Below are 144,179 nucleotides of genomic sequence, written 5' to 3'. Positions count from 1 at the left end.
TAAGCAGTTTTTCCTAACAAATGCAAGATATAGCATGGGCTATCTCCGCAAGGAAACTTCAGATCTGCAAAAGTCATGGTTTTTTGGTCTTCGGGGAGGCAGGGGAAAATGAATATGTGTTTGTTTTTTGAATTTGAGCTCTTTGTGAAATGGGCACTTTTCATACTATAAGCAGTTTTTCCTAACAAATGCAAGATATATTCATGGGCTATCTCCGCAAGGAAACTTCAGATCTGCAAAACCCATGGTTTTTTGGTGTTCAGTGAGCCGGGGGAACATGAATACGTGTTTGTTTTTCGAATTTGAGCTCTTTCTGCAAAGGGCACTTTTCATGCTCTAAGCAGTTTTTCCTAACAAATGCAAGATATAACATGGGCTATCTCCGCAAGGAAACTTCAGATCTGCAAAAGTCATGGTTTTTTGGTCTTCGGGGAGGCAGGGGAACAGGAATATGTGTTTGTTTTGCGAATTTGAGCTCTATCTGCAATGGGCACTTTTCATGCTATAAGCAGTTTTTCCTAACAAATGCAAGATATAACATGGGCTATCTCCACAAGGAAACTTCAGATCTGCAAAACTCATGGTTTTTTGGTGTTCAGTGAGCCGGGGGAACATGAATACGTGTTTGTTTTTCGAATTTGAGCTCTTTCTGCAATGGGCACTTTTCATGCTCTAAGCAGTTTTTCCTAACAAATGCAAGATATAGCATGGGCTATCTCTGCAAGGAAACTTCAGATCTGCAAAAGTCATGGTTTTTTGGTGTTCAGTGAGCCGGGGGAACATGAATACGTGTTTGTTTTTCGAATTTGAGCTCTTTCTGCAATGGGCACTTTTCATGCTCTAAGCAGTTTTTCCTAACAAATGCAAGATATAGCATGGGCTATCTCCGCAAGGAAACTTCACATCTGCAAAAGTCATGGTTTTTTGGTCTTCGGGGAGGCAGGGGAACAGGAATATGTGTTTGTTTTTCGAATTTGAGCTTTTTCTGCAATGGGCACTTTTCATACTATAAGCAGTTTTTCCTAACAAATGCAAGATATAGCATGGGCTATCTCCGCAAGGAAACTTCAGATCTGCAAAAGTCATGGTTTTTTGGTCTTCGGGGAGGCAGGGGAACAGGAATATGTGTTTGTTTTGCGAATTTGAGCTCTATCTGCAATGGGCACTTTTCATGCTATAAGCAGTTTTTCCTAACAAATGCAAGATATAGCATGGGCTATCTCCGCAAGGAAACTTCAGATCTGCAAAAGTCATGGTTTTTTGGTCTTCGGGGAGGCAGGGGAACAGGAATATGTGTTTGTTTTGCGAATTTGAGCTCTATCTCCAATGGGCACTTTTCATGCTATAAGCAGTTTTTCCTAACAAATGCAAGATATAGCATGGGCTATCTCCGCAAGGAAACTTCAGATCTGCAAAAGTCATGGTTTTTTGGTCTTCGGGGAGACAGGGGAACATGAATACGTGTTTGTTTTTCGAATTTGAGCTCTTTCTGCAATGGGCACTTTTCATGCTCTAAGCAGTTTTTCCTAACAAATGCAAGATATAACATGGGCTATCTCCACAAGGAAACTTCAGATCTGCAAAACTCATGGTTTTTTGGTGTTCAGTGAGCCGGGGGAACATGAATACGTGTTTGTTTTTCGAATTTGAGCTTTTTCTGCAATGGGCACTTTTCATACTATAAGCAGTTTTTCCTAACAAATGCAAGATATAGCATGGGCTATCTCCGCAAGGAAACTTCAGATCTGCAAAAGTCATGGGTTTTTGGTCTTCGGGGAGGCAGGGGAACAGGAATATGTGTTTGTTTTGCGAATTTGAGCTCTATCTGCAATGGGCACTTTTCATGCTATAAGCAGTTTTTCCTAACAAATGCAAGATATAGCATGGGCTATCTCCGCAAGGAAACTTCAGATCTGCAAAAGTCATGGTTTTTTCGTCTTCGGGGAGACAGGGGAACATGAATATGTGTTTGTTTTGCGAATTTGAGCTCTATCTGCAATGGGCACTTTTCATGCTATAAGCAGTTTTTCCTAACAAATGCAAGATATAACATGGGCTATCTCCACAAGGAAACTTCAGATCTGCAAAACTCATGGTTTTTTGGTGTTCAGTGAGCCGGGGGAACATGAATACGTGTTTGTTTTTCGAATTTGAGCTCTTTCTGCAATGGGCACTTTTCATGCTCTAAGCAGTTTTTCCTAACAAATGCAAGATATAGCATGGGCTATCTCTGCAAGGAAACTTCAGATCTGCAAAAGTCATGGTTTTTTGGTGTTCAGTGAGCCGGGGGAACATGAATACGTGTTTGTTTTTCGAATTTGAGCTCTTTCTGCAATGGGCACTTTTCATGCTCTAAGCAGTTTTTCCTAACAAATGCAAGATATAGCATGGGCTATCTCCGCAAGGAAACTTCACATCTGCAAAAGTCATGGTTTTTTGGTCTTCGGGGAGGCAGGGGAACAGGAATATGTGTTTGTTTTTCGAATTTGAGCTTTTTCTGCAATGGGCACTTTTCATACTATAAGCAGTTTTTCCTAACAAATGCAAGATATAGCATGGGCTATCTCCGCAAGGAAACTTCAGATCTGCAAAAGTCATGGTTTTTTGGTCTTCGGGGAGGCAGGGGAACAGGAATATGTGTTTGTTTTGCGAATTTGAGCTCTATCTGCAATGGGCACTTTTCATGCTATAAGCAGTTTTTCCTAACAAATGCAAGATATAGCATGGGCTATCTCCGCAAGGAAACTTCAGATCTGCAAAAGTCATGGTTTTTTGGTCTTCGGGGAGGCAGGGGAACAGGAATATGTGTTTGTTTTGCGAATTTGAGCTCTATCTCCAATGGGCACTTTTCATGCTATAAGCAGTTTTTCCTAACAAATGCAAGATATAGCATGGGCTATCTCCGCAAGGAAACTTCACATCTGCAAAAGTCATGGTTTTTTGGTCTTCGGGGAGGCAGGGGAACAGGAATATGTGTTTGTTTTTCGAATTTGAGCTTTTTCTGCAATGGGCACTTTTCATACTATAAGCAGTTTTTCCTAACAAATGCAAGATATAGCATGGGCTATCTCCGCAAGGAAACTTCAGATCTGCAAAAGTCATGGTTTTTTGGTCTTCGGGGAGGCAGGGGAACAGGAATATGTGTTTGTTTTGCGAATTTGAGCTCTATCTGCAATGGGCACTTTTCATGCTATAAGCAGTTTTTCCTAACAAATGCAAGATATAGCATGGGCTATCTCCGCAAGGAAACTTCAGATCTGCAAAAGTCATGGTTTTTTGGTCTTCGGGGAGGCAGGGGAACATGAATATGTGTTTGTTTTTTGAATTTGAGCTCTTTGTGAAATGGGCACTTTTCATACTATAAGCAGTTTTACCTAACAAATGCAAGATATATCATGGGCTATCTCCGCAAGGAAACTTCAGATCTGCAAAACTCATGGTTTTTTGGTGTTCAGTGAGCCGGGGGAACATGAATACGTGTTTGTTTTTCGAATTTGAGCTCTTTCTGCAAAGGGCACTTTTCATGCTCTAAGCAGTTTTTCCTAACAAATGCAAGATATAGCATGGGCTATCTCCGCAAGGAAACTTCACATCTGCAAAAGTTATGGTTTTTTGGTCTTCGGGGAGGCAGGGGAACATGAATACGTGTTTGTTTTTCGAATTTGAGCTCTTTCTGCAATGGGCACTTTTCATGCTCTAAGCAGTTTTTCCTAACAAATGCAAGATATAGCATGGGCTATCTCCGCAAGGAAACTTCACATCTGCAAAAGTCATGGTTTTTTGGTCTTCGGGGAGGCAGGGGAACAGGAATATGTGTTTGTTTTTCGAATTTGAGCTTTTTCTGCAATGGGCACTTTTCATACTATAAGCAGTTTTTCCTAACAAATGCAAGATATAGCATGGGCTATCTCCACAAGGAAACTTCAGATCTGCAAAAGTCATGGTTTTTTGGTCTTCGGGGAGGCAGGGGAACAGGAATATGTGTTTGTTTTGCGAATTTGAGCTCTATCTGCAATGGGCACTTTTCATGCTATAAGCAGTTTTTCCTAACAAATGCAAGATATAGCATGGGCTATCTCCGCAAGGAAACTTCAGATCTGCAAAAGTCATGGTTTTTTGGTCTTCGGGGAGGCAGGGGAACATGAATATGTGTTTGTTTTTTGAATTTGAGCTCTTTGTGAAATGGGCACTTTTCATACTATAAGCAGTTTTACCTAACAAATGCAAGATATATCATGGGCTATCTCCGCAAGGAAACTTCAGATCTGCAAAACTCATGGTTTTTTGGTGTTCAGTGAGCCGGGGGAACATGAATACGTGTTTGTTTTTCGAATTTGAGCTCTTTCTGCAAAGGGCACTTTTCATGCTATAAGCAGTTTTTCCTAACAAATGCAAGATATAACATGGGCTATCTCCGCAAGGAAACTTCAGATCTGCAAAAGTCATGGTTTTTTGGTCTTCGGGGAGGCAGGGGAACAGGAATATGTGTTTGTTTTGCGAATTTGAGCTCTATCTGCAATGGGCACTTTTCATGCTATAAGCAGTTTTTCCTAACAAATGCAAGATATAGCATGGGCTATCTCCGCAAGGAAACTTCACATCTGCAAAAGTCATGGTTTTTTGGTCTTCGGGGAGGCAGGGGAACAGGAATATGTGTTTGTTTTTCGAATTTGAGCTTTTTCTGCAATGGGCACTTTTCATACTATAAGCAGTTTTTCCTAACAAATGCAAGATATAGCATGGGCTATCTCCACAAGGAAACTTCAGATCTGCAAAAGTCATGGTTTTTTGGTCTTCGGGGAGGCAGGGGAACAGGAATATGTGTTTGTTTTGCGAATTTGAGCTCTATCTGCAATGGGCACTTTTCATGCTATAAGCAGTTTTTCCTAACAAATGCAAGATATAGCATGGGCTATCTCCGCAAGGAAACTTCAGATCTGCAAAAGTCATGGTTTTTTGGTCTTCGGGGAGGCAGGGGAACATGAATATGTGTTTGTTTTTTGAATTTGAGCTCTTTGTGAAATGGGCACTTTTCATACTATAAGCAGTTTTACCTAACAAATGCAAGATATATCATGGGCTATCTCCGCAAGGAAACTTCAGATCTGCAAAACTCATGGTTTTTTGGTGTTCAGTGAGCCGGGGGAACATGAATACGTGTTTGTTTTTCGAATTTGAGCTCTTTCTGCAATGGGCACTTTTCATGCTATAAGCAGTTTTTCCTAACAAATGCAAGATATAGCATGGGCTATCTCCGCAAGGAAACTTCAGATCTGCAAAAGTCATGGTTTTTTGGTCTTCGGGGAGACAGGGGAACATGAATACGTGTTTGTTTTTCGAATTTGAGCTCTTTCTGCAATGGGCACTTTTCATGCTCTAAGCAGTTTTTCCTAACAAATGCAAGATATAGCATGGGCTATCTCCGCAAGGAAACTTCACATCTGCAAAAGTCATGGTTTTTTGGTCTTCGGGGAGGCAGGGGAACAGGAATATGTGTTTGTTTTTCGAATTTGAGCTTTTTCTGCAATGGGCACTTTTCATACTATAAGCAGTTTTTCCTAACAAATGCAAGATATAGCATGGGCTATCTCCGCAAGGAAACTTCAGATCTGCAAAAGTCATGGTTTTTTGGTCTTCGGGGAGGCAGGGGAACATGAATATGTGTTTGTTTTTTGAATTTGAGCTCTTTGTGAAATGGGCACTTTTCATACTATAAGCAGTTTTTCCTAACAAATGCAAGATATATCATGGGCTATCTCCGCAAGGAAACTTCAGATCTGCAAAACCCATGGTTTTTTGGTGTTCAGTGAGCCGGGGGAACATGAATACGTGTTTGTTTTTCGAATTTGAGCTCTTTCTGCAAAGGGCACTTTTCATGCTCTAAGCAGTTTTTCCTAACAAATGCAAGATATAACATGGGCTATCTCCGCAAGGAAACTTCAGATCTGCAAAAGTCATGGTTTTTTGGTCTTCGGGGAGGCAGGGGAACAGGAATATGTGTTTGTTTTGCGAATTTGAGCTCTATCTGCAATGGGCACTTTTCATGCTATAAGCAGTTTTTCCTAACAAATGCAAGATATAACATGGGCTATCTCCACAAGGAAACTTCAGATCTGCAAAACTCATGGTTTTTTGGTGTTCAGTGAGCCGGGGGAACATGAATACGTGTTTGTTTTTCGAATTTGAGCTCTTTCTGCAATGGGCACTTTTCATGCTCTAAGCAGTTTTTCCTAACAAATGCAAGATATAGCATGGGCTATCTCTGCAAGGAAACTTCAGATCTGCAAAAGTCATGGTTTTTTGATCTTCGGGGAGGCAGGGGAACAGGAATATGTGTTTGTTTTTCGAATTTGAGCTTTTTCTGCAATGGGCACTTTTCATACTATAAGCAGTTTTTCCTAACAAATGCAAGATATAGCATGGGCTATCTCCGCAAGGAAACTTCAGATCTGCAAAAGTCATGGGTTTTTGGTCTTCGGGGAGGCAGGGGAACAGGAATATGTGTTTGTTTTGCGAATTTGAGCTCTATCTGCAATGGGCACTTTTCATGCTATAAGCAGTTTTTCCTAACAAATGCAAGATATAACATGGGCTATCTGCACAAGGAAACTTCAGATCTGCAAAACTCATGGTTTTTTGGTGTTCAGTGAGCCGGGGGAACATGAATACGTGTTTGTTTTTCGAATTTGAGCTCTTTCTGCAAAGGGCACTTTTCATGCTCTAAGCAGTTTTTCCTAACAAATGCAAGATATAACATGGGCTATCTCCGCAAGGAAACTTCAGATCTGCAAAAGTCATGGTTTTTTGGTCTTCGGGGAGGCAGGGGAACAGGAATATGTGTTTGTTTTGCGAATTTGAGCTCTATCTGCAATGGGCACTTTTCATGCTATAAGCAGTTTTTCCTAACAAATGCAAGATATAGCATGGGCTATCTCCGCAAGGAAACTTCAGATCTGCAAAAGTCATGGTTTTTTGGTCTTCGGGGAGACAAGGGAACATGAATACGTGTTTGTTTTTCAAATTTGAGCTCTTTCTGTAATGGGCACTTTTGATGCTCTAAGCAGTTTTTCCTAACAAATGCAAGATATAGCATGGGCTATCTCCGCAAGGAAACTTCACATCTGCAAAAGTTATGGTTTTTTGGTCTTCGGGGAGGCAGGGGAACAGGAATATGTGTTTGTTTTTCGAATTTGAGCTTTTTCTGCAATGGGCACTTTTCATACTATAAGCAGTTTTTCCTAACAAATGCAAGATATAGCATGGGCTATCTCCGCAAGGAAACTTCAGATCTGCAAAAGTCATGGTTTTTTGGTCTTCGGGGAGGCAGGGGAACAGGAATACGTGTTTGTTTTTCGAATTTGAGCTTTTTCTGCAATGGGCACTTTTCATACTATAAGCAGTTTTTCCTAACAAATGCAAGATATAGCATGGGCTATCTCCGCAAGGAAACTTCAGATCTGCAAAAGTCATGGTTTTTTGGTCTTCGGGGAGGCAAGGGAACAGGAATATGTGTTTGTTTTGCGAATTTGAGCTCTATCTGCAATGGGCACTTTTCATGCTATAAGCAGTTTTTCCTAACAAATGCAAGATATAGCATGGGCTATCTCCGCAAGGAAACTTCAGATCTGCAAAAGTCATGGTTTTTTGGTCTTCGGGGAGGCAGGGGAACAGGAATATGTGTTTGTTTTGCGAATTTGAGCTCTATCTGCAATGGGCACTTTTCATGCTATAAGCAGTTTTTCCTAACAAATGCAAGATATAGCATGGGCTATCTCCGCAAGGAAACTTCAGATCTGCAAAAGTCATGGTTTTTTGGTCTTCGGGGAGACAAGGGAACATGAATACGTGTTTGTTTTTCAAATTTGAGCTCTTTCTGTAATGGGCACTTTTGATGCTCTAAGCAGTTTTTCCTAACAAATGCAAGATATAGCATGGGCTATCTCCGCAAGGAAACTTCACATCTGCAAAAGTTATGGTTTTTTGGTCTTCGGGGAGGCAGGGGAACAGGAATATGTGTTTGTTTTTCGAATTTGAGCTTTTTCTGCAATGGGCACTTTTCATACTATAAGCAGTTTTTCCTAACAAATGCAAGATATAGCATGGGCTATCTCCGCAAGGAAACTTCAGATCTGCAAAAGTCATGGTTTTTTGGTCTTCGGGGAGGCAGGGGAACAGGAATACGTGTTTGTTTTTCGAATTTGAGCTTTTTCTGCAATGGGCACTTTTCATACTATAAGCAGTTTTTCCTAACAAATGCAAGATATAGCATGGGCTATCTCCGCAAGGAAACTTCAGATCTGCAAAAGTCATGGTTTTTTGGTCTTCGGGGAGGCAAGGGAACAGGAATATGTGTTTGTTTTGCGAATTTGAGCTCTATCTGCAATGGGCACTTTTCATGCTATAAGCAGTTTTTCCTAACAAATGCAAGATATAGCATGGGCTATCTCCGCAAGGAAACTTCAGATCTGCAAAAGTCATGGTTTTTTGGTCTTCGGGGAGGCAGGGGAACAGGAATATGTGTTTGTTTTGCGAATTTGAGCTCTATCTGCAATGGGCACTTTTCATGCTATAAGCAGTTTTTCCTAACAAATGCAAGATATAGCATGGGCTATCTCCGCAAGGAAACTTCAGATCTGCAAAAGTCATGGTTTTTTGGTCATCGGGGAGACAAGGGAACATGAATACGTGTTTGTTTTTCAAATTTGAGCTCTTTCTGTAATGGGCACTTTTGATGCTCTAAGCAGTTTTTCCTAACAAATGCAAGATATAGCATGGGCTATCTCCGCAAGGAAACTTCAGATCTGCAAAAGTCATGGTTTTTTGGTCTTCGGGGAGGCAGGGGAACAGGAATATGTGTTTGTTTTGCGAATTTGAGCTCTATCTCCAATGGGCACTTTTCATGCTATAAGCAGTTTTTCCTAACAAATGCAAGATATAGCATGGGCTATCTCCGCAAGGAAACTTCAGATCTGCAAAAGTCATGGTTTTTTGGTCTTCGGGGAGACAGGGGAACATGAATACGTGTTTGTTTTTCGAATTTGAGCTCTTTCTGCAATGGGCACTTTTCATGCTCTAAGCAGTTTTTCCTAACAAATGCAAGATATAACATGGGCTATCTCCACAAGGAAACTTCAGATCTGCAAAACTCATGGTTTTTTGGTGTTCAGTGAGCCGGGGGAACATGAATACGTGTTTGTTTTTCGAATTTGAGCTTTTTCTGCAATGGGCACTTTTCATACTATAAGCAGTTTTTCCTAACAAATGCAAGATATAGCATGGGCTATCTCCGCAAGGAAACTTCAGATCTGCAAAAGTCATGGGTTTTTGGTCTTCGGGGAGGCAGGGGAACAGGAATATGTGTTTGTTTTGCGAATTTGAGCTCTATCTGCAATGGGCACTTTTCATGCTATAAGCAGTTTTTCCTAACAAATGCAAGATATAGCATGGGCTATCTCCGCAAGGAAACTTCAGATCTGCAAAAGTCATGGTTTTTTCGTCTTCGGGGAGACAGGGGAACATGAATATGTGTTTGTTTTGCGAATTTGAGCTCTATCTGCAATGGGCACTTTTCATGCTATAAGCAGTTTTTCCTAACAAATGCAAGATATAACATGGGCTATCTCCACAAGGAAACTTCAGATCTGCAAAACTCATGGTTTTTTGGTGTTCAGTGAGCCGGGGGAACATGAATACGTGTTTGTTTTTCGAATTTGAGCTCTTTCTGCAATGGGCACTTTTCATGCTCTAAGCAGTTTTTCCTAACAAATGCAAGATATAGCATGGGCTATCTCTGCAAGGAAACTTCAGATCTGCAAAAGTCATGGTTTTTTGGTGTTCAGTGAGCCGGGGGAACATGAATACGTGTTTGTTTTTCGAATTTGAGCTCTTTCTGCAATGGGCACTTTTCATGCTCTAAGCAGTTTTTCCTAACAAATGCAAGATATAGCATGGGCTGTCTCCGCAAGGAAACTTCACATCTGCAAAAGTCATGGTTTTTTGGTCTTCGGGGAGGCAGGGGAACAGGAATATGTGTTTGTTTTTCGAATTTGAGCTTTTTCTGCAATGGGCACTTTTCATACTATAAGCAGTTTTTCCTAACAAATGCAAGATATAGCATGGGCTATCTCCGCAAGGAAACTTCAGATCTGCAAAAGTCATGGTTTTTTGGTCTTCGGGGAGGCAGGGGAACAGGAATATGTGTTTGTTTTGCGAATTTGAGCTCTATCTGCAATGGGCACTTTTCATGCTATAAGCAGTTTTTCCTAACAAATGCAAGATATAGCATGGGCTATCTCCGCAAGGAAACTTCAGATCTGCAAAAGTCATGGTTTTTTGGTCTTCGGGGAGGCAGGGGAACAGGAATATGTGTTTGTTTTGCGAATTTGAGCTCTATCTCCAATGGGCACTTTTCATGCTATAAGCAGTTTTTCCTAACAAATGCAAGATATAGCATGGGCTATCTCCGCAAGGAAACTTCACATCTGCAAAAGTCATGGTTTTTTGGTCTTCGGGGAGGCAGGGGAACAGGAATATGTGTTTGTTTTTCGAATTTGAGCTTTTTCTGCAATGGGCACTTTTCATACTATAAGCAGTTTTTCCTAACAAATGCAAGATATAGCATGGGCTATCTCCGCAAGGAAACTTCAGATCTGCAAAAGTCATGGTTTTTTGGTCTTCGGGGAGGCAGGGGAACAGGAATATGTGTTTGTTTTGCGAATTTGAGCTCTATCTGCAATGGGCACTTTTCATGCTATAAGCAGTTTTTCCTAACAAATGCAAGATATAGCATGGGCTATCTCCGCAAGGAAACTTCAGATCTGCAAAAGTCATGGTTTTTTGGTCTTCGGGGAGGCAGGGGAACATGAATATGTGTTTGTTTTTTGAATTTGAGCTCTTTGTGAAATGGGCACTTTTCATACTATAAGCAGTTTTACCTAACAAATGCAAGATATATCATGGGCTATCTCCGCAAGGAAACTTCAGATCTGCAAAACTCATGGTTTTTTGGTGTTCAGTGAGCCGGGGGAACATGAATACGTGTTTGTTTTTCGAATTTGAGCTCTTTCTGCAAAGGGCACTTTTCATGCTCTAAGCAGTTTTTCCTAACAAATGCAAGATATAGCATGGGCTATCTCCGCAAGGAAACTTCACATCTGCAAAAGTCATGGTTTTTTGGTCTTCGGGGAGGCAGGGGAACATGAATACGTGTTTGTTTTTCGAATTTGAGCTCTTTCTGCAATGGGCACTTTTCATGCTCTAAGCAGTTTTTCCTAACAAATGCAAGATATAGCATGGGCTATCTCCGCAAGGAAACTTCACATCTGCAAAAGTCATGGTTTTTTGGTCTTCGGGGAGGCAGGGGAACAGGAATATGTGTTTGTTTTTCGAATTTGAGCTTTTTCTGCAATGGGCACTTTTCATACTATAAGCAGTTTTTCCTAACAAATGCAAGATATAGCATGGGCTATCTCCACAAGGAAACTTCAGATCTGCAAAAGTCATGGTTTTTTGGTCTTCGGGGAGGCAGGGGAACAGGAATATGTGTTTGTTTTGCGAATTTGAGCTCTATCTGCAATGGGCACTTTTCATGCTATAAGCAGTTTTTCCTAACAAATGCAAGATATAGCATGGGCTATCTCCGCAAGGAAACTTCAGATCTGCAAAAGTCATGGTTTTTTGGTCTTCGGGGAGGCAGGGGAACATGAATATGTGTTTGTTTTTTGAATTTGAGCTCTTTGTGAAATGGGCACTTTTCATACTATAAGCAGTTTTACCTAACAAATGCAAGATATATCATGGGCTTTCTCCGCAAGGAAACTTCAGATCTGCAAAACTCATGGTTTTTTGGTGTTCAGTGAGCCGGGGGAACATGAATACGTGTTTGTTTTTCGAATTTGAGCTCTTTCTGCAAAGGGCACTTTTCATGCTATAAGCAGTTTTTCCTAACAAATGCAAGATATAACATGGGCTATCTCCGCAAGGAAACTTCAGATCTGCAAAAGTCATGGTTTTTTGGTCTTCGGGGAGGCAGGGGAACAGGAATATGTGTTTGTTTTGCGAATTTGAGCTCTATCTGCAATGGGCACTTTTCATGCTATAAGCAGTTTTTCCTAACAAATGCAAGATATAGCATGGGCTATCTCCGCAAGGAAACTTCACATCTGCAAAAGTCATGGTTTTTTGGTCTTCGGGGAGGCAGGGGAACAGGAATATGTGTTTGTTTTTCGAATTTGAGCTTTTTCTGCAATGGGCACTTTTCATACTATAAGCAGTTTTTCCTAACAAATGCAAGATATAGCATGGGCTATCTCCGCAAGGAAACTTCAGATCTGCAAAAGTCATGGTTTTTTGGTCTTCAGGGAGGCAGGGGAACAGGAATATGTGTTTGTTTTGCGAATTTGAGCTCTATCTGCAATGGGCACTTTTCATGCTATAAGCAGTTTTTCCTAACAAATGCAAGATATAGCATGGGCTATCTCCGCAAGGAAACTTCAGATCTGCAAAAGTCATGGTTTTTTGGTCTTCGGGGAGGCAGGGGAAAATGAATATGTGTTTGTTTTTTGAATTTGAGCTCTTTGTGAAATGGGCACTTTTCATACTATAAGCAGTTTTTCCTAACAAATGCAAGATATAGCATGGGCTATCTCCGCAAGGAAACTTCAGATCTGCAAAAGTCATGGTTTTTTGGTCTTCGGGGAGGCAGGGGAACAGGAATATGTGTTTGTTTTGCGAATTTGAGCTCTATCTCCAATGGGCACTTTTCATGCTATAAGCAGTTTTTCCTAACAAATGCAAGATATAGCATGGGCTATCTCCGCAAGGAAACTTCAGATCTGCAAAAGTCATGGTTTTTTGGTCTTCGGGGAGACAGGGGAACATGAATACGTGTTTGTTTTTCGAATTTGAGCTCTTTCTGCAATGGGCACTTTTCATGCTCTAAGCAGTTTTTCCTAACAAATGCAAGATATAACATGGGCTATCTCCACAAGGAAACTTCAGATCTGCAAAACTCATGGTTTTTTGGTGTTCAGTGAGCCGGGGGAACATGAATACGTGTTTGTTTTTCGAATTTGAGCTTTTTCTGCAATGGGCACTTTTCATACTATAAGCAGTTTTTCCTAACAAATGCAAGATATAGCATGGGCTATCTCCGCAAGGAAACTTCAGATCTGCAAAAGTCATGGGTTTTTGGTCTTCGGGGAGGCAGGGGAACAGGAATATGTGTTTGTTTTGCGAATTTGAGCTCTATCTGCAATGGGCACTTTTCATCCTATAAGCAGTTTTTCCTAACAAATGCAAGATATAGCATGGGCTATCTCCGCAAGGAAACTTCAGATCTGCAAAAGTCATGGTTTTTTTCGTCTTCGGGGAGACAGGGGAACATGAATATGTGTTTGTTTTGCGAATTTGAGCTCTATCTGCAATGGGCACTTTTCATGCTATAAGCAGTTTTTCCTAACAAATGCAAGATATAACATGGGCTATCTCCGCAAGGAAACTTCAGATCTGCAAAAGTCATGGTTTTTTGGTCTTCGGGGAGACAGGGGAACATGAATACGTGTTTGTTTTTCGAATTTGAGCTCTTTCTGCAATGGGCACTTTTCATGCTCTAAGCAGTTTTTCCTAACAAATGCAAGATATAGCATGGGCTATCTCCGCAAGGAAACTTCACATCTGCAAAAGTCATGGTTTTTTGGTCTTCGGGGAGGCAGGGGAACAGGAATATGTGTTTGTTTTTCGAATTTGAGCTTTTTCTGCAATGGGCACTTTTCATACTATAAGCAGTTTTTCCTAACAAATGCAAGATATAGCATGGGCTATCTCCGCAAGGAAACTTCAGATCTGCAAAAGTCATGGTTTTTTGGTCTTCAGGGAGGCAGGGGAACAGGAATATGTGTTTGTTTTGCGAATTTGAGCTCTATCTGCAATGGGCACTTTTCATGCTATAAGCAGTTTTTCCTAACAAATGCAAGATATAGCATGGGCTATCTCCGCAAGGAAACTTCAGATCTGCAAAAGTCATGGTTTTTTGGTCTTCGGGGAGACAGGGGAACATGAATACGTGTTTGTTTTTCGAATTTGAGCTCTTTCTGCAATGGGCACTTTTCATGCTCTAAGCAGTTTTTCCTAACAAATGCAAGATATAACATGGGCTATCTCCACAAGGAAACTTCAGATCTGCAAAACTCATGGTTTTTTGGTGTTCAGTGAGCCGGGGGAACATGAATACGTGTTTGTTTTTCGAATTTGAGCTTTTTCTGCAATGGGCACTTTTCATACTATAAGCAGTTTTTCCTAACAAATGCAAGATATAGCATGGGCTATCTCCGCAAGGAAACTTCAGATCTGCAAAAGTCATGGGTTTTTGGTCTTCGGGGAGGCAGGGGAACAGGAATATGTGTTTGTTTTGCGAATTTGAGCTCTATCTGCAATGGGCACTTTTCATCCTATAAGCAGTTTTTCCTAACAAATGCAAGATATAGCATGGGCTATCTCCGCAAGGAAACTTCAGATCTGCAAAAGTCATGGTTTTTTTCGTCTTCGGGGAGACAGGGGAACATGAATATGTGTTTGTTTTGCGAATTTGAGCTCTATCTGCAATGGGCACTTTTCATGCTATAAGCAGTTTTTCCTAACAAATGCAAGATATAACATGGGCTATCTCCGCAAGGAAACTTCAGATCTGCAAAAGTCATGGTTTTTTGGTCTTCGGGGAGACAGGGGAACATGAATACGTGTTTGTTTTTCGAATTTGAGCTCTTTCTGCAATGGGCACTTTTCATGCTCTAAGCAGTTTTTCCTAACAAATGCAAGATATAGCATGGGCTATCTCCGCAAGGAAACTTCACATCTGCAAAAGTCATGGTTTTTTGGTCTTCGGGGAGGCAGGGGAACAGGAATATGTGTTTGTTTTTCGAATTTGAGCTTTTTCTGCAATGGGCACTTTTCATACTATAAGCAGTTTTTCCTAACAAATGCAAGATATAGCATGGGCTATCTCCGCAAGGAAACTTCAGATCTGCAAAAGTCATGGTTTTTTGGTCTTCAGGGAGGCAGGGGAACAGGAATATGTGTTTGTTTTGCGAATTTGAGCTCTATCTGCAATGGGCACTTTTCATGCTATAAGCAGTTTTTCCTAACAAATGCAAGATATAGCATGGGCTATCTCCGCAAGGAAACTTCAGATCTGCAAAAGTCATGGTTTTTTGGTCTTCGGGGAGGCAGGGGAAAATGAATATGTGTTTGTTTTTTGAATTTGAGCTCTTTGTGAAATGGGCACTTTTCATACTATAAGCAGTTTTTCCTAACAAATGCAAGATATATTCATGGGCTATCTCCGCAAGGAAACTTCAGATCTGCAAAACCCATGGTTTTTTGGTGTTCAGTGAGCCGGGGGAACATGAATACGTGTTTGTTTTTCGAATTTGAGCTCTTTCTGCAAAGGGCACTTTTCATGCTCTAAGCAGTTTTTCCTAACAAATGCAAGATATAACATGGGCTATCTCCGCAAGGAAACTTCAGATCTGCAAAAGTCATGGTTTTTTGGTCTTCGGGGAGGCAGGGGAACAGGAATATGTGTTTGTTTTGCGAATTTGAGCTCTATCTGCAATGGGCACTTTTCATGCTATAAGCAGTTTTTCCTAACAAATGCAAGATATAACATGGGCTATCTCCACAAGGAAACTTCAGATCTGCAAAACTCATGGTTTTTTGGTGTTCAGTGAGCCGGGGGAACATGAATACGTGTTTGTTTTTCGAATTTGAGCTCTTTCTGCAATGGGCACTTTTCATGCTCTAAGCAGTTTTTCCTAACAAATGCAAGATATAGCATGGGCTATCTCTGCAAGGAAACTTCAGATCTGCAAAAGTCATGGTTTTTTGGTGTTCAGTGAGCCGGGGGAACATGAATACGTGTTTGTTTTTCGAATTTGAGCTCTTTCTGCAATGGGCACTTTTCATGCTCTAAGCAGTTTTTCCTAACAAATGCAAGATATAGCATGGGCTATCTCCGCAAGGAAACTTCACATCTGCAAAAGTCATGGTTTTTTGGTCTTCGGGGAGGCAGGGGAACAGGAATATGTGTTTGTTTTTCGAATTTGAGCTTTTTCTGCAATGGGCACTTTTCATACTATAAGCAGTTTTTCCTAACAAATGCAAGATATAGCATGGGCTATCTCCGCAAGGAAACTTCAGATCTGCAAAAGTCATGGTTTTTTGGTCTTCGGGGAGGCAGGGGAACAGGAATATGTGTTTGTTTTGCGAATTTGAGCTCTATCTGCAATGGGCACTTTTCATGCTATAAGCAGTTTTTCCTAACAAATGCAAGATATAGCATGGGCTATCTCCGCAAGGAAACTTCAGATCTGCAAAAGTCATGGTTTTTTGGTCTTCGGGGAGGCAGGGGAACAGGAATATGTGTTTGTTTTGCGAATTTGAGCTCTATCTCCAATGGGCACTTTTCATGCTATAAGCAGTTTTTCCTAACAAATGCAAGATATAGCATGGGCTATCTCCGCAAGGAAACTTCAGATCTGCAAAAGTCATGGTTTTTTGGTCTTCGGGGAGACAGGGGAACATGAATACGTGTTTGTTTTTCGAATTTGAGCTCTTTCTGCAATGGGCACTTTTCATGCTCTAAGCAGTTTTTCCTAACAAATGCAAGATATAACATGGGCTATCTCCACAAGGAAACTTCAGATCTGCAAAACTCATGGTTTTTTGGTGTTCAGTGAGCCGGGGGAACATGAATACGTGTTTGTTTTTCGAATTTGAGCTTTTTCTGCAATGGGCACTTTTCATACTATAAGCAGTTTTTCCTAACAAATGCAAGATATAGCATGGGCTATCTCCGCAAGGAAACTTCAGATCTGCAAAAGTCATGGGTTTTTGGTCTTCGGGGAGGCAGGGGAACAGGAATATGTGTTTGTTTTGCGAATTTGAGCTCTATCTGCAATGGGCACTTTTCATGCTATAAGCAGTTTTTCCTAACAAATGCAAGATATAGCATGGGCTATCTCCGCAAGGAAACTTCAGATCTGCAAAAGTCATGGTTTTTTCGTCTTCGGGGAGACAGGGGAACATGAATATGTGTTTGTTTTGCGAATTTGAGCTCTATCTGCAATGGGCACTTTTCATGCTATAAGCAGTTTTTCCTAACAAATGCAAGATATAACATGGGCTATCTCCACAAGGAAACTTCAGATCTGCAAAACTCATGGTTTTTTGGTGTTCAGTGAGCCGGGGGAACATGAATACGTGTTTGTTTTTCGAATTTGAGCTCTTTCTGCAATGGGCACTTTTCATGCTCTAAGCAGTTTTTCCTAACAAATGCAAGATATAGCATGGGCTATCTCTGCAAGGAAACTTCAGATCTGCAAAAGTCATGGTTTTTTGGTGTTCAGTGAGCCGGGGGAACATGAATACGTGTTTGTTTTTCGAATTTGAGCTCTTTCTGCAATGGGCACTTTTCATGCTCTAAGCAGTTTTTCCTAACAAATGCAAGATATAGCATGGGCTATCTCCGCAAGGAAACTTCACATCTGCAAAAGTCATGGTTTTTTGGTCTTCGGGGAGGCAGGGGAACAGGAATATGTGTTTGTTTTTCGAATTTGAGCTTTTTCTGCAATGGGCACTTTTCATACTATAAGCAGTTTTTCCTAACAAATGCAAGATATAGCATGGGCTATCTCCGCAAGGAAACTTCAGATCTGCAAAAGTCATGGTTTTTTGGTCTTCGGGGAGGCAGGGGAACAGGAATATGTGTTTGTTTTGCGAATTTGAGCTCTATCTGCAATGGGCACTTTTCATGCTATAAGCAGTTTTTCCTAACAAATGCAAGATATAGCATGGGCTATCTCCGCAAGGAAACTTCAGATCTGCAAAAGTCATGGTTTTTTGGTCTTCGGGGAGGCAGGGGAACAGGAATATGTGTTTGTTTTGCGAATTTGAGCTCTATCTCCAATGGGCACTTTTCATGCTATAAGCAGTTTTTCCTAACAAATGCAAGATATAGCATGGGCTATCTCCGCAAGGAAACTTCACATCTGCAAAAGTCATGGTTTTTTGGTCTTCGGGGAGGCAGGGGAACAGGAATATGTGTTTGTTTTTCGAATTTGAGCTTTTTCTGCAATGGGCACTTTTCATACTATAAGCAGTTTTTCCTAACAAATGCAAGATATAGCATGGGCTATCTCCGCAAGGAAACTTCAGATCTGCAAAAGTCATGGTTTTTTGGTCTTCGGGGAGGCAGGGGAACAGGAATATGTGTTTGTTTTGCGAATTTGAGCTCTATCTGCAATGGGCACTTTTCATGCTATAAGCAGTTTTTCCTAACAAATGCAAGATATAGCATGGGCTATCTCCGCAAGGAAACTTCAGATCTGCAAAAGTCATGGTTTTTTGGTCTTCGGGGAGGCAGGGGAACATGAATATGTGTTTGTTTTTTGAATTTGAGCTCTTTGTGAAATGGGCACTTTTCATACTATAAGCAGTTTTACCTAACAAATGCAAGATATATCATGGGCTATCTCCGCAAGGAAACTTCAGATCTGCAAAACTCATGGTTTTTTGGTGTTCAGTGAGCCGGGGGAACATGAATACGTGTTTGTTTTTCGAATTTGAGCTCTTTCTGCAAAGGGCACTTTTCATGCTCTAAGCAGTTTTTCCTAACAAATGCAAGATATAGCATGGGCTATCTCCGCAAGGAAACTTCACATCTGCAAAAGTTATGGTTTTTTGGTCTTCGGGGAGGCAGGGGAACATGAATACGTGTTTGTTTTTCGAATTTGAGCTCTTTCTGCAATGGGCACTTTTCATGCTCTAAGCAGTTTTTCCTAACAAATGCAAGATATAGCATGGGCTATCTCCGCAAGGAAACTTCACATCTGCAAAAGTCATGGTTTTTTGGTCTTCGGGGAGGCAGGGGAACAGGAATATGTGTTTGTTTTTCGAATTTGAGCTTTTTCTGCAATGGGCACTTTTCATACTATAAGCAGTTTTTCCTAACAAATGCAAGATATAGCATGGGCTATCTCCACAAGGAAACTTCAGATCTGCAAAAGTCATGGTTTTTTGGTCTTCGGGGAGGCAGGGGAACAGGAATATGTGTTTGTTTTGCGAATTTGAGCTCTATCTGCAATGGGCACTTTTCATGCTATAAGCAGTTTTTCCTAACAAATGCAAGATATAGCATGGGCTATCTCCGCAAGGAAACTTCAGATCTGCAAAAGTCATGGTTTTTTGGTCTTCGGGGAGGCAGGGGAACATGAATATGTGTTTGTTTTTTGAATTTGAGCTCTTTGTGAAATGGGCACTTTTCATACTATAAGCAGTTTTACCTAACAAATGCAAGATATATCATGGGCTATCTCCGCAAGGAAACTTCAGATCTGCAAAACTCATGGTTTTTTGGTGTTCAGTGAGCCGGGGGAACATGAATACGTGTTTGTTTTTCGAATTTGAGCTCTTTCTGCAAAGGGCACTTTTCATGCTATAAGCAGTTTTTCCTAACAAATGCAAGATATAACATGGGCTATCTCCGCAAGGAAACTTCAGATCTGCAAAAGTCATGGTTTTTTGGTCTTCGGGGAGGCAGGGGAACAGGAATATGTGTTTGTTTTGCGAATTTGAGCTCTATCTGCAATGGGCACTTTTCATGCTATAAGCAGTTTTTCCTAACAAATGCAAGATATAGCATGGGCTATCTCCGCAAGGAAACTTCACATCTGCAAAAGTCATGGTTTTTTGGTCTTCGGGGAGGCAGGGGAACAGGAATATGTGTTTGTTTTTCGAATTTGAGCTTTTTCTGCAATGGGCACTTTTCATACTATAAGCAGTTTTTCCTAACAAATGCAAGATATAGCATGGGCTATCTCCACAAGGAAACTTCAGATCTGCAAAAGTCATGGTTTTTTGGTCTTCGGGGAGGCAGGGGAACAGGAATATGTGTTTGTTTTGCGAATTTGAGCTCTATCTGCAATGGGCACTTTTCATGCTATAAGCAGTTTTTCCTAACAAATGCAAGATATAGCATGGGCTATCTCCGCAAGGAAACTTCAGATCTGCAAAAGTCATGGTTTTTTGGTCTTCGGGGAGGCAGGGGAACATGAATATGTGTTTGTTTTTTGAATTTGAGCTCTTTGTGAAATGGGCACTTTTCATACTATAAGCAGTTTTACCTAACAAATGCAAGATATATCATGGGCTATCTCCGCAAGGAAACTTCAGATCTGCAAAACTCATGGTTTTTTGGTGTTCAGTGAGCCGGGGGAACATGAATACGTGTTTGTTTTTCGAATTTGAGCTCTTTCTGCAATGGGCACTTTTCATGCTATAAGCAGTTTTTCCTAACAAATGCAAGATATAGCATGGGCTATCTCCGCAAGGAAACTTCAGATCTGCAAAAGTCATGGTTTTTTGGTCTTCGGGGAGACAGGGGAACATGAATACGTGTTTGTTTTTCGAATTTGAGCTCTTTCTGCAATGGGCACTTTTCATGCTCTAAGCAGTTTTTCCTAACAAATGCAAGATATAGCATGGGCTATCTCCGCAAGGAAACTTCACATCTGCAAAAGTCATGGTTTTTTGGTCTTCGGGGAGGCAGGGGAACAGGAATATGTGTTTGTTTTTCGAATTTGAGCTTTTTCTGCAATGGGCACTTTTCATACTATAAGCAGTTTTTCCTAACAAATGCAAGATATAGCATGGGCTATCTCCGCAAGGAAACTTCAGATCTGCAAAAGTCATGGTTTTTTGGTCTTCGGGGAGGCAGGGGAACATGAATATGTGTTTGTTTTTTGAATTTGAGCTCTTTGTGAAATGGGCACTTTTCATACTATAAGCAGTTTTTCCTAACAAATGCAAGATATATCATGGGCTATCTCCGCAAGGAAACTTCAGATCTGCAAAACCCATGGTTTTTTGGTGTTCAGTGAGCCGGGGGAACATGAATACGTGTTTGTTTTTCGAATTTGAGCTCTTTCTGCAAAGGGCACTTTTCATGCTCTAAGCAGTTTTTCCTAACAAATGCAAGATATAACATGGGCTATCTCCGCAAGGAAACTTCAGATCTGCAAAAGTCATGGTTTTTTGGTCTTCGGGGAGGCAGGGGAACAGGAATATGTGTTTGTTTTGCGAATTTGAGCTCTATCTGCAATGGGCACTTTTCATGCTATAAGCAGTTTTTCCTAACAAATGCAAGATATAACATGGGCTATCTCCACAAGGAAACTTCAGATCTGCAAAACTCATGGTTTTTTGGTGTTCAGTGAGCCGGGGGAACATGAATACGTGTTTGTTTTTCGAATTTGAGCTCTTTCTGCAATGGGCACTTTTCATGCTCTAAGCAGTTTTTCCTAACAAATGCAAGATATAGCATGGGCTATCTCTGCAAGGAAACTTCAGATCTGCAAAAGTCATGGTTTTTTGATCTTCGGGGAGGCAGGGGAACAGGAATATGTGTTTGTTTTTCGAATTTGAGCTTTTTCTGCAATGGGCACTTTTCATACTATAAGCAGTTTTTCCTAACAAATGCAAGATATAGCATGGGCTATCTCCGCAAGGAAACTTCAGATCTGCAAAAGTCATGGGTTTTTGGTCTTCGGGGAGGCAGGGGAACAGGAATATGTGTTTGTTTTGCGAATTTGAGCTCTATCTGCAATGGGCACTTTTCATGCTATAAGCAGTTTTTCCTAACAAATGCAAGATATAACATGGGCTATCTGCACAAGGAAACTTCAGATCTGCAAAACTCATGGTTTTTTGGTGTTCAGTGAGCCGGGGGAACATGAATACGTGTTTGTTTTTCGAATTTGAGCTCTTTCTGCAAAGGGCACTTTTCATGCTCTAAGCAGTTTTTCCTAACAAATGCAAGATATAACATGGGCTATCTCCGCAAGGAAACTTCAGATCTGCAAAAGTCATGGTTTTTTGGTCTTCGGGGAGGCAGGGGAACAGGAATATGTGTTTGTTTTGCGAATTTGAGCTCTATCTGCAATGGGCACTTTTCATGCTATAAGCAGTTTTTCCTAACAAATGCAAGATATAGCATGGGCTATCTCCGCAAGGAAACTTCAGATCTGCAAAAGTCATGGTTTTTTGGTCTTCGGGGAGACAAGGGAACATGAATACGTGTTTGTTTTTCAAATTTGAGCTCTTTCTGTAATGGGCACTTTTGATGCTCTAAGCAGTTTTTCCTAACAAATGCAAGATATAGCATGGGCTATCTCCGCAAGGAAACTTCACATCTGCAAAAGTTATGGTTTTTTGGTCTTCGGGGAGGCAGGGGAACAGGAATATGTGTTTGTTTTTCGAATTTGAGCTTTTTCTGCAATGGGCACTTTTCATACTATAAGCAGTTTTTCCTAACAAATGCAAGATATAGCATGGGCTATCTCCGCAAGGAAACTTCAGATCTGCAAAAGTCATGGTTTTTTGGTCTTCGGGGAGGCAGGGGAACAGGAATACGTGTTTGTTTTTCGAATTTGAGCTTTTTCTGCAATGGGCACTTTTCATACTATAAGCAGTTTTTCCTAACAAATGCAAGATATAGCATGGGCTATCTCCGCAAGGAAACTTCAGATCTGCAAAAGTCATGGTTTTTTGGTCTTCGGGGAGGCAAGGGAACAGGAATATGTGTTTGTTTTGCGAATTTGAGCTCTATCTGCAATGGGCACTTTTCATGCTATAAGCAGTTTTTCCTAACAAATGCAAGATATAGCATGGGCTATCTCCGCAAGGAAACTTCAGATCTGCAAAAGTCATGGTTTTTTGGTCTTCGGGGAGGCAGGGGAACAGGAATATGTGTTTGTTTTGCGAATTTGAGCTCTATCTGCAATGGGCACTTTTCATGCTATAAGCAGTTTTTCCTAACAAATGCAAGATATAGCATGGGCTATCTCCGCAAGGAAACTTCAGATCTGCAAAAGTCATGGTTTTTTGGTCTTCGGGGAGACAAGGGAACATGAATACGTGTTTGTTTTTCAAATTTGAGCTCTTTCTGTAATGGGCACTTTTGATGCTCTAAGCAGTTTTTCCTAACAAATGCAAGATATAGCATGGGCTATCTCCGCAAGGAAACTTCACATCTGCAAAAGTTATGGTTTTTTGGTCTTCGGGGAGGCAGGGGAACAGGAATATGTGTTTGTTTTTCGAATTTGAGCTTTTTCTGCAATGGGCACTTTTCATACTATAAGCAGTTTTTCCTAACAAATGCAAGATATAGCATGGGCTATCTCCGCAAGGAAACTTCAGATCTGCAAAAGTCATGGTTTTTTGGTCTTCGGGGAGGCAGGGGAACAGGAATACGTGTTTGTTTTTCGAATTTGAGCTTTTTCTGCAATGGGCACTTTTCATACTATAAGCAGTTTTTCCTAACAAATGCAAGATATAGCATGGGCTATCTCCGCAAGGAAACTTCAGATCTGCAAAAGTCATGGTTTTTTGGTCTTCGGGGAGGCAAGGGAACAGGAATATGTGTTTGTTTTGCGAATTTGAGCTCTATCTGCAATGGGCACTTTTCATGCTATAAGCAGTTTTTCCTAACAAATGCAAGATATAGCATGGGCTATCTCCGCAAGGAAACTTCAGATCTGCAAAAGTCATGGTTTTTTGGTCTTCGGGGAGGCAGGGGAACAGGAATATGTGTTTGTTTTGCGAATTTGAGCTCTATCTGCAATGGGCACTTTTCATGCTATAAGCAGTTTTTCCTAACAAATGCAAGATATAGCATGGGCTATCTCCGCAAGGAAACTTCAGATCTGCAAAAGTCATGGTTTTTTGGTCATCGGGGAGACAAGGGAACATGAATACGTGTTTGTTTTTCAAATTTGAGCTCTTTCTGTAATGGGCACTTTTGATGCTCTAAGCAGTTTTTCCTAACAAATGCAAGATATAGCATGGGCTATCTCCGCAAGGAAACTTCAGATCTGCAAAAGTCATGGTTTTTTGGTCTTCGGGGAGGCAGGGGAACAGGAATATGTGTTTGTTTTGCGAATTTGAGCTCTATCTCCAATGGGCACTTTTCATGCTATAAGCAGTTTTTCCTAACAAATGCAAGATATAGCATGGGCTATCTCCGCAAGGAAACTTCAGATCTGCAAAAGTCATGGTTTTTTGGTCTTCGGGGAGACAGGGGAACATGAATACGTGTTTGTTTTTCGAATTTGAGCTCTTTCTGCAATGGGCACTTTTCATGCTCTAAGCAGTTTTTCCTAACAAATGCAAGATATAACATGGGCTATCTCCACAAGGAAACTTCAGATCTGCAAAACTCATGGTTTTTTGGTGTTCAGTGAGCCGGGGGAACATGAATACGTGTTTGTTTTTCGAATTTGAGCTTTTTCTGCAATGGGCACTTTTCATACTATAAGCAGTTTTTCCTAACAAATGCAAGATATAGCATGGGCTATCTCCGCAAGGAAACTTCAGATCTGCAAAAGTCATGGGTTTTTGGTCTTCGGGGAGGCAGGGGAACAGGAATATGTGTTTGTTTTGCGAATTTGAGCTCTATCTGCAATGGGCACTTTTCATGCTATAAGCAGTTTTTCCTAACAAATGCAAGATATAGCATGGGCTATCTCCGCAAGGAAACTTCAGATCTGCAAAAGTCATGGTTTTTTCGTCTTCGGGGAGACAGGGGAACATGAATATGTGTTTGTTTTGCGAATTTGAGCTCTATCTGCAATGGGCACTTTTCATGCTATAAGCAGTTTTTCCTAACAAATGCAAGATATAACATGGGCTATCTCCACAAGGAAACTTCAGATCTGCAAAACTCATGGTTTTTTGGTGTTCAGTGAGCCGGGGGAACATGAATACGTGTTTGTTTTTCGAATTTGAGCTCTTTCTGCAATGGGCACTTTTCATGCTCTAAGCAGTTTTTCCTAACAAATGCAAGATATAGCATGGGCTATCTCTGCAAGGAAACTTCAGATCTGCAAAAGTCATGGTTTTTTGGTGTTCAGTGAGCCGGGGGAACATGAATACGTGTTTGTTTTTCGAATTTGAGCTCTTTCTGCAATGGGCACTTTTCATGCTCTAAGCAGTTTTTCCTAACAAATGCAAGATATAGCATGGGCTGTCTCCGCAAGGAAACTTCACATCTGCAAAAGTCATGGTTTTTTGGTCTTCGGGGAGGCAGGGGAACAGGAATATGTGTTTGTTTTTCGAATTTGAGCTTTTTCTGCAATGGGCACTTTTCATACTATAAGCAGTTTTTCCTAACAAATGCAAGATATAGCATGGGCTATCTCCGCAAGGAAACTTCAGATCTGCAAAAGTCATGGTTTTTTGGTCTTCGGGGAGGCAGGGGAACAGGAATATGTGTTTGTTTTGCGAATTTGAGCTCTATCTGCAATGGGCACTTTTCATGCTATAAGCAGTTTTTCCTAACAAATGCAAGATATAGCATGGGCTATCTCCGCAAGGAAACTTCAGATCTGCAAAAGTCATGGTTTTTTGGTCTTCGGGGAGGCAGGGGAACAGGAATATGTGTTTGTTTTGCGAATTTGAGCTCTATCTCCAATGGGCACTTTTCATGCTATAAGCAGTTTTTCCTAACAAATGCAAGATATAGCATGGGCTATCTCCGCAAGGAAACTTCACATCTGCAAAAGTCATGGTTTTTTGGTCTTCGGGGAGGCAGGGGAACAGGAATATGTGTTTGTTTTTCGAATTTGAGCTTTTTCTGCAATGGGCACTTTTCATACTATAAGCAGTTTTTCCTAACAAATGCAAGATATAGCATGGGCTATCTCCGCAAGGAAACTTCAGATCTGCAAAAGTCATGGTTTTTTGGTCTTCGGGGAGGCAGGGGAACAGGAATATGTGTTTGTTTTGCGAATTTGAGCTCTATCTGCAATGGGCACTTTTCATGCTATAAGCAGTTTTTCCTAACAAATGCAAGATATAGCATGGGCTATCTCCGCAAGGAAACTTCAGATCTGCAAAAGTCATGGTTTTTTGGTCTTCGGGGAGGCAGGGGAACATGAATATGTGTTTGTTTTTTGAATTTGAGCTCTTTGTGAAATGGGCACTTTTCATACTATAAGCAGTTTTACCTAACAAATGCAAGATATATCATGGGCTATCTCCGCAAGGAAACTTCAGATCTGCAAAACTCATGGTTTTTTGGTGTTCAGTGAGCCGGGGGAACATGAATACGTGTTTGTTTTTCGAATTTGAGCTCTTTCTGCAATGGGCACTTTTCATGCTCTAAGCAGTTTTTCCTAACAAATGCAAGATATAGCATGGGCTATCTCCGCAAGGAAACTTCAGATCTGCAAAAGTCATGGTTTTTTGGTCTTCGGGGAGGCAGGGGAACAGGAATATGTGTTTGTTTTTCGAATTTGAGCTTTTTCTGCAATGGGCACTTTTCATACTATAAGCAGTTTTTCCTAACAAATGCAAGATATAGCATGGGCTATCTCCGCAAGGAAACTTCAGATCTGCAAAAGTCATGGTTTTTTGGTCTTCGGGGAGGCAGGGGAACAGGAATATGTGTTTGTTTTGCGAATTTGAGCTCTATCTGCAATGGGCACTTTTCATGCTATAAGCAGTTTTTCCTAACAAATGCAAGATATAGCATGGGCTATCTCCGCAAGGAAACTTCAGATCTGCAAAAGTCATGGTTTTTTGGTCTTCGGGGAGGCAGGGGAACATGAATATGTGTTTGTTTTTTGAATTTGAGCTCTTTGTGAAATGGGCACTTTTCATACTATAAGCAGTTTTTCCTAACAAATGCAAGATATATCATGGGCTATCTCCGCAAGGAAACTTCAGATCTGCAAAACCCATGGTTTTTTGGTGTTCAGTGAGCCGGGGGAACATGAATACGTGTTTGTTTTTCGAATTTGAGCTCTTTCTGCAAAGGGCACTTTTCATGCTCTAAGCAGTTTTTCCTAACAAATGCAAGATATAACATGGGCTATCTCCGCAAGGAAACTTCAGATCTGCAAAAGTCATGGTTTTTTGGTCTTCGGGGAGGCAGGGGAACAGGAATATGTGTTTGTTTTGCGAATTTGAGCTCTATCTGCAATGGGCACTTTTCATGCTATAAGCAGTTTTTCCTAACAAATGCAAGATATAACATGGGCTATCTCCACAAGGAAACTTCAGATCTGCAAAACTCATGGTTTTTTGGTGTTCAGTGAGCCGGGGGAACATGAATACGTGTTTGTTTTTCGAATTTGAGCTCTTTCTGCAATGGGCACTTTTCATGCTCTAAGCAGTTTTTCCTAACAAATGCAAGATATAGCATGGGCTATCTCTGCAAGGAAACTTCAGATCTGCAAAAGTCATGGTTTTTTGATCTTCGGGGAGGCAGGGGAACAGGAATATGTGTTTGTTTTTCGAATTTGAGCTTTTTCTGCAATGGGCACTTTTCATACTATAAGCAGTTTTTCCTAACAAATGCAAGATATAGCATGGGCTATCTCCGCAAGGAAACTTCAGATCTGCAAAAGTCATGGGTTTTTGGTCTTCGGGGAGGCAGGGGAACAGGAATATGTGTTTGTTTTGCGAATTTGAGCTCTATCTGCAATGGGCACTTTTCATGCTATAAGCAGTTTTTCCTAACAAATGCAAGATATAGCATGGGCTATCTCCGCAAGGAAACTTCAGATCTGCAAAAGTCATGGTTTTTTCGTCTTCGGGGAGACAGGGGAACATGAATATGTGTTTGTTTTGCGAATTTGAGCTCTATCTGCAATGGGCACTTTTCATGCTATAAGCAGTTTTTCCTAACAAATGCAAGATATAACATGGGCTATCTGCACAAGGAAACTTCAGATCTGCAAAACTCATGGTTTTTTGGTGTTCAGTGAGCCGGGGGAACATGAATACGTGTTTGTTTTTCGAATTTGAGCTCTTTCTGCAATGGGCACTTTTCATGCTCTAAGCAGTTTTTCCTAACAAATGCAAGATATAGCATGGGCTATCTCTGCAAGGAAACTTCAGATCTGCAAAAGTCATGGTTTTTTGGTGTTCAGTGAGCCGGGTGAACATTAATACGTGTTTGTTTTTCGAATTTGAGCTCTTTCTGCAATGGGCACTTTTCATGCTCTAAGCAGTTTTTCCTAACAAATGCAAGATATAGCATGGGCTATCTCCGCAAGGAAACTTCAGATCTGCAAAAGTCATGGTTTTTTGGTCTTCAGGGAGGCAGGGGAACAGGAATATGTGTTTGTTTTGCGAATTTGAGCTCTATCTGCAATGGGCACTTTTCATGCTATAAGCAGTTTTTCCTAACAAATGCAAGATATAGCATGGGCTATCTCCGCAAGGAAACTTCAGATCTGCAAAAGTCATGGTTTTTTGGTCTTCGGGGAGGCAGGGGAAAATGAATATGTGTTTGTTTTTTGAATTTGAGCTCTTTGTGAAATGGGCACTTTTCATACTATAAGCAGTTTTTCCTAACAAATGCAAGATATATTCATGGGCTATCTCCGCAAGGAAACTTCAGATCTGCAAAACCCATGGTTTTTTGGTGTTCAGTGAGCCGGGGGAACATGAATACGTGTTTGTTTTTCGAATTTGAGCTCTTTCTGCAAAGGGCACTTTTCATGCTCTAAGCAGTTTTTCCTAACAAATGCAAGATATAACATGGGCTATCTCCGCAAGGAAACTTCAGATCTGCAAAAGTCATGGTTTTTTGGTCTTCGGGGAGGCAGGGGAACAGGAATATGTGTTTGTTTTGCGAATTTGAGCTCTATCTGCAATGGGCACTTTTCATGCTATAAGCAGTTTTTCCTAACAAATGCAAGATATAACATGGGCTATCTCCACAAGGAAACTTCAGATCTGCAAAACTCATGGTTTTTTGGTGTTCAGTGAGCCGGGGGAACATGAATACGTGTTTGTTTTTCGAATTTGAGCTCTTTCTGCAATGGGCACTTTTCATGCTCTAAGCAGTTTTTCCTAACAAATGCAAGATATAGCATGGGCTATCTCTGCAAGGAAACTTCAGATCTGCAAAAGTCATGGTTTTTTGGTGTTCAGTGAGCCGGGGGAACATGAATACGTGTTTGTTTTTCGAATTTGAGCTCTTTCTGCAATGGGCACTTTTCATGCTCTAAGCAGTTTTTCCTAACAAATGCAAGATATAGCATGGGCTATCTCCGCAAGGAAACTTCACATCTGCAAAAGTCATGGTTTTTTGGTCTTCGGGGAGGCAGGGGAACAGGAATATGTGTTTGTTTTTCGAATTTGAGCTTTTTCTGCAATGGGCACTTTTCATACTATAAGCAGTTTTTCCTAACAAATGCAAGATATAGCATGGGCTATCTCCGCAAGGAAACTTCAGATCTGCAAAAGTCATGGTTTTTTGGTCTTCGGGGAGGCAGGGGAACAGGAATATGTGTTTGTTTTGCGAATTTGAGCTCTATCTGCAATGGGCACTTTTCATGCTATAAGCAGTTTTTCCTAACAAATGCAAGATATAGCATGGGCTATCTCCGCAAGGAAACTTCAGATCTGCAAAAGTCATGGTTTTTTGGTCTTCGGGGAGGCAGGGGAACAGGAATATGTGTTTGTTTTGCGAATTTGAGCTCTATCTCCAATGGGCACTTTTCATGCTATAAGCAGTTTTTCCTAACAAATGCAAGATATAGCATGGGCTATCTCCGCAAGGAAACTTCAGATCTGCAAAAGTCATGGTTTTTTGGTCTTCGGGGAGACAGGGGAACATGAATACGTGTTTGTTTTTCGAATTTGAGCTCTTTCTGCAATGGGCACTTTTCATGCTCTAAGCAGTTTTTCCTAACAAATGCAAGATATAACATGGGCTATCTCCACAAGGAAACTTCAGATCTGCAAAACTCATGGTTTTTTGGTGTTCAGTGAGCCGGGGGAACATGAATACGTGTTTGTTTTTCGAATTTGAGCTTTTTCTGCAATGGGCACTTTTCATACTATAAGCAGTTTTTCCTAACAAATGCAAGATATAGCATGGGCTATCTCCGCAAGGAAACTTCAGATCTGCAAAAGTCATGGGTTTTTGGTCTTCGGGGAGGCAGGGGAACAGGAATATGTGTTTGTTTTGCGAATTTGAGCTCTATCTGCAATGGGCACTTTTCATGCTATAAGCAGTTTTTCCTAACAAATGCAAGATATAGCATGGGCTATCTCCGCAAGGAAACTTCACATCTGCAAAAGTCATGGTTTTTTGGTCTTCGGGGAGGCAGGGGAACAGGAATATGTGTTTGTTTTTCGAATTTGAGCTTTTTCTGCAATGGGCACTTTTCATACTATAAGCAGTTTTTCCTAACAAATGCAAGATATAGCATGGGCTATCTCCGCAAGGAAACTTCAGATCTGCAAAAGTCATGGTTTTTTGGTCTTCGGGGAGGCAGGGGAACAGGAATATGTGTTTGTTTTGCGAATTTGAGCTCTATCTGCAATGGGCACTTTTCATGCTATAAGCAGTTTTTCCTAACAAATGCAAGATATAGCATGGGCTATCTCCGCAAGGAAACTTCAGATCTGCAAAAGTCATGGTTTTTTGGTCTTCGGGGAGGCAGGGGAACATGAATATGTGTTTGTTTTTTGAATTTGAGCTCTTTGTGAAATGGGCACTTTTCATACTATAAGCAGTTTTACCTAACAAATGCAAGATATATCATGGGCTATCTCCGCAAGGAAACTTCAGATCTGCAAAACTCATGGTTTTTTGGTGTTCAGTGAGCCGGGGGAACATGAATACGTGTTTGTTTTTCGAATTTGAGCTCTTTCTGCAAAGGGCACTTTTCATGCTCTAAGCAGTTTTTCCTAACAAATGCAAGATATAGCATGGGCTATCTCCGCAAGGAAACTTCACATCTGCAAAAGTTATGGTTTTTTGGTCTTCGGGGAGGCAGGGGAACATGAATACGTGTTTGTTTTTCGAATTTGAGCTCTTTCTGCAATGGGCACTTTTCATGCTCTAAGCAGTTTTTCCTAACAAATGCAAGATATAGCATGGGCTATCTCCGCAAGGAAACTTCACATCTGCAAAAGTCATGGTTTTTTGGTCTTCGGGGAGGCAGGGGAACAGGAATATGTGTTTGTTTTTCGAATTTGAGCTTTTTCTGCAATGGGCACTTTTCATACTATAAGCAGTTTTTCCTAACAAATGCAAGATATAGCATGGGCTATCTCCACAAGGAAACTTCAGATCTGCAAAAGTCATGGTTTTTTGGTCTTCGGGGAGGCAGGGGAACAGGAATATGTGTTTGTTTTGCGAATTTGAGCTCTATCTGCAATGGGCACTTTTCATGCTATAAGCAGTTTTTCCTAACAAATGCAAGATATAGCATGGGCTATCTCCGCAAGGAAACTTCAGATCTGCAAAAGTCATGGTTTTTTGGTCTTCGGGGAGGCAGGGGAACATGAATATGTGTTTGTTTTTTGAATTTGAGCTCTTTGTGAAATGGGCACTTTTCATACTATAAGCAGTTTTACCTAACAAATGCAAGATATATCATGGGCTATCTCCGCAAGGAAACTTCAGATCTGCAAAACTCATGGTTTTTTGGTGTTCAGTGAGCCGGGGGAACATGAATACGTGTTTGTTTTTCGAATTTGAGCTCTTTCTGCAAAGGGCACTTTTCATGCTATAAGCAGTTTTTCCTAACAAATGCAAGATATAACATGGGCTATCTCCGCAAGGAAACTTCAGATCTGCAAAAGTCATGGTTTTTTGGTCTTCGGGGAGGCAGGGGAACAGGAATATGTGTTTGTTTTGCGAATTTGAGCTCTATCTGCAATGGGCACTTTTCATGCTATAAGCAGTTTTTCCTAACAAATGCAAGATATAGCATGGGCTATCTCCGCAAGGAAACTTCACATCTGCAAAAGTCATGGTTTTTTGGTCTTCGGGGAGGCAGGGGAACAGGAATATGTGTTTGTTTTTCGAATTTGAGCTTTTTCTGCAATGGGCACTTTTCATACTATAAGCAGTTTTTCCTAACAAATGCAAGATATAGCATGGGCTATCTCCACAAGGAAACTTCAGATCTGCAAAAGTCATGGTTTTTTGGTCTTCGGGGAGGCAGGGGAACAGGAATATGTGTTTGTTTTGCGAATTTGAGCTCTATCTGCAATGGGCACTTTTCATGCTATAAGCAGTTTTTCCTAACAAATGCAAGATATAGCATGGGCTATCTCCGCAAGGAAACTTCAGATCTGCAAAAGTCATGGTTTTTTGGTCTTCGGGGAGGCAGGGGAACATGAATATGTGTTTGTTTTTTGAATTTGAGCTCTTTGTGAAATGGGCACTTTTCATACTATAAGCAGTTTTACCTAACAAATGCAAGATATATCATGGGCTATCTCCGCAAGGAAACTTCAGATCTGCAAAACTCATGGTTTTTTGGTGTTCAGTGAGCCGGGGGAACATGAATACGTGTTTGTTTTTCGAATTTGAGCTCTTTCTGCAAAGGGCACTTTTCATGCTCTAAGCAGTTTTTCCTAACAAATGCAAGATATAACATGGGCTATCTCCGCAAGGAAACTTCAGATCTGCAAAAGTCATGGTTTTTTGGTCTTCGGGGAGGCAGGGGAACAGGAATATGTGTTTGTTTTGCGAATTTGAGCTCTATCTGCAATGGGCACTTTTCATGCTATAAGCAGTTTTTCCTAACAAATGCAAGATATAACATGGGCTATCTCCGCAAGGAAACTTCAGATCTGCAAAAGTCATGGTTTTTTGGTCTTCGGGGAGACAGGGGAACATGAATACGTGTTTGTTTTTCGAATTTGAGCTCTTTCTGCAATGGGCACTTTTCATGCTCTAAGCAGTTTTTCCTAACAAATGCAAGATATAGCATGGGCTATCTCCGCAAGGAAACTTCACATCTGCAAAAGTCATGGTTTTTTGGTCTTCGGGGAGGCAGGGGAACAGGAATATGTGTTTGTTTTTCGAATTTGAGCTTTTTCTGCAATGGGCACTTTTCATACTATAAGCAGTTTTTCCTAACAAATGCAAGATATAGCATGGGCTATCTCCGCAAGGAAACTTCAGATCTGCAAAAGTCATGGTTTTTTGGTCTTCGGGGAGGCAGGGGAACAGGAATATGTGTTTGTTTTGCGAATTTGAGCTCTATCTGCAATGGGCACTTTTCATGCTATAAGCAGTTTTTCCTAACAAATGCAAGATATAGCATGGGCTATCTCCGCAAGGAAACTTCAGATCTGCAAAAGTCATGGTTTTTTGGTCTTCGGGGAGGCAGGGGAACATGAATATGTGTTTGTTTTTTGAATTTGAGCTCTTTGTGAAATGGGCACTTTTCATACTATAAGCAGTTTTTCCTAACAAATGCAAGATATATCATGGGCTATCTCCGCAAGGAAACTTCAGATCTGCAAAACCCATGGTTTTTTGGTGTTCAGTGAGCCGGGGGAACATGAATACGTGTTTGTTTTTCGAATTTGAGCTCTTTCTGCAAAGGGCACTTTTCATGCTCTAAGCAGTTTTTCCTAACAAATGCAAGATATAACATGGGCTATCTCCGCAAGGAAACTTCAGATCTGCAAAAGTCATGGTTTTTTGGTCTTCGGGGAGGCAGGGGAACAGGAATATGTGTTTGTTTTGCGAATTTGAGCTCTATCTGCAATGGGCACTTTTCATGCTATAAGCAGTTTTTCCTAACAAATGCAAGATATAACATGGGCTATCTCCACAAGGAAACTTCAGATCTGCAAAACTCATGGTTTTTTGGTGTTCAGTGAGCCGGGGGAACATGAATACGTGTTTGTTTTTCGAATTTGAGCTCTTTCTGCAATGGGCACTTTTCATGCTCTAAGCAGTTTTTCCTAACAAATGCAAGATATAGCATGGGCTATCTCTGCAAGGAAACTTCAGATCTGCAAAAGTCATGGTTTTTTGATCTTCGGGGAGGCAGGGGAACAGGAATATGTGTTTGTTTTTCGAATTTGAGCTTTTTCTGCAATGGGCACTTTTCATACTATAAGCAGTTTTTCCTAACAAATGCAAGATATAGCATGGGCTATCTCCGCAAGGAAACTTCAGATCTGCAAAAGTCATGGGTTTTTGGTCTTCGGGGAGGCAGGGGAACAGGAATATGTGTTTGTTTTGCGAATTTGAGCTCTATCTGCAATGGGCACTTTTCATGCTATAAGCAGTTTTTCCTAACAAATGCAAGATATAACATGGGCTATCTGCACAAGGAAACTTCAGATCTGCAAAACTCATGGTTTTTTGGTGTTCAGTGAGCCGGGGGAACATGAATACGTGTTTGTTTTTCGAATTTGAGCTCTTTCTGCAAAGGGCACTTTTCATGCTCTAAGCAGTTTTTCCTAACAAATGCAAGATATAACATGGGCTATCTCCGCAAGGAAACTTCAGATCTGCAAAAGTCATGGTTTTTTGGTCTTCGGGGAGGCAGGGGAACAGGAATATGTGTTTGTTTTGCGAATTTGAGCTCTATCTGCAATGGGCACTTTTCATGCTATAAGCAGTTTTTCCTAACAAATGCAAGATATAGCATGGGCTATCTCCGCAAGGAAACTTCAGATCTGCAAAAGTCATGGTTTTTTGGTCTTCGGGGAGACAAGGGAACATGAATACGTGTTTGTTTTTCAAATTTGAGCTCTTTCTGTAATGGGCACTTTTGATGCTCTAAGCAGTTTTTCCTAACAAATGCAAGATATAGCATGGGCTATCTCCGCAAGGAAACTTCACATCTGCAAAAGTTATGGTTTTTTGGTCTTCGGGGAGGCAGGGGAACAGGAATATGTGTTTGTTTTTCGAATTTGAGCTTTTTCTGCAATGGGCACTTTTCATACTATAAGCAGTTTTTCCTAACAAATGCAAGATATAGCATGGGCTATCTCCGCAAGGAAACTTCAGATCTGCAAAAGTCATGGTTTTTTGGTCTTCGGGGAGGCAGGGGAACAGGAATACGTGTTTGTTTTTCGAATTTGAGCTTTTTCTGCAATGGGCACTTTTCATACTATAAGCAGTTTTTCCTAACAAATGCAAGATATAGCATGGGCTATCTCCGCAAGGAAACTTCAGATCTGCAAAAGTCAAGGTTTTTTGGTCTTCGGGGAGGCAAGGGAACAGGAATATGTGTTTGTTTTGCGAATTTGAGCTCTATCTGCAATGGGCACTTTTCATGCTATAAGCAGTTTTTCCTAACAAATGCAAGATATAGCATGGGCTATCTCCGCAAGGAAACTTCAGATCTGCAAAAGTCATGGTTTTTTGGTCTTCGGGGAGGCAGGGGAACAGGAATATGTGTTTGTTTTGCGAATTTGAGCTCTATCTGCAATGGGCACTTTTCATGCTATAAGCAGTTTTTCCTAACAAATGCAAGATATAGCATGGGCTATCTCCGCAAGGAAACTTCAGATCTGCAAAAGTCATGGTTTTTTGGTCTTCGGGGAGACAAGGGAACATGAATACGTGTTTGTTTTTCAAATTTGAGCTCTTTCTGTAATGGGCACTTTTGATGCTCTAAGCAGTTTTTCCTAACAAATGCAAGATATAGCATGGGCTATCTCCGCAAGGAAACTTCACATCTGCAAAAGTCATGGTTTTTTGGTCTTCGGGGAGGCAGGGGAACAGGAATATGTGTTTGTTTTTCGAATTTGAGCTTTTTCTGCAATGGGCACTTTTCATACTATAAGCAGTTTTTCCTAACAAATGCAAGATATAGCATGGGCTATCTCCGCAAGGAAACTTCAGATCTGCAAAAGTCATGGTTTTTTGGTCTTCGGGGAGGCAGGGGAACAGGAATACGTGTTTGTTTTTCGAATTTGAGCTTTTTCTGCAATGGGCACTTTTCATACTATAAGCAGTTTTTCCTAACAAATGCAAGATATAGCATGGGCTATCTCCGCAAGGAAACTTCAGATCTGCAAAAGTCATGGTTTTTTGGTCTTCGGGGAGGCAAGGGAACAGGAATATGTGTTTGTTTTGCGAATTTGAGCTCTATCTGCAATGGGCACTTTTCATGCTATAAGCAGTTTTTCCTAACAAATGCAAGATATAGCATGGGCTATCTCCGCAAGGAAACTTCAGATCTGCAAACGTCATGGTTTTTTGGTCTTCGGGGAGGCAGGGGAACAGGAATATGTGTTTGTTTTGCGAATTTGAGCTCTATCTGCAATGGGCACTTTTCATGCTATAAGCAGTTTTTCCTAACAAATGCAAGATATAGCATGGGCTATCTCCGCAAGGAAACTTCAGATCTGCAAAAGTCATGGTTTTTTGGTCATCGGGGAGACAAGGGAACATGAATACGTGTTTGTTTTTCAAATTTGAGCTCTTTCTGTAATGGGCACTTTTGATGCTCTAAGCAGTTTTTCCTAACAAATGCAAGATATAGCATGGGCTATCTCCGCAAGGAAACTTCAGATCTGCAAAAGTCATGGTTTTTTGGTCTTCGGGGAGGCAGGGGAACAGGAATATGTGTTTGTTTTGCGAATTTGAGCTCTATCTCCAATGGGCACTTTTCATGCTATAAGCAGTTTTTCCTAACAAATGCAAGATATAGCATGGGCTATCTCCGCAAGGAAACTTCAGATCTGCAAAAGTCATGGTTTTTTGGTCTTCGGGGAGACAGGGGAACATGAATACGTGTTTGTTTTTCGAATTTGAGCTCTTTCTGCAATGGGCACTTTTCATGCTCTAAGCAGTTTTTCCTAACAAATGCAAGATATAACATGGGCTATCTCCACAAGGAAACTTCAGATCTGCAAAACTCATGGTTTTTTGGTGTTCAGTGAGCCGGGGGAACATGAATACGTGTTTGTTTTTCGAATTTGAGCTTTTTCTGCAATGGGCACTTTTCATACTATAAGCAGTTTTTCCTAACAAATGCAAGATATAGCATGGGCTATCTCCGCAAGGAAACTTCAGATCTGCAAAAGTCATGGGTTTTTGGTCTTCGGGGAGGCAGGGGAACAGGAATATGTGTTTGTTTTGCGAATTTGAGCTCTATCTGCAATGGGCACTTTTCATGCTATAAGCAGTTTTTCCTAACAAATGCAAGATATAGCATGGGCTATCTCCGCAAGGAAACTTCAGATCTGCAAAAGTCATGGTTTTTTCGTCTTCGGGGAGACAGGGGAACATGAATATGTGTTTGTTTTGCGAATTTGAGCTCTATCTGCAATGGGCACTTTTCATGCTATAAGCAGTTTTTCCTAACAAATGCAAGATATAACATGGGCTATCTCCACAAGGAAACTTCAGATCTGCAAAACTCATGGTTTTTTGGTGTTCAGTGAGCCGGGGGAACATGAATACGTGTTTGTTTTTCGAATTTGAGCTCTTTCTGCAATGGGCACTTTTCATGCTCTAAGCAGTTTTTCCTAACAAATGCAAGATATAGCATGGGCTATCTCTGCAAGGAAACTTCAGATCTGCAAAAGTCATGGTTTTTTGGTGTTCAGTGAGCCGGGGGAACATGAATACGTGTTTGTTTTTCGAATTTGAGCTCTTTCTGCAATGGGCACTTTTCATGCTCTAAGCAGTTTTTCCTAACAAATGCAAGATATAGCATGGGCTGTCTCCGCAAGGAAACTTCACATCTGCAAAAGTCATGGTTTTTTGGTCTTCGGGGAGGCAGGGGAACAGGAATATGTGTTTGTTTTTCGAATTTGAGCTTTTTCTGCAATGGGCACTTTTCATACTATAAGCAGTTTTTCCTAACAAATGCAAGATATAGCATGGGCTATCTCCGCAAGGAAACTTCAGATCTGCAAAAGTCATGGTTTTTTGGTCTTCGGGGAGGCAGGGGAACAGGAATATGTGTTTGTTTTGCGAATTTGAGCTCTATCTGCAATGGGCACTTTTCATGCTATAAGCAGTTTTTCCTAACAAATGCAAGATATAGCATGGGCTATCTCCGCAAGGAAACTTCAGATCTGCAAAAGTCATGGTTTTTTGGTCTTCGGGGAGGCAGGGGAACAGGAATATGTGTTTGTTTTGCGAATTTGAGCTCTATCTCCAATGGGCACTTTTCATGCTATAAGCAGTTTTTCCTAACAAATGCAAGATATAGCATGGGCTATCTCCGCAAGGAAACTTCACATCTGCAAAAGTCATGGTTTTTTGGTCTTCGGGGAGGCAGGGGAACAGGAATATGTGTTTGTTTTTTGAATTTGAGCTCTTTGTGAAATGGGCACTTTTCATACTATAAGCAGTTTTTCCTAACAAATGCAAGATATAGCATGGGCTATCTCCGCAAGGAAACTTCAGATCTGCAAAAGTCATGGTTTTTTGGTCTTCGGGGAGGCAGGGGAACAGGAATATGTGTTTGTTTTGCGAATTTGAGCTCTATCTGCAATGGGCACTTTTCATGCTATAAGCAGTTTTTCCTAACAAATGCAAGATATAGCATGGGCTATCTCCGCAAGGAAACTTCAGATCTGCAAAAGTCATGGTTTTTTGGTCTTCGGGGAGGCAGGGGAACATGAATATGTGTTTGTTTTTTGAATTTGAGCTCTTTGTGAAATGGGCACTTTTCATACTATAAGCAGTTTTACCTAACAAATGCAAGATATATCATGGGCTATCTCCGCAAGGAAACTTCAGATCTGCAAAACTCATGGTTTTTTGGTGTTCAGTGAGCCGGGGGAACATGAATACGTGTTTGTTTTTCGAATTTGAGCTCTTTCTGCAAAGGGCACTTTTCATGCTCTAAGCAGTTTTTCCTAACAAATGCAAGATATAGCATGGGCTATCTCCGCAAGGAAACTTCACATCTGCAAAAGTCATGGTTTTTTGGTCTTCGGGGAGGCAGGGGAACATGAATACGTGTTTGTTTTTCGAATTTGAGCTCTTTCTGCAATGGGCACTTTTCATGCTCTAAGCAGTTTTTCCTAACAAATGCAAGATATAGCATGGGCTATCTCCGCAAGGAAACTTCACATCTGCAAAAGTCATGGTTTTTTGGTCTTCGGGGAGGCAGGGGAACAGGAATATGTGTTTGTTTTTCGAATTTGAGCTTTTTCTGCAATGGGCACTTTTCATACTATAAGCAGTTTTTCCTAACAAATGCAAGATATAGCATGGGCTATCTCCACAAGGAAACTTCAGATCTGCAAAAGTCATGGTTTTTTGGTCTTCGGGGAGGCAGGGGAACAGGAATATGTGTTTGTTTTGCGAATTTGAGCTCTATCTGCAATGGGCACTTTTCATGCTATAAGCAGTTTTTCCTAACAAATGCAAGATATAGCATGGGCTATCTCCGCAAGGAAACTTCAGATCTGCAAAAGTCATGGTTTTTTGGTCTTCGGGGAGGCAGGGGAACATGAATATGTGTTTGTTTTTTGAATTTGAGCTCTTTGTGAAATGGGCACTTTTCATACTATAAGCAGTTTTACCTAACAAATGCAAGATATATCATGGGCTTTCTCCGCAAGGAAACTTCAGATCTGCAAAACTCATGGTTTTTTGGTGTTCAGTGAGCCGGGGGAACATGAATACGTGTTTGTTTTTCGAATTTGAGCTCTTTCTGCAAAGGGCACTTTTCATGCTATAAGCAGTTTTTCCTAACAAATGCAAGATATAACATGGGCTATCTCCGCAAGGAAACTTCAGATCTGCAAAAGTCATGGTTTTTTGGTCTTCGGGGAGGCAGGGGAACAGGAATATGTGTTTGTTTTGCGAATTTGAGCTCTATCTGCAATGGGCACTTTTCATGCTATAAGCAGTTTTTCCTAACAAATGCAAGATATAGCATGGGCTATCTCCGCAAGGAAACTTCACATCTGCAAAAGTCATGGTTTTTTGGTCTTCGGGGAGGCAGGGGAACAGGAATATGTGTTTGTTTTTCGAATTTGAGCTTTTTCTGCAATGGGCACTTTTCATACTATAAGCAGTTTTTCCTAACAAATGCAAGATATAGCATGGGCTATCTCCACAAGGAAACTTCAGATCTGCAAAAGTCATGGTTTTTTGGTCTTCGGGGAGGCAGGGGAACAGGAATATGTGTTTGTTTTGCGAATTTGAGCTCTATCTGCAATGGGCACTTTTCATGCTATAAGCAGTTTTTCCTAACAAATGCAAGATATAACATGGGCTATCTCCGCAAGGAAACTTCAGATCTGCAAAAGTCATGGTTTTTTGGTCTTCGGGGAGACAGGGGAACATGAATACGTGTTTGTTTTTCGAATTTGAGCTCTTTCTGCAATGGGCACTTTTCATGCTCTAAGCAGTTTTTCCTAACAAATGCAAGATATAGCATGGGCTATCTCCGCAAGGAAACTTCACATCTGCAAAAGTCATGGTTTTTTGGTCTTCGGGGAGGCAGGGGAACAGGAATATGTGTTTGTTTTTCGAATTTGAGCTTTTTCTGCAATGGGCACTTTTCATACTATAAGCAGTTTTTCCTAACAAATGCAAGATATAGCATGGGCTATCTCCGCAAGGAAACTTCAGATCTGCAAAAGTCATGGTTTTTTGGTCTTCGGGGAGGCAGGGGAACAGGAATATGTGTTTGTTTTGCGAATTTGAGCTCTATCTGCAATGGGCACTTTTCATGCTATAAGCAGTTTTTCCTAACAAATGCAAGATATAGCATGGGCTATCTCCGCAAGGAAACTTCAGATCTGCAAAAGTCATGGTTTTTTGGTCTTCGGGGAGGCAGGGGAACATGAATATGTGTTTGTTTTTTGAATTTGAGCTCTTTGTGAAATGGGCACTTTTCATACTATAAGCAGTTTTTCCTAACAAATGCAAGATATATCATGGGCTATCTCCGCAAGGAAACTTCAGATCTGCAAAACCCATGGTTTTTTGGTGTTCAGTGAGCCGGGGGAACATGAATACGTGTTTGTTTTTCGAATTTGAGCTCTTTCTGCAAAGGGCACTTTTCATGCTCTAAGCAGTTTTTCCTAACAAATGCAAGATATAACATGGGCTATCTCCGCAAGGAAACTTCAGATCTGCAAAAGTCATGGTTTTTTGGTCTTCGGGGAGGCAGGGGAACAGGAATATGTGTTTGTTTTGCGAATTTGAGCTCTATCTGCAATGGGCACTTTTCATGCTATAAGCAGTTTTTCCTAACAAATGCAAGATATAACATGGGCTATCTCCACAAGGAAACTTCAGATCTGCAAAACTCATGGTTTTTTGGTGTTCAGTGAGCCGGGGGAACATGAATACGTGTTTGTTTTTCGAATTTGAGCTCTTTCTGCAATGGGCACTTTTCATGCTCTAAGCAGTTTTTCCTAACAAATGCAAGATATAGCATGGGCTATCTCTGCAAGGAAACTTCAGATCTGCAAAAGTCATGGTTTTTTGATCTTCGGGGAGGCAGGGGAACAGGAATATGTGTTTGTTTTTCGAATTTGAGCTTTTTCTGCAATGGGCACTTTTCATACTATAAGCAGTTTTTCCTAACAAATGCAAGATATAGCATGGGCTATCTCCGCAAGGAAACTTCAGATCTGCAAAAGTCATGGGTTTTTGGTCTTCGGGGAGGCAGGGGAACAGGAATATGTGTTTGTTTTGCGAATTTGAGCTCTATCTGCAATGGGCACTTTTCATGCTATAAGCAGTTTTTCCTAACAAATGCAAGATATAGCATGGGCTATCTCCGCAAGGAAACTTCAGATCTGCAAAAGTCATGGTTTTTTCGTCTTCGGGGAGACAGGGGAACATGAATATGTGTTTGTTTTGCGAATTTGAGCTCTATCTGCAATGGGCACTTTTCATGCTATAAGCAGTTTTTCCTAACAAATGCAAGATATAACATGGGCTATCTGCACAAGGAAACTTCAGATCTGCAAAACTCATGGTTTTTTGGTGTTCAGTGAGCCGGGGGAACATGAATACGTGTTTGTTTTTCGAATTTGAGCTCTTTCTGCAATGGGCACTTTTCATGCTCTAAGCAGTTTTTCCTAACAAATGCAAGATATAGCATGGGCTATCTCTGCAAGGAAACTTCAGATCTGCAAAAGTCATGGTTTTTTGGTGTTCAGTGAGCCGGGTGAACATTAATACGTGTTTGTTTTTCGAATTTGAGCTCTTTCTGCAATGGGCACTTTTCATGCTCTAAGCAGTTTTTCCTAACAAATGCAAGATATAGCATGGGCTATCTCCGCAAGGAAACTTCACATCTGCAAAAGTCATGGTTTTTTGGTCTTCGGGGAGGCAGGGGAACAGGAATATGTGTTTGTTTTTCGAATTTGAGCTTTTTCTGCAATGGGCACTTTTCATACTATAAGCAGTTTTTCCTAACAAATGCAAGATATAGCATGGGCTATCTCCGCAAGGAAACTTCAGATCTGCAAAAATCATGGTTTTTTGGTCTTCGGGGAGGCAGGGGAACAGGAATATGTGTTTGTTTTGCGAATTTGAGCTCTATCTGCAATGGGCACTTTTCATGCTATAAGCAGTTTTTCCTAACAAATGCAAGATATAGCATGGGCTATCTCCGCAAGGAAACTTCAGATCTGCAAAAGTCATGGTTTTTTGGTCTTCGGGGAGGCAGGGGAACATGAATATGTGTTTGTTTTTTGAATTTGAGCTCTTTGTGAAATGGGCACTTTTCATACTATAAGCAGTTTTTCCTAACAAATGCAAGATATATCATGGGCTATCTCCGCAAGGAAACTTCAGATCTGCAAAACTCATGGTTTTTTGGTGTTCAGTGAGCCGGGGGAACATGAATACGTGTTTGTTTTTCGAATTTGAGCTCTTTCTGCAAAGGGCACTTTTCATGCTCTAAGCAGTTTTTCCTAACAAATGCAAGATATAGCATGGGCTATCTCCGCAAGGAAACTTCACATCTGCAAAAGTCATGGTTTTTTGGTCTTCGGGGAGGCAGGGGAACATGAATACGTGTTTGTTTTTCGAATTTGAGCTCTTTCTGCAATGGGCACTTTTCATGCTCTAAGCAGTTTTTCCTAACAAATGCAAGATATAGCATGGGCTATCTCCGCAAGGAAACTTCACATCTGCAAAAGTCATGGTTTTTTGGTCTTCGGGGAGGCAGGGGAACAGGAATATGTGTTTGTTTTTCGAATTTGAGCTTTTTCTGCAATGGGCACTTTTCATACTATAAGCAGTTTTTCCTAACAAATGCAAGATATAGCATGGGCTATCTCCACAAGGAAACTTCAGATCTGCAAAAGTCATGGTTTTTTGGTCTTCGGGGAGGCAGGGGAACAGGAATATGTGTTTGTTTTGCGAATTTGAGCTCTATCTGCAATGGGCACTTTTCATGCTATAAGCAGTTTTTCCTAACAAATGCAAGATATAGCATGGGCTATCTCCGCAAGGAAACTTCAGATCTGCAAAAGTCATGGTTTTTTGGTCTTCGGGGAGGCAGGGGAACATGAATATGTGTTTGTTTTTTGAATTTGAGCTCTTTGTGAAATGGGCACTTTTCATACTATAAGCAGTTTTACCTAACAAATGCAAGATATATCATGGGCTATCTCCGCAAGGAAACTTCAGATCTGCAAAACTCATGGTTTTTTGGTGTTCAGTGAGCCGGGGGAACATGAATACGTGTTTGTTTTTCGAATTTGAGCTCTTTCTGCAAAGGGCACTTTTCATGCTATAAGCAGTTTTTCCTAACAAATGCAAGATATAACATGGGCTATCTCCGCAAGGAAACTTCAGATCTGCAAAAGTCATGGTTTTTTGGTCTTCGGGGAGGCAGGGGAACAGGAATATGTGTTTGTTTTGCGAATTTGAGCTCTATCTGCAATGGGCACTTTTCATGCTATAAGCAGTTTTTCCTAACAAATGCAAGATATAGCATGGGCTATCTCCGCAAGGAAACTTCACATCTGCAAAAGTCATGGTTTTTTGGTCTTCGGGGAGGCAGGGGAACAGGAATATGTGTTTGTTTTTCGAATTTGAGCTTTTTCTGCAATGGGCACTTTTCATACTATAAGCAGTTTTTCCTAACAAATGCAAGATATAGCATGGGCTATCTCCACAAGGAAACTTCAGATCTGCAAAAGTCATGGTTTTTTGGTCTTCGGGGAGGCAGGGGAACAGGAATATGTGTTTGTTTTGCGAATTTGAGCTCTATCTGCAATGGGCACTTTTCATGCTATAAGCAGTTTTTCCTAACAAATGCAAGATATAGCATGGGCTATCTCCGCAAGGAAACTTCAGATCTGCAAAAGTCATGGTTTTTTGGTCTTCGGGGAGGCAGGGGAACATGAATATGTGTTTGTTTTTTGAATTTGAGCTCTTTGTGAAATGGGCACTTTTCATACTATAAGCAGTTTTTCCTAACAAATGCAAGATATATCATGGGCTATCTCCGCAAGGAAACTTCAGATCTGCAAAACTCATGGTTTTTTGGTGTTCAGTGAGCCGGGGGAACATGAATACGTGTTTGTTTTTCGAATTTGAGCTCTTTCTGCAAAGGGCACTTTTCATGCTCTAAGCAGTTTTTCCTAACAAATGCAAGATATAGCATGGGCTATCTCCGCAAGGAAACTTCACATCTGCAAAAGTCATGGTTTTTTGGTCTTCGGGGAGGCAGGGGAACATGAATACGTGTTTGTTTTTCGAATTTGAGCTCTTTCTGCAATGGGCACTTTTCATGCTCTAAGCAGTTTTTCCTAACAAATGCAAGATATAGCATGGGCTATCTCCGCAAGGAAACTTCACATCTGCAAAAGTCATGGTTTTTTGGTCTTCGGGGAGGCAGGGGAACAGGAATATGTGTTTGTTTTTCGAATTTGAGCTTTTTCTGCAATGGGCACTTTTCATACTATAAGCAGTTTTTCCTAACAAATGCAAGATATAGCATGGGCTATCTCCACAAGGAAACTTCAGATCTGCAAAAGTCATGGTTTTTTGGTCTTCGGGGAGGCAGGGGAACAGGAATATGTGTTTGTTTTGCGAATTTGAGCTCTATCTGCAATGGGCACTTTTCATGCTATAAGCAGTTTTTCCTAACAAATGCAAGATATAGCATGGGCTATCTCCGCAAGGAAACTTCAGATCTGCAAAAGTCATGGTTTTTTGGTCTTCGGGGAGGCAGGGGAACATGAATATGTGTTTGTTTTTTGAATTTGAGCTCTTTGTGAAATGGGCACTTTTCATACTATAAGCAGTTTTACCTAACAAATGCAAGATATATCATGGGCTATCTCCGCAAGGAAACTTCAGATCTGCAAAACTCATGGTTTTTTGGTGTTCAGTGAGCCGGGGGAACATGAATACGTGTTTGTTTTTCGAATTTGAGCTCTTTCTGCAAAGGGCACTTTTCATGCTATAAGCAGTTTTTCCTAACAAATGCAAGATATAACATGGGCTATCTCCGCAAGGAAACTTCAGATCTGCAAAAGTCATGGTTTTTTGGTCTTCGGGGAGGCAGGGGAACAGGAATATGTGTTTGTTTTGCGAATTTGAGCTCTATCTGCAATGGGCACTTTTCATGCTATAAGCAGTTTTTCCTAACAAATGCAAGATATAGCATGGGCTATCTCCGCAAGGAAACTTCACATCTGCAAAAGTCATGGTTTTTTGGTCTTCGGGGAGGCAGGGGAACAGGAATATGTGTTTGTTTTTCGAATTTGAGCTTTTTCTGCAATGGGCACTTTTCATACTATAAGCAGTTTTTCCTAACAAATGCAAGATATAGCATGGGCTATCTCCACAAGGAAACTTCAGATCTGCAAAAGTCATGGTTTTTTGGTCTTCGGGGAGGCAGGGGAACAGGAATATGTGTTTGTTTTGCGAATTTGAGCTCTATCTGCAATGGGCACTTTTCATGCTATAAGCAGTTTTTCCTAACAAATGCAAGATATAGCATGGGCTATCTCCGCAAGGAAACTTCAGATCTGCAAAAGTCATGGTTTTTTGGTCTTCGGGGAGGCAGGGGAACATGAATATGTGTTTGTTTTTTGAATTTGAGCTCTTTGTGAAATGGGCACTTTTCATACTATAAGCAGTTTTACCTAACAAATGCAAGATATATCATGGGCTATCTCCGCAAGGAAACTTCAGATCTGCAAAACTCATGGTTTTTTGGTGTTCAGTGAGCCGGGGGAACATGAATACGTGTTTGTTTTTCGAATTTGAGCTCTTTCTGCAAAGGGCACTTTTCATGCTCTAAGCAGTTTTTCCTAACAAATGCAAGATATAACATGGGCTATCTCCGCAAGGAAACTTCAGATCTGCAAAAGTCATGGTTTTTTGGTCTTCGGGGAGGCAGGGGAACAGGAATATGTGTTTGTTTTGCGAATTTGAGCTCTATCTGCAATGGGCACTTTTCATGCTATAAGCAGTTTTTCCTAACAAATGCAAGATATAACATGGGCTATCTCCGCAAGGAAACTTCAGATCTGCAAAAGTCATGGTTTTTTGGTCTTCGGGGAGACAGGGGAACATGAATACGTGTTTGTTTTTCGAATTTGAGCTCTTTCTGCAATGGGCACTTTTCATGCTCTAAGCAGTTTTTCCTAACAAATGCAAGATATAGCATGGGCTATCTCCGCAAGGAAACTTCACATCTGCAAAAGTCATGGTTTTTTGGTCTTCGGGGAGGCAGGGGAACAGGAATATGTGTTTGTTTTTCGAATTTGAGCTTTTTCTGCAATGGGCACTTTTCATACTATAAGCAGTTTTTCCTAACAAATGCAAGATATAGCATGGGCTATCTCCGCAAGGAAACTTCAGATCTGCAAAAGTCATGGTTTTTTGGTCTTCGGGGAGGCAGGGGAACAGGAATATGTGTTTGTTTTGCGAATTTGAGCTCTATCTGCAATGGGCACTTTTCATGCTATAAGCAGTTTTTCCTAACAAATGCAAGATATAGCATGGGCTATCTCCACAAGGAAACTTCAGATCTGCAAAAGTCATGGTTTTTTGGTCTTCGGGGAGGCAGGGGAACATGAATATGTGTTTGTTTTTTGAATTTGAGCTCTTTGTGAAATGGGCACTTTTCATACTATAAGCAGTTTTTCCTAACAAATGCAAGATATATCATGGGCTATCTCCGCAAGGAAACTTCAGATCTGCAAAACCCATGGTTTTTTGGTGTTCAGTGAGCCGGGGGAACATGAATACGTGTTTGTTTTTCGAATTTGAGCTCTTTCTGCAAAGGGCACTTTTCATGCTCTAAGCAGTTTTTCCTAACAAATGCAAGATATAACATGGGCTATCTCCGCAAGGAAACTTCAGATCTGCAAAAGTCATGGTTTTTTGGTCTTCGGGGAGGCAGGGGAACAGGAATATGTGTTTGTTTTGCGAATTTGAGCTCTATCTGCAATGGGCACTTTTCATGCTATAAGCAGTTTTTCCTAACAAATGCAAGATATAACATGGGCTATCTCCACAAGGAAACTTCAGATCTGCAAAACTCATGGTTTTTTGGTGTTCAGTGAGCCGGGGGAACATGAATACGTGTTTGTTTTTCGAATTTGAGCTCTTTCTGCAATGGGCACTTTTCATGCTCTAAGCAGTTTTTCCTAACAAATGCAAGATATAGCATGGGCTATCTCTGCAAGGAAACTTCAGATCTGCAAAAGTCATGGTTTTTTGATCTTCGGGGAGGCAGGGGAACAGGAATATGTGTTTGTTTTTCGAATTTGAGCTTTTTCTGCAATGGGCACTTTTCATACTATAAGCAGTTTTTCCTAACAAATGCAAGATATAGCATGGGCTATCTCCGCAAGGAAACTTCAGATCTGCAAAAGTCATGGGTTTTTGGTCTTCGGGGAGGCAGGGGAACAGGAATATGTGTTTGTTTTGCGAATTTGAGCTCTATCTGCAATGGGCACTTTTCATGCTATAAGCAGTTTTTCCTAACAAATGCAAGATATAGCATGGGCTATCTCCGCAAGGAAACTTCAGATCTGCAAAAGTCATGGTTTTTTCGTCTTCGGGGAGACAGGGGAACATGAATATGTGTTTGTTTTGCGAATTTGAGCTCTATCTGCAATGGGCACTTTTCATGCTATAAGCAGTTTTTCCTAACAAATGCAAGATATAACATGGGCTATCTGCACAAGGAAACTTCAGATCTGCAAAACTCATGGTTTTTTGGTGTTCAGTGAGCCGGGGGAACATGAATACGTGTTTGTTTTTCGAATTTGAGCTCTTTCTGCAATGGGCACTTTTCATGCTCTAAGCAGTTTTTCCTAACAAATGCAAGATATAGCATGGGCTATCTCTGCAAGGAAACTTCAGATCTGCAAAAGTCATGGTTTTTTGGTGTTCAGTGAGCCGGGTGAACATTAATACGTGTTTGTTTTTCGAATTTGAGCTCTTTCTGCAATGGGCACTTTTCATGCTCTAAGCAGTTTTTCCTAACAAATGCAAGATATAGCATGGGCTATCTCCGCAAGGAAACTTCACATCTGCAAAAGTCATGGTTTTTTGGTCTTCGGGGAGGCAGGGGAACAGGAATATGTGTTTGTTTTTCGAATTTGAGCTTTTTCTGCAATGGGCACTTTTCATACTATAAGCAGTTTTTCCTAACAAATGCAAGATATAGCATGGGCTATCTCCGCAAGGAAACTTCAGATCTGCAAAAATCATGGTTTTTTGGTCTTCGGGGAGGCAGGGGAACAGGAATATGTGTTTGTTTTGCGAATTTGAGCTCTATCTGCAATGGGCACTTTTCATGCTATAAGCAGTTTTTCCTAACAAATGCAAGATATAGCATGGGCTATCTCCGCAAGGAAACTTCAGATCTGCAAAAGTCATGGTTTTTTGGTCTTCGGGGAGGCAGGGGAACATGAATATGTGTTTGTTTTTTGAATTTGAGCTCTTTGTGAAATGGGCACTTTTCATACTATAAGCAGTTTTTCCTAACAAATGCAAGATATATCATGGGCTATCTCCGCAAGGAAACTTCAGATCTGCAAAACTCATGGTTTTTTGGTGTTCAGTGAGCCGGGGGAACATGAATACGTGTTTGTTTTTCGAATTTGAGCTCTTTCTGCAAAGGGCACTTTTCATGCTCTAAGCAGTTTTTCCTAACAAATGCAAGATATAACATGGGCTATCTCCGCAAGGAAACTTCAGATCTGCAAAAGTCATGGTTTTTTGGTCTTCGGGGAGGCAGGGGAACAGGAATATGTGTTTGTTTTGCGAATTTGAGCTCTATCTGCAATGGGCACTTTTCATGCTATAAGCAGTTTTTCCTAACAAATGCAAGATATAGCATGGGCTATCTCCGCAAGGAAACTTCAGATCTGCAAAAGTCATGGTTTTTTGGTCTTCGGGGAGACAAGGGAACATGAATACGTGTTTGTTTTTCAAATTTGAGCTCTTTCTGTAATGGGCACTTTTGATGCTCTAAGCAGTTTTTCCTAACAAATGCAAGATATAGCATGGGCTATCTCCGCAAGGAAACTTCACATCTGCAAAAGTTATGGTTTTTTGGTCTTCGGGGAGGCAGGGGAACAGGAATATGTGTTTGTTTTTCGAATTTGAGCTTTTTCTGCAATGGGCACTTTTCATACTATAAGCAGTTTTTCCTAACAAATGCAAGATATAGCATGGGCTATCTCCGCAAGGAAACTTCAGATCTGCAAAAGTCATGGTTTTTTGGTCTTCGGGGAGGCAGGGGAACAGGAATACGTGTTTGTTTTTCGAATTTGAGCTTTTTCTGCAATGGGCACTTTTCATACTATAAGCAGTTTTTCCTAACAAATGCAAGATATAGCATGGGCTATCTCCGCAAGGAAACTTCAGATCTGCAAAAGTCATGGTTTTTTGGTCTTCGGGGAGGCAAGGGAACAGGAATATGTGTTTGTTTTGCGAATTTGAGCTCTATCTGCAATGGGCACTTTTCATGCTATAAGCAGTTTTTCCTAACAAATGCAAGATATAGCATGGGCTATCTCCGCAAGGAAACTTCAGATCTGCAAAAGTCATGGTTTTTTGGTCTTCGGGGAGGCAGGGGAACAGGAATATGTGTTTGTTTTGCGAATTTGAGCTCTATCTGCAATGGGCACTTTTCATGCTATAAGCAGTTTTTCCTAACAAATGCAAGATATAGCATGGGCTATCTCCGCAAGGAAACTTCAGATCTGCAAAAGTCATGGTTTTTTGGTCTTCGGGGAGACAAGGGAACATGAATACGTGTTTGTTTTTCAAATTTGAGCTCTTTCTGTAATGGGCACTTTTGATGCTCTAAGCAGTTTTTCCTAACAAATGCAAGATATAGCATGGGCTATCTCCGCAAGGAAACTTCAGATCTGCAAAACTCATGGTTTTTTGGTGTTCAGTGAGCCGGGGGAACATGAATACGTGTTTGTTTTTCGAATTTGAGCTCTTTCTGCAAAGGGCACTTTTCATGCTCTAAGCAGTTTTTCCTAACAAATGCAAGATATAACATGGGCTATCTCCGCAAGGAAACTTCAGATCTGCAAAAGTCATGGTTTTTTGGTCTTCGGGGAGGCAGGGGAACAGGAATATGTGTTTGTTTTGCGAATTTGAGCTCTATCTGCAATGGGCACTTTTCATGCTATAAGCAGTTTTTCCTAACAAATGCAAGATATAACATGGGCTATCTCCGCAAGGAAACTTCAGATCTGCAAAAGTCATGGTTTTTTGGTCTTCGGGGAGACAGGGGAACATGAATACGTGTTTGTTTTTCAAATTTGAGCTCTTTCTGCAATGGGCACTTTTCATGCTCTAAGCAGTTTTTCCTAACAAATGCAAGATATAGCATGGGCTATCTCCGCAAGGAAACTTCACATCTGCAAAAGTCATGGTTTTTTGGTCTTCGGGGAGGCAGGGGAACAGGAATATGTGTTTGTTTTTCGAATTTGAGCTTTTTCTGCAATGGGCACTTTTCATACTATAAGCAGTTTTTCCTAACAAATGCAAGATATAGCATGGGCTATCTCCGCAAGGAAACTTCAGATCTGCAAAAGTCATGGTTTTTTGGTCTTCGGGGAGGCAGGGGAACAGGAATATGTGTTTGTTTTGCGAATTTGAGCTCTATCTGCAATGGGCACTTTTCATGCTATAAGCAGTTTTTCCTAACAAATGCAAGATATAGCATGGGCTATCTCCGCAAGGAAACTTCAGATCTGCAAAAGTCATGGTTTTTTGGTCTTCGGGGAGGCAGGGGAACATGAATATGTGTTTGTTTTTTGAATTTGAGCTCTTTGTGAAATGGGCACTTTTCATACTATAAGCAGTTTTTCCTAACAAATGCAAGATATATCATGGGCTATCTCCGCAAGGAAACTTCAGATCTGCAAAACCCATGGTTTTTTGGTGTTCAGTGAGCCGGGGGAACATGAATACGTGTTTGTTTTTCGAATTTGAGCTCTTTCTGCAAAGGGCACTTTTCATGCTCTAAGCAGTTTTTCCTAACAAATGCAAGATATAACATGGGCTATCTCCGCAAGGAAACTTCAGATCTGCAAAAGTCATGGTTTTTTGGTCTTCGGGGAGGCAGGGGAACAGGAATATGTGTTTGTTTTGCGAATTTGAGCTCTATCTGCAATGGGCACTTTTCATGCTATAAGCAGTTTTTCCTAACAAATGCAAGATATAACATGGGCTATCTCCACAAGGAAACTTCAGATCTGCAAAACTCATGGTTTTTTGGTGTTCAGTGAGCCGGGGGAACATGAATACGTGTTTGTTTTTCGAATTTGAGCTCTTTCTGCAATGGGCACTTTTCATGCTCTAAGCAGTTTTTCCTAACAAATGCAAGATATAGCATGGGCTATCTCTGCAAGGAAACTTCAGATCTGCAAAAGTCATGGTTTTTTGATCTTCGGGGAGGCAGGGGAACAGGAATATGTGTTTGTTTTTCGAATTTGAGCTTTTTCTGCAATGGGCACTTTTCATACTATAAGCAGTTTTTCCTAACAAATGCAAGATATAGCATGGGCTATCTCCGCAAGGAAACTTCAGATCTGCAAAAGTCATGGGTTTTTGGTCTTCGGGGAGGCAGGGGAACAGGAATATGTGTTTGTTTTGCGAATTTGAGCTCTATCTGCAATGGGCACTTTTCATGCTATAAGCAGTTTTTCCTAACAAATGCAAGATATAGCATGGGCTATCTCCGCAAGGAAACTTCAGATCTGCAAAAGTCATGGTTTTTTCGTCTTCGGGGAGACAGGGGAACATGAATATGTGTTTGTTTTGCGAATTTGAGCTCTATCTGCAATGGGCACTTTTCATGCTATAAGCAGTTTTTCCTAACAAATGCAAGATATAACATGGGCTATCTGCACAAGGAAACTTCAGATCTGCAAAACTCATGGTTTTTTGGTGTTCAGTGAGCCGGGGGAACATGAATACGTGTTTGTTTTTCGAATTTGAGCTCTTTCTGCAATGGGCACTTTTCATGCTCTAAGCAGTTTTTCCTAACAAATGCAAGATATAGCATGGGCTATCTCTGCAAGGAAACTTCAGATCTGCAAAAGTCATGGTTTTTTGGTGTTCAGTGAGCCGGGGGAACATGAATACGTGTTTGTTTTTCGAATTTGAGCTCTTTCTGCAAAGGGCACTTTTCATGCTCTAAGCAGTTTTTCCTAACAAATGCAAGATATAACATGGGCTATCTCCGCAAGGAAACTTCAGATCTGCAAAAGTCATGGTTTTTTGGTCTTCGGGGAGGCAGGGGAACATGAATATGTGTTTGTTTTTTGAATTTGAGCTCTTTGTGAAATGGGCACTTTTCATACTATAAGCAGTTTTTCCTAACAAATGCAAGATATATCATGGGCTATCTCCGCAAGGAAACTTCAGATCTGCAAAACTCATGGTTTTTTGGTGTTCAGTGAGCCGGGGGAACATGAATACGTGTTTGTTTTTCGAATTTGAGCTCTTTCTGCAAAGGGCACTTTTCATGCTCTAAGCAGTTTTTCCTAACAAATGCAAGATATAACATGGGCTATCTCCGCAAGGAAACTTCAGATCTGCAAAAGTCATGGTTTTTTGGTCTTCGGGGAGACAAGGGAACATGAATACGTGTTTGTTTTTCAAATTTGAGCTCTTTCTGTAATGGGCACTTTTGATGCTCTAAGCAGTTTTTCCTAACAAATGCAAGATATAGCATGGGCTATCTCCGCAAGGAAACTTCACATCTGCAAAAGTTATGGTTTTTTGGTCTTCGGGGAGGCAGGGGAACAGGAATATGTGTTTGTTTTTCGAATTTGAGCTTTTTCTGCAATGGGCACTTTTCATACTATAAGCAGTTTTTCCTAACAAATGCAAGATATAGCATGGGCTATCTCCGCAAGGAAACTTCAGATCTGCAAAAGTCATGGTTTTTTGGTCTTCGGGGAGGCAGGGGAACAGGAATACGTGTTTGTTTTTCGAATTTGAGCTTTTTCTGCAATGGGCACTTTTCATACTATAAGCAGTTTTTCCTAACAAATGCAAGATATAGCATGGGCTATCTCCGCAAGGAAACTTCAGATCTGCAAAAGTCATGGTTTTTTGGTCTTCGGGGAGGCAAGGGAACAGGAATATGTGTTTGTTTTGCGAATTTGAGCTCTATCTGCAATGGGCACTTTTCATGCTATAAGCAGTTTTTCCTAACAAATGCAAGATATAGCATGGGCTATCTCCGCAAGGAAACTTCAGATCTGCAAAAGTCATGGTTTTTTGGTCTTCGGGGAGGCAGGGGAACAGGAATATGTGTTTGTTTTGCGAATTTGAGCTCTATCTGCAATGGGCACTTTTCATGCTATAAGCAGTTTTTCCTAACAAATGCAAGATATAGCATGGGCTATCTCCGCAAGGAAACTTCAGATCTGCAAAAGTCATGGTTTTTTGGTCTTCGGGGAGACAAGGGAACATGAATACGTGTTTGTTTTTCAAATTTGAGCTCTTTCTGTAATGGGCACTTTTGATGCTCTAAGCAGTTTTTCCTAACAAATGCAAGATATAGCATGGGCTATCTCCGCAAGGAAACTTCACATCTGCAAAAGTTATGGTTTTTTGGTCTTCGGGGAGGCAGGGGAACAGGAATATGTGTTTGTTTTTCGAATTTGAGCTTTTTCTGCAATGGGCACTTTTCATACTATAAGCAGTTTTTCCTAACAAATGCAAGATATAGCATGGGCTATCTCCGCAAGGAAACTTCAGATCTGCAAAAGTCATGGTTTTTTGGTCTTCGGGGAGGCAGGGGAACAGGAATATGTGTTTGTTTTTTGAATTTGAGCTCTTTGTGAAATGGGCACTTTTCATACTATAAGCAGTTTTTCCTAACAAATGCAAGATATATCATGGGCTATCTCCGCAAGGAAACTTCAGATCTGCAAAACCCATGGTTTTTTGGTGTTCAGTGAGCCGGGGGAACATGAATACGTGTTTGTTTTTCGAATTTGAGCTCTTTCTGCAAAGGGCACTTTTCATGCTCTAAGCAGTTTTTCCTAACAAATGCAAGATATAACATGGGCTATCTCCGCAAGGAAACTTCAGATCTGCAAAAGTCATGGTTTTTTGGTCTTCGGGGAGGCAGGGGAACAGGAATATGTGTTTGTTTTGCGAATTTGAGCTCTATCTGCAATGGGCACTTTTCATGCTATAAGCAGTTTTTCCTAACAAATGCAAGATATAACATGGGCTATCTCCACAAGGAAACTTCAGATCTGCAAAACTCATGGTTTTTTGGTGTTCAGTGAGCCGGGGGAACATGAATACGTGTTTGTTTTTCGAATTTGAGCTCTTTCTGCAATGGGCACTTTTCATGCTCTAAGCAGTTTTTCCTAACAAATGCAAGATATAGCATGGGCTATCTCTGCAAGGAAACTTCAGATCTGCAAAAGTCATGGTTTTTTGATCTTCGGGGAGGCAGGGGAACAGGAATATGTGTTTGTTTTTCGAATTTGAGCTTTTTCTGCAATGGGCACTTTTCATACTATAAGCAGTTTTTCCTAACAAATGCAAGATATAGCATGGGCTATCTCCGCAAGGAAACTTCAGATCTGCAAAAGTCATGGGTTTTTGGTCTTCGGGGAGGCAGGGGAACAGGAATATGTGTTTGTTTTGCGAATTTGAGCTCTATCTGCAATGGGCACTTTTCATGCTATAAGCAGTTTTTCCTAACAAATGCAAGATATAGCATGGGCTATCTCCGCAAGGAAACTTCAGATCTGCAAAAGTCATGGTTTTTTCGTCTTCGGGGAGACAGGGGAACATGAATATGTGTTTGTTTTGCGAATTTGAGCTCTATCTGCAATGGGCACTTTTCATGCTATAAGCAGTTTTTCCTAACAAATGCAAGATATAACATGGGCTATCTGCACAAGGAAACTTCAGATCTGCAAAACTCATGGTTTTTTGGTGTTCAGTGAGCCGGGGGAACATGAATACGTGTTTGTTTTTCGAATTTGAGCTCTTTCTGCAATGGGCACTTTTCATGCTCTAAGCAGTTTTTCCTAACAAATGCAAGATATAGCATGGGCTATCTCTGCAAGGAAACTTCAGATCTGCAAAAGTCATGGTTTTTTGGTGTTCAGTGAGCCGGGGGAACATGAATACGTGTTTGTTTTTCGAATTTGAGCTCTTTCTGCAAAGGGCACTTTTCATGCTCTAAGCAGTTTTTCCTAACAAATGCAAGATATAACATGGGCTATCTCCGCAAGGAAACTTCAGATCTGCAAAAGTCATGGTTTTTTGGTCTTCGGGGAGGCAGGGGAACATGAATATGTGTTTGTTTTTTGAATTTGAGCTCTTTGTGAAATGGGCACTTTTCATACTATAAGCAGTTTTTCCTAACAAATGCAAGATATATCATGGGCTATCTCCGCAAGGAAACTTCAGATCTGCAAAACTCATGGTTTTTTGGTGTTCAGTGAGCCGGGGGAACATGAATACGTGTTTGTTTTTCGAATTTGAGCTCTTTCTGCAAAGGGCACTTTTCATGCTCTAAGCAGTTTTTCCTAACAAATGCAAGATATAACATGGGCTATCTCCGCAAGGAAACTTCAGATCTGCAAAAGTCATGGTTTTTTGGTCTTCGGGGAGACAAGGGAACATGAATACGTGTTTGTTTTTCAAATTTGAGCTCTTTCTGTAATGGGCACTTTTGATGCTCTAAGCAGTTTTTCCTAACAAATGCAAGATATAGCATGGGCTATCTCCGCAAGGAAACTTCACATCTGCAAAAGTTATGGTTTTTTGGTCTTCGGGGAGGCAGGGGAACAGGAATATGTGTTTGTTTTTCGAATTTGAGCTTTTTCTGCAATGGGCACTTTTCATACTATAAGCAGTTTTTCCTAACAAATGCAAGATATAGCATGGGCTATCTCCGCAAGGAAACTTCAGATCTGCAAAAGTCATGGTTTTTTGGTCTTCGGGGAGGCAGGGGAACAGGAATACGTGTTTGTTTTTCGAATTTGAGCTTTTTCTGCAATGGGCACTTTTCATACTATAAGCAGTTTTTCCTAACAAATGCAAGATATAGCATGGGCTATCTCCGCAAGGAAACTTCAGATCTGCAAAAGTCATGGTTTTTTGGTCTTCGGGGAGGCAGGGGAACAGGAATATGTGTTTGTTTTGCGAATTTGAGCTCTATCTGCAATGGGCACTTTTCATGCTATAAGCAGTTTTTCCTAACAAATGCAAGATATAGCATGGGCTATCTCCGCAAGGAAACTTCAGATCTGCAAAAGTCATGGTTTTTTGGTCTTCGGGGAGACAAGGGAACATGAATACGTGTTTGTTTTTCAAATTTGAGCTCTTTCTGTAATGGGCACTTTTGATGCTCTAAGCAGTTTTTCCTAACAAATGCAAGATATAGCATGGGCTATCTCCGCAAGGAAACTTCACATCTGCAAAAGTTATGGTTTTTTGGTCTTCGGGGAGGCAGGGGAACAGGAATATGTGTTTGTTTTTCGAATTTGAGCTTTTTCTGCAATGGGCACTTTTCATACTATAAGCAGTTTTTCCTAACAAATGCAAGATATAGCATGGGCTATCTCCGCAAGGAAACTTCAGATCTGCAAAAGTCATGGTTTTTTGGTCTTCGGGGAGGCAGGGGAACAGGAATACGTGTTTGTTTTTCGAATTTGAGCTTTTTCTGCAATGGGCACTTTTCATACTATAAGCAGTTTTTCCTAACAAATGCAAGATATAGCATGGGCTATCTCCGCAAGGAAACTTCAGATCTGCAAAAGTCATGGTTTTTTGGTCTTCGGGGAGGCAAGGGAACAGGAATATGTGTTTGTTTTGCGAATTTGAGCTCTATCTGCAATGGGCACTTTTCATGCTATAAGCAGTTTTTCCTAACAAATGCAAGATATAGCATGGGCTATCTCCGCAAGGAAACTTCAGATCTGCAAAAGTCATGGTTTTTTGGTCTTCGGGGAGGCAGGGGAACAGGAATATGTGTTTGTTTTGCGAATTTGAGCTCTATCTGCAATGGGCACTTTTCATGCTATAAGCAGTTTTTCCTAACAAATGCAAGATATATCATGGGCTATCTCCGCAAGGAAACTTCAGATCTGCAAAAGTCATGGTTTTTTGGTCTTCGGGGAGACAAGGGAACATGAATACGTGTTTGTTTTTCAAATTTGAGCTCTTTCTGTAATGGGCACTTTTGATGCTCTAAGCAGTTTTTCCTAACAAATGCAAGATATAGCATGGGCTATCTCCGCAAGGAAACTTCACATCTGCAAAAGTTATGGTTTTTTGGTCTTCGGGGAGGCAGGGGAACAGGAATATGTGTTTGTTTTTCGAATTTGAGCTTTTTCTGCAATGGGCACTTTTCATACTATAAGCAGTTTTTCCTAACAAATGCAAGATATAGCATGGGCTATCTCCGCAAGGAAACTTCAGATCTGCAAAAGTCATGGTTTTTTGGTCTTCGGGGAGGCAGGGGAACAGGAATACGTGTTTGTTTTTCGAATTTGAGCTTTTTCTGCAATGGGCACTTTTCATACTATAAGCAGTTTTTCCTAACAAATGCAAGATATAGCATGGGCTATCTCCGCAAGGAAACTTCAGATCTGCAAAAGTCATGGTTTTTTGGTCTTCGAGGAGGCAGGGGAACAGGAATATGTGTTTGTTTTGCGAATTTGAGCTCTATCTGCAATGGGCACTTTTCATGCTATAAGCAGTTTTTCCTAACAAATGCAAGATATAGCATGGGCTATCTCCGCAAGGAAACTTCAGATCTGCAAAAGTCATGGTTTTTTGGTCTTCGGGGAGACAAGGGAACATGAATACGTGTTTGTTTTTCGAATTTGAGCTTTTTCTGCAATGGGCACTTTTCATACTATAAGCAGTTTTTCCTAACAAATGCAAGATATAGCATGGGCTATCTCCGCAAGGAAACTTCAGATCTGCAAAAGTCATGGTTTTTTGGTCTTCGGGGAGGCAAGGGAACAGGAATATGTGTTTGTTTTGCGAATTTGAGCTCTATCTGCAATGGGCACTTTTCATGCTATAAGCAGTTTTTCCTAACAAATGCAAGATATAGCATGGGCTATCTCCGCAAGGAAACTTCAGATCTGCAAAAGTCATGGTTTTTTGGTCTTCGGGGAGGCAGGGGAACAGGAATATGTGTTTGTTTTGCGAATTTGAGCTCTATCTGCAATGGGCACTTTTCATGCTATAAGCAGTTTTTCCTAACAAATGCAAGATATAACATGGGCTATCTCCGCAAGGAAACTTCAGATCTGCAAAAGTCATGGTTTTTTGGTCTTCGGGGAGACAGGGGAACATGAATACGTGTTTGTTTTTCGAATTTGAGCTCTTTCTGCAATGGGCACTTTTCATGCTCTAAGCAGTTTTTCCTAACAAATGCAAGATATAGCATGGGCTATCTCCGCAAGGAAACTTCACATCTGCAAAAGTCATGGTTTTTTGGTCTTCGGGGAGGCAGGGGAACAGGAATATGTGTTTGTTTTTCGAATTTGAGCTTTTTCTGCAATGGGCACTTTTCATACTATAAGCAGTTTTTCCTAACAAATGCAAGATATAGCATGGGCTATCTCCGCAAGGAAACTTCAGATCTGCAAAAGTCATGGTTTTTTGGTCTTCGGGGAGGCAGGGGAACAGGAATATGTGTTTGTTTTGCGAATTTGAGCTCTATCTGCAATGGGCACTTTTCATGCTATAAGCAGTTTTTCCTAACAAATGCAAGATATAGCATGGGCTATCTCCGCAAGGAAACTTCAGATCTGCAAAAGTCATGGTTTTTTGGTCTTCGGGGAGGCAGGGGAACATGAATATGTGTTTGTTTTTTGAATTTGAGCTCTTTGTGAAATGGGCACTTTTCATACTATAAGCAGTTTTTCCTAACAAATGCAAGATATATCATGGGCTATCTCCGCAAGGAAACTTCAGATCTGCAAAACCCATGGTTTTTTGGTGTTCAGTGAGCCGAGGGAACATGAATACGTGTTTGTTTTTCGAATTTGAGCTCTTTCTGCAAAGGGCACTTTTCATGCTCTAAGCAGTTTTTCCTAACAAATGCAAGATATAACATGGGCTATCTCCGCAAGGAAACTTCAGATCTGCAAAAGTCATGGTTTTTTGGTCTTCGGGGAGGCAGGGGAACAGGAATATGTGTTTGTTTTGCGAATTTGAGCTCTATCTGCAATGGGCACTTTTCATGCTATAAGCAGTTTTTCCTAACAAATGCAAGATATAACATGGGCTATCTCCACAAGGAAACTTCAGATCTGCAAAACTCATGGTTTTTTGGTGTTCAGTGAGCCGGGGGAACATGAATACGTGTTTGTTTTTCGAATTTGAGCTCTTTCTGCAATGGGCACTTTTCATGCTCTAAGCAGTTTTTCCTAACAAATGCAAGATATAGCATGGGCTATCTCTGCAAGGAAACTTCAGATCTGCAAAAGTCATGGTTTTTTGATCTTCGGGGAGGCAGGGGAACAGGAATATGTGTTTGTTTTTCGAATTTGAGCTTTTTCTGCAATGGGCACTTTTCATACTATAAGCAGTTTTTCCTAACAAATGCAAGATATAGCATGGGCTATCTCCGCAAGGAAACTTCAGATCTGCAAAAGTCATGGGTTTTTGGTCTTCGGGGAGGCAGGGGAACAGGAATATGTGTTTGTTTTGCGAATTTGAGCTCTATCTGCAATGGGCACTTTTCATGCTATAAGCAGTTTTTCCTAACAAATGCAAGATATAGCATGGGCTATCTCCGCAAGGAAACTTCAGATCTGCAAAAGTCATGGTTTTTTCGTCTTCGGGGAGACAGGGGAACATGAATATGTGTTTGTTTTGCGAATTTGAGCTCTATCTGCAATGGGCACTTTTCATGCTATAAGCAGTTTTTCCTAACAAATGCAAGATATAACATGGGCTATCTGCACAAGGAAACTTCAGATCTGCAAAACTCATGGTTTTTTGGTGTTCAGTGAGCCGGGGGAACATGAATACGTGTTTGTTTTTCGAATTTGAGCTCTTTCTGCAATGGGCACTTTTCATGCTCTAAGCAGTTTTTCCTAACAAATGCAAGATATAGCATGGGCTATCTCTGCAAGGAAACTTCAGATCTGCAAAAGTCATGGTTTTTTGGTGTTCAGTGAGCCGGGTGAACATTAATACGTGTTTGTTTTTCGAATTTGAGCTCTTTCTGCAATGGGCACTTTTCATGCTCTAAGCAGTTTTTCCTAACAAATGCAAGATATAGCATGGGCTATCTCCGCAAGGAAACTTCACATCTGCAAAAGTCATGGTTTTTTGGTCTTCGGGGAGGCAGGGGAACAGGAATATGTGTTTGTTTTTCGAATTTGAGCTTTTTCTGCAATGGGCACTTTTCATACTATAAGCAGTTTTTCCTAACAAATGCAAGATATAGCATGGGCTATCTCCGCAAGGAAACTTCAGATCTGCAAAAATCATGGTTTTTTGGTCTTCGGGGAGGCAGGGGAACAGGAATATGTGTTTGTTTTGCGAATTTGAGCTCTATCTGCAATGGGCACTTTTCATGCTATAAGCAGTTTTTCCTAACAAATGCAAGATATAGCATGGGCTATCTCCGCAAGGAAACTTCAGATCTGCAAAAGTCATGGTTTTTTGGTCTTCGGGGAGGCAGGGGAACATGAATATGTGTTTGTTTTTTGAATTTGAGCTCTTTGTGAAATGGGCACTTTTCATACTATAAGCAGTTTTTCCTAACAAATGCAAGATATATCATGGGCTATCTCCGCAAGGAAACTTCAGATCTGCAAAACTCATGGTTTTTTGGTGTTCAGTGAGCCGGGGGAACATGAATACGTGTTTGTTTTTCGAATTTGAGCTCTTTCTGCAAAGGGCACTTTTCATGCTCTAAGCAGTTTTTCCTAACAAATGCAAGATATAACATGGGCTATCTCCGCAAGGAAACTTCAGATCTGCAAAAGTCATGGTTTTTTGGTCTTCGGGGAGACAAGGGAACATGAATACGTGTTTGTTTTTCAAATTTGAGCTCTTTCTGTAATGGGCACTTTTGATGCTCTAAGCAGTTTTTCCTAACAAATGCAAGATATAGCATGGGCTATCTCCGCAAGGAAACTTCACATCTGCAAAAGTTATGGTTTTTTGGTCTTCGGGGAGGCAGGGGAACAGGAATATGTGTTTGTTTTTCGAATTTGAGCTTTTTCTGCAATGGGCACTTTTCATACTATAAGCAGTTTTTCCTAACAAATGCAAGATATAGCATGGGCTATCTCCGCAAGGAAACTTCAGATCTGCAAAAGTCATGGTTTTTTGGTCTTCGGGGAGGCAGGGGAACAGGAATACGTGTTTGTTTTTCGAATTTGAGCTTTTTCTGCAATGGGCACTTTTCATACTATAAGCAGTTTTTCCTAACAAATGCAAGATATAGCATGGGCTATCTCCGCAAGGAAACTTCAGATCTGCAAAAGTCATGGTTTTTTGGTCTTCGGGGAGGCAAGGGAACAGGAATATGTGTTTGTTTTGCGAATTTGAGCTCTATCTGCAATGGGCACTTTTCATGCTATAAGCAGTTTTTCCTAACAAATGCAAGATATAGCATGGGCTATCTCCGCAAGGAAACTTCAGATCTGCAAAAGTCATGGTTTTTTGGTCTTCGGGGAGGCAGGGGAACAGGAATATGTGTTTGTTTTGCGAATTTGAGCTCTATCTGCAATGGGCACTTTTCATGCTATAAGCAGTTTTTCCTAACAAATGCAAGATATAGCATGGGCTATCTCCGCAAGGAAACTTCAGATCTGCAAAAGTCATGGTTTTTTGGTCTTCGGGGAGACAAGGGAACATGAATACGTGTTTGTTTTTCAAATTTGAGCTCTTTCTGTAATGGGCACTTTTGATGCTCTAAGCAGTTTTTCCTAACAAATGCAAGATATAGCATGGGCTATCTCCGCAAGGAAACTTCACATCTGCAAAAGTTATGGTTTTTTGGTCTTCGGGGAGGCAGGGGAACAGGAATATGTGTTTGTTTTTCGAATTTGAGCTTTTTCTGCAATGGGCACTTTTCATACTATAAGCAGTTTTTCCTAACAAATGCAAGATATAGCATGGGCTATCTCCGCAAGGAAACTTCAGATCTGCAAAAGTCATGGTTTTTTGGTCTTCGGGGAGGCAGGGGAACAGGAATACGTGTTTGTTTTTCGAATTTGAGCTTTTTCTGCAATGGGCACTTTTCATACTATAAGCAGTTTTTCCTAACAAATGCAAGATATAGCATGGGCTATCTCCGCAAGGAAACTTCAGATCTGCAAAAGTCATGGTTTTTTGGTCTTCGGGGAGGCAAGGGAACAGGAATATGTGTTTGTTTTGCGAATTTGAGCTCCATCTGCAATGGGCACTTTTCATGCTATAAGCAGTTTTTCCTAACAAATGCAAGATATAGCATGGGCTATCTCCGCAAGGAAACTTCAGATCTGCAAAAGTCATGGTTTTTTGGTCTTCGGGGAGGCAGGGGAACAGGAATATGTGTTTGTTTTGCGAATTTGAGCTCTATCTGCAATGGGCACTTTTCATGCTATAAGCAGTTTTTCCTAACAAATGCAAGATATATCATGGGCTATCTCCGCAAGGAAACTTCAGATCTGCAAAAGTCATGGTTTTTTGGTCTTCGGGGAGACAAGGGAACATGAATACGTGTTTGTTTTTCAAATTTGAGCTCTTTCTGTAATGGGCACTTTTGATGCTCTAAGCAGTTTTTCCTAACAAATGCAAGATATAGCATGGGCTATCTCCGCAAGGAAACTTCACATCTGCAAAAGTTATGGTTTTTTGGTCTTCGGGGAGGCAGGGGAACAGGAATATGTGTTTGTTTTTCGAATTTGAGCTTTTTCTGCAATGGGCACTTTTCATACTATAAGCAGTTTTTCCTAACAAATGCAAGATATAGCATGGGCTATCTCCGCAAGGAAACTTCAGATCTGCAAAAGTCATGGTTTTTTGGTCTTCGGGGAGGCAGGGGAACAGGAATACGTGTTTGTTTTTCGAATTTGAGCTTTTTCTGCAATGGGCACTTTTCATACTATAAGCAGTTTTTCCTAACAAATGCAAGATATAGCATGGGCTATCTCCGCAAGGAAACTTCAGATCTGCAAAAGTCATGGTTTTTTGGTCTTCGAGGAGGCAGGGGAACAGGAATATGTGTTTGTTTTGCGAATTTGAGCTCTATCTGCAATGGGCACTTTTCATGCTATAAGCAGTTTTTCCTAACAAATGCAAGATATAGCATGGGCTATCTCCGCAAGGAAACTTCAGATCTGCAAAAGTCATGGTTTTTTGGTCTTCGGGGAGACAAGGGAACATGAATACGTGTTTGTTTTTCGAATTTGAGCTTTTTCTGCAATGGGCACTTTTCATACTATAAGCAGTTTTTCCTAACAAATGCAAGATATAGCATGGGCTATCTCCGCAAGGAAACTTCAGATCTGCAAAAGTCATGGTTTTTTGGTCTTCGGGGAGGCAAGGGAACAGGAATATGTGTTTGTTTTGCGAATTTGAGCTCTATCTGCAATGGGCACTTTTCATGCTATAAGCAGTTTTTCCTAACAAATGCAAGATATAGCATGGGCTATCTCCGCAAGGAAACTTCAGATCTGCAAAAGTCATGGTTTTTTGGTCTTCGGGGAGGCAGGGGAACAGGAATATGTGTTTGTTTTGCGAATTTGAGCTCTATCTGCAATGGGCACTTTTCATGCTATAAGCAGTTTTTCCTAACAAATGCAAGATATAGCATGGGCTATCTCCGCAAGGAAACTTCACATCTGCAAAAGTCATGGTTTTTTGGTCTTCGGGGAGGCAGGGGAACAGGAATATGTGTTTGTTTTTCGAATTTGAGCTTTTTCTGCAATGGGCACTTTTCATACTATAAGCAGTTTTTCCTAACAAATGCAAGATATAGCATGGGCTATCTCCGCAAGGAAACTTCAGATCTGCAAAAGTCATGGTTTTTTGGTCTTCGGGGAGGCAGGGGAACAGGAATATGTGTTTGTTTTTTGAATTTGAGCTCTTTGTGAAATGGGCACTTTTCATACTATAAGCAGTTTTTCCTAACAAATGCAAGATATAGCATGGGCTATCTCTGCAAGGAAACTTCAGATCTGCAAAAGTCATGGTTTTTTGATCTTCGGGGAGGCAGGGGAACAGGAATATGTGTTTGTTTTTCGAATTTGAGCTTTTTCTGCAATGGGCACTTTTCATACTATAAGCAGTTTTTCCTAACAAATGCAAGATATAGCATGGGCTATCTCCGCAAGGAAACTTCAGATCTGCAAAAGTCATGGGTTTTTGGTCTTCGGGGAGGCAGGGGAACAGGAATATGTGTTTGTTTTGCGAATTTGAGCTCTATCTGCAATGGGCACTTTTCATGCTATAAGCAGTTTTTCCTAACAAATGCAAGATATAGCATGGGCTATCTCCGCAAGGAAACTTCAGATCTGCAAAAGTCATGGTTTTTTCGTCTTCGGGGAGACAGGGGAACATGAATATGTGTTTGTTTTGCGAATTTGAGCTCTATCTGCAATGGGCACTTTTCATGCTATAAGCAGTTTTTCCTAACAAATGCAAGATATAACATGGGCTATCTGCACAAGGAAACTTCAGATCTGCAAAACTCATGGTTTTTTGGTGTTCAGTGAGCCGGGGGAACATGAATACGTGTTTGTTTTTCGAATTTGAGCTCTTTCTGCAATGGGCACTTTTCATGCTCTAAGCAGTTTTTCCTAACAAATGCAAGATATAGCATGGGCTATCTCTGCAAGGAAACTTCAGATCTGCAAAAGTCATGGTTTTTTGGTGTTCAGTGAGCCGGGTGAACATTAATACGTGTTTGTTTTTCGAATTTGAGCTCTTTCTGCAATGGGCACTTTTCATGCTCTAAGCAGTTTTTCCTAACAAATGCAAGACATAGCATGGGCTATCTCCGCAAGGAAACTTCACATCTGCAAAAGTCATGGTTTTTTGGTCTTCGGGGAGGCAGGGGAACAGGAATATGTGTTTGTTTTTCGAATTTGAGCTTTTTCTGCAATGGGCACTTTTCATACTATAAGCAGTTTTTCCTAACAAATGCAAGATATAGCATGGGCTATCTCCGCAAGGAAACTTCAGATCTGCAAAAATCATGGTTTTTTGGTCTTCGGGGAGGCAGGGGAACAGGAATATGTGTTTGTTTTGCGAATTTGAGCTCTATCTGCAATGGGCACTTTTCATGCTATAAGCAGTTTTTCCTAACAAATGCAAGATATAGCATGGGCTATCTCCGCAAGGAAACTTCAGATCTGCAAAAGTCATGGTTTTTTGGTCTTCGGGGAGGCAGGGGAACAGGAATATGTGTTTGTTTTGCGAATTTGAGCTCTATCTGCAATGGGCACTTTTCATGCTATAAGCAGTTTTTCCTAACAAATGCAAGATATAGCATGGGCTATCTCCGCAAGGAAACTTCAGATCTGCAAAAGTCATGGTTTTTTGGTCTTCGGGGAGGCAGGGGAACATGAATATGTGTTTGTTTTTTGAATTTGAGCTCTTTGTGAAATGGGCACTTTTCATACTATAAGCAGTTTTTCCTAACAAATGCAAGATATATCATGGGCTATCTCCGCAAGGAAACTTCAGATCTGCAAAACTCATGGTTTTTTGGTGTTCAGTGAGCCGGGGGAACATGAATACGTGTTTGTTTTTCGAATTTGAGCTCTTTCTGCAAAGGGCACTTTTCATGCTCTAAGCAGTTTTTCCTAACAAATGCAAGATATAACATGGGCTATCTCCGCAAGGAAACTTCAGATCTGCAAAAGTCATGGTTTTTTGGTCTTCGGGGAGGCAGGGGAACAGGAATATGTGTTTGTTTTGCGAATTTGAGCTCTATCTGCAATGGGCACTTTTCATGCTATAAGCAGTTTTTCCTAACAAATGCAAGATATAGCATGGGCTATCTCCGCAAGGAAACTTCAGATCTGCAAAAGTCATGGTTTTTTGGTCTTCGGGGAGGCAGGGGAACATGAATATGTGTTTGTTTTTTGAATTTGAGCTCTTTGTGAAATGGGCACTTTTCATACTATAAGCAGTTTTTCCTAACAAATGCAAGATATATCATGGGCTATCTCCGCAAGGAAACTTCAGATCTGCAAAACTCATGGTTTTTTGGTGTTCAGTGAGCCGGGGGAACATGAATACGTGTTTGTTTTTCGAATTTGAGCTCTTTCTGCAAAGGGCACTTTTCATGCTCTAAGCAGTTTTTCCTAACAAATGCAAGATATAACATGGGCTATCTCCGCAAGGAAACTTCAGATCTGCAAAAGTCATGGTTTTTTGGTCTTCGGGGAGGCAAGGGAACAGGAATATGTGTTTGTTTTGCGAATTTGAGCTCTATCTGCAATGGGCACTTTTCATGCTATAAGCAGTTTTTCCTAACAAATGCAAGATATAGCATGGGCTATCTCCGCAAGGAAACTTCAGATCTGCAAAAGTCATGGTTTTTTGGTCTTCGGGGAGACAAGGGAACATGAATACGTGTTTGTTTTTCGAATTTGAGCTCTTTCTGCAATGGGCACTTTTCATGCTCTAAGCAGTTTTTCCTAACAAATGCAAGATATAGCATGGGCTATCTCCGCAAGGAAACTTCACATCTGCAAAAGTCATGGTTTTTTGGTCTTCGGGGAGGCAGGGGAACAGGAATATGTGTTTGTTTTTCGAATTTGAGCTTTTTCTGCAATGGGCACTTTTCATGCTCTAAGCAGTTTTTCCTAACAAATGCAAGATATAGCATGGGCTATCTCCGCAAGGAAACTTCACATCTGCAAAAGTCATGGTTTTTTGGTCTTCGGGGAGGCAGGGGAACAGGAATATGTGTTTGTTTTGCGAATTTGAGCTCTATCTGCAATGGGCACTTTTCATGCTATAAGCAGTTTTTCCTAACAAATGCAAGATATAGCATGGGCTATCTCCGCAAGGAAACTTCAGATATGCAAAAGTCATGGTTTTTTGGTCTTCGGGGAGACAGGGGAACATGAATACGTGTTTGTTTTTCGAATTTGAGCTCTTTCTGCAATGGGCACTTTTCATGCTCTAAGCAGTTTTTCCTAACAAATGCAAGATATAGCATGGGCTATCTCCGCAAGGAAACTTCACATCTGCAAAAGTCATGGTTTTTTGGTCTTCGGGGAGGCAGGGGAACAGGAATATGTGTTTGTTTTTCGAATTTGAGCTTTTTCTGCAATGGGCACATTTCATACTATAAGCAGTTTTTCCTAACAAATGCAAGATATAGCATGGGCTATCTCCGCAAGGAAACTTCAGATCTGCAAAAGTCATGGTTTTTTGGTCTTCGGGGAGGCAGGGGAACAGGAATATGTGTTTGTTTTGCGAATTTGAGCTCTATCTGCAATGGGCACTTTTCATGCTCTAAGCAGTTTTTCCTAACAAATGCAAGATATAGCATGGGCTATCTCCGCAAGGAAACTTCACATCTGCAAAAGTCATGGTTTTTTGGTCTTCGGGGAGGCAGGGGAACAGGAATATGTGTTTGTTTTGCGAATTTGAGCTCTATCTGCAATGGGCACTTTTCATGCTATAAGCAGTTTTTCCAAACAAATGCAAGATATAGCATGGGCTATCTCTGCAAGGAAACTTCAGATCTGCAAAAGTCATGGTTTTTTGGTCTTCGGGGAGGCAGGGGAACAGGAATATGTGTTTGTTTTGCGAATTTGAGCTCTATCTGCAATGGGCACTTTTCATGCTATAAGCAGTTTTTCCTAACAAATGCAAGATATAGCATGGGCTATCTCCGCAAGGAAACTTCAGATCTGCAAAAGTCATGGTTTTTTGGTCTTCGGGGAGACAAGGGAACATGAATACGTGTTTGTTTTTCAAATTTGAGCTCTTTCTGCAATGGGCACTTTTGATGCTCTAAGCAGTTTTTCCTAACAAATGCAAGATATAGCATGGGCTATCTCCGCAAGGAAACTTCACATCTGCAAAAGTCATGGTTTTTTGGTCTTCGGGGAGGCAGGGGAACAGGAATATGTGTTTGTTTTTCGAATTTGAGCTTTTTCTGCAATGGGCACTTTTCATACTATAAGCAGTTTTTCCTAACAAATGCAAGATATAGCATGGGCTATCTCCGCAAGGAAACTTCAGATCTGCAAAAGTCATGGTTTTTTGGTCTTCGGGGAGGCAGGGGAACAGGAATATGTGTTTGTTTTGCGAATTTGAGCTCTATCTGCAATGGGCACTTTTCATGCTATAAGCAGTTTTTCCTAACAAATGCAAGATATAGCATGGGCTATCTCCGCAAGGAAACTTCAGATCTGCAAAAGTCATGGTTTTTTGGTCTTCGGGGAGACAAGGGAACATGAATACGTGTTTGTTTTTCGAATTTGAGCTCTTTCTGCAATGGGCACTTTTCATGCTCTAAGCAGTTTTTCCTAACAAATGCAAGATATAGCATGGGCTATCTCCGCAAGGAAACTTCACATCTGCAAAAGTCATGGTTTTTTGGTCTTCGGGGAGGCAGGGGAACAGGAATATGTGTTTGTTTTTCGAATTTGAGCTTTTTCTGCAATGGGCACTTTTCATACTATAAGCAGTTTTTCCTAACAAATGCAAGATATAGCATGGGCTATCTCCGCAAGGAAACTTCAGATCTGCAAAAGTCATGGTTTTTTGGTCTTCGGGGAGGCAGGGGAACAGGAATATGTGTTTGTTTTGCGAATTTGAGCTCTATCTGCAATGGGCACTTTTCATGCTATAAGCAGTTTTTCCTAACAAATGCAAGATATAGCATGGGCTATCTCCGCAAGGAAACTTCAGATCTGCAAAAGTCATGGTTTTTTGGTCTTCGGGGAGGCAGGGGAACAGGAATATGTGTTTGTTTTGCGAATTTGAGCTCTATCTGCAATGGGCACTTTTCATGCTCTAAGCAGTTTTTCCTAACAAATGGAAGATATAGCATGGGCTATCTCTGCAAGGAAACTTCAGATCTGCAAAAGTCATGGTTTTTTGGTGTTCAGTGAGCCGGGTGAACATTAATACGTGTTTGTTTTTCGAATTTGAGCTCTTTCTGCAATGGGCACTTTTCATGCTCTAAGCAGTTTTTCCTAACAAATGCAAGATATAGCATGGGCTATCTCCGCAAGGAAACTTCACATCTGCAAAAGTCATGGTTTTTTGGTCTTCGGGGAGGCAGGGGAACAGGAATATGTGTTTGTTTTTCGAATTTGAGCTTTTTCTGCAATGGGCACTTTTCATACTATAAGCAGTTTTTCCTAACAAATGCAAGATATAGCATGGGCTATCTCCGCAAGGAAACTTCAGATCTGCAAAAGTCATGGTTTTTTGGTCTTCGGGGAGGCAGGGGAACAGGAATATGTGTTTGTTTTGCGAATTTGAGCTCTATCTGCAATGGGCACTTTTCATGCTATAAGCAGTTTTTCCTAACAAATGCAAGATATAGCATGGGCTATCTCCGCAAGGAAACTTCAGATCTGCAAAAGTCATGGTTTTTTGGTCTTCGGGGAGGCAGGGGAACATGAATATGTGTTTGAATTTGAGCTCTTTGTGAAATGGGCACTTTTCATACTATAAGCAGTTTTTCCTAACAAATGCAAGATATATCATGGGCTATCTCCGCAAGGAAACTTCAGATCTGCAAAACTCATGGTTTTTTGGTGTTCAGTGAGCCGGGGGAACATGAATACGTGTTTGTTTTTCGAATTTGAGCTCTTTCTGCAAAGGGCACTTTTCATGCTCTAAGCAGTTTTTCCTAACAAATGCAAGATATAACATGGGCTATCTCCGCAAGGAAACTTCAGATCTGCAAAAGTCATGGTTTTTTGGTCTTCGGGGAGGCAGGGGAACAGGAATATGTGTTTGTTTTGCGAATTTGAGCTCTATCTGCAATGGGCACTTTTCATGCTATAAGCAGTTTTTCCTAACAAATGCAAGATATAGCATGGGCTATCTCCGCAAGGAAACTTCAGATCTGCAAAAGTCATGGTTTTTTGGTCTTCGGGGAGGCAGGGGAACAGGAATATGTGTTTGTTTTGCGAATTTGAGCTCTATCTGCAATGGGCACTTTTCATGCTATAAGCAGTTTTTCCTAACAAATGCAAGATATAGCATGGGCTATCTCCGCAAGGAAACTTCAGATCTGCAAAAGTCATGGTTTTTTGGTCTTCGGGGAGGCAGGGGAACATGAATATGTGTTTGAATTTGAGCTCTTTGTGAAATGGGCACTTTTCATACTATAAGCAGTTTTTCCTAACAAATGCAAGATATATCATGGGCTATCTCCGCAAGGAAACTTCAGATCTGCAAAACTCATGGTTTTTTGGTGTTCAGTGAGCCGGGGGAACATGAATACGTGTTTGTTTTTCGAATTTGAGCTCTTTCTGCAAAGGGCACTTTTCATGCTCTAAGCAGTTTTTCCTAACAAATGCAAGATATAACATGGGCTATCTCCGCAAGGAAACTTCAGATCTGCAAAAGTCATGGTTTTTTGGTCTTCGGGGAGGCAGGGGAACAGGAATATGTGTTTGTTTTGCGAATTTGAGCTCTATCTGCAATGGGCACTTTTCATGCTATAAGCAGTTTTTCCTAACAAATGCAAGATATAGCATGGGCTATCTCCGCAAGGAAACTTCAGATCTGCAAAAGTCATGGTTTTTTGGTCTTCGGGGAGACAAGGGAACATGAATACGTGTTTGTTTTTCGAATTTGAGCTCTTTCTGCAATGGGCACTTTTCATGCTCTAAGCAGTTTTTCCTAACAAATGCAAGATATAGCATGGGCTATCTCCGCAAGGAAACTTCACATCTGCAAAAGTCATGGTTTTTTGGTCTTCGGGGAGGCAGGGGAACAGGAATATGTGTTTGTTTTTCGAATTTGAGCTTTTTCTGCAATGGGCACTTTTCATGCTCTAAGCAGTTTTTCCTAACAAATGCAAGATATAGCATGGGCTATCTCCGCAAGGAAACTTCACATCTGCAAAAGTCATGGTTTTTTGGTCTTCGGGGAGGCAGGGGAACAGGAATATGTGTTTGTTTTGCGAATTTGAGCTCTATCTGCAATGGGCACTTTTCATGCTATAAGCAGTTTTTCCTAACAAATGCAAGATATAGCATGGGCTATCTCCGCAAGGAAACTTCAGATATGCAAAAGTCATGGTTTTTTGGTCTTCGGGGAGACAGGGGAACATGAATACGTGTTTGTTTTTCGAATTTGAGCTCTTTCTGCAATGGGCACTTTTCATGCTCTAAGCAGTTTTTCCTAACAAATGCAAGATATAGCATGGGCTATCTCCGCAAGGAAACTTCACATCTGCAAAAGTCATGGTTTTTTGGTCTTCGGGGAGGCAGGGGAACAGGAATATGTGTTTGTTTTTCGAATTTGAGCTTTTTCTGCAATGGGCACATTTCATACTATAAGCAGTTTTTCCTAACAAATGCAAGATATAGCATGGGCTATCTCCGCAAGGAAACTTCAGATCTGCAAAAGTCATGGTTTTTTGGTCTTCGGGGAGGCAGGGGAACAGGAATATGTGTTTGTTTTGCGAATTTGAGCTCTATCTGCAATGGGCACTTTTCATGCTCTAAGCAGTTTTTCCTAACAAATGCAAGATATAGCATGGGCTATCTCCGCAAGGAAACTTCACATCTGCAAAAGTCATGGTTTTTTGGTCTTCGGGGAGGCAGGGGAACAGGAATATGTGTTTGTTTTGCGAATTTGAGCTCTATCTGCAATGGGCACTTTTCATGCTATAAGCAGTTTTTCCAAACAAATGCAAGATATAGCATGGGCTATCTCTGCAAGGAAACTTCAGATCTGCAAAAGTCATGGTTTTTTGGTCTTCGGGGAGGCAGGGGAACAGGAATATGTGTTTGTTTTGCGAATTTGAGCTCTATCTGCAATGGGCACTTTTCATGCTATAAGCAGTTTTTCCTAACAAATGCAAGATATAGCATGGGCTATCTCCGCAAGGAAACTTCAGATCTGCAAAAGTCATGGTTTTTTGGTCTTCGGGGAGACAAGGGAACATGAATACGTGTTTGTTTTTCAAATTTGAGCTCTTTCTGCAATGGGCACTTTTGATGCTCTAAGCAGTTTTTCCTAACAAATGCAAGATATAGCATGGGCTATCTCCGCAAGGAAACTTCACATCTGCAAAAGTCATGGTTTTTTGGTCTTCGGGGAGGCAGGGGAACAGGAATATGTGTTTGTTTTTCGAATTTGAGCTTTTTCTGCAATGGGCACTTTTCATACTATAAGCAGTTTTTCCTAACAAATGCAAGATATAGCATGGGCTATCTCCGCAAGGAAACTTCAGATCTGCAAAAGTCATGGTTTTTTGGTCTTCGGGGAGGCAGGGGAACAGGAATATGTGTTTGTTTTGCGAATTTGAGCTCTATCTGCAATGGGCACTTTTCATGCTATAAGCAGTTTTTCCTAACAAATGCAAGATATAGCATGGGCTATCTCCGCAAGGAAACTTCAGATCTGCAAAAGTCATGGTTTTTTGGTCTTCGGGGAGACAAGGGAACATGAATACGTGTTTGTTTTTCGAATTTGAGCTCTTTCTGCAATGGGCACTTTTCATGCTCTAAGCAGTTTTTCCTAACAAATGCAAGATATAGCATGGGCTATCTCCGCAAGGAAACTTCACATCTGCAAAAGTCATGGTTTTTTGGTCTTCGGGGAGGCAGGGGAACAGGAATATGTGTTTGTTTTTCGAATTTGAGCTTTTTCTGCAATGGGCACTTTTCATACTATAAGCAGTTTTTCCTAACAAATGCAAGATATAGCATGGGCTATCTCCGCAAGGAAACTTCAGATCTGCAAAAGTCATGGTTTTTTGGTCTTCGGGGAGGCAGGGGAACAGGAATATGTGTTTGTTTTGCGAATTTGAGCTCTATCTGCAATGGGCACTTTTCATGCTATAAGCAGTTTTTCCTAACAAATGCAAGATATAGCATGGGCTATCTCCGCAAGGAAACTTCAGATCTGCAAAAGTCATGGTTTTTTGGTCTTCGGGGAGGCAGGGGAACAGGAATATGTGTTTGTTTTGCGAATTTGAGCTCTATCTGCAATGGGCACTTTTCATGCTCTAAGCAGTTTTTCCTAACAAATGGAAGATATAGCATGGGCTATCTCTGCAAGGAAACTTCAGATCTGCAAAAGTCATGGTTTTTTGGTGTTCAGTGAGCCGGGTGAACATTAATACGTGTTTGTTTTTCGAATTTGAGCTCTTTCTGCAATGGGCACTTTTCATGCTCTAAGCAGTTTTTCCTAACAAATGCAAGATATAGCATGGGCTATCTCCGCAAGGAAACTTCACATCTGCAAAAGTCATGGTTTTTTGGTCTTCGGGGAGGCAGGGGAACAGGAATATGTGTTTGTTTTTCGAATTTGAGCTTTTTCTGCAATGGGCACTTTTCATACTATAAGCAGTTTTTCCTAACAAATGCAAGATATAGCATGGGCTATCTCCGCAAGGAAACTTCAGATCTGCAAAAGTCATGGTTTTTTGGTCTTCGGGGAGGCAGGGGAACAGGAATATGTGTTTGTTTTGCGAATTTGAGCTCTATCTGCAATGGGCACTTTTCATGCTATAAGCAGTTTTTCCTAACAAATGCAAGATATAGCATGGGCTATCTCCGCAAGGAAACTTCAGATCTGCAAAAGTCATGGTTTTTTGGTCTTCGGGGAGGCAGGGGAACATGAATATGTGTTTGAATTTGAGCTCTTTGTGAAATGGGCACTTTTCATACTATAAGCAGTTTTTCCTAACAAATGCAAGATATATCATGGGCTATCTCCGCAAGGAAACTTCAGATCTGCAAAACTCATGGTTTTTTGGTGTTCAGTGAGCCGGGGGAACATGAATACGTGTTTGTTTTTCGAATTTGAGCTCTTTCTGCAAAGGGCACTTTTCATGCTCTAAGCAGTTTTTCCTAACAAATGCAAGATATAACATGGGCTATCTCCGCAAGGAAACTTCAGATCTGCAAAAGTCATGGTTTTTTGGTCTTCGGGGAGGCAGGGGAACAGGAATATGTGTTTGTTTTGCGAATTTGAGCTCTATCTGCAATGGGCACTTTTCATGCTATAAGCAGTTTTTCCTAACAAATGCAAGATATAGCATGGGCTATCTCCGCAAGGAAACTTCAGATCTGCAAAAGTCATGGTTTTTTGGTCTTCGGGGAGACAAGGGAACATGAATACGTGTTTGTTTTTCAAATTTGAGCTCTTTCTGCAATGGGCACTTTTGATGCTCTAAGCAGTTTTTCCTAACAAATGCAAGATATAGCATGGGCTATCTCCGCAAGGAAACTTCACATCTGCAAAAGTCATGGTTTTTTGGTCTTCGGGGAGGCAGGGGAACAGGAATATGTGTTTGTTTTTCGAATTTGAGCTTTTTCTGCAATGGGCACTTTTCATACTATAAGCAGTTTTTCCTAACAAATGCAAGATATAGCATGGGCTATCTCCGCAAGGAAACTTCAGATCTGCAAAAGTCATGGTTTTTTGGTCTTTGGGGAGGCAGGGGAACAGGAATATGTGTTTGTTTTGCGAATTTGAGCTCTATCTGCAATGGGCACTTTTCATGCTATAAGCAGTTTTTCCTAACAAATGCAAGATATAGCATGGGCTATCTCCGCAAGGAAACTTCAGATCTGCAAAAGTCATGGTTTTTTGGTCTTCGGGGAGGCAGGGGAACATGAATATGTGTTTGAATTTGAGCTCTTTGTGAAATGGGCACTTTTCATACTATAAGCAGTTTTTCCTAACAAATGCAAGATATATCATGGGCTATCTCCGCAAGGAAACTTCAGATCTGCAAAACTCATGGTTTTTTGGTGTTCAGTGAGCCGGGGGAACATGAATACGTGTTTGTTTTTCGAATTTGAGCTCTTTCTGCAAAGGGCACTTTTCATGCTCTAAGCAGTTTTTCCTAACAAATGCAAGATATAACATGGGCTATCTCCGCAAGGAAACTTCAGATCTGCAAAAGTCATGGTTTTTTGGTCTTCGGGGAGGCAGGGGAACAGGAATATGTGTTTGTTTTGCGAATTTGAGCTCTATCTGCAATGGGCACTTTTCATGCTCTAAGCAGTTTTTCCTAACAAATGCAAGATATAGCATGGGCTATCTCCGCAAGGAAACTTCAGATCTGCAAAAGTCATGGTTTTTTGGTCTTCGGGGAGACAAGGGAACATGAATACGTGTTTGTTTTTCAAATTTGAGCTCTTTCTGCAATGGGCACTTTTGATGCTCTAAGCAGTTTTTCCTAACAAATGCAAGATATAGCATGGGCTATCTCTGCAAGGAAACTTCACATCTGCAAAAGTCATGGTTTTTTGGTCTTCGGGGAGGCAGGGGAACAGGAATATGTGTTTGTTTTTCGAATTTGAGCTTTTTCTGCAATGGGCACTTTTCATACTATAAGCAGTTTTTCCTAACAAATGCAAGATATAGCATGGGCTATCTCCGCAAGGAAACTTCAGATCTGCAAAAGTCATGGTTTTTTGGTCTTCGGGGAGGCAGGGGAACAGGAATATGTGTTTGTTTTGCGAATTTGAGCTCTATCTGCAATGGGCACTTTTCATGCTATAAGCAGTTTTTCCTAACAAATGCAAGATATAGCATGGGCTATCTCCGCAAGGAAACTTCAGATCTGCAAAAGTCATGGTTTTTGGTCTTCGGGGAGACAAGGGAACATGAATACGTGTTTGTTTTTCGAATTTGAGCTCTTTCTGCAATGGGCACTTTTCATGCTCTAAGCAGTTTTTCCTAACAAATGCAAGATATAGCATGGGCTATCTCCGCAAGGAAACTTCAGATCTGCAAAAGTCATGGTTTTTTGGTCTTCGGGGAGGCAGGGGAACAGGAATATGTGTTTGTTTTGCGAATTTGAGTTCTATCTGCAATGGGCACTTTTCATGCTATAAGCAGTTTTTCCTAACAAATGCAAGATACAGCATGGGCTATCTCCGCAAGGAAACTTCAGATCTGCAAAAGTCATGGTTTTTTGGTCTTCGGGGAGACAAGGGAACATGAATACGTGTTTGTTTTTCAAATTTGAGCTCTTTCTGCAATGGGCACTTTTGATGCTCTAAGCAGTTTTTCCTAACAAATGCAAGATATAGCATGGGCTATCTCCGCAAGGAAACTTCACATCTGCAAAAGTCATGGTTTTTTGGTCTTCGGGGAGGCAGGGGAACAGGAATATGAGTTTGTTTTTCGAATTTGAGCTTTTTCTGCAATGGGCACTTTTCATACTATAAGCAGTTTTTCCTAACAAATGCAAGATATAGCATGGGCTATCTCCGCAAGGAAACTTCAGATCTGCAAAAGTCATGGTTTTTTGGTCTTTGGGGAGGCAGGGGAACAGGAATATGTGTTTGTTTTGCGAATTTGAGCTCTATCTGCAATGGGCACTTTTCATGCTATAAGCAGTTTTTCCTAACAAATGCAAGATATCGCATGGGCTATCTCCGCAAGGAAACTTCAGATCTGCAAAAGTCATGGTTTTTTGGTCTTCGGGGAGACAAGGGAACATGAATACGTGTTTGTTTTTCGAATTTGAGCTCTATCTGCAATGGGCACTTTTCATGCTATAAGCAGTTTTTCCTAACAAATGCAAGATATAGCATGGGCTATCTCCGCAAGGAAACTTCAGATCTGCAAAAGTCATGGTTTTTTGGTCTTCGGGGAGGCAGGGGAACAGGAATATGTGTTTGTTTTGCGAATTTGAGCTCTATCTGCAATGGGCACTTTTCATGCTATAAGCAGTTTTTCCTAACAAATGCAAGATATAGCATGGGCTATCTCCGCAAGGAAACTTCAGATCTGCAAAAGTCATGGTTTTTTGGTCTTCGGGGAGGCAGGGGAACATGAATATGTGTTTGAATTTGAGCTCTTTGTGAAATGGGCACTTTTCATACTATAAGCAGTTTTTCCTAACAAATGCAAGATATATCATGGGCTATCTCCGCAAGGAAACTTCAGATCTGCAAAACTCATGGTTTTTTGGTGTTCAGTGAGCCGGGGGAACATGAATACGTGTTTGTTTTTCGAATTTGAGCTCTTTCTGCAAAGGGCACTTTTCATGCTCTAAGCAGTTTTTCCTAACAAATGCAAGATATAACATGGGCTATCTCCGCAAGGAAACTTCAGATCTGCAAAAGTCATGGTTTTTTGGTCTTCGGGGAGGCAGGGGAACAGGAATATGTGTTTGTTTTGCGAATTTGAGCTCTATCTGCAATGGGCACTTTTCATGCTATAAGCAGTTTTTCCTAACAAATGCAAGATATAGCATGGGCTATCTCCGCAAGGAAACTTCAGATCTGCAAAAGTCATGGTTTTTTGGTCTTCGGGGAGACAAGGGAACATGAATACGTGTTTGTTTTTCGAATTTGAGCTCTTTCTGCAATGGGCACTTTTCATGCTCTAAGCAGTTTTTCCTAACAAATGCAAGATATAGCATGGGCTATCTCCGCAAGGAAACTTCACATCTGCAAAAGTCATGGTTTTTTGGTCTTCGGGGAGGCAGGGGAACAGGAATATGTGTTTGTTTTTCGAATTTGAGCTTTTTCTGCAATGGGCACTTTTCATGCTCTAAGCAGTTTTTCCTAACAAATGCAAGATATAGCATGGGCTATCTCCGCAAGGAAACTTCACATCTGCAAAAGTCATGGTTTTTTGGTCTTCGGGGAGGCAGGGGAACAGGAATATGTGTTTGTTTTGCGAATTTGAGCTCTATCTGCAATGGGCACTTTTCATGCTATAAGCAGTTTTTCCTAACAAATGCAAGATATAGCATGGGCTATCTCCGCAAGGAAACTTCAGATATGCAAAAGTCATGGTTTTTTGGTCTTCGGGGAGACAGGGGAACATGAATACGTGTTTGTTTTTCGAATTTGAGCTCTTTCTGCAATGGGCACTTTTCATGCTCTAAGCAGTTTTTCCTAACAAATGCAAGATATAGCATGGGCTATCTCCGCAAGGAAACTTCACATCTGCAAAAGTCATGGTTTTTTGGTCTTCGGGGAGGCAGGGGAACAGGAATATGTGTTTGTTTTTCGAATTTGAGCTTTTTCTGCAATGGGCACATTTCATACTATAAGCAGTTTTTCCTAACAAATGCAAGATATAGCATGGGCTATCTCCGCAAGGAAACTTCAGATCTGCAAAAGTCATGGTTTTTTGGTCTTCGGGGAGGCAGGGGAACAGGAATATGTGTTTGTTTTGCGAATTTGAGCTCTATCTGCAATGGGCACTTTTCATGCTCTAAGCAGTTTTTCCTAACAAATGCAAGATATAGCATGGGCTATCTCCGCAAGGAAACTTCACATCTGCAAAAGTCATGGTTTTTTGGTCTTCGGGGAGGCAGGGGAACAGGAATATGTGTTTGTTTTGCGAATTTGAGCTCTATCTGCAATGGGCACTTTTCATGCTATAAGCAGTTTTTCCAAACAAATGCAAGATATAGCATGGGCTATCTCTGCAAGGAAACTTCAGATCTGCAAAAGTCATGGTTTTTTGGTCTTCGGGGAGGCAGGGGAACAGGAATATGTGTTTGTTTTGCGAATTTGAGCTCTATCTGCAATGGGCACTTTTCATGCTATAAGCAGTTTTTCCTAACAAATGCAAGATATAGCATGGGCTATCTCCGCAAGGAAACTTCAGATCTGCAAAAGTCATGGTTTTTTGGTCTTCGGGGAGACAAGGGAACATGAATACGTGTTTGTTTTTCAAATTTGAGCTCTTTCTGCAATGGGCACTTTTGATGCTCTAAGCAGTTTTTCCTAACAAATGCAAGATATAGCATGGGCTATCTCCGCAAGGAAACTTCACATCTGCAAAAGTCATGGTTTTTTGGTCTTCGGGGAGGCAGGGGAACAGGAATATGTGTTTGTTTTTCGAATTTGAGCTTTTTCTGCAATGGGCACTTTTCATACTATAAGCAGTTTTTCCTAACAAATGCAAGATATAGCATGGGCTATCTCCGCAAGGAAACTTCAGATCTGCAAAAGTCATGGTTTTTTGGTCTTCGGGGAGGCAGGGGAACAGGAATATGTGTTTGTTTTGCGAATTTGAGCTCTATCTGCAATGGGCACTTTTCATGCTATAAGCAGTTTTTCCTAACAAATGCAAGATATAGCATGGGCTATCTCCGCAAGGAAACTTCAGATCTGCAAAAGTCATGGTTTTTTGGTCTTCGGGGAGACAAGGGAACATGAATACGTGTTTGTTTTTCGAATTTGAGCTCTTTCTGCAATGGGCACTTTTCATGCTCTAAGCAGTTTTTCCTAACAAATGCAAGATATAGCATGGGCTATCTCCGCAAGGAAACTTCACATCTGCAAAAGTCATGGTTTTTTGGTCTTCGGGGAGGCAGGGGAACAGGAATATGTGTTTGTTTTTCGAATTTGAGCTTTTTCTGCAATGGGCACTTTTCATACTATAAGCAGTTTTTCCTAACAAATGCAAGATATAGCATGGGCTATCTCCGCAAGGAAACTTCAGATCTGCAAAAGTCATGGTTTTTTGGTCTTCGGGGAGGCAGGGGAACAGGAATATGTGTTTGTTTTGCGAATTTGAGCTCTATCTGCAATGGGCACTTTTCATGCTATAAGCAGTTTTTCCTAACAAATGCAAGATATAGCATGGGCTATCTCCGCAAGGAAACTTCAGATCTGCAAAAGTCATGGTTTTTTGGTCTTCGGGGAGGCAGGGGAACAGGAATATGTGTTTGTTTTGCGAATTTGAGCTCTATCTGCAATGGGCACTTTTCATGCTCTAAGCAGTTTTTCCTAACAAATGGAAGATATAGCATGGGCTATCTCTGCAAGGAAACTTCAGATCTGCAAAAGTCATGGTTTTTTGGTGTTCAGTGAGCCGGGTGAACATTAATACGTGTTTGTTTTTCGAATTTGAGCTCTTTCTGCAATGGGCACTTTTCATGCTCTAAGCAGTTTTTCCTAACAAATGCAAGATATAGCATGGGCTATCTCCGCAAGGAAACTTCACATCTGCAAAAGTCATGGTTTTTTGGTCTTCGGGGAGGCAGGGGAACAGGAATATGTGTTTGTTTTTCGAATTTGAGCTTTTTCTGCAATGGGCACTTTTCATACTATAAGCAGTTTTTCCTAACAAATGCAAGATATAGCATGGGCTATCTCCGCAAGGAAACTTCAGATCTGCAAAAGTCATGGTTTTTTGGTCTTCGGGGAGGCAGGGGAACAGGAATATGTGTTTGTTTTGCGAATTTGAGCTCTATCTGCAATGGGCACTTTTCATGCTATAAGCAGTTTTTCCTAACAAATGCAAGATATAGCATGGGCTATCTCCGCAAGGAAACTTCAGATCTGCAAAAGTCATGGTTTTTTGGTCTTCGGGGAGGCAGGGGAACATGAATATGTGTTTGAATTTGAGCTCTTTGTGAAATGGGCACTTTTCATACTATAAGCAGTTTTTCCTAACAAATGCAAGATATATCATGGGCTATCTCCGCAAGGAAACTTCAGATCTGCAAAACTCATGGTTTTTTGGTGTTCAGTGAGCCGGGGGAACATGAATACGTGTTTGTTTTTCGAATTTGAGCTCTTTCTGCAAAGGGCACTTTTCATGCTCTAAGCAGTTTTTCCTAACAAATGCAAGATATAACATGGGCTATCTCCGCAAGGAAACTTCAGATCTGCAAAAGTCATGGTTTTTTGGTCTTCGGGGAGGCAGGGGAACAGGAATATGTGTTTGTTTTGCGAATTTGAGCTCTATCTGCAATGGGCACTTTTCATGCTATAAGCAGTTTTTCCTAACAAATGCAAGATATAGCATGGGCTATCTCCGCAAGGAAACTTCAGATCTGCAAAAGTCATGGTTTTTTGGTCTTCGGGGAGACAAGGGAACATGAATACGTGTTTGTTTTTCAAATTTGAGCTCTTTCTGCAATGGGCACTTTTGATGCTCTAAGCAGTTTTTCCTAACAAATGCAAGATATAGCATGGGCTATCTCCGCAAGGAAACTTCACATCTGCAAAAGTCATGGTTTTTTGGTCTTCGGGGAGGCAGGGGAACAGGAATATGTGTTTGTTTTTCGAATTTGAGCTTTTTCTGCAATGGGCACTTTTCATACTATAAGCAGTTTTTCCTAACAAATGCAAGATATAGCATGGGCTATCTCCGCAAGGAAACTTCAGATCTGCAAAAGTCATGGTTTTTTGGTCTTTGGGGAGGCAGGGGAACAGGAATATGTGTTTGTTTTGCGAATTTGAGCTCTATCTGCAATGGGCACTTTTCATGCTATAAGCAGTTTTTCCTAACAAATGCAAGATATAGCATGGGCTATCTCCGCAAGGAAACTTCAGATCTGCAAAAGTCATGGTTTTTTGGTCTTCGGGGAGGCAGGGGAACATGAATATGTGTTTGAATTTGAGCTCTTTGTGAAATGGGCACTTTTCATACTATAAGCAGTTTTTCCTAACAAATGCAAGATATATCATGGGCTATCTCCGCAAGGAAACTTCAGATCTGCAAAACTCATGGTTTTTTGGTGTTCAGTGAGCCGGGGGAACATGAATACGTGTTTGTTTTTCGAATTTGAGCTCTTTCTGCAAAGGGCACTTTTCATGCTCTAAGCAGTTTTTCCTAACAAATGCAAGATATAACATGGGCTATCTCCGCAAGGAAACTTCAGATCTGCAAAAGTCATGGTTTTTTGGTCTTCGGGGAGGCAGGGGAACAGGAATATGTGTTTGTTTTGCGAATTTGAGCTCTATCTGCAATGGGCACTTTTCATGCTCTAAGCAGTTTTTCCTAACAAATGCAAGATATAGCATGGGCTATCTCCGCAAGGAAACTTCAGATCTGCAAAAGTCATGGTTTTTTGGTCTTCGGGGAGACAAGGGAACATGAATACGTGTTTGTTTTTCAAATTTGAGCTCTTTCTGCAATGGGCACTTTTGATGCTCTAAGCAGTTTTTCCTAACAAATGCAAGATATAGCATGGGCTATCTCTGCAAGGAAACTTCACATCTGCAAAAGTCATGGTTTTTTGGTCTTCGGGGAGGCAGGGGAACAGGAATATGTGTTTGTTTTTCGAATTTGAGCTTTTTCTGCAATGGGCACTTTTCATACTATAAGCAGTTTTTCCTAACAAATGCAAGATATAGCATGGGCTATCTCCGCAAGGAAACTTCAGATCTGCAAAAGTCATGGTTTTTTGGTCTTCGGGGAGGCAGGGGAACAGGAATATGTGTTTGTTTTGCGAATTTGAGCTCTATCTGCAATGGGCACTTTTCATGCTATAAGCAGTTTTTCCTAACAAATGCAAGATATAGCATGGGCTATCTCCGCAAGGAAACTTCAGATCTGCAAAAGTCATGGTTTTTGGTCTTCGGGGAGACAAGGGAACATGAATACGTGTTTGTTTTTCGAATTTGAGCTCTTTCTGCAATGGGCACTTTTCATGCTCTAAGCAGTTTTTCCTAACAAATGCAAGATATAGCATGGGCTATCTCCGCAAGGAAACTTCAGATCTGCAAAAGTCATGGTTTTTTGGTCTTCGGGGAGGCAGGGGAACAGGAATATGTGTTTGTTTTGCGAATTTGAGTTCTATCTGCAATGGGCACTTTTCATGCTATAAGCAGTTTTTCCTAACAAATGCAAGATACAGCATGGGCTATCTCCGCAAGGAAACTTCAGATCTGCAAAAGTCATGGTTTTTTGGTCTTCGGGGAGACAAGGGAACATGAATACGTGTTTGTTTTTCAAATTTGAGCTCTTTCTGCAATGGGCACTTTTGATGCTCTAAGCAGTTTTTCCTAACAAATGCAAGATATAGCATGGGCTATCTCCGCAAGGAAACTTCACATCTGCAAAAGTCATGGTTTTTTGGTCTTCGGGGAGGCAGGGGAACAGGAATATGAGTTTGTTTTTCGAATTTGAGCTTTTTCTGCAATGGGCACTTTTCATACTATAAGCAGTTTTTCCTAACAAATGCAAGATATAGCATGGGCTATCTCCGCAAGGAAACTTCAGATCTGCAAAAGTCATGGTTTTTTGGTCTTTGGGGAGGCAGGGGAACAGGAATATGTGTTTGTTTTGCGAATTTGAGCTCTATCTGCAATGGGCACTTTTCATGCTATAAGCAGTTTTTCCTAACAAATGCAAGATATCGCATGGGCTATCTCCGCAAGGAAACTTCAGATCTGCAAAAGTCATGGTTTTTTGGTCTTCGGGGAGACAAGGGAACATGAATACGTGTTTGTTTTTCGAATTTGAGCTCTTTCTGCAATGGGCACTTTTCATGCTCTAAGCAGTTTTTCCTAACAAATGCAAGATATAGCATGGGCTATCTCCGCAAGGAAACTTCACATCTGCAAAAGTCATGGTTTTTTGGTCTTCGGGGAGGCAGGGGAACAGGAATATGTGTTTGTTTTTCGAATTTGAGCTTTTTCTGCAATGGGCACTTTTCATACTATAAGCAGTTTTTCCTAACAAATGCAAGATATAGCATGGGCTATCTCCGCAAGGAAACTTCAGATCTGCAAAAGTCATGGTTTTTTGGTCTTCGGGGAGGCAAGGGAACAGGAATATGTGTTTGTTTTGCGAATTTGAGCTCTATCTGCAATGGGCACTTTTCATGCTATAAGCAGTTTTTCCTAACAAATGCAAGATATAGCATGGGCTATCTCCGCAAGGAAACTTCAGATCTGCAAAAGTCATGGTTTTTTGGTCTTCGGGGAGGCAGGGGAACAGGAATATGTGTTTGTTTTGCGAATTTGAGCTCTATCTGCAATGGGCACTTTTCATGCTATAAGCAGTTTTTCCTAACAAATGCAAGATATAGCATGGGCTATCTCCGCAAGGAAACTTCACATCTGCAAAAGTCATGGTTTTTTGGTCTTCGGGGAGGCAGGGGAACAGGAATATGTGTTTGTTTTTCGAATTTGAGCTTTTTCTGCAATGGGCACTTTTCATACTATAAGCAGTTTTTCCTAACAAATGCAAGATATAGCATGGGCTATCTCCGCAAGGAAACTTCAGATCTGCAAAACTCATGGTTTTTTGGTCTTCGGGGAGGCAGGGGAACAGGAATATGTGTTTGTTTTGCGAATTTGAGCTCTATCTGCAATGGGCACTTTTCATGCTATAAGCAGTTTTTCCTAACAAATGCAAGATATAGCATGGGCTATCTCCGCAAGGAAACTTCAGATCTGCAAAAGTCATGGTTTTTTGGTCTTCGGGGAGGCAGGGGAACATGAATATGTGTTTGTTTTTTGAATTTGAGCTCTTTGTGAAATGGGCACTTTTCATACTATAAGCAGTTTTTCCTAACAAATGCAAGATATATCATGGGCTATCTCCGCAAGGAAACTTCAGATCTGCAAAACTCATGGTTTTTTGGTGTTCAGTGAGCCGGGGGAACATGAATACGTGTTTGTTTTTCGAATTTGAGCTCTTTCTGCAAAGGGCACTTTTCATGCTCTAAGCAGTTTTTCCTAACAAATGCAAGATATAACATGGGCTATCTCCGCAAGGAAACTTCAGATCTGCAAAAGTCATGGTTTTTTGGTCTTCGGGGAGGCAGGGGAACAGGAATATGTGTTTGTTTTTCGAATTTGAGCTTTTTCTGCAATGGGCACTTTTCATACTATAAGCAGTTTTTCCTAACAAATGCAAGATATAGCATGGGCTATCTCCGCAAGGAAACTTCAGATCTGCAAAAGTCATGGTTTTTTGGTCTTCGGGGAGGCAGGGGAACAGGAATATGTGTTTGTTTTGCGAATTTGAGCTCTATCTGCAATGGGCACTTTTCATGCTATAAGCAGTTTTTCCTAACAAATGCAAGATATAGCATGGGCTATCTCCGCAAGGAAACTTCAGATCTGCAAAAGTCATGGTTTTTTGGTCTTCGGGGAGACAAGGGAACATGAATACGTGTTTGTTTTTCGAATTTGAGCTCTTTCTGCAATGGGCACTTTTCATGCTCTAAGCAGTTTTTCCTAACAAATGCAAGATATAGCATGGGCTATCTCCGCAAGGAAACTTCAGATCTGCAAAAGTCATGGTTTTTTGGTCTTCGGGGAGGCAGGGGAACAGGAATATGTGTTTGTTTTGCGAATTTGAGCTCTATCTGCAATGGGCACTTTTCATGCTATAAGCAGTTTTTCCTAACAAATGCAAGATATAGCATGGGCTATCTCCGCAAGGAAACTTCAGATCTGCAAAAGTCATGGTTTTTTGGTCTTCGGGGAGACAAGGGAACATGAATACGTGTTTGTTTTTCAAATTTGAGCTCTTTCTGCAATGGGCACTTTTGATGCTCTAAGCAGTTTTTCCTAACAAATGCAAGATATAGCATGGGCTATCTCCGCAAGGAAACTTCACATCTGCAAAAGTCATGGTTTTTTGGTCTTCGGGGAGGCAGGGGAACAGGAATATGTGTTTGTTTTTCGAATTTGAGCTTTTTCTGCAATGGGCACTTTTCATACTATAAGCAGTTTTTCCTAACAAATGCAAGATATAGCATGGGCTATCTCCGCAAGGAAACTTCAGATCTGCAAAAGTCATGGTTTTTTGGTCTTCGGGGAGGCAGGGGAACAGGAATATGTGTTTGTTTTGCGAATTTGAGCTCTATCTGCAATGGGCACTTTTCATGCTATAAGCAGTTTTTCCTAACAAATGCAAGATATAGCATGGGCTATCTCCGCAAGGAAACTTCAGATCTGCAAAAGTCATGGTTTTTTGGTCTTCGGGGAGACAAGGGAACATGAATACGTGTTTGTTTTTCGAATTTGAGCTCTTTCTGCAATTGGCACTTTTCATGCTCTAAGCAGTTTTTCCTAACAAATGCAAGATATAGCATGGGCTATCTCCGCAAGGAAACTTCACATCTGCAAAAGTCATGGTTTTTTGGTCTTCGGGGAGGCAGGGGAACAGGAATATGTGTTTGTTTTTCGAATTTGAGCTTTTTCTGCAATGGGCACTTTTCATACTATAAGCAGTTTTTCCTAACAAATGCAAGATATAGCATGGGCTATCTCCGCAAGGAAACTTCAGATCTGCAAAAGTCATGGTTTTTTGGTCTTCGGGGAGGCAGGGGAACAGGAATATGTGTTTGTTTTGCGAATTTGAGCTCTATCTGCAATGGGCACTTTTCATGCTATAAGCAGTTTTTCCTAACAAATGCAAGATATAGCATGGGCTATCTCCGCAAGGAAACTTCAGATCTGCAAAAGTCATGGTTTTTTGGTCTTCGGGGAGGCAGGGGAACATGAATATGTGTTTGTTTTTTGAATTTGAGCTCTTTGTGAAATGGGCACTTTTCATACTATAAGCAGTTTTTCCTAACAAATGCAAGATATATCATGGGCTATCTCCGCAAGGAAACTTCAGATCTGCAAAACTCATGGTTTTTTGGTGTTCAGTGAGCCGGGGGAACATGAATATGTGTTTGTTTTTCGAATTTGAGCTTTTTCTGCAATGGGCACTTTTCATACTATAAGCAGTTTTTCCTAACAAATGCAAGATATAGCATGGGCTATCTCCGCAAGGAAACTTCAGATCTGCAAATGTCATGGTTTTTTGGTCTTCGGGGAGGCAAGGGAACAGGAATATGTGTTTGTTTTGCGAATTTGAGCTCTATCTGCAATGGGCACTTTTCATGCTATAAGCAGTTTTTCCTAACAAATGCAAGATATAGCATGGGCTATCTCCGCAAGGAAACTTCAGATCTGCAAAAGTCATGGTTTTTTGGTCTTCGGGGAGGCAGGGGAACAGGAATATGTGTTTGTTTTGCGAATTTGAGCTCTATCTGCAATGGGCACTTTTCATGCTATAAGCAGTTTTTCCTAACAAATGCAAGATATAGCATGGGCTATCTCCGCAAGGAAACTTCAGATCTGCAAAAGTCATGGTTTTTTGGTCTTCGGGGAGACAGGGGAACATGAATACGTGTTTGTTTTTCGAATTTGAGCTCTTTCTGCAATGGGCACTTTTCATGCTCTAAGCAGTTTTTCCTAACAAATGCAAGATATAGCATGGGCTATCTCCGCAAGGAAACTTCACATCTGCAAAAGTCATGGTTTTTTGGTCTTCGGGGAGGCAGGGGAACAGGAATATGTGTTTGTTTTTCGAATTTGAGCTTTTTCTGCAATGGGCACTTTTCATACTATAAGCAGTTTTTCCTAACAAATGCAAGATATAGCATGGGCTATCTCCGCAAGGAAACTTCAGATCTGCAAAACTCATGGTTTTTTGGTCTTCGGGGAGGCAGGGGAACAGGAATATGTGTTTGTTTTGCGAATTTGAGCTCTATCTGCAATGGGCACTTTTCATGCTATAAGCAGTTTTTCCTAACAAATGCAAGATATAGCATGGGCTATCTCCGCAAGGAAACTTCAGATCTGCAAAAGTCATGGTTTTTTGGTCTTCGGGGAGGCAGGGGAACATGAATATGTGTTTGTTTTTTGAATTTGAGCTCTTTGTGAAATGGGCACTTTTCATACTATAAGCAGTTTTTCCTAACAAATGCAAGATATATCATGGGCTATCTCCGCAAGGAAACTTCAGATCTGCAAAACTCATGGTTTTTTGGTGTTCAGTGAGCCGGGGGAACATGAATACGTGTTTGTTTTTCGAATTTGAGCTCTTTCTGCAAAGGGCACTTTTCATGCTCTAAGCAGTTTTTCCTAACAAATGCAAGATATAACATGGGCTATCTCCGCAAGGAAACTTCAGATCTGCAAAAGTCATGGTTTTTTGGTCTTCGGGGAGGCAGGGGAACAGGAATATGTGTTTGTTTTGCGAATTTGAGCTCTATCTGCAATGGGCACTTTTCATGCTATAAGCAGTTTTTCCTAACAAATGCAAGATATAGCATGGGCTATCTCCGCAAGGAAACTTCAGATCTGCAAAAGTCATGGTTTTTTGGTCTTCGGGGAGACAAGGGAACATGAATACGTGTTTGTTTTTCAAATTTGAGCTCTTTCTGCAATGGGCACTTTTCATGCTCTAAGCAGTTTTTCCTAACAAATGCAAGATATAGCATGGGCTATCTCCGCAAGGAAACTTCACATCTGCAAAAGTCATGGTTTTTTGGTCTTCGGGGAGGCAGGGGAACAGGAATATGTGTTTGTTTTTCGAATTTGAGCTTTTTCTGCAATGGGCACTTTTCTTACTATAAGCAGTTTTTCCTAACAAATGCAAGATATAGCATGGGCTATCTCCGCAAGGAAACTTCAGATCTGCAAAAGTCATGGTTTTTTGGTCTTCGGGGAGACAAGGGAACATGAATACGTGTTTGTTTTTCGAATTTGAGCTCTTTCTGCAATGGGCACTTTTCATGCTCTAAGCAGTTTTTCCTAACAAATGCAAGATATAGCATGGGCTATCTCCGCAAGGAAACTTCAGATCTGCAAAAGTCATGGTTTTTTGGTCTTCGGGGAGGCAGGGGAACAGGAATATGTGTTTGTTTTGCGAATTTGAGCTCTATCTGCAATGGGCACTTTTCATGCTATAAGCAGTTTTTCCTAACAAATGCAAGATATAGCATGGGCTATCTCCGCAAGGAAACTTCAGATCTGCAAAAGTCATGGTTTTTTGGTCTTCGGGGAGACAAGGGAACATGAATACGTGTTTGTTTTTCAAATTTGAGCTCTTTCTGCAATGGGCACTTTTGATGCTCTAAGCAGTTTTTCCTAACAAATGCAAGATATAGCATGGGCTATCTCCGCAAGGAAACTTCAGATCTGCAAAAGTCATGGTTTTTTGGTCTTCGGGGAGACAAGGGAACATGAATACGTGTTTGTTTTTCAAATTTGAGCTCTTTCTGCAATGGGCACTTTTGATGCTCTAAGCAGTTTTTCCTAACAAATGCAAGATATAGCATGGGCTATCTCCGCAAGGAAACTTCACATCTGCAAAAGTCATGGTTTTTTGGTCTTCGGGGAGGCAGGGGAACAGGAATATGTGTTTGTTTTTCGAATTTGAGCTTTTTCTGCAATGGGCACTTTTCATACTATAAGCAGTTTTTCCTAACAAATGCAAGATATAGCATGGGCTATCTCCGCAAGGAAACTTCAGATCTGCAAAAGTCATGGTTTTTTGGTCTTCGGGGAGGCAGGGGAACAGGAATATGTGTTTGTTTTGCGAATTTGAGCTCTATCTGCAATGGGCACTTTTCATGCTATAAGCAGTTTTTCCTAACAAATGCAAGATATAGCATGGGCTATCTCCGCAAGGAAACTTCAGATCTGCAAAAGTCATGGTTTTTTGGTCTTCGGGGAGGCAGGGGAACATGAATACGTGTTTGTTTTTCGAATTTGAGCTCTTTCTGCAATTGGCACTTTTCATGCTCTAAGCAGTTTTTCCTAACAAATGCAAGATATAGCATGGGCTATCTCCGCAAGGAAACTTCATATCTGCAAAAGTCATGGTTTTTTGGTCTTCGGGGAGGCAGGGGAACAGGAATATGTGTTTGTTTTTCGAATTTGAGCTTTTTCTGCAATGGGCACTTTTCATACTATAAGCAGTTTTTCCTAACAAATGCAAGATATAGCATGGGCTATCTCCGCAAGGAAACTTCAGATCTGCAAAAGTCATGGTTTTTTGGTCTTCGGGGAGGCAAGGGAACAGGAATATGTGTTTGTTTTGCGAATTTGAGCTCTATCTGCAATGGGCACTTTTCATGCTATAAGCAGTTTTTCCTAACAAATGCAAGATATAGCATGGGCTATCTCCGCAAGGAAACTTCAGATCTGCAAAAGTCATGGTTTTTTGGTCTTCGGGGAGGCAGGGGAACAGGAATATGTGTTTGTTTTGCGAATTTGAGCTCTATCTGCAATGGGCACTTTTCATGCTATAAGCAGTTTTTCCTAACAAATGCAAGATATAGCATGGGCTATCTCCGCAAGGAAACTTCAGATCTGCAAAAGTCATGGTTTTTTGGTCTTCGGGGAGACAGGGGAACATGAATACGTGTTTGTTTTTCAAATTTGAGCTCTTTCTGCAATGGGCACTTTTGATGCTCTAAGCAGTTTTTCCTAACAAATGCAAGATATAGCATGGGCTATCTCCGCAAGGAAACTTCACATCTGCAAAAGTCATGGTTTTTTGGTCTTCGGGGAGGCAGGGGAACAGGAATATGTGTTTGTTTTTCGAATTTGAGCTTTTTCTGCAATGGGCACTTTTCATACTATAAGCAGTTTTTCCTAACAAATGCAAGATATAGCATGGGCTATCTCCGCAAGGAAACTTCAGATCTGCAAAAGTCATGGTTTTTTGGTCTTCGGGGAGGCAGGGGAACAGGAATATGTGTTTGTTTTGCGAATTTGAGCTCTATCTGCAATGGGCACTTTTCATGCTATAAGCAGTTTTTCCTAACAAATGCAAGATATAGCATGGGCTATCTCCACAAGGAAACTTCAGATCTGCAAAAGTCATGGTTTTTTGGTCTTCGGGGAGACAAGGGAACATGAATACGTGTTTGTTTTTCGAATTTGAGCTCTTTCTGCAATGGGCACTTTTCATGCTCTAAGCAGTTTTTCCTAACAAATGCAAGATATAGCATGGGCTATCTCCGCAAGGAAACTTCACATCTGCAAAAGTCATGGTTTTTTGGTCTTCGGGGAGGCAGGGGAACAGGAATATGTGTTTGTTTTTCGAATTTGAGCTTTTTCTGCAATGGGCACTTTTCATACTATAAGCAGTTTTTCCTAACAAATGCAAGATATAGCATGGGCTATCTCCGCAAGGAAACTTCAGATCTGCAAAAGTCATGGTTTTTTGGTCTTCGGGGAGGCAGGGGAACAGGAATATGTGTTTGTTTTGCGAATTTGAGCTCTATCTGCAATGGGCACTTTTCATGCTATAAGCAGTTTTTCCTAACAAATGCAAGATATAGCATGGGCTATCTCCGCAAGGAAACTTCAGATCTGCAAAAGTCATGGTTTTTTGGTCTTCGGGGAGGCAGGGGAACAGGAATATGTGTTTGTTTTGCGAATTTGAGCTCTATCTGCAATGGGCACTTTTCATGCTCTAAGCAGTTTTTCCTAACAAATGGAAGATATAGCATGGGCTATCTCTGCAAGGAAACTTCAGATCTGCAAAAGTCATGGTTTTTTGGTGTTCAGTGAGCCGGGTGAACATTAATACGTGTTTGTTTTTCGAATTTGAGCTCTTTCTGCAATGGGCACTTTTCATGCTCTAAGCAGTTTTTCCTAACAAATGCAAGATATAGCATGGGCTATCTCCGCAAGGAAACTTCACATCTGCAAAAGTCATGGTTTTTTGGTCTTCGGGGAGGCAGGGGAACAGGAATATGTGTTTGTTTTTCGAATTTGAGCTTTTTCTGCAATGGGCACTTTTCATACTATAAGCAGTTTTTCCTAACAAATGCAAGATATAGCATGGGCTATCTCCGCAAGGAAACTTCAGATCTGCAAAAGTCATGGTTTTTTGGTCTTCGGGGAGGCAGGGGAACAGGAATATGTGTTTGTTTTGCGAATTTGAGCTCTATCTGCAATGGGCACTTTTCATGCTATAAGCAGTTTTTCCTAACAAATGCAAGATATAGCATGGGCTATCTCCGCAAGGAAACTTCAGATCTGCAAAAGTCATGGTTTTTTGGTCTTCGGGGAGGCAGGGGAACATGAATATGTGTTTGAATTTGAGCTCTTTGTGAAATGGGCACTTTTCATACTATAAGCAGTTTTTCCTAACAAATGTAAGATATATCATGGGCTATCTCCGCAAGGAAACTTCAGATCTGCAAAACTCATGGTTTTTTGGTGTTCAGTGAGCCGGGGGAACATGAATACGTGTTTGTTTTTCGAATTTGAGCTCTTTCTGCAAAGGGCACTTTTCATGCTCTAAGCAGTTTTTCCTAACAAATGCAAGATATAACATGGGCTATCTCCGCAAGGAAACTTCAGATCTGCAAAAGTCATGGTTTTTTGGTCTTCGGGGAGGCAGGGGAACAGGAATATGTGTTTGTTTTGCGAATTTGAGCTCTATCTGCAATGGGCACTTTTCATGCTATAAGCAGTTTTTCCTAACAAATGCAAGATATAGCATGGGCTATCTCCGCAAGGAAACTTCAGATCTGCAAAAGTCATGGTTTTTTGGTCTTCGGGGAGACAAGGGAACATGAATACGTGTTTGTTTTTCAAATTTGAGCTCTTTCTGCAATGGGCACTTTTGATGCTCTAAGCAGTTTTTCCTAACAAATGCAAGATATAGCATGGGCTATCTCCGCAAGGAAACTTCACATCTGCAAAAGTCATGGTTTTTTGGTCTTCGGGGAGACAAGGGAACATGAATACGTGTTTGTTTTTCGAATTTGAGCTCTTTCTGCAATGGGCACTTTTCATGCTCTAAGCAGTTTTTCCTAACAAATGCAAGATATAGCATGGGCTATCTCCGCAAGGAAACTTCACATCTGCAAAAGTCATGGTTTTTTGGTCTTCGGGGAGGCAGGGGAACAGGAATATGTGTTTGTTTTTCGAATTTGAGCTTTTTCTGCAATGGGCACTTTTCATGCTCTAAGCAGTTTTTCCTAACAAATGCAAGATATAGCATGGGCTATCTCCGCAAGGAAACTTCACATCTGCAAAAGTCATGGTTTTTTGGTCTTCGGGGAGGCAGGGGAACAGGAATATGTGTTTGTTTTGCGAATTTGAGCTCTATCTGCAATGGGCACTTTTTATGCTATAAGCAGTTTTTCCTAACAAATGCAAGATATAGCATGGGCTATCTCCGCAAGGAAACTTCAGATATGCAAAAGTCATGGTTTTTTGGTCTTCGGGGAGACAGGGGAACATGAATACGTGTTTGTTTTTCGAATTTGAGCTCTTTCTGCAATGGGCACTTTTCATGCTCTAAGCAGTTTTTCCTAACAAATGCAAGATATAGCATGGGCTATCTCCGCAAGGAAACTTCACATCTGCAAAAGTCATGGTTTTTTGGTCTTCGGGGAGGCAGGGGAACAGGAATATGTGTTTGTTTTTCGAATTTGAGCTTTTTCTGCAATGGGCACATTTCATACTATAAGCAGTTTTTCCTAACAAATGCAAGATATAGCATGGGCTATCTCCGCAAGGAAACTTCAGATCTGCAAAAGTCATGGTTTTTTGGTCTTCGGGGAGGCAGGGGAACAGGAATATGTGTTTGTTTTGCGAATTTGAGCTCTATCTGCAATGGGCACTTTTCATGCTCTAAGCAGTTTTTCCTAACAAATGCAAGATATAGCATGGGCTATCTCCGCAAGGAAACTTCACATCTGCAAAAGTCATGGTTTTTTGGTCTTCGGGGAGGCAGGGGAACAGGAATATGTGTTTGTTTTGCGAATTTGAGCTCTATCTGCAATGGGCACTTTTCATGCTATAAGCAGTTTTTCCAAACAAATGCAAGATATAGCATGGGCTATCTCTGCAAGGAAACTTCAGATCTGCAAAAGTCATGGTTTTTTGGTCTTCGGGGAGGCAGGGGAACAGGAATATGTGTTTGTTTTGCGAATTTGAGCTCTATCTGCAATGGGCACTTTTCATGCTATAAGCAGTTTTTCCTAACAAATGCAAGATATAGCATGGGCTATCTCCGCAAGGAAACTTCAGATCTGCAAAAGTCATGGTTTTTTGGTCTTCGGGGAGACAAGGGAACATGAATACGTGTTTGTTTTTCAAATTTGAGCTCTTTCTGCAATGGGCACTTTTGATGCTCTAAGCAGTTTTTCCTAACAAATGCAAGATATAGCATGGGCTATCTCCGCAAGGAAACTTCACATCTGCAAAAGTCATGGTTTTTTGGTCTTCGGGGAGGCAGGGGAACAGGAATATGTGTTTGTTTTTCGAATTTGAGCTTTTTCTGCAATGGGCACTTTTCATACTATAAGCAGTTTTTCCTAACAAATGCAAGATATAGCATGGGCTATCTCCGCAAGGAAACTTCAGATCTGCAAAAGTCATGGTTTTTTGGTCTTCGGGGAGGCAGGGGAACAGGAATATGTGTTTGTTTTGCGAATTTGAGCTCTATCTGCAATGGGCACTTTTCATGCTATAAGCAGTTTTTCCTAACAAATGCAAGATATAGCATGGGCTATCTCCGCAAGGAAACTTCAGATCTGCAAAAGTCATGGTTTTTTGGTCTTCGGGGAGACAAGGGAACATGAATACGTGTTTGTTTTTCGAATTTGAGCTCTTTCTGCAATGGGCACTTTTCATGCTCTAAGCAGTTTTTCCTAACAAATGCAAGATATAGCATGGGCTATCTCCGCAAGGAAACTTCACATCTGCAAAAGTCATGGTTTTTTGGTCTTCGGGGAGGCAGGGGAACAGGAATATGTGTTTGTTTTTCGAATTTGAGCTTTTTCTGCAATGGGCACTTTTCATACTATAAGCAGTTTTTCCTAACAAATGCAAGATATAGCATGGGCTATCTCCGCAAGGAAACTTCAGATCTGCAAAAGTCATGGTTTTTTGGTCTTCGGGGAGGCAGGGGAACAGGAATATGTGTTTGTTTTGCGAATTTGAGCTCTATCTGCAATGGGCACTTTTCATGCTATAAGCAGTTTTTCCTAACAAATGCAAGATATAGCATGGGCTATCTCCGCAAGGAAACTTCAGATCTGCAAAAGTCATGGTTTTTTGGTCTTCGGGGAGACAAGGGAACATGAATACGTGTTTGTTTTTCGAATTTGAGCTCTTTCTGCAATTGGCACTTTTCATGCTCTAAGCAGTTTTTCCTAACAAATGCAAGATATAGCATGGGCTATCTCCGCAAGGAAACTTCAGATCTGCAAAAGTCATGGTTTTTTGGTCTTCGGGGAGGCAGGGGAACAGGAATATGTGTTTGTTTTGCGAATTTGAGCTCTATCTGCAATGGGCACTTTTCATGCTCTAAGCAGTTTTTCCTAACAAATGGAAGATATAGCATGGGCTATCTCTGCAAGGAAACTTCAGATCTGCAAAAGTCATGGTTTTTTGGTGTTCAGTGAGCCGGGTGAACATTAATACGTGTTTGTTTTTCGAATTTGAGCTCTTTCTGCAATGGGCCCTTTTCATGCTCTAAGCAGTTTTTCCTAACAAATGCAAGATATAGCATGGGCTATCTCCGCAAGGAAACTTCACATCTGCAAAAGTCATGGTTTTTTGGTCTTCGGGGAGGCAGGGGAACAGGAATATGTGTTTGTTTTTCGAATTTGAGCTTTTTCTGCAATGGGCACTTTTCATACTATAAGCAGTTTTTCCTAACAAATGCAAGATATAGCATGGGCTATCTCCGCAAGGAAACTTCAGATCTGCAAAAGTCATGGTTTTTTGGTCTTCGGGGAGGCAGGGGAACAGGAATATGTGTTTGTTTTGCGAATTTGAGCTCTATCTGCAATGGGCACTTTTCATGCTATAAGCAGTTTTTCCTAACAAATGCAAGATATAGCATGGGCTATCTCCGCAAGGAAACTTCAGATCTGCAAAAGTCATGGTTTTTTGGTCTTCGGGGAGGCAGGGGAACATGAATATGTGTTTGAATTTGAGCTCTTTGTGAAATGGGCACTTTTCATACTATAAGCAGTTTTTCCTAACAAATGCAAGATATATCATGGGCTATCTCCGCAAGGAAACTTCAGATCTGCAAAACTCATGGTTTTTTGGTGTTCAGTGAGCCGGGGGAACATGAATACGTGTTTGTTTTTCGAATTTGAGCTCTTTCTGCAAAGGGCACTTTTCATGCTCTAAGCAGTTTTTCCTAACAAATGCAAGATATAACATGGGCTATCTCCGCAAGGAAACTTCAGATCTGCAAAAGTCATGGTTTTTTGGTCTTCGGGGAGGCAGGGGAACAGGAATATGTGTTTGTTTTGCGAATTTGAGCTCTATCTGCAATGGGCACTTTTCATGCTATAAGCAGTTTTTCCTAACAAATGCAAGATATAGCATGGGCTATCTCCGCAAGGAAACTTCAGATCTGCAAAAGTCATGGTTTTTTGGTCTTCGGGGAGACAAGGGAACATGAATACGTGTTTGTTTTTCAAATTTGAGCTCTTTCTGCAATGGGCACTTTTGATGCTCTAAGCAGTTTTTCCTAACAAATGCAAGATATAGCATGGGCTATCTCCGCAAGGAAACTTCACATCTGCAAAAGTCATGGTTTTTTGGTCTTCGGGGAGGCAGGGGAACAGGAATATGTGTTTGTTTTTCGAATTTGAGCTTTTTCTGCAATGGGCACTTTTCATACTATAAGCAGTTTTTCCTAACAAATGCAAGATATAGCATGGGCTATCTCCGCAAGGAAACTTCAGATCTGCAAAAGTCATGGTTTTTTGGTCTTTGGGGAGGCAGGGGAACAGGAATATGTGTTTGTTTTGCGAATTTGAGCTCTATCTGCAATGGGCACTTTTCATGCTATAAGCAGTTTTTCCTAACAAATGCAAGATATAGCATGGGCTATCTCCGCAAGGAAACTTCAGATCTGCAAAAGTCATGGTTTTTTGGTCTTCGGGGAGGCAGGGGAACATGAATATGTGTTTGAATTTGAGCTCTTTGTGAAATGGGCACTTTTCATACTATAAGCAGTTTTTCCTAACAAATGCAAGATATATCATGGGCTATCTCCGCAAGGAAACTTCAGATCTGCAAAACTCATGGTTTTTTGGTGTTCAGTGAGCCGGGGGAACATGAATACGTGTTTGTTTTTCGAATTTGAGCTCTTTCTGCAAAGGGCACTTTTCATGCTCTAAGCAGTTTTTCCTAACAAATGCAAGATATAACATGGGCTATCTCCGCAAGGAAACTTCAGATCTGCAAAAGTCATGGTTTTTTGGTCTTCGGGGAGGCAGGGGAACAGGAATATGTGTTTGTTTTGCGAATTTGAGCTCTATCTGCAATGGGCACTTTTCATGCTCTAAGCAGTTTTTCCTAACAAATGCAAGATATAGCATGGGCTATCTCCGCAAGGAAACTTCAGATCTGCAAAAGTCATGGTTTTTTTGGTCTTCGGGGAGACAAGGGAACATGAATACGTGTTTGTTTTTCAAATTTGAGCTCTTTCTGCAATGGGCACTTTTGATGCTCTAAGCAGTTTTTCCTAACAAATGCAAGATATAGCATGGGCTATCTCTGCAAGGAAACTTCACATCTGCAAAAGTCATGGTTTTTTGGTCTTCGGGGAGGCAGGGGAACAGGAATATGTGTTTGTTTTTCGAATTTGAGCTTTTTCTGCAATGGGCACTTTTCATACTATAAGCAGTTTTTCCTAACAAATGCAAGATATAGCATGGGCTATCTCCGCAAGGAAACTTCAGATCTGCAAAAGTCATGGTTTTTTGGTCTTCGGGGAGGCAGGGGAACAGGAATATGTGTTTGTTTTGCGAATTTGAGCTCTATCTGCAATGGGCACTTTTCATGCTATAAGCAGTTTTATCTAACAAATGCAAGATATAGCATGGGCTATCTCCGCAAGGAAACTTCAGATCTGCAAAAGTCATGGTTTTTGGTGTTCGGGGAGACAAGGGAACATGAATACGTGTTTGTTTTTCGAATTTGAGCTCTTTCTGCAATGGGCACTTTTCATGCTCTAAGCAGTTTTTCCTAACAAATGCAAGATATAGCATGGGCTATCTCCGCAAGGAAACTTCAGATCTGCAAAAGTCATGGTTTTTTGGTCTTCGGGGAGGCAGGGGAACAGGAATATGTGTTTGTTTTGCGAATTTGAGTTCTATCTGCAATGGGCACTTTTCATGCTATAAGCAGTTTTTCCTAACAAATGCAAGATACAGCATGGGCTATCTCCGCAAGGAAACTTCAGATCTGCAAAAGTCATGGTTTTTTGGTCTTCGGGGAGACAAGGGAACATGAATACGTGTTTGTTTTTCAAATTTGAGCTCTTTCTGCAATGGGCACTTTTGATGCTCTAAGCAGTTTTTCCTAACAAATGCAAGATATAGCATGGGCTATCTCCGCAAGGAAACTTCACATCTGCAAAAGTCATGGTTTTTTGGTCTTCGGGGAGGCAGGGGAACAGGAATATGAGTTTGTTTTTCGAATTTGAGCTTTTTCTGCAATGGGCACTTTTCATACTATAAGCAGTTTTTCCTAACAAATGCAAGATATAGCATGGGCTATCTCCGCAAGGAAACTTCAGATCTGCAAAAGTCATGGTTTTTTGGTCTTCGGGGAGGCAGGGGAACAGGAATATGTGTTTGTTTTGCGAATTTGAGCTCTATCTGCAATGGGCACTTTTCATGCTATAAGCAGTTTTTCCTAACAAATGCAAGATATCGCATGGGCTATCTCCGCAAGGAAACTTCAGATCTGCAAAAGTCATGGTTTTTTGGTCTTCGGGGAGACAAGGGAACATGAATACGTGTTTGTTTTTCGAATTTGAGCTCTTTCTGCAATGGGCACTTTTCATGCTCTAAGCAGTTTTTCCTAACAAATGCAAGATATAGCATGGGCTATCTCCGCAAGGAAACTTCACATCTGCAAAAGTCATGGTTTTTTGGTCTTCGGGGAGGCAGGGGAACAGGAATATGTGTTTGTTTTTCGAATTTGAGCTTTTTCTGCAATGGGCACTTTTCATACTATAAGCAGTTTTTCCTAACAAATGCAAGATATAGCATGGGCTATCTCCGCAAGGAAACTTCAGATCTGCAAAAGTCATGGTTTTTTGGTCTTCGGGGAGGCAAGGGAACAGGAATATGTGTTTGTTTTGCGAATTTGAGCTCTATCTGCAATGGGCACTTTTCATGCTATAAGCAGTTTTTCCTAACAAATGCAAGATATAGCATGGGCTATCTCCGCAAGGAAACTTCAGATCTGCAAAAGTCATGGTTTTTTGGTCTTCGGGGAGGCAGGGGAACAGGAATATGTGTTTGTTTTGCGAATTTGAGCTCTATCTGCAATGGGCACTTTTCATGCTATAAGCAGTTTTTCCTAACAAATGCAAGATATAGCATGGGCTATCTCCGCAAGGAAACTTCACATCTGCAAAAGTCATGGTTTTTTGGTCTTCGGGGAGGCAGGGGAACAGGAATATGTGTTTGTTTTTCGAATTTGAGCTTTTTCTGCAATGGGCACTTTTCATACTATAAGCAGTTTTTCCTAACAAATGCAAGATATAGCATGGGCTATCTCCGCAAGGAAACTTCAGATCTGCAAAACTCATGGTTTTTTGGTCTTCGGGGAGGCAGGGGAACAGGAATATGTGTTTGTTTTGCGAATTTGAGCTCTATCTGCAATGGGCACTTTTCATGCTATAAGCAGTTTTTCCTAACAAATGCAAGATATAGCATGGGCTATCTCCGCAAGGAAACTTCAGATCTGCAAAAGTCATGGTTTTTTGGTCTTCGGGGAGGCAGGGGAACATGAATATGTGTTTGTTTTTTGAATTTGAGCTCTTTGTGAAATGGGCACTTTTCATACTATAAGCAGTTTTTCCTAACAAATGCAAGATATATCATGGGCTATCTCCGCAAGGAAACTTCAGATCTGCAAAACTCATGGTTTTTTGGTGTTCAGTGAGCCGGGGGAACATGAATACGTGTTTGTTTTTCGAATTTGAGCTCTTTCTGCAAAGGGCACTTTTCATGCTCTAAGCAGTTTTTCCTAACAAATGCAAGATATAACATGGGCTATCTCCGCAAGGAAACTTCAGATCTGCAAAAGTCATGGTTTTTTGGTCTTCGGGGAGGCAGGGGAACAGGAATATGTGTTTGTTTTTCGAATTTGAGCTTTTTCTGCAATGGGCACTTTTCATACTATAAGCAGTTTTTCCTAACAAATGCAAGATATAGCATGGGCTATCTCCGCAAGGAAACTTCAGATCTGCAAAAGTCATGGTTTTTTGGTCTTCGGGGAGGCAGGGGAACAGGAATATGTGTTTGTTTTGCGAATTTGAGCTCTATCTGCAATGGGCACTTTTCATGCTATAAGCAGTTTTTCCTAACAAATGCAAGATATAGCATGGGCTATCTCCGCAAGGAAACTTCAGATCTGCAAAAGTCATGGTTTTTTGGTCTTCGGGGAGACAAGGGAACATGAATACGTGTTTGTTTTTCGAATTTGAGCTCTTTCTGCAATGGGCACTTTTCATGCTCTAAGCAGTTTTTCCTAACAAATGCAAGATATAGCATGGGCTATCTCCGCAAGGAAACTTCAGATCTGCAAAAGTCATGGTTTTTTGGTCTTCGGGGAGGCAGGGGAACAGGAATATGTGTTTGTTTTGCGAATTTGAGCTCTATCTGCAATGGGCACTTTTCATGCTATAAGCAGTTTTTCCTAACAAATGCAAGATATAGCATGGGCTATCTCCGCAAGGAAACTTCAGATCTGCAAAAGTCATGGTTTTTTGGTCTTCGGGGAGACAAGGGAACATGAATACGTGTTTGTTTTTCAAATTTGAGCTCTTTCTGCAATGGGCACTTTTGATGCTCTAAGCAGTTTTTCCTAACAAATGCAAGATATAGCATGGGCTATCTCCGCAAGGAAACTTCAGATCTGCAAAAGTCATGGTTTTTTGGTCTTCGGGGAGACAAGGGAACATGAATACGTGTTTGTTTTTCAAATTTGAGCTCTTTCTGCAATGGGCACTTTTGATGCTCTAAGCAGTTTTTCCTAACAAATGCAAGATATAGCATGGGCTATCTCCGCAAGGAAACTTCACATCTGCAAAAGTCATGGTTTTTTGGTCTTCGGGGAGGCAGGGGAACAGGAATATGTGTTTGTTTTTCGAATTTGAGCTTTTTCTGCAATGGGCACTTTTCATACTATAAGCAGTTTTTCCTAACAAATGCAAGATATAGCATGGGCTATCTCCGCAAGGAAACTTCAGATCTGCAAAAGTCATGGTTTTTTGGTCTTCGGGGAGGCAGGGGAACAGGAATATGTGTTTGTTTTGCGAATTTGAGCTCTATCTGCAATGGGCACTTTTCATGCTATAAGCAGTTTTTCCTAACAAATGCAAGATATAGCATGGGCTATCTCCGCAAGGAAACTTCAGATCTGCAAAAGTCATGGTTTTTTGGTCTTCGGGGAGACAAGGGAACATGAATACGTGTTTGTTTTTCGAATTTGAGCTCTTTCTGCAATGGGCACTTTTCATGCTCTAAGCAGTTTTTCCTAACAAATGCAAGATATAGCATGGGCTATCTCCGCAAGGAAACTTCACATCTGCAAAAGTCATGGTTTTTTGGTCTTCGGGGAGGCAGGGGAACAGGAATATGTGTTTGTTTTTCGAATTTGAGCTTTTTCTGCAATGGGCACTTTTCATACTATAAGCAGTTTTTCCTAACAAATGCAAGATATAGCATGGGCTATCTCCGCAAGGAAACTTCAGATCTGCAAAAGTCATGGTTTTTTGGTCTTCGGGGAGGCAGGGGAACAGGAATATGTGTTTGTTTTGCGAATTTGAGCTCTATCTGCAATGGGCACTTTTCATGCTATAAGCAGTTTTTCCTAACAAATGCAAGATATAGCATGGGCTATCTCCGCAAGGAAACTTCAGATCTGCAAAAGTCATGGTTTTTTGGTCTTCGGGGAGGCAGGGGAACAGGAATATGTGTTTGTTTTGCGAATTTGAGCTCTATCTGCAATGGGCACTTTTCATGCTCTAAGCAGTTTTTCCTAACAAATGGAAGATATAGCATGGGCTATCTCTGCAAGGAAACTTCAGATCTGCAAAAGTCATGGTTTTTTGGTGTTCAGTGAGCCGGGTGAACATTAATACGTGTTTGTTTTTCGAATTTGAGCTCTTTCTGCAATGGGCCCTTTTCATGCTCTAAGCAGTTTTTCCTAACAAATGCAAGATATAGCATGGGCTATCTCCGCAAGGAAACTTCACATCTGCAAAAGTCATGGTTTTTTGGTCTTCGGGGAGGCAGGGGAACAGGAATATGTGTTTGTTTTTCGAATTTGAGCTTTTTCTGCAATGGGCACTTTTCATACTATAAGCAGTTTTTCCTAACAAATGCAAGATATAGCATGGGCTATCTCCGCAAGGAAACTTCAGATCTGCAAAAGTCATGGTTTTTTGGTCTTCGGGGAGGCAGGGGAACAGGAATATGTGTTTGTTTTGCGAATTTGAGCTCTATCTGCAATGGGCACTTTTCATGCTATAAGCAGTTTTTCCTAACAAATGCAAGATATAGCATGGGCTATCTCCGCAAGGAAACTTCAGATCTGCAAAAGTCATGGTTTTTTGGTCTTCGGGGAGGCAGGGGAACATGAATATGTGTTTGAATTTGAGCTCTTTGTGAAATGGGCACTTTTCATACTATAAGCAGTTTTTCCTAACAAATGCAAGATATATCATGGGCTATCTCCGCAAGGAAACTTCAGATCTGCAAAACTCATGGTTTTTTGGTGTTCAGTGAGCCGGGGGAACATGAATACGTGTTTGTTTTTCGAATTTGAGCTCTTTCTGCAAAGGGCACTTTTCATGCTCTAAGCAGTTTTTCCTAACAAATGCAAGATATAACATGGGCTATCTCCGCAAGGAAACTTCAGATCTGCAAAAGTCATGGTTTTTTGGTCTTCGGGGAGGCAGGGGAACAGGAATATGTGTTTGTTTTGCGAATTTGAGCTCTATCTGCAATGGGCACTTTTCATGCTATAAGCAGTTTTTCCTAACAAATGCAAGATATAGCATGGGCTATCTCCGCAAGGAAACTTCAGATCTGCAAAAGTCATGGTTTTTTGGTCTTCGGGGAGACAAGGGAACATGAATACGTGTTTGTTTTTCAAATTTGAGCTCTTTCTGCAATGGGCACTTTTGATGCTCTAAGCAGTTTTTCCTAACAAATGCAAGATATAGCATGGGCTATCTCCGCAAGGAAACTTCACATCTGCAAAAGTCATGGTTTTTTGGTCTTCGGGGAGGCAGGGGAACAGGAATATGTGTTTGTTTTTCGAATTTGAGCTTTTTCTGCAATGGGCACTTTTCATACTATAAGCAGTTTTTCCTAACAAATGCAAGATATAGCATGGGCTATCTCCGCAAGGAAACTTCAGATCTGCAAAAGTCATGGTTTTTTGGTCTTTGGGGAGGCAGGGGAACAGGAATATGTGTTTGTTTTGCGAATTTGAGCTCTATCTGCAATGGGCACTTTTCATGCTATAAGCAGTTTTTCCTAACAAATGCAAGATATAGCATGGGCTATCTCCGCAAGGAAACTTCAGATCTGCAAAAGTCATGGTTTTTTGGTCTTCGGGGAGGCAGGGGAACATGAATATGTGTTTGAATTTGAGCTCTTTGTGAAATGGGCACTTTTCATACTATAAGCAGTTTTTCCTAACAAATGCAAGATATATCATGGGCTATCTCCGCAAGGAAACTTCAGATCTGCAAAACTCATGGTTTTTTGGTGTTCAGTGAGCCGGGGGAACATGAATACGTGTTTGTTTTTCGAATTTGAGCTCTTTCTGCAAAGGGCACTTTTCATGCTCTAAGCAGTTTTTCCTAACAAATGCAAGATATAACATGGGCTATCTCCGCAAGGAAACTTCAGATCTGCAAAAGTCATGGTTTTTTGGTCTTCGGGGAGGCAGGGGAACAGGAATATGTGTTTGTTTTGCGAATTTGAGCTCTATCTGCAATGGGCACTTTTCATGCTCTAAGCAGTTTTTCCTAACAAATGCAAGATATAGCATGGGCTATCTCCGCAAGGAAACTTCAGATCTGCAAAAGTCATGGTTTTTTTGGTCTTCGGGGAGACAAGGGAACATGAATACGTGTTTGTTTTTCAAATTTGAGCTCTTTCTGCAATGGGCACTTTTGATGCTCTAAGCAGTTTTTCCTAACAAATGCAAGATATAGCATGGGCTATCTCTGCAAGGAAACTTCACATCTGCAAAAGTCATGGTTTTTTGGTCTTCGGGGAGGCAGGGGAACAGGAATATGTGTTTGTTTTTCGAATTTGAGCTTTTTCTGCAATGGGCACTTTTCATACTATAAGCAGTTTTTCCTAACAAATGCAAGATATAGCATGGGCTATCTCCGCAAGGAAACTTCAGATCTGCAAAAGTCATGGTTTTTTGGTCTTCGGGGAGGCAGGGGAACAGGAATATGTGTTTGTTTTGCGAATTTGAGCTCTATCTGCAATGGGCACTTTTCATGCTATAAGCAGTTTTATCTAACAAATGCAAGATATAGCATGGGCTATCTCCGCAAGGAAACTTCAGATCTGCAAAAGTCATGGTTTTTGGTCTTCGGGGAGACAAGGGAACATGAATACGTGTTTGTTTTTCGAATTTGAGCTCTTTCTGCAATGGGCACTTTTCATGCTCTAAGCAGTTTTTCCTAACAAATGCAAGATATAGCATGGGCTATCTCCGCAAGGAAACTTCAGATCTGCAAAAGTCATGGTTTTTTGGTCTTCGGGGAGGCAGGGGAACAGGAATATGTGTTTGTTTTGCGAATTTGAGTTCTATCTGCAATGGGCACTTTTCATGCTATAAGCAGTTTTTCCTAACAAATGCAAGATACAGCATGGGCTATCTCCGCAAGGAAACTTCAGATCTGCAAAAGTCATGGTTTTTTGGTCTTCGGGGAGACAAGGGAACATGAATACGTGTTTGTTTTTCAAATTTGAGCTCTTTCTGCAATGGGCACTTTTGATGCTCTAAGCAGTTTTTCCTAACAAATGCAAGATATAGCATGGGCTATCTCCGCAAGGAAACTTCACATCTGCAAAAGTCATGGTTTTTTGGTCTTCGGGGAGGCAGGGGAACAGGAATATGAGTTTGTTTTTCGAATTTGAGCTTTTTCTGCAATGGGCACTTTTCATACTATAAGCAGTTTTTCCTAACAAATGCAAGATATAGCATGGGCTATCTCCGCAAGGAAACTTCAGATCTGCAAAAGTCATGGTTTTTTGGTCTTCGGGGAGGCAGGGGAACAGGAATATGTGTTTGTTTTGCGAATTTGAGCTCTATCTGCAATGGGCACTTTTCATGCTATAAGCAGTTTTTCCTAACAAATGCAAGATATCGCATGGGCTATCTCCGCAAGGAAACTTCAGATCTGCAAAAGTCATGGTTTTTTGGTCTTCGGGGAGACAAGGGAACATGAATACGTGTTTGTTTTTCGAATTTGAGCTCTTTCTGCAATGGGCACTTTTCATGCTCTAAGCAGTTTTTCCTAACAAATGCAAGATATAGCATGGGCTATCTCCGCAAGGAAACTTCACATCTGCAAAAGTCATGGTTTTTTGGTCTTCGGGGAGGCAGGGGAACAGGAATATGTGTTTGTTTTTCGAATTTGAGCTTTTTCTGCAATGGGCACTTTTCATACTATAAGCAGTTTTTCCTAACAAATGCAAGATATAGCATGGGCTATCTCCGCAAGGAAACTTCAGATCTGCAAAAGTCATGGTTTTTTGGTCTTCGGGGAGGCAAGGGAACAGGAATATGTGTTTGTTTTGCGAATTTGAGCTCTATCTGCAATGGGCACTTTTCATGCTATAAGCAGTTTTTCCTAACAAATGCAAGATATAGCATGGGCTATCTCCGCAAGGAAACTTCAGATCTGCAAAAGTCATGGTTTTTTGGTCTTCGGGGAGGCAGGGGAACAGGAATATGTGTTTGTTTTGCGAATTTGAGCTCTATCTGCAATGGGCACTTTTCATGCTATAAGCAGTTTTTCCTAACAAATGCAAGATATAGCATGGGCTATCTCCGCAAGGAAACTTCACATCTGCAAAAGTCATGGTTTTTTGGTCTTCGGGGAGGCAGGGGAACAGGAATATGTGTTTGTTTTTCGAATTTGAGCTTTTTCTGCAATGGGCACTTTTCATACTATAAGCAGTTTTTCCTAACAAATGCAAGATATAGCATGGGCTATCTCCGCAAGGAAACTTCAGATCTGCAAAACTCATGGTTTTTTGGTCTTCGGGGAGGCAGGGGAACAGGAATATGTGTTTGTTTTGCGAATTTGAGCTCTATCTGCAATGGGCACTTTTCATGCTATAAGCAGTTTTTCCTAACAAATGCAAGATATAGCATGGGCTATCTCCGCAAGGAAACTTCAGATCTGCAAAAGTCATGGTTTTTTGGTCTTCGGGGAGGCAGGGGAACATGAATATGTGTTTGTTTTTTGAATTTGAGCTCTTTGTGAAATGGGCACTTTTCATACTATAAGCAGTTTTTCCTAACAAATGCAAGATATATCATGGGCTATCTCCGCAAGGAAACTTCAGATCTGCAAAACTCATGGTTTTTTGGTGTTCAGTGAGCCGGGGGAACATGAATACGTGTTTGTTTTTCGAATTTGAGCTCTTTCTGCAAAGGGCACTTTTCATGCTCTAAGCAGTTTTTCCTAACAAATGCAAGATATAACATGGGCTATCTCCGCAAGGAAACTTCAGATCTGCAAAAGTCATGGTTTTTTGGTCTTCGGGGAGGCAGGGGAACAGGAATATGTGTTTGTTTTTCGAATTTGAGCTTTTTCTGCAATGGGCACTTTTCATACTATAAGCAGTTTTTCCTAACAAATGCAAGATATAGCATGGGCTATCTCCGCAAGGAAACTTCAGATCTGCAAAAGTCATGGTTTTTTGGTCTTCGGGGAGGCAGGGGAACAGGAATATGTGTTTGTTTTGCGAATTTGAGCTCTATCTGCAATGGGCACTTTTCATGCTATAAGCAGTTTTTCCTAACAAATGCAAGATATAGCATGGGCTATCTCCGCAAGGAAACTTCAGATCTGCAAAAGTCATGGTTTTTTGGTCTTCGGGGAGACAAGGGAACATGAATACGTGTTTGTTTTTCGAATTTGAGCTCTTTCTGCAATGGGCACTTTTCATGCTCTAAGCAGTTTTTCCTAACAAATGCAAGATATAGCATGGGCTATCTCCGCAAGGAAACTTCAGATCTGCAAAAGTCATGGTTTTTTGGTCTTCGGGGAGGCAGGGGAACAGGAATATGTGTTTGTTTTGCGAATTTGAGCTCTATCTGCAATGGGCACTTTTCATGCTATAAGCAGTTTTTCCTAACAAATGCAAGATATAGCATGGGCTATCTCCGCAAGGAAACTTCAGATCTGCAAAAGTCATGGTTTTTTGGTCTTCGGGGAGACAAGGGAACATGAATACGTGTTTGTTTTTCAAATTTGAGCTCTTTCTGCAATGGGCACTTTTGATGCTCTAAGCAGTTTTTCCTAACAAATGCAAGATATAGCATGGGCTATCTCCGCAAGGAAACTTCACATCTGCAAAAGTCATGGTTTTTTGGTCTTCGGGGAGGCAGGGGAACAGGAATATGTGTTTGTTTTTCGAATTTGAGCTTTTTCTGCAATGGGCACTTTTCATACTATAAGCAGTTTTTCCTAACAAATGCAAGATATAGCATGGGCTATCTCCGCAAGGAAACTTCAGATCTGCAAAAGTCATGGTTTTTTGGTCTTCGGGGAGGCAGGGGAACAGGAATATGTGTTTGTTTTGCGAATTTGAGCTCTATCTGCAATGGGCACTTTTCATGCTATAAGCAGTTTTTCCTAACAAATGCAAGATATAGCATGGGCTATCTCCGCAAGGAAACTTCAGATCTGCAAAAGTCATGGTTTTTTGGTCTTCGGGGAGACAAGGGAACATGAATACGTGTTTGTTTTTCGAATTTGAGCTCTTTCTGCAATTGGCACTTTTCATGCTCTAAGCAGTTTTTCCTAACAAATGCAAGATATAGCATGGGCTATCTCCGCAAGGAAACTTCACATCTGCAAAAGTCATGGTTTTTTGGTCTTCGGGGAGGCAGGGGAACAGGAATATGTGTTTGTTTTTCGAATTTGAGCTTTTTCTGCAATGGGCACTTTTCATACTATAAGCAGTTTTTCCTAACAAATGCAAGATATAGCATGGGCTATCTCCGCAAGGAAACTTCAGATCTGCAAAAGTCATGGTTTTTTGGTCTTCGGGGAGGCAGGGGAACATGAATATGTGTTTGTTTTTTGAATTTGAGCTCTTTGTGAAATGGGCACTTTTCATACTATAAGCAGTTTTTCCTAACAAATGCAAGATATATCATGGGCTATCTCCGCAAGGAAACTTCAGATCTGCAAAACTCATGGTTTTTTGGTGTTCAGTGAGCCGGGGGAACATGAATATGTGTTTGTTTTTCGAATTTGAGCTTTTTCTGCAATGGGCACTTTTCATACTATAAGCAGTTTTTCCTAACAAATGCAAGATATAGCATGGGCTATCTCCGCAAGGAAACTTCAGATCTGCAAATGTCATGGTTTTTTGGTCTTCGGGGAGGCAAGGGAACAGGAATATGTGTTTGTTTTGCGAATTTGAGCTCTATCTGCAATGGGCACTTTTCATGCTATAAGCAGTTTTTCCTAACAAATGCAAGATATAGCATGGGCTATCTCCGCAAGGAAACTTCAGATCTGCAAAAGTCATGGTTTTTTGGTCTTCGGGGAGGCAGGGGAACAGGAATATGTGTTTGTTTTGCGAATTTGAGCTCTATCTGCAATGGGCACTTTTCATGCTATAAGCAGTTTTTCCTAACAAATGCAAGATATAGCATGGGCTATCTCCGCAAGGAAACTTCAGATCTGCAAAAGTCATGGTTTTTTGGTCTTCGGGGAGACAGGGGAACATGAATACGTGTTTGTTTTTCGAATTTGAGCTCTTTCTGCAATGGGCACTTTTCATGCTCTAAGCAGTTTTTCCTAACAAATGCAAGATATAGCATGGGCTATCTCCGCAAGGAAACTTCACATCTGCAAAAGTCATGGTTTTTTGGTCTTCGGGAAGGCAGGGGAACAGGAATATGTGTTTGTTTTTCGAATTTGAGCTTTTTCTGCAATGGGCACTTTTCATACTATAAGCAGTTTTTCCTAACAAATGCAAGATATAGCATGGGCTATCTCCGCAAGGAAACTTCAGATCTGCAAAACTCATGGTTTTTTGGTCTTCGGGGAGGCAGGGGAACAGGAATATGTGTTTGTTTTGCGAATTTGAGCTCTATCTGCAATGGGCACTTTTCATGCTATAAGCAGTTTTTCCTAACAAATGCAAGATATAGCATGGGCTATCTCCGCAAGGAAACTTCAGATCTGCAAAAGTCATGGTTTTTTGGTCTTCGGGGAGGCAGGGGAACATGAATATGTGTTTGTTTTTTGAATTTGAGCTCTTTGTGAAATGGGCACTTTTCATACTATAAGCAGTTTTTCCTAACAAATGCAAGATATATCATGGGCTATCTCCGCAAGGAAACTTCAGATCTGCAAAACTCATGGTTTTTTGGTGTTCAGTGAGCCGGGGGAACATGAATACGTGTTTGTTTTTCGAATTTGAGCTCTTTCTGCAAAGGGCACTTTTCATGCTCTAAGCAGTTTTTCCTAACAAATGCAAGATATAACATGGGCTATCTCCGCAAGGAAACTTCAGATCTGCAAAAGTCATGGTTTTTTGGTCTTCGGGGAGGCAGGGGAACAGGAATATGTGTTTGTTTTGCGAATTTGAGCTCTATCTGCAATGGGCACTTTTCATGCTATAAGCAGTTTTTCCTAACAAATGCAAGATATAGCATGGGCTATCTCCGCAAGGAAACTTCAGATCTGCAAAAGTCATGGTTTTTTGGTCTTCGGGGAGACAAGGGAACATGAATACGTGTTTGTTTTTCAAATTTGAGCTCTTTCTGCAATGGGCACTTTTCATGCTCTAAGCAGTTTTTCCTAACAAATGCAAGATATAGCATGGGCTATCTCCGCAAGGAAACTTCACATCTGCAAAAGTCATGGTTTTTTGGTCTTCGGGGAGGCAGGGGAACAGGAATATGTGTTTGTTTTTCGAATTTGAGCTTTTTCTGCAATGGGCACTTTTCTTACTATAAGCAGTTTTTCCTAACAAATGCAAGATATAGCATGGGCTATCTCCGCAAGGAAACTTCAGATCTGCAAAAGTCATGGTTTTTTGGTCTTCGGGGAGACAAGGGAACATGAATACGTGTTTGTTTTTCGAATTTGAGCTCTTTCTGCAATGGGCACTTTTCATGCTCTAAGCAGTTTTTCCTAACAAATGCAAGATATAGCATGGGCTATCTCCGCAAGGAAACTTCAGATCTGCAAAAGTCATGGTTTTTTGGTCTTCGGGGAGGCAGGGGAACAGGAATATGTGTTTGTTTTGCGAATTTGAGCTCTATCTGCAATGGGCACTTTTCATGCTATAAGCAGTTTTTCCTAACAAATGCAAGATATAGCATGGGCTATCTCCGCAAGGAAACTTCAGATCTGCAAAAGTCATGGTTTTTTGGTCTTCGGGGAGACAAGGGAACATGAATACGTGTTTGTTTTTCAAATTTGAGCTCTTTCTGCAATGGGCACTTTTGATGCTCTAAGCAGTTTTTCCTAACAAATGCAAGATATAGCATGGGCTATCTCCGCAAGGAAACTTCAGATCTGCAAAAGTCATGGTTTTTTGGTCTTCGGGGAGACAAGGGAACATGAATACGTGTTTGTTTTTCAAATTTGAGCTCTTTCTGCAATGGGCACTTTTGATGCTCTAAGCAGTTTTTCCTAACAAATGCAAGATATAGCATGGGCTATCTCCGCAAGGAAACTTCACATCTGCAAAAGTCATGGTTTTTTGGTCTTCGGGGAGGCAGGGGAACAGGAATATGTGTTTGTTTTTCGAATTTGAGCTTTTTCTGCAATGGGCACTTTTCATACTATAAGCAGTTTTTCCTAACAAATGCAAGATATAGCATGGGCTATCTCCGCAAGGAAACTTCAGATCTGCAAAAGTCATGGTTTTTTGGTCTTCGGGGAGGCAGGGGAACAGGAATATGTGTTTGTTTTGCGAATTTGAGCTCTATCTGCAATGGGCACTTTTCATGCTATAAGCAGTTTTTCCTAACAAATGCAAGATATAGCATGGGCTATCTCCGCAAGGAAACTTCAGATCTGCAAAAGTCATGGTTTTTTGGTCTTCGGGGAGGCAGGGGAACATGAATACGTGTTTGTTTTTCGAATTTGAGCTCTTTCTGCAATTGGCACTTTTCATGCTCTAAGCAGTTTTTCCTAACAAATGCAAGATATAGCATGGGCTATCTCCGCAAGGAAACTTCATATCTGCAAAAGTCATGGTTTTTTGGTCTTCGGGGAGGCAGGGGAACAGGAATATGTGTTTGTTTTTCGAATTTGAGCTTTTTCTGCAATGGGCACTTTTCATACTATAAGCAGTTTTTCCTAACAAATGCAAGATATAGCATGGGCTATCTCCGCAAGGAAACTTCAGATCTGCAAAAGTCATGGTTTTTTGGTCTTCGGGGAGGCAAGGGAACAGGAATATGTGTTTGTTTTGCGAATTTGAGCTCTATCTGCAATGGGCACTTTTCATGCTATAAGCAGTTTTTCCTAACAAATGCAAGATATAGCATGGGCTATCTCCGCAAGGAAACTTCAGATCTGCAAAAGTCATGGTTTTTTGGTCTTCAGGGAGGCAGGGGAACAGGAATATGTGTTTGTTTTGCGAATTTGAGCTCTATCTGCAATGGGCACTTTTCATGCTATAAGCAGTTTTTCCTAACAAATGCAAGATATAGCATGGGCTATCTCCGCAAGGAAACTTCAGATCTGCAAAAGTCATGGTTTTTTGGTCTTCGGGGAGGCAGGGGAACATGAATATGTGTTTGTTTTTTGAATTTGAGCTCTTTGTGAAATGGGCACTTTTCATACTATAAGCAGTTTTTCCTAACAAATGCAAGATATATCATGGGCTATCTCCGCAAGGAAACTTCAGATCTGCAAAACTCATGGTTTTTTGGTGTTCAGTGAGCCGGGGGAACATGAATACGTGTTTGTTTTTCGAATTTGAGCTCTTTCTGCAAAGGGCACTTTTCATGCTCTAAGCAGTTTTTCCTAACAAATGCAAGATATAACATTGGCTATCTCCGCAAGGAAACTTCAGATCTGCAAAAGTCATGGTTTTTTGGTCTTCGGGGAGGCAGGGGAACAGGAATATGTGTTTGTTTTGCGAATTTGAGCTCTATCTGCAATGGGCACTTTTCATGCTATAAGCAGTTTTTCCTAACAAATGCAAGATATAGCATGGGCTATCTCCGCAAGGAAACTTCAGATCTGCAAAAGTCATGGTTTTTTGGTCTTCGGGGAGACAAGGGAACATGAATACGTGTTTGTTTTTCGAATTTGAGCTCTTTCTGCAATGGGCACTTTTCATGCTCTAAGCAGTTTTTCCTAACAAATGCAAGATATAGCATGGGCTATCTCCGCAAGGAAACTTCACATCTGCAAAAGTCATGGTTTTTTGGTCTTCGGGAGGCAGGGGAACAGGAATATGTGTTTGTTTTTCGAATTTGAGCTTTTTCTGCAATGGGCACTTTTCATGCTCTAAGCAGTTTTTCCTAACAAATGCAAGATATAGCATGGGCTATCTCCGCAAGGAAACTTCAGATCTGCAAAAGTCATGGTTTTTTGGTCTTCGGGGAGACAGGGGAACATGAATACGTGTTTGTTTTTTGAATTTGAGCTCTTTGTGAAATGGGCACTTTTCATACTATAAGCAGTTTTTCCTAACAAATGCAAGATATATCATGGGCTATCTCCGCAAGGAAACTTCAGATCTGCAAAAGTCATGGTTTTTTGGTCTTCGGGGAGGCAGGGGAACAGGAATATGTGTTTGTTTTGCGAATTTGAGCTCTATCTGCAATGGGCACTTTTCATGCTATAAGCAGTTTTTCCTAACAAATGCAAGATATAGCATGGGCTATCTCCGCAAGGAAACTTCAGATCTGCAAAAGTCATGGTTTTTTGGTCTTCGGAGAGAAAAGGGAACATGAATACGTGTTTGTTTTTCGAATTTGAGCTCTTTCTGCAATGGGCACTTTTCATGCTCTAAGCAGTTTTTCCTAACAAATGCAAGATATAGCATGGGCTATCTCCGCAAGGAAACTTCAGATCTGCAAAAGTCATGGTTTTTTGGTTTTCGGGGAGGCAGGGGAACAGGAATATGTGTTTGTTTTTCGAATTTGAGCTTTTTCTGCAATGGGCACTTTTCATACTATAAGCAGTTTTTCCTAACAAATGCAAGATATAGCATGGGCTATCTCCGCAAGGAAACTTCAGATCTGCAAAAGTCATGGTTTTTTGGTCTTCGGGGAGGCAGGGGAACAGGAATATGTGTTTGTTTTGCGAATTTGAGCTCTATCTGCAATGGGCACTTTTCATGCTCTAAGCAGTTTTTCCTAACAAATGCAAGATATAGCATGGGCTATCTCCGCAAGGAAACTTCACATCTGCAAAAGTCATGGTTTTTTGGTCTTCAGGGAGGCAGGGGAACAGGAATATGTGTTTGTTTTTCGAATTTGAGCTTTTTCTGCAATGGGCACTTTTCATGCTCTAAGCAGTTTTTCCTAACAAATGCAAGATATAGCATGGGCTATCTCCGCAAGGAAACTTCAGATCTGCAAAAGTCATGGTTTTTTGGTCTTCGGGGAGGCAGGGGAACAGGAATATGTGTTTGTTTTGCGAATTTGAGCTCTATCTGCAATGGGCACTTTTCATGCTCTAAGCAGTTTTTCCTAACAAATGCAAGATATAGCATGGGCTATCTCCGCAAGGAAACTTCACATCTGCAAAAGTCATGGTTTTTTGGTCTTCAGGGAGGCAGGGGAACAGGAATATGTGTTTGTTTTTCGAATTTGAGCTTTTTCTGCAATGGGCACTTTTCATGCTCTAAGCAGTTTTTCCTAACAAATGCAAGATATAGCATGGGCTATCTCCGCAAGGAAACTTCAGATCTGCAAAAGTCATGGTTTTTTGGTCTTCGGGGAGGCAGGGGAACAGGAATATGTGTTTGTTTTGCGAATTTGAGCTCTATCTGCAATGGGCACTTTTCATGCTATAAGCAGTTTTTCCTAACAAATGCAAGATATAGCATGGGCTATCTCCGCAAGGAAACTTCAGATCTGCAAAAGTCATGGTTTTTTGGTCTTCGGGGAGACAAGGGAACATGAATACGTGTTTGTTTTTCGAATTTGAGCTCTTTCTGCAATGGGCACTTTTCATGCTCTAAGCAGTTTTTCCTAACAAATGCAAGATATAGCATGGGCTATCTCCGCAAGGAAACTTCACATCTGCAAAAGTCATGGTTTTTTGGTCTTCGGGGAGGCAGGGGAACAGGAATATGTGTTTGTTTTTCGAATTTGAGCTTTTTCTGCAATGGGCACTTTTCATACTATAAGCAGTTTTTCCTAACAAATGCAAGATATAGCATGGGCTATCTCCGCAAGGAAACTTCAGATCTGCAAAAGTCATGGTTTTTTGGTCTTCGGGGAGGCAGGGGAACAGGAATATGTGTTTGTTTTGCGAATTTGAGCTCTATCTGCAATGGGCACTTTTCATGCTATAAGCAGTTTTTCCTAACAAATGCAAGATATAGCATGGGCTATCTCCGCAAGGAAACTTCAGATCTGCAAAAGTCATGGTTTTTTGGTCTTCGGGGAGGCAGGGGAACATGAATATGTGTTTGTTTTTTGAATTTGAGCTCTTTGTGAAATGGGCACTTTTCATACTATAAGCAGTTTTTCCTAACAAATGCAAGATATATCATGGGCTATCTCCGCAAGGAAACTTCAGATCTGCAAAACTCATGGGTTTTTGGTGTTCAGTGAGCCGGGGGAACATGAATACGTGTTTGTTTTTCGAATTTGAGCTCTTTCTGCAAAGGGCACTTTTCATGCTCTAAGCAGTTTTTCCTAACAAATGCAAGATATAACATGGGCTATCTCCGCAAGGAAACTTCAGATCTGCAAAAGTCATGGTTTTTTGGTCTTCGGGGAGGCAGGGGAACAGGAATATGTGTTTGTTTTGCGAATTTGAGCTCTATCTGCAATGGGCACTTTTCATGCTATAAGCAGTTTTTCCTAACAAATGCAAGATATAGCATGGGCTATCTCCGCAAGGAAACTTCAGATCTGCAAAAGTCATTGTTTTTTGGTCTTCGGGGAGACAAGGGAACATGAATACGTGTTTGTTTTTCAAATTTGAGCTCTTTCTGCAATGGGCACTTTTGATGCTCTAAGCAGTTTTTCCTAACAAATGCAAGATATAGCATGGGCTATCTCCGCAAGGAAACTTCAGATCTGCAAAACTCATGGGTTTTTGGTGTTCAGTGAGCCGGGGGAACATGAATACGTGTTTGTTTTTCGAATTTGAGCTCTTTCTGCAAAGGGCACTTTTCATGCTCTAAGCAGTTTTTCCTAACAAATGCAAGATATAACATGGGCTATCTCCGCAAGGAAACTTCAGATCTGCAAAAGTCATGGTTTTTTGGTCTTCGGGGAGGCAGGGGAACAGGAATATGTGTTTGTTTTGCGAATTTGAGCTCTATCTGCAATGGGCACTTTTCATGCTATAAGCAGTTTTTCCTAACAAATGCAAGATATAGCATGGGCTATCTCCGCAAGGAAACTTCAGATCTGCAAAAGTCATTGTTTTTTGGTCTTCGGGGAGACAAGGGAACATGAATACGTGTTTGTTTTTCAAATTTGAGCTCTTTCTGCAATGGGCACTTTTGATGCTCTAAGCAGTTTTTCCTAACAAATGCAAGATATAGCATGGGCTATCTCCGCAAGGAAACTTCACATCTGCAAAAGTCATGGTTTTTTGGTCTTCGGGGAGGCAGGGGAACAGGAATATGTGTTTGTTTTTCGAATTTGAGCTTTTTCTGCAATGGGCACTTTTCATACTATAAGCAGTTTTTCCTAACAAATGCAAGATATAGCATGGGCTATCTCCGCAAGGAAACTTCAGATCTGCAAAAGTCATGGTTTTTTGGTCTTCGGGGAGGCAGGGGAACAGGAATATGTGTTTGTTTTGCGAATTTGAGCTCTATCTGCAATGGGCACTTTTCATGCTATAAGCAGTTTTTCCTAACAAATGCAAGATATAGCATGGGCTATCTCCGCAAGGAAACTTCAGATCTGCAAAAGTCATGGTTTTTTGGTCTTCGGGGAGACAAGGGAACATGAATACGTGTTTGTTTTTCGAATTTGAGCTCTTTCTGCAATGGGCACTTTTCATGCTCTAAGCAGTTTTTCCTAACAAATGCAAGATATAGCATGGGCTATCTCCGCAAGGAAACTTCAGATCTGCAAAAGTCATGGTTTTTTGGTCTTCGGGGAGGCAGGGGAACAGGAATATGTGTTTGTTTTGCGAATTTGAGCTCTATCTGCAATGGGCACTTTTCATGCTATAAGCAGTTTTTCCTAACAAATGCAAGATATAGCATGGGCTATCTCCGCAAGGAAACTTCAGATCTGCAAAAGTCATGGTTTTTTGGTCTTCGGGGAGACAAGGGAACATGAATACGTGTTTGTTTTTCAAATTGGAGCTCTTTCTGCAATGGGCAGTTTTGATGCTCTAAGCAGTTTTTCCTAACAAATGCAAGATATAGCATGGGCTATCTCCGCAAGGAAACTTCACATCTGCAAAAGTCATGGTTTTTTGGTCTTCGGGGAGGCAGGGGAACAGGAATATGTGTTTGTTTTTCGAATTTGAGCTTTTTCTGCAATGGGCACTTTTCATACTATAAGCAGTTTTTCCTAACAAATGCAAGATATAGCATGGGCTATCTCCGCAAGGAAACTTCAGATCTGCAAAAGTCATGGTTTTTTGGTCTTCGGGGAGGCAGGGGAACAGGAATATGTGTTTGTTTTGCGAATTTGAGCTCTATCTGCAATGGGCACTTTTCATGCTCTAAGCAGTTTTTCCTAACAAATGCAAGATATAGCATGGGCTATCTCCGCAAGGAAACTTCACATCTGCAAAAGTCATGGTTTTTTGGTCTTCAGGGAGGCAGGGGAACAGGAATATGTGTTTGTTTTTCGAATTTGAGCTTTTTCTGCAATGGGCACTTTTCATGCTCTAAGCAGTTTTTCCTAACAAATGCAAGATATAGCATGGGCTATCTCCGCAAGGAAACTTCAGATCTGCAAAAGTCATGGTTTTTTGGTCTTCGGGGAGGCAGGGGAACAGGAATATGTGTTTGTTTTGCGAATTTGAGCTCTATCTGCAATGGGCACTTTTCATGCTCTAAGCAGTTTTTCCTAACAAATGCAAGATATAGCATGGGCTATCTCCGCAAGGAAACTTCACATCTGCAAAAGTCATGGTTTTTTGGTCTTCAGGGAGGCAGGGGAACAGGAATATGTGTTTGTTTTTCGAATTTGAGCTTTTTCTGCAATGGGCACTTTTCATGCTCTAAGCAGTTTTTCCTAACAAATGCAAGATATAGCATGGGCTATCTCCGCAAGGAAACTTCAGATCTGCAAAAGTCATGGTTTTTTGGTCTTCGGGGAGGCAGGGGAACAGGAATATGTGTTTGTTTTGCGAATTTGAGCTCTATCTGCAATGGGCACTTTTCATGCTATAAGCAGTTTTTCCTAACAAATGCAAGATATAGCATGGGCTATCTCCGCAAGGAAACTTCAGATCTGCAAAAGTCATGGTTTTTTGGTCTTCGGGGAGACAAGGGAACATGAATACGTGTTTGTTTTTCGAATTTGAGCTCTTTCTGCAATGGGCACTTTTCATGCTCTAAGCAGTTTTTCCTAACAAATGCAAGATATAGCATGGGCTATCTCCGCAAGGAAACTTCACATCTGCAAAAGTCATGGTTTTTTGGTCTTCGGGGAGGCAGGGGAACAGGAATATGTGTTTGTTTTTCGAATTTGAGCTTTTTCTGCAATGGGCACTTTTCATACTATAAGCAGTTTTTCCTAACAAATGCAAGATATAGCATGGGCTATCTCCGCAAGGAAACTTCAGATCTGCAAAAGTCATGGTTTTTTGGTCTTCGGGGAGGCAGGGGAACAGGAATATGTGTTTGTTTTGCGAATTTGAGCTCTATCTGCAATGGGCACTTTTCATGCTATAAGCAGTTTTTCCTAACAAATGCAAGATATAGCATGGGCTATCTCCGCAAGGAAACTTCAGATCTGCAAAAGTCATGGTTTTTTGGTCTTCGGGGAGGCAGGGGAACATGAATATGTGTTTGTTTTTTGAATTTGAGCTCTTTGTGAAATGGGCACTTTTCATACTATAAGCAGTTTTTCCTAACAAATGCAAGATATATCATGGGCTATCTCCGCAAGGAAACTTCAGATCTGCAAAACTCATGGGTTTTTGGTGTTCAGTGAGCCGGGGGAACATGAATACGTGTTTGTTTTTCGAATTTGAGCTCTTTCTGCAAAGGGCACTTTTCATGCTCTAAGCAGTTTTTCCTAACAAATGCAAGATATAACATGGGCTATCTCCGCAAGGAAACTTCAGATCTGCAAAAGTCATGGTTTTTTGGTCTTCGGGGAGGCAGGGGAACAGGAATATGTGTTTGTTTTGCGAATTTGAGCTCTATCTGCAATGGGCACTTTTCATGCTATAAGCAGTTTTTCCTAACAAATGCAAGATATAGCATGGGCTATCTCCGCAAGGAAACTTCAGATCTGCAAAAGTCATTGTTTTTTGGTCTTCGGGGAGACAAGGGAACATGAATACGTGTTTGTTTTTCAAATTTGAGCTCTTTCTGCAATGGGCACTTTTGATGCTCTAAGCAGTTTTTCCTAACAAATGCAAGATATAGCATGGGCTATCTCCGCAAGGAAACTTCAGATCTGCAAAACTCATGGGTTTTTGGTGTTCAGTGAGCCGGGGGAACATGAATACGTGTTTGTTTTTCGAATTTGAGCTCTTTCTGCAAAGGGCACTTTTCATGCTCTAAGCAGTTTTTCCTAACAAATGCAAGATATAACATGGGCTATCTCCGCAAGGAAACTTCAGATCTGCAAAAGTCATGGTTTTTTGGTCTTCGGGGAGGCAGGGGAACAGGAATATGTGTTTGTTTTGCGAATTTGAGCTCTATCTGCAATGGGCACTTTTCATGCTATAAGCAGTTTTTCCTAACAAATGCAAGATATAGCATGGGCTATCTCCGCAAGGAAACTTCAGATCTGCAAAAGTCATTGTTTTTTGGTCTTCGGGGAGACAAGGGAACATGAATACGTGTTTGTTTTTCAAATTTGAGCTCTTTCTGCAATGGGCACTTTTGATGCTCTAAGCAGTTTTTCCTAACAAATGCAAGATATAGCATGGGCTATCTCCGCAAGGAAACTTCACATCTGCAAAAGTCATGGTTTTTTGGTCTTCGGGGAGGCAGGGGAACAGGAATATGTGTTTGTTTTTCGAATTTGAGCTTTTTCTGCAATGGGCACTTTTCATACTATAAGCAGTTTTTCCTAACAAATGCAAGATATAGCATGGGCTATCTCCGCAAGGAAACTTCAGATCTGCAAAAGTCATGGTTTTTTGGTCTTCGGGGAGGCAGGGGAACAGGAATATGTGTTTGTTTTGCGAATTTGAGCTCTATCTGCAATGGGCACTTTTCATGCTATAAGCAGTTTTTCCTAACAAATGCAAGATATAGCATGGGCTATCTCCGCAAGGAAACTTCAGATCTGCAAAAGTCATGGTTTTTTGGTCTTCGGGGAGACAAGGGAACATGAATACGTGTTTGTTTTTCGAATTTGAGCTCTTTCTGCAATGGGCACTTTTCATGCTCTAAGCAGTTTTTCCTAACAAATGCAAGATATAGCATGGGCTATCTCCGCAAGGAAACTTCAGATCTGCAAAAGTCATGGTTTTTTGGTCTTCGGGGAGGCAGGGGAACAGGAATATGTGTTTGTTTTGCGAATTTGAGCTCTATCTGCAATGGGCACTTTTCATGCTATAAGCAGTTTTTCCTAACAAATGCAGGATATAGCATGGGCTATCTCCGCAAGGAAACTTCAGATCTGCAAAAGTCATGGTTTTTTGGTCTTCGGGGAGACAAGGGAACATGAATACGTGTTTGTTTTTCAAATTGGAGCTCTTTCTGCAATGGGCAGTTTTGATGCTCTAAGCAGTTTTTCCTAACAAATGCAAGATATAGCATGGGCTATCTCCGCAAGGAAACTTCACATCTGCAAAAGTCATGGTTTTTTGGTCTTCGGGGAGGCAGGGGAACAGGAATATGTGTTTGTTTTGCGAATTTGAGCTTTTTCTGCAATGGGCACTTTTCATACTATAAGCAGTTTTTCCTAACAAATGCAAGATATAGCATGGGCTATCTCCGCAAGGAAACTTCAGATCTGCAAAAGTCATGGTTTTTTGGTCTTCGGGGAGGCAGGGGAACAGGAATATGTGTTTGTTTTGCGAATTTGAGCTCTATCTGCAATGGGCAATTTTCATGCTCTAAGCAGTTTTTCCTAACAAATGCAAGATATAACATGGGCTATCTCCGCAAGGAAACTTCAGATCTGCAAAAGTCATGGTTTTTTGGTCTTCGGGGAGGCAGGGGAACAGGAATATGTGTTTGTTTTGCGAATTTGAGCTCTATCTGCAATGGGCACTTTTCATGCTATAAGCAGTTTTTCCTAACAAATGCAAGATATAGCATGGGCTATCTCCGCAAGGAAACTTCAGATCTGCAAAAGTCATGGTTTTTTGGTCTTCGGGGAGACAAGGGAACATGAATACGTGTTTGTTTTTCAAATTTGAGCTCTTTCTGCAATGGGCACTTTTGATGCTCTAAGCAGTTTTTCCTAACAAATGCAAGATATAGCATGGGCTATCTCCGCAAGGAAACTTCACATCTGCAAAAGTCATGGTTTTTTGGTCTTCGGGGAGGCAGGGGAACAGGAATATGTGTTTGTTTTTCGAATTTGAGCTTTTTCTGCAATGGGCACTTTTCATACTATAAGCAGTTTTTCCTAACAAATGCAAGATATAGCATGGGCTATCTCCGCAAGGAAACTTCAGATCTGCAAAAGTCATGGTTTTTTGGTCTTCGGGGAGACAAGGGAACATGAATACGTGTTTGTTTTTCGAATTTGAGCTCTTTCTGCAATGGGCACTTTTCATGCTCTAAGCAGTTTTTCCTAACAAATGCAAGATATAGCATGGGCTATCTCCGCAAGGAAACTTCAGATCTGCAAAAGTCATGGTTTTTTGGTCTTCGGGGAGGCAGGGGAACAGGAATATGTGTTTGTTTTGCGAATTTGAGCTCTATCTGCAATGGGCACTTTTCATGCTATAAGCAGTTTTTCCTAACAAATGCAAGATATAGCATGGGCTATCTCCGCAAGGAAACTTCAGATCTGCAAAAGTCATGGTTTTTTGGTCTTCGGGGAGACAAGGGAACATGAATACGTGTTTGTTTTTCAAATTTGAGCTCTTTCTGCAATGGGCACTTTTGATGCTCTAAGCAGTTTTTCCTAACAAATGCAAGATATAGCATGGGCTATCTCCGCAAGGAAACTTCAGATCTGCAAAAGTCATGGTTTTTTGGTCTTCGGGGAGACAAGGGAACATGAATACGTGTTTGTTTTTCAAATTTGAGCTCTTTCTGCAATGGGCACTTTTGATGCTCTAAGCAGTTTTTCCTAACAAATGCAAGATATAGCATGGGCTATCTCCGCAAGGAAACTTCACATCTGCAAAAGTCATGGTTTTTTGGTCTTCGGGGAGGCAGGGGAACAGGAATATGTGTTTGTTTTTCGAATTTGAGCTTTTTCTGCAATGGGCACTTTTCATACTATAAGCAGTTTTTCCTAACAAATGCAAGATATAGCATGGGCTATCTCCGCAAGGAAACTTCAGATCTGCAAAAGTCATGGTTTTTTGGTCTTCGGGGAGGCAGGGGAACAGGAATATGTGTTTGTTTTGCGAATTTGAGCTCTATCTGCAATGGGCACTTTTCATGCTATAAGCAGTTTTTCCTAACAAATGCAAGATATAGCATGGGCTATCTCCGCAAGGAAACTTCAGATCTGCAAAAGTCATGGTTTTTTGGTCTTCGGGGAGGCAGGGGAACATGAATACGTGTTTGTTTTTCGAATTTGAGCTCTTTCTGCAATTGGCACTTTTCATGCTCTAAGCAGTTTTTCCTAACAAATGCAAGATATAGCATGGGCTATCTCCGCAAGGAAACTTCATATCTGCAAAAGTCATGGTTTTTTGGTCTTCGGGGAGGCAGGGGAACAGGAATATGTGTTTGTTTTTCGAATTTGAGCTTTTTCTGCAATGGGCACTTTTCATACTATAAGCAGTTTTTCCTAACAAATGCAAGATATAGCATGGGCTATCTCCGCAAGGAAACTTCAGATCTGCAAAAGTCATGGTTTTTTGGTCTTCGGGGAGGCAAGGGAACAGGAATATGTGTTTGTTTTGCGAATTTGAGCTCTATCTGCAATGGGCACTTTTCATGCTATAAGCAGTTTTTCCTAACAAATGCAAGATATAGCATGGGCTATCTCCGCAAGGAAACTTCAGATCTGCAAAAGTCATGGTTTTTTGGTCTTCAGGGAGGCAGGGGAACAGGAATATGTGTTTGTTTTGCGAATTTGAGCTCTATCTGCAATGGGCACTTTTCATGCTATAAGCAGTTTTTCCTAACAAATGCAAGATATAGCATGGGCTATCTCCGCAAGGAAACTTCAGATCTGCAAAAGTCATGGTTTTTTGGTCTTCGGGGAGGCAGGGGAACATGAATATGTGTTTGTTTTTTGAATTTGAGCTCTTTGTGAAATGGGCACTTTTCATACTATAAGCAGTTTTTCCTAACAAATGCAAGATATATCATGGGCTATCTCCGCAAGGAAACTTCAGATCTGCAAAACTCATGGTTTTTTGGTGTTCAGTGAGCCGGGGGAACATGAATACGTGTTTGTTTTTCGAATTTGAGCTCTTTCTGCAAAGGGCACTTTTCATGCTCTAAGCAGTTTTTCCTAACAAATGCAAGATATAACATTGGCTATCTCCGCAAGGAAACTTCAGATCTGCAAAAGTCATGGTTTTTTGGTCTTCGGGGAGGCAGGGGAACAGGAATATGTGTTTGTTTTGCGAATTTGAGCTCTATCTGCAATGGGCACTTTTCATGCTATAAGCAGTTTTTCCTAACAAATGCAAGATATAGCATGGGCTATCTCCGCAAGGAAACTTCAGATCTGCAAAAGTCATGGTTTTTTGGTCTTCGGGGAGACAAGGGAACATGAATACGTGTTTGTTTTTCGAATTTGAGCTCTTTCTGCAATGGGCACTTTTCATGCTCTAAGCAGTTTTTCCTAACAAATGCAAGATATAGCATGGGCTATCTCCGCAAGGAAACTTCACATCTGCAAAAGTCATGGTTTTTTGGTCTTCGGGAGGCAGGGGAACAGGAATATGTGTTTGTTTTTCGAATTTGAGCTTTTTCTGCAATGGGCACTTTTCATGCTCTAAGCAGTTTTTCCTAACAAATGCAAGATATAGCATGGGCTATCTCCGCAAGGAAACTTCAGATCTGCAAAAGTCATGGTTTTTTGGTCTTCGGGGAGACAGGGGAACATGAATACGTGTTTGTTTTTTGAATTTGAGCTCTTTGTGAAATGGGCACTTTTCATACTATAAGCAGTTTTTCCTAACAAATGCAAGATATATCATGGGCTATCTCCGCAAGGAAACTTCAGATCTGCAAAAGTCATGGTTTTTTGGTCTTCGGGGAGGCAGGGGAACAGGAATATGTGTTTGTTTTGCGAATTTGAGCTCTATCTGCAATGGGCACTTTTCATGCTATAAGCAGTTTTTCCTAACAAATGCAAGATATAGCATGGGCTATCTCCGCAAGGAAACTTCAGATCTGCAAAAGTCATGGTTTTTTGGTCTTCGGAGAGAAAAGGGAACATGAATACGTGTTTGTTTTTCGAATTTGAGCTCTTTCTGCAATGGGCACTTTTCATGCTCTAAGCAGTTTTTCCTAACAAATGCAAGATATAGCATGGGCTATCTCCGCAAGGAAACTTCAGATCTGCAAAAGTCATGGTTTTTTGGTTTTCGGGGAGGCAGGGGAACAGGAATATGTGTTTGTTTTTCGAATTTGAGCTTTTTCTGCAATGGGCACTTTTCATACTATAAGCAGTTTTTCCTAACAAATGCAAGATATAGCATGGGCTATCTCCGCAAGGAAACTTCAGATCTGCAAAAGTCATGGTTTTTTGGTCTTCGGGGAGGCAGGGGAACAGGAATATGTGTTTGTTTTGCGAATTTGAGCTCTATCTGCAATGGGCACTTTTCATGCTCTAAGCAGTTTTTCCTAACAAATGCAAGATATAGCATGGGCTATCTCCGCAAGGAAACTTCACATCTGCAAAAGTCATGGTTTTTTGGTCTTCAGGGAGGCAGGGGAACAGGAATATGTGTTTGTTTTTCGAATTTGAGCTTTTTCTGCAATGGGCACTTTTCATGCTCTAAGCAGTTTTTCCTAACAAATGCAAGATATAGCATGGGCTATCTCCGCAAGGAAACTTCAGATCTGCAAAAGTCATGGTTTTTTGGTCTTCGGGGAGGCAGGGGAACAGGAATATGTGTTTGTTTTGCGAATTTGAGCTCTATCTGCAATGGGCACTTTTCATGCTCTAAGCAGTTTTTCCTAACAAATGCAAGATATAGCATGGGCTATCTCCGCAAGGAAACTTCACATCTGCAAAAGTCATGGTTTTTTGGTCTTCAGGGAGGCAGGGGAACAGGAATATGTGTTTGTTTTTCGAATTTGAGCTTTTTCTGCAATGGGCACTTTTCATGCTCTAAGCAGTTTTTCCTAACAAATGCAAGATATAGCATGGGCTATCTCCGCAAGGAAACTTCAGATCTGCAAAAGTCATGGTTTTTTGGTCTTCGGGGAGGCAGGGGAACAGGAATATGTGTTTGTTTTGCGAATTTGAGCTCTATCTGCAATGGGCACTTTTCATGCTATAAGCAGTTTTTCCTAACAAATGCAAGATATAGCATGGGCTATCTCCGCAAGGAAACTTCAGATCTGCAAAAGTCATGGTTTTTTGGTCTTCGGGGAGACAAGGGAACATGAATACGTGTTTGTTTTTCGAATTTGAGCTCTTTCTGCAATGGGCACTTTTCATGCTCTAAGCAGTTTTTCCTAACAAATGCAAGATATAGCATGGGCTATCTCCGCAAGGAAACTTCACATCTGCAAAAGTCATGGTTTTTTGGTCTTCGGGGAGGCAGGGGAACAGGAATATGTGTTTGTTTTTCGAATTTGAGCTTTTTCTGCAATGGGCACTTTTCATACTATAAGCAGTTTTTCCTAACAAATGCAAGATATAGCATGGGCTATCTCCGCAAGGAAACTTCAGATCTGCAAAAGTCATGGTTTTTTGGTCTTCGGGGAGGCAGGGGAACAGGAATATGTGTTTGTTTTGCGAATTTGAGCTCTATCTGCAATGGGCACTTTTCATGCTATAAGCAGTTTTTCCTAACAAATGCAAGATATAGCATGGGCTATCTCCGCAAGGAAACTTCAGATCTGCAAAAGTCATGGTTTTTTGGTCTTCGGGGAGGCAGGGGAACATGAATATGTGTTTGTTTTTTGAATTTGAGCTCTTTGTGAAATGGGCACTTTTCATACTATAAGCAGTTTTTCCTAACAAATGCAAGATATATCATGGGCTATCTCCGCAAGGAAACTTCAGATCTGCAAAACTCATGGGTTTTTGGTGTTCAGTGAGCCGGGGGAACATGAATACGTGTTTGTTTTTCGAATTTGAGCTCTTTCTGCAAAGGGCACTTTTCATGCTCTAAGCAGTTTTTCCTAACAAATGCAAGATATAACATGGGCTATCTCCGCAAGGAAACTTCAGATCTGCAAAAGTCATGGTTTTTTGGTCTTCGGGGAGGCAGGGGAACAGGAATATGTGTTTGTTTTGCGAATTTGAGCTCTATCTGCAATGGGCACTTTTCATGCTATAAGCAGTTTTTCCTAACAAATGCAAGATATAGCATGGGCTATCTCCGCAAGGAAACTTCAGATCTGCAAAAGTCATTGTTTTTTGGTCTTCGGGGAGACAAGGGAACATGAATACGTGTTTGTTTTTCAAATTTGAGCTCTTTCTGCAATGGGCACTTTTGATGCTCTAAGCAGTTTTTCCTAACAAATGCAAGATATAGCATGGGCTATCTCCGCAAGGAAACTTCAGATCTGCAAAACTCATGGGTTTTTGGTGTTCAGTGAGCCGGGGGAACATGAATACGTGTTTGTTTTTCGAATTTGAGCTCTTTCTGCAAAGGGCACTTTTCATGCTCTAAGCAGTTTTTCCTAACAAATGCAAGATATAACATGGGCTATCTCCGCAAGGAAACTTCAGATCTGCAAAAGTCATGGTTTTTTGGTCTTCGGGGAGGCAGGGGAACAGGAATATGTGTTTGTTTTGCGAATTTGAGCTCTATCTGCAATGGGCACTTTTCATGCTATAAGCAGTTTTTCCTAACAAATGCAAGATATAGCATGGGCTATCTCCGCAAGGAAACTTCAGATCTGCAAAAGTCATTGTTTTTTGGTCTTCGGGGAGACAAGGGAACATGAATACGTGTTTGTTTTTCAAATTTGAGCTCTTTCTGCAATGGGCACTTTTGATGCTCTAAGCAGTTTTTCCTAACAAATGCAAGATATAGCATGGGCTATCTCCGCAAGGAAACTTCACATCTGCAAAAGTCATGGTTTTTTGGTCTTCGGGGAGGCAGGGGAACAGGAATATGTGTTTGTTTTTCGAATTTGAGCTTTTTCTGCAATGGGCACTTTTCATACTATAAGCAGTTTTTCCTAACAAATGCAAGATATAGCATGGGCTATCTCCGCAAGGAAACTTCAGATCTGCAAAAGTCATGGTTTTTTGGTCTTCGGGGAGGCAGGGGAACAGGAATATGTGTTTGTTTTGCGAATTTGAGCTCTATCTGCAATGGGCACTTTTCATGCTATAAGCAGTTTTTCCTAACAAATGCAAGATATAGCATGGGCTATCTCCGCAAGGAAACTTCAGATCTGCAAAAGTCATGGTTTTTTGGTCTTCGGGGAGACAAGGGAACATGAATACGTGTTTGTTTTTCGAATTTGAGCTCTTTCTGCAATGGGCACTTTTCATGCTCTAAGCAGTTTTTCCTAACAAATGCAAGATATAGCATGGGCTATCTCCGCAAGGAAACTTCAGATCTGCAAAAGTCATGGTTTTTTGGTCTTCGGGGAGGCAGGGGAACAGGAATATGTGTTTGTTTTGCGAATTTGAGCTCTATCTGCAATGGGCACTTTTCATGCTATAAGCAGTTTTTCCTAACAAATGCAAGATATAGCATGGGCTATCTCCGCAAGGAAACTTCAGATCTGCAAAAGTCATGGTTTTTTGGTCTTCGGGGAGACAAGGGAACATGAATACGTGTTTGTTTTTCAAATTGGAGCTCTTTCTGCAATGGGCAGTTTTGATGCTCTAAGCAGTTTTTCCTAACAAATGCAAGATATAGCATGGGCTATCTCCGCAAGGAAACTTCACATCTGCAAAAGTCATGGTTTTTTGGTCTTCGGGGAGGCAGGGGAACAGGAATATGTGTTTGTTTTGCGAATTTGAGCTTTTTCTGCAATGGGCACTTTTCATACTATAAGCAGTTTTTCCTAACAAATGCAAGATATAGCATGGGCTATCTCCGCAAGGAAACTTCAGATCTGCAAAAGTCATGGTTTTTTGGTCTTCGGGGAGACAAGGGAACATGAATACGTGTTTGTTTTTCAAATTTGAGCTCTTTCTGCAATGGGCACTTTTGATGCTCTAAGCAGTTTTTCCTAACAAATGCAAGATATAGCATGGGCTATCTCCGCAAGGAAACTTCACATCTGCAAAAGTCATGGTTTTTTGGTCTTCGGGGAGGCAGGGGAACAGGAATATGTGTTTGTTTTTCGAATTTGAGCTTTTTCTGCAATGGGCACTTTTCATACTATAAGCAGTTTTTCCTAACAAATGCAAGATATAGCATGGGCTATCTCCGCAAGGAAACTTCAGATCTGCAAAAGTCATGGTTTTTTGGTCTTCGGGGAGGCAGGGGAACAGGAATATGTGTTTGTTTTGCGAATTTGAGCTCTATCTGCAATGGGCACTTTTCATGCTATAAGCAGTTTTTCCTAACAAATGCAAGATATAGCATGGGCTATCTCCGCAAGGAAACTTCAGATCTGCAAAAGTCATGGTTTTTTGGTCTTCGGGGAGACAAGGGAACATGAATACGTGTTTGTTTTTCGAATTTGAGCTCTTTCTGCAATTGGCACTTTTCATGCTCTAAGCAGTTTTTCCTAACAAATGCAAGATATAGCATGGGCTATCTCCGCAAGGAAACTTCACATCTGCAAAAGTCATGGTTTTTTGGTCTTCGGGGAGGCAGGGGAACAGGAATATGTGTTTGTTTTTCGAATTTGAGCTTTTTCTGCAATGGGCACTTTTCATACTATAAGCAGTTTTTCCTAACAAATGCAAGATATAGCATGGGCTATCTCCGCAAGGAAACTTCAGATCTGCAAAAGTCATGGTTTTTTGGTCTTCGGGGAGGCAGGGGAACATGAATATGTGTTTGTTTTTTGAATTTGAGCTCTTTGTGAAATGGGCACTTTTCATACTATAAGCAGTTTTTCCTAACAAATGCAAGATATATCATGGGCTATCTCCGCAAGGAAACTTCAGATCTGCAAAACTCATGGTTTTTTGGTGTTCAGTGAGCCGGGGGAACATGAATATGTGTTTGTTTTTCGAATTTGAGCTTTTTCTGCAATGGGCACTTTTCATACTATAAGCAGTTTTTCCTAACAAATGCAAGATATAGCATGGGCTATCTCCGCAAGGAAACTTCAGATCTGCAAATGTCATGGTTTTTTGGTCTTCGGGGAGGCAAGGGAACAGGAATATGTGTTTGTTTTGCGAATTTGAGCTCTATCTGCAATGGGCACTTTTCATGCTATAAGCAGTTTTTCCTAACAAATGCAAGATATAGCATGGGCTATCTCCGCAAGGAAACTTCAGATCTGCAAAAGTCATGGTTTTTTGGTCTTCGGGGAGGCAGGGGAACAGGAATATGTGTTTGTTTTGCGAATTTGAGCTCTATCTGCAATGGGCACTTTTCATGCTATAAGCAGTTTTTCCTAACAAATGCAAGATATAGCATGGGCTATCTCCGCAAGGAAACTTCAGATCTGCAAAAGTCATGGTTTTTTGGTCTTCGGGGAGACAGGGGAACATGAATACGTGTTTGTTTTTCGAATTTGAGCTCTTTCTGCAATGGGCACTTTTCATGCTCTAAGCAGTTTTTCCTAACAAATGCAAGATATAGCATGGGCTATCTCCGCAAGGAAACTTCACATCTGCAAAAGTCATGGTTTTTTGGTCTTCGGGAAGGCAGGGGAACAGGAATATGTGTTTGTTTTTCGAATTTGAGCTTTTTCTGCAATGGGCACTTTTCATACTATAAGCAGTTTTTCCTAACAAATGCAAGATATAGCATGGGCTATCTCCGCAAGGAAACTTCAGATCTGCAAAACTCATGGTTTTTTGGTCTTCGGGGAGGCAGGGGAACAGGAATATGTGTTTGTTTTGCGAATTTGAGCTCTATCTGCAATGGGCACTTTTCATGCTATAAGCAGTTTTTCCTAACAAATGCAAGATATAGCATGGGCTATCTCCGCAAGGAAACTTCAGATCTGCAAAAGTCATGGTTTTTTGGTCTTCGGGGAGGCAGGGGAACATGAATATGTGTTTGTTTTTTGAATTTGAGCTCTTTGTGAAATGGGCACTTTTCATACTATAAGCAGTTTTTCCTAACAAATGCAAGATATATCATGGGCTATCTCCGCAAGGAAACTTCAGATCTGCAAAACTCATGGTTTTTTGGTGTTCAGTGAGCCGGGGGAACATGAATACGTGTTTGTTTTTCGAATTTGAGCTCTTTCTGCAAAGGGCACTTTTCATGCTCTAAGCAGTTTTTCCTAACAAATGCAAGATATAACATGGGCTATCTCCGCAAGGAAACTTCAGATCTGCAAAAGTCATGGTTTTTTGGTCTTCGGGGAGGCAGGGGAACAGGAATATGTGTTTGTTTTGCGAATTTGAGCTCTATCTGCAATGGGCACTTTTCATGCTATAAGCAGTTTTTCCTAACAAATGCAAGATATAGCATGGGCTATCTCCGCAAGGAAACTTCAGATCTGCAAAAGTCATGGTTTTTTGGTCTTCGGGGAGACAAGGGAACATGAATACGTGTTTGTTTTTCAAATTTGAGCTCTTTCTGCAATGGGCACTTTTCATGCTCTAAGCAGTTTTTCCTAACAAATGCAAGATATAGCATGGGCTATCTCCGCAAGGAAACTTCACATCTGCAAAAGTCATGGTTTTTTGGTCTTCGGGGAGGCAGGGGAACAGGAATATGTGTTTGTTTTTCGAATTTGAGCTTTTTCTGCAATGGGCACTTTTCTTACTATAAGCAGTTTTTCCTAACAAATGCAAGATATAGCATGGGCTATCTCCGCAAGGAAACTTCAGATCTGCAAAAGTCATGGTTTTTTGGTCTTCGGGGAGACAAGGGAACATGAATACGTGTTTGTTTTTCGAATTTGAGCTCTTTCTGCAATGGGCACTTTTCATGCTCTAAGCAGTTTTTCCTAACAAATGCAAGATATAGCATGGGCTATCTCCGCAAGGAAACTTCAGATCTGCAAAAGTCATGGTTTTTTGGTCTTCGGGGAGGCAGGGGAACAGGAATATGTGTTTGTTTTGCGAATTTGAGCTCTATCTGCAATGGGCACTTTTCATGCTATAAGCAGTTTTTCCTAACAAATGCAAGATATAGCATGGGCTATCTCCGCAAGGAAACTTCAGATCTGCAAAAGTCATGGTTTTTTGGTCTTCGGGGAGACAAGGGAACATGAATACGTGTTTGTTTTTCAAATTTGAGCTCTTTCTGCAATGGGCACTTTTGATGCTCTAAGCAGTTTTTCCTAACAAATGCAAGATATAGCATGGGCTATCTCCGCAAGGAAACTTCAGATCTGCAAAAGTCATGGTTTTTTGGTCTTCGGGGAGACAAGGGAACATGAATACGTGTTTGTTTTTCAAATTTGAGCTCTTTCTGCAATGGGCACTTTTGATGCTCTAAGCAGTTTTTCCTAACAAATGCAAGATATAGCATGGGCTATCTCCGCAAGGAAACTTCACATCTGCAAAAGTCATGGTTTTTTGGTCTTCGGGGAGGCAGGGGAACAGGAATATGTGTTTGTTTTTCGAATTTGAGCTTTTTCTGCAATGGGCACTTTTCATACTATAAGCAGTTTTTCCTAACAAATGCAAGATATAGCATGGGCTATCTCCGCAAGGAAACTTCAGATCTGCAAAAGTCATGGTTTTTTGGTCTTCGGGGAGGCAGGGGAACAGGAATATGTGTTTGTTTTGCGAATTTGAGCTCTATCTGCAATGGGCACTTTTCATGCTATAAGCAGTTTTTCCTAACAAATGCAAGATATAGCATGGGCTATCTCCGCAAGGAAACTTCAGATCTGCAAAAGTCATGGTTTTTTGGTCTTCAGGGAGGCAGGGGAACAGGAATATGTGTTTGTTTTGCGAATTTGAGCTCTATCTGCAATGGGCACTTTTCATGCTATAAGCAGTTTTTCCTAACAAATGCAAGATATAGCATGGGCTATCTCCGCAAGGAAACTTCAGATCTGCAAAAGTCATGGTTTTTTGGTCTTCGGGGAGGCAGGGGAACATGAATATGTGTTTGTTTTTTGAATTTGAGCTCTTTGTGAAATGGGCACTTTTCATACTATAAGCAGTTTTTCCTAACAAATGCAAGATATATCATGGGCTATCTCCGCAAGGAAACTTCAGATCTGCAAAACTCATGGTTTTTTGGTGTTCAGTGAGCCGGGGGAACATGAATACGTGTTTGTTTTTCGAATTTGAGCTCTTTCTGCAAAGGGCACTTTTCATGCTCTAAGCAGTTTTTCCTAACAAATGCAAGATATAACATTGGCTATCTCCGCAAGGAAACTTCAGATCTGCAAAAGTCATGGTTTTTTGGTCTTCGGGGAGGCAGGGGAACAGGAATATGTGTTTGTTTTGCGAATTTGAGCTCTATCTGCAATGGGCACTTTTCATGCTATAAGCAGTTTTTCCTAACAAATGCAAGATATAGCATGGGCTATCTCCGCAAGGAAACTTCAGATCTGCAAAAGTCATGGTTTTTTGGTCTTCGGGGAGACAAGGGAACATGAATACGTGTTTGTTTTTCGAATTTGAGCTCTTTCTGCAATGGGCACTTTTCATGCTCTAAGCAGTTTTTCCTAACAAATGCAAGATATAGCATGGGCTATCTCCGCAAGGAAACTTCACATCTGCAAAAGTCATGGTTTTTTGGTCTTCGGGAGGCAGGGGAACAGGAATATGTGTTTGTTTTTCGAATTTGAGCTTTTTCTGCAATGGGCACTTTTCATGCTCTAAGCAGTTTTTCCTAACAAATGCAAGATATAGCATGGGCTATCTCCGCAAGGAAACTTCAGATCTGCAAAAGTCATGGTTTTTTGGTCTTCGGGGAGACAGGGGAACATGAATACGTGTTTGTTTTTTGAATTTGAGCTCTTTGTGAAATGGGCACTTTTCATACTATAAGCAGTTTTTCCTAACAAATGCAAGATATATCATGGGCTATCTCCGCAAGGAAACTTCAGATCTGCAAAAGTCATGGTTTTTTGGTCTTCGGGGAGGCAGGGGAACAGGAATATGTGTTTGTTTTGCGAATTTGAGCTCTATCTGCAATGGGCACTTTTCATGCTATAAGCAGTTTTTCCTAACAAATGCAAGATATAGCATGGGCTATCTCCGCAAGGAAACTTCAGATCTGCAAAAGTCATGGTTTTTTGGTCTTCGGAGAGAAAAGGGAACATGAATACGTGTTTGTTTTTCGAATTTGAGCTCTTTCTGCAATGGGCACTTTTCATGCTCTAAGCAGTTTTTCCTAACAAATGCAAGATATAGCATGGGCTATCTCCGCAAGGAAACTTCAGATCTGCAAAAGTCATGGTTTTTTGGTTTTCGGGGAGGCAGGGGAACAGGAATATGTGTTTGTTTTTCGAATTTGAGCTTTTTCTGCAATGGGCACTTTTCATACTATAAGCAGTTTTTCCTAACAAATGCAAGATATAGCATGGGCTATCTCCGCAAGGAAACTTCAGATCTGCAAAAGTCATGGTTTTTTGGTCTTCGGGGAGGCAGGGGAACAGGAATATGTGTTTGTTTTGCGAATTTGAGCTCTATCTGCAATGGGCACTTTTCATGCTCTAAGCAGTTTTTCCTAACAAATGCAAGATATAGCATGGGCTATCTCCGCAAGGAAACTTCACATCTGCAAAAGTCATGGTTTTTTGGTCTTCAGGGAGGCAGGGGAACAGGAATATGTGTTTGTTTTTCGAATTTGAGCTTTTTCTGCAATGGGCACTTTTCATGCTCTAAGCAGTTTTTCCTAACAAATGCAAGATATAGCATGGGCTATCTCCGCAAGGAAACTTCAGATCTGCAAAAGTCATGGTTTTTTGGTCTTCGGGGAGGCAGGGGAACAGGAATATGTGTTTGTTTTGCGAATTTGAGCTCTATCTGCAATGGGCACTTTTCATGCTCTAAGCAGTTTTTCCTAACAAATGCAAGATATAGCATGGGCTATCTCCGCAAGGAAACTTCACATCTGCAAAAGTCATGGTTTTTTGGTCTTCAGGGAGGCAGGGGAACAGGAATATGTGTTTGTTTTTCGAATTTGAGCTTTTTCTGCAATGGGCACTTTTCATGCTCTAAGCAGTTTTTCCTAACAAATGCAAGATATAGCATGGGCTATCTCCGCAAGGAAACTTCAGATCTGCAAAAGTCATGGTTTTTTGGTCTTCGGGGAGGCAGGGGAACAGGAATATGTGTTTGTTTTGCGAATTTGAGCTCTATCTGCAATGGGCACTTTTCATGCTATAAGCAGTTTTTCCTAACAAATGCAAGATATAGCATGGGCTATCTCCGCAAGGAAACTTCAGATCTGCAAAAGTCATGGTTTTTTGGTCTTCGGGGAGACAAGGGAACATGAATACGTGTTTGTTTTTCGAATTTGAGCTCTTTCTGCAATGGGCACTTTTCATGCTCTAAGCAGTTTTTCCTAACAAATGCAAGATATAGCATGGGCTATCTCCGCAAGGAAACTTCACATCTGCAAAAGTCATGGTTTTTTGGTCTTCGGGGAGGCAGGGGAACAGGAATATGTGTTTGTTTTTCGAATTTGAGCTTTTTCTGCAATGGGCACTTTTCATACTATAAGCAGTTTTTCCTAACAAATGCAAGATATAGCATGGGCTATCTCCGCAAGGAAACTTCAGATCTGCAAAAGTCATGGTTTTTTGGTCTTCGGGGAGGCAGGGGAACAGGAATATGTGTTTGTTTTGCGAATTTGAGCTCTATCTGCAATGGGCACTTTTCATGCTATAAGCAGTTTTTCCTAACAAATGCAAGATATAGCATGGGCTATCTCCGCAAGGAAACTTCAGATCTGCAAAAGTCATGGTTTTTTGGTCTTCGGGGAGGCAGGGGAACATGAATATGTGTTTGTTTTTTGAATTTGAGCTCTTTGTGAAATGGGCACTTTTCATACTATAAGCAGTTTTTCCTAACAAATGCAAGATATATCATGGGCTATCTCCGCAAGGAAACTTCAGATCTGCAAAACTCATGGGTTTTTGGTGTTCAGTGAGCCGGGGGAACATGAATACGTGTTTGTTTTTCGAATTTGAGCTCTTTCTGCAAAGGGCACTTTTCATGCTCTAAGCAGTTTTTCCTAACAAATGCAAGATATAACATGGGCTATCTCCGCAAGGAAACTTCAGATCTGCAAAAGTCATGGTTTTTTGGTCTTCGGGGAGGCAGGGGAACAGGAATATGTGTTTGTTTTGCGAATTTGAGCTCTATCTGCAATGGGCACTTTTCATGCTATAAGCAGTTTTTCCTAACAAATGCAAGATATAGCATGGGCTATCTCCGCAAGGAAACTTCAGATCTGCAAAAGTCATTGTTTTTTGGTCTTCGGGGAGACAAGGGAACATGAATACGTGTTTGTTTTTCAAATTTGAGCTCTTTCTGCAATGGGCACTTTTGATGCTCTAAGCAGTTTTTCCTAACAAATGCAAGATATAGCATGGGCTATCTCCGCAAGGAAACTTCAGATCTGCAAAACTCATGGGTTTTTGGTGTTCAGTGAGCCGGGGGAACATGAATACGTGTTTGTTTTTCGAATTTGAGCTCTTTCTGCAAAGGGCACTTTTCATGCTCTAAGCAGTTTTTCCTAACAAATGCAAGATATAACATGGGCTATCTCCGCAAGGAAACTTCAGATCTGCAAAAGTCATGGTTTTTTGGTCTTCGGGGAGGCAGGGGAACAGGAATATGTGTTTGTTTTGCGAATTTGAGCTCTATCTGCAATGGGCACTTTTCATGCTATAAGCAGTTTTTCCTAACAAATGCAAGATATAGCATGGGCTATCTCCGCAAGGAAACTTCAGATCTGCAAAAGTCATTGTTTTTTGGTCTTCGGGGAGACAAGGGAACATGAATACGTGTTTGTTTTTCAAATTTGAGCTCTTTCTGCAATGGGCACTTTTGATGCTCTAAGCAGTTTTTCCTAACAAATGCAAGATATAGCATGGGCTATCTCCGCAAGGAAACTTCACATCTGCAAAAGTCATGGTTTTTTGGTCTTCGGGGAGGCAGGGGAACAGGAATATGTGTTTGTTTTTCGAATTTGAGCTTTTTCTGCAATGGGCACTTTTCATACTATAAGCAGTTTTTCCTAACAAATGCAAGATATAGCATGGGCTATCTCCGCAAGGAAACTTCAGATCTGCAAAAGTCATGGTTTTTTGGTCTTCGGGGAGGCAGGGGAACAGGAATATGTGTTTGTTTTGCGAATTTGAGCTCTATCTGCAATGGGCACTTTTCATGCTATAAGCAGTTTTTCCTAACAAATGCAAGATATAGCATGGGCTATCTCCGCAAGGAAACTTCAGATCTGCAAAAGTCATGGTTTTTTGGTCTTCGGGGAGACAAGGGAACATGAATACGTGTTTGTTTTTCGAATTTGAGCTCTTTCTGCAATGGGCACTTTTCATGCTCTAAGCAGTTTTTCCTAACAAATGCAAGATATAGCATGGGCTATCTCCGCAAGGAAACTTCAGATCTGCAAAAGTCATGGTTTTTTGGTCTTCGGGGAGGCAGGGGAACAGGAATATGTGTTTGTTTTGCGAATTTGAGCTCTATCTGCAATGGGCACTTTTCATGCTATAAGCAGTTTTTCCTAACAAATGCAAGATATAGCATGGGCTATCTCCGCAAGGAAACTTCAGATCTGCAAAAGTCATGGTTTTTTGGTCTTCGGGGAGACAAGGGAACATGAATACGTGTTTGTTTTTCAAATTGGAGCTCTTTCTGCAATGGGCAGTTTTGATGCTCTAAGCAGTTTTTCCTAACAAATGCAAGATATAGCATGGGCTATCTCCGCAAGGAAACTTCACATCTGCAAAAGTCATGGTTTTTTGGTCTTCGGGGAGGCAGGGGAACAGGAATATGTGTTTGTTTTGCGAATTTGAGCTTTTTCTGCAATGGGCACTTTTCATACTATAAGCAGTTTTTCCTAACAAATGCAAGATATAGCATGGGCTATCTCCGCAAGGAAACTTCAGATCTGCAAAAGTCATGGTTTTTTGGTCTTCGGGGAGGCAGGGGAACAGGAATATGTGTTTGTTTTGCGAATTTGAGCTCTATCTGCAATGGGCAATTTTCATGCTCTAAGCAGTTTTTCCTAACAAATGCAAGATATAACATGGGCTATCTCCGCAAGGAAACTTCAGATCTGCAAAAGTCATGGTTTTTTGGTCTTCGGGGAGGCAGGGGAACAGGAATATGTGTTTGTTTTGCGAATTTGAGCTCTATCTGCAATGGGCACTTTTCATGCTATAAGCAGTTTTTCCTAACAAATGCAAGATATAGCATGGGCTATCTCCGCAAGGAAACTTCAGATCTGCAAAAGTCATGGTTTTTTGGTCTTCGGGGAGACAAGGGAACATGAATACGTGTTTGTTTTTCAAATTTGAGCTCTTTCTGCAATGGGCACTTTTGATGCTCTAAGCAGTTTTTCCTAACAAATGCAAGATATAGCATGGGCTATCTCCGCAAGGAAACTTCACATCTGCAAAAGTCATGGTTTTTTGGTCTTCGGGGAGGCAGGGGAACAGGAATATGTGTTTGTTTTTCGAATTTGAGCTTTTTCTGCAATGGGCACTTTTCATACTATAAGCAGTTTTTCCTAACAAATGCAAGATATAGCATGGGCTATCTCCGCAAGGAAACTTCAGATCTGCAAAAGTCATGGTTTTTTGGTCTTCGGGGAGACAAGGGAACATGAATACGTGTTTGTTTTTCGAATTTGAGCTCTTTCTGCAATGGGCACTTTTCATGCTCTAAGCAGTTTTTCCTAACAAATGCAAGATATAGCATGGGCTATCTCCGCAAGGAAACTTCAGATCTGCAAAAGTCATGGTTTTTTGGTCTTCGGGGAGGCAGGGGAACAGGAATATGTGTTTGTTTTGCGAATTTGAGCTCTATCTGCAATGGGCACTTTTCATGCTATAAGCAGTTTTTCCTAACAAATGCAAGATATAGCATGGGCTATCTCCGCAAGGAAACTTCAGATCTGCAAAAGTCATGGTTTTTTGGTCTTCGGGGAGACAAGGGAACATGAATACGTGTTTGTTTTTCAAATTTGAGCTCTTTCTGCAATGGGCACTTTTGATGCTCTAAGCAGTTTTTCCTAACAAATGCAAGATATAGCATGGGCTATCTCCGCAAGGAAACTTCAGATCTGCAAAAGTCATGGTTTTTTGGTCTTCGGGGAGACAAGGGAACATGAATACGTGTTTGTTTTTCAAATTTGAGCTCTTTCTGCAATGGGCACTTTTGATGCTCTAAGCAGTTTTTCCTAACAAATGCAAGATATAGCATGGGCTATCTCCGCAAGGAAACTTCACATCTGCAAAAGTCATGGTTTTTTGGTCTTCGGGGAGGCAGGGGAACAGGAATATGTGTTTGTTTTTCGAATTTGAGCTTTTTCTGCAATGGGCACTTTTCATACTATAAGCAGTTTTTCCTAACAAATGCAAGATATAGCATGGGCTATCTCCGCAAGGAAACTTCAGATCTGCAAAAGTCATGGTTTTTTGGTCTTCGGGGAGGCAGGGGAACAGGAATATGTGTTTGTTTTGCGAATTTGAGCTCTATCTGCAATGGGCACTTTTCATGCTATAAGCAGTTTTTCCTAACAAATGCAAGATATAGCATGGGCTATCTCCGCAAGGAAACTTCAGATCTGCAAAAGTCATGGTTTTTTGGTCTTCGGGGAGGCAGGGGAACATGAATACGTGTTTGTTTTTCGAATTTGAGCTCTTTCTGCAATTGGCACTTTTCATGCTCTAAGCAGTTTTTCCTAACAAATGCAAGATATAGCATGGGCTATCTCCGCAAGGAAACTTCATATCTGCAAAAGTCATGGTTTTTTGGTCTTCGGGGAGGCAGGGGAACAGGAATATGTGTTTGTTTTTCGAATTTGAGCTTTTTCTGCAATGGGCACTTTTCATACTATAAGCAGTTTTTCCTAACAAATGCAAGATATAGCATGGGCTATCTCCGCAAGGAAACTTCAGATCTGCAAAAGTCATGGTTTTTTGGTCTTCGGGGAGGCAAGGGAACAGGAATATGTGTTTGTTTTGCGAATTTGAGCTCTATCTGCAATGGGCACTTTTCATGCTATAAGCAGTTTTTCCTAACAAATGCAAGATATAGCATGGGCTATCTCCGCAAGGAAACTTCAGATCTGCAAAAGTCATGGTTTTTTGGTCTTCAGGGAGGCAGGGGAACAGGAATATGTGTTTGTTTTGCGAATTTGAGCTCTATCTGCAATGGGCACTTTTCATGCTATAAGCAGTTTTTCCTAACAAATGCAAGATATAGCATGGGCTATCTCCGCAAGGAAACTTCAGATCTGCAAAAGTCATGGTTTTTTGGTCTTCGGGGAGGCAGGGGAACATGAATATGTGTTTGTTTTTTGAATTTGAGCTCTTTGTGAAATGGGCACTTTTCATACTATAAGCAGTTTTTCCTAACAAATGCAAGATATATCATGGGCTATCTCCGCAAGGAAACTTCAGATCTGCAAAACTCATGGTTTTTTGGTGTTCAGTGAGCCGGGGGAACATGAATACGTGTTTGTTTTTCGAATTTGAGCTCTTTCTGCAAAGGGCACTTTTCATGCTCTAAGCAGTTTTTCCTAACAAATGCAAGATATAACATTGGCTATCTCCGCAAGGAAACTTCAGATCTGCAAAAGTCATGGTTTTTTGGTCTTCGGGGAGGCAGGGGAACAGGAATATGTGTTTGTTTTGCGAATTTGAGCTCTATCTGCAATGGGCACTTTTCATGCTATAAGCAGTTTTTCCTAACAAATGCAAGATATAGCATGGGCTATCTCCGCAAGGAAACTTCAGATCTGCAAAAGTCATGGTTTTTTGGTCTTCGGGGAGACAAGGGAACATGAATACGTGTTTGTTTTTCGAATTTGAGCTCTTTCTGCAATGGGCACTTTTCATGCTCTAAGCAGTTTTTCCTAACAAATGCAAGATATAGCATGGGCTATCTCCGCAAGGAAACTTCACATCTGCAAAAGTCATGGTTTTTTGGTCTTCGGGAGGCAGGGGAACAGGAATATGTGTTTGTTTTTCGAATTTGAGCTTTTTCTGCAATGGGCACTTTTCATGCTCTAAGCAGTTTTTCCTAACAAATGCAAGATATAGCATGGGCTATCTCCGCAAGGAAACTTCAGATCTGCAAAAGTCATGGTTTTTTGGTCTTCGGGGAGACAGGGGAACATGAATACGTGTTTGTTTTTTGAATTTGAGCTCTTTGTGAAATGGGCACTTTTCATACTATAAGCAGTTTTTCCTAACAAATGCAAGATATATCATGGGCTATCTCCGCAAGGAAACTTCAGATCTGCAAAAGTCATGGTTTTTTGGTCTTCGGGGAGGCAGGGGAACAGGAATATGTGTTTGTTTTGCGAATTTGAGCTCTATCTGCAATGGGCACTTTTCATGCTATAAGCAGTTTTTCCTAACAAATGCAAGATATAGCATGGGCTATCTCCGCAAGGAAACTTCAGATCTGCAAAAGTCATGGTTTTTTGGTCTTCGGAGAGAAAAGGGAACATGAATACGTGTTTGTTTTTCGAATTTGAGCTCTTTCTGCAATGGGCACTTTTCATGCTCTAAGCAGTTTTTCCTAACAAATGCAAGATATAGCATGGGCTATCTCCGCAAGGAAACTTCAGATCTGCAAAAGTCATGGTTTTTTGGTTTTCGGGGAGGCAGGGGAACAGGAATATGTGTTTGTTTTTCGAATTTGAGCTTTTTCTGCAATGGGCACTTTTCATACTATAAGCAGTTTTTCCTAACAAATGCAAGATATAGCATGGGCTATCTCCGCAAGGAAACTTCAGATCTGCAAAAGTCATGGTTTTTTGGTCTTCGGGGAGGCAGGGGAACAGGAATATGTGTTTGTTTTGCGAATTTGAGCTCTATCTGCAATGGGCACTTTTCATGCTCTAAGCAGTTTTTCCTAACAAATGCAAGATATAGCATGGGCTATCTCCGCAAGGAAACTTCACATCTGCAAAAGTCATGGTTTTTTGGTCTTCAGGGAGGCAGGGGAACAGGAATATGTGTTTGTTTTTCGAATTTGAGCTTTTTCTGCAATGGGCACTTTTCATGCTCTAAGCAGTTTTTCCTAACAAATGCAAGATATAGCATGGGCTATCTCCGCAAGGAAACTTCAGATCTGCAAAAGTCATGGTTTTTTGGTCTTCGGGGAGGCAGGGGAACAGGAATATGTGTTTGTTTTGCGAATTTGAGCTCTATCTGCAATGGGCACTTTTCATGCTCTAAGCAGTTTTTCCTAACAAATGCAAGATATAGCATGGGCTATCTCCGCAAGGAAACTTCACATCTGCAAAAGTCATGGTTTTTTGGTCTTCAGGGAGGCAGGGGAACAGGAATATGTGTTTGTTTTTCGAATTTGAGCTTTTTCTGCAATGGGCACTTTTCATGCTCTAAGCAGTTTTTCCTAACAAATGCAAGATATAGCATGGGCTATCTCCGCAAGGAAACTTCAGATCTGCAAAAGTCATGGTTTTTTGGTCTTCGGGGAGGCAGGGGAACAGGAATATGTGTTTGTTTTGCGAATTTGAGCTCTATCTGCAATGGGCACTTTTCATGCTATAAGCAGTTTTTCCTAACAAATGCAAGATATAGCATGGGCTATCTCCGCAAGGAAACTTCAGATCTGCAAAAGTCATGGTTTTTTGGTCTTCGGGGAGACAAGGGAACATGAATACGTGTTTGTTTTTCGAATTTGAGCTCTTTCTGCAATGGGCACTTTTCATGCTCTAAGCAGTTTTTCCTAACAAATGCAAGATATAGCATGGGCTATCTCCGCAAGGAAACTTCACATCTGCAAAAGTCATGGTTTTTTGGTCTTCGGGGAGGCAGGGGAACAGGAATATGTGTTTGTTTTTCGAATTTGAGCTTTTTCTGCAATGGGCACTTTTCATACTATAAGCAGTTTTTCCTAACAAATGCAAGATATAGCATGGGCTATCTCCGCAAGGAAACTTCAGATCTGCAAAAGTCATGGTTTTTTGGTCTTCGGGGAGGCAGGGGAACAGGAATATGTGTTTGTTTTGCGAATTTGAGCTCTATCTGCAATGGGCACTTTTCATGCTATAAGCAGTTTTTCCTAACAAATGCAAGATATAGCATGGGCTATCTCCGCAAGGAAACTTCAGATCTGCAAAAGTCATGGTTTTTTGGTCTTCGGGGAGGCAGGGGAACATGAATATGTGTTTGTTTTTTGAATTTGAGCTCTTTGTGAAATGGGCACTTTTCATACTATAAGCAGTTTTTCCTAACAAATGCAAGATATATCATGGGCTATCTCCGCAAGGAAACTTCAGATCTGCAAAACTCATGGGTTTTTGGTGTTCAGTGAGCCGGGGGAACATGAATACGTGTTTGTTTTTCGAATTTGAGCTCTTTCTGCAAAGGGCACTTTTCATGCTCTAAGCAGTTTTTCCTAACAAATGCAAGATATAACATGGGCTATCTCCGCAAGGAAACTTCAGATCTGCAAAAGTCATGGTTTTTTGGTCTTCGGGGAGGCAGGGGAACAGGAATATGTGTTTGTTTTGCGAATTTGAGCTCTATCTGCAATGGGCACTTTTCATGCTATAAGCAGTTTTTCCTAACAAATGCAAGATATAGCATGGGCTATCTCCGCAAGGAAACTTCAGATCTGCAAAAGTCATTGTTTTTTGGTCTTCGGGGAGACAAGGGAACATGAATACGTGTTTGTTTTTCAAATTTGAGCTCTTTCTGCAATGGGCACTTTTGATGCTCTAAGCAGTTTTTCCTAACAAATGCAAGATATAGCATGGGCTATCTCCGCAAGGAAACTTCAGATCTGCAAAACTCATGGGTTTTTGGTGTTCAGTGAGCCGGGGGAACATGAATACGTGTTTGTTTTTCGAATTTGAGCTCTTTCTGCAAAGGGCACTTTTCATGCTCTAAGCAGTTTTTCCTAACAAATGCAAGATATAACATGGGCTATCTCCGCAAGGAAACTTCAGATCTGCAAAAGTCATGGTTTTTTGGTCTTCGGGGAGGCAGGGGAACAGGAATATGTGTTTGTTTTGCGAATTTGAGCTCTATCTGCAATGGGCACTTTTCATGCTATAAGCAGTTTTTCCTAACAAATGCAAGATATAGCATGGGCTATCTCCGCAAGGAAACTTCAGATCTGCAAAAGTCATTGTTTTTTGGTCTTCGGGGAGACAAGGGAACATGAATACGTGTTTGTTTTTCAAATTTGAGCTCTTTCTGCAATGGGCACTTTTGATGCTCTAAGCAGTTTTTCCTAACAAATGCAAGATATAGCATGGGCTATCTCCGCAAGGAAACTTCACATCTGCAAAAGTCATGGTTTTTTGGTCTTCGGGGAGGCAGGGGAACAGGAATATGTGTTTGTTTTTCGAATTTGAGCTTTTTCTGCAATGGGCACTTTTCATACTATAAGCAGTTTTTCCTAACAAATGCAAGATATAGCATGGGCTATCTCCGCAAGGAAACTTCAGATCTGCAAAAGTCATGGTTTTTTGGTCTTCGGGGAGGCAGGGGAACAGGAATATGTGTTTGTTTTGCGAATTTGAGCTCTATCTGCAATGGGCACTTTTCATGCTATAAGCAGTTTTTCCTAACAAATGCAAGATATAGCATGGGCTATCTCCGCAAGGAAACTTCAGATCTGCAAAAGTCATGGTTTTTTGGTCTTCGGGGAGACAAGGGAACATGAATACGTGTTTGTTTTTCGAATTTGAGCTCTTTCTGCAATGGGCACTTTTCATGCTCTAAGCAGTTTTTCCTAACAAATGCAAGATATAGCATGGGCTATCTCCGCAAGGAAACTTCAGATCTGCAAAAGTCATGGTTTTTTGGTCTTCGGGGAGGCAGGGGAACAGGAATATGTGTTTGTTTTGCGAATTTGAGCTCTATCTGCAATGGGCACTTTTCATGCTATAAGCAGTTTTTCCTAACAAATGCAAGATATAGCATGGGCTATCTCCGCAAGGAAACTTCAGATCTGCAAAAGTCATGGTTTTTTGGTCTTCGGGGAGACAAGGGAACATGAATACGTGTTTGTTTTTCAAATTGGAGCTCTTTCTGCAATGGGCAGTTTTGATGCTCTAAGCAGTTTTTCCTAACAAATGCAAGATATAGCATGGGCTATCTCCGCAAGGAAACTTCACATCTGCAAAAGTCATGGTTTTTTGGTCTTCGGGGAGGCAGGGGAACAGGAATATGTGT

Source organism: Vipera berus (assembly GCF_964194415.1).
Source record: "Vipera berus genome assembly, chromosome: 12".
NCBI classification, from domain to species: Eukaryota; Metazoa; Chordata; class Lepidosauria; order Squamata; family Viperidae; genus Vipera; species Vipera berus.
The sequence above is the reverse complement of the archived record's forward strand: the minus strand, read 5'-3'. Positions refer to the sequence as shown.